The 130,894-nt window shown below is 49.3% G+C and overlaps 3 protein-coding genes and 4 long non-coding RNA genes across 9 annotated transcripts; 5 read left to right on the top strand and 2 right to left on the bottom strand.

Moving 5' to 3' along the window:
* Nucleotides 1-18,148: 18,148 nt before the first annotated feature.
* On the top strand, nt 18,149-19,980 carry Neurog3 (neurogenin 3). The gene is made up of 2 exons (XM_005070828.3): nt 18,149-18,338; nt 18,462-19,980. Exon 2 carries the CDS (start codon nt 18,463-18,465, stop codon nt 19,105-19,107), a length of 645 nt encoding a protein of 214 aa, XP_005070885.1. The 5' UTR covers nt 18,149-18,338; nt 18,462; the 3' UTR covers nt 19,108-19,980.
* Nucleotides 19,981-53,494: 33,514 nt separating this feature from the next.
* Tspan15 (tetraspanin 15) lies at nt 53,495-89,387 on the bottom strand. Its single transcript, XM_005070827.4, has 8 exons — nt 89,183-89,387; nt 67,946-68,131; nt 66,727-66,801; nt 61,529-61,624; nt 59,123-59,239; nt 55,799-55,846; nt 54,695-54,811; nt 53,495-54,248 (listed from the first exon to the last, which is right to left on the bottom strand). The coding sequence occupies exons 1-8, from the start codon at nt 89,276-89,278 to the stop codon at nt 54,099-54,101; spliced, it is 885 nt and encodes a 294-aa protein (XP_005070884.1). The 5' UTR covers nt 89,279-89,387; the 3' UTR covers nt 53,495-54,098.
* On the top strand, nt 86,177-89,236 carry LOC121134247. The gene is made up of 3 exons (XR_005871312.1): nt 86,177-86,375; nt 86,851-87,232; nt 88,460-89,236. It is a non-coding gene; the product is annotated as an uncharacterized LOC121134247 (long non-coding RNA).
* Nucleotides 89,388-89,401: 14 nt separating the features above from the next.
* Nucleotides 89,402-105,739, top strand: LOC110340976. 2 transcript variants are annotated; one of them, XR_002382833.2, is made up of 5 exons: nt 89,402-89,614; nt 101,355-101,425; nt 101,917-102,054; nt 102,167-102,377; nt 105,682-105,739. It is a non-coding gene; the product is annotated as an uncharacterized LOC110340976 (long non-coding RNA). The 2 variants fall into 2 exon arrangements; XR_005871309.1 differs by lacking the exon at nt 105,682-105,739 and having other exon boundaries at nt 102,167-103,452.
* On the bottom strand, nt 95,021-98,886 carry LOC121134246. Its single transcript, XR_005871311.1, has 3 exons — nt 98,700-98,886; nt 97,881-98,001; nt 95,021-95,075 (listed from the first exon to the last, which is right to left on the bottom strand). It is a non-coding gene; the product is annotated as an uncharacterized LOC121134246 (long non-coding RNA).
* A 5,462-nt stretch (nt 105,740-111,201) lies between the features above and the next one.
* On the top strand, nt 111,202-114,313 carry LOC110341017. Of its 2 annotated transcripts, XR_002382896.2 has the most exons (3): nt 111,202-111,303; nt 112,525-112,626; nt 113,635-114,313. It is a non-coding gene; the product is annotated as an uncharacterized LOC110341017 (long non-coding RNA). The 2 variants fall into 2 exon arrangements; XR_005871308.1 differs by lacking the exon at nt 111,202-111,303 and having other exon boundaries at nt 112,088-112,626.
* A 1,167-nt stretch (nt 114,314-115,480) lies between these two features.
* On the top strand, nt 115,481-129,966 carry Tacr2 (tachykinin receptor 2). The gene is made up of 5 exons (XM_005070826.4): nt 115,481-117,063; nt 122,508-122,702; nt 124,738-124,891; nt 125,939-126,135; nt 129,343-129,966. The coding sequence occupies exons 1-5, from the start codon at nt 116,672-116,674 to the stop codon at nt 129,557-129,559; spliced, it is 1,155 nt and encodes a 384-aa protein (XP_005070883.2). The 5' UTR covers nt 115,481-116,671; the 3' UTR covers nt 129,560-129,966.
* Nucleotides 129,967-130,894: the final 928 nt, after the last annotated feature.

Raw genomic sequence — 130,894 nt, 5'->3', positions numbered from 1 at the left:
GCCCACCAGGGGAGCGGGGAGTCGGAAGGGAGGCACTGTCCCAAGCCATATAAGGGTCAACAGCATCCCCACTCCCGTGTCTCACCTTCTACTGGAGCCGGTAATAAACAGCTCGGTGTGGACACATGCAGCGTGACCTTCAGTGGGCCTCGGTGACCAACTGTGTACCATTCAGATGAAGCTGAGAAAATAGTTCCCCGGATAGCCACCTTCTGAGCAGAAGCTGTCTGAACGGTTAGATGGCCATTTGGAGGGATTTGGAGAAACCACGTGGGGAGTTGGACATGATCCTTGAAGTGTGAAGAATGCTGGTTTCGAGTCTCCTGGTGGAACCACACCCTCCACTTCAGAAACAAGACTCTGAGACAGCAAAGCATAAAATTGCTGAAACAGGAAGTGAAATCTTTGCTGCTGGGTCACCACGAGTGAAGGTGCATTCTGCCATTCCAGTTTCTACCACCGGACTACCGGCTATGGGAGAGACAGTAAGTACCACATACCAGACTCTGGTTGACAATTCACCTGCCTCCTGGAGGATACTGCCCAGTCTTCCAGGCTTTTGTCACCTAATTGGTGACCTGTCTGCATCTTTTAAAGTCCATCCCATTGTTCTATCAGGCTAGATGCTTCAGGGTAGTGGAGGACATGCTGGTACCAGTAGACTCTGAGTATAGGCCCACTGTCACACTTTTCCAGCTGTGATGTGAGTTCCTTGGTCCAAACGATGCTCTGTGGACTGCCATGATTGTGGATAAGGCATTCCATAAGTCCACAGATAGTACTATGAGGAGAAGCATTGTGTGCACAAGAAGTAAATCCATGGCGAAGAAGACGTATTAAGTCCAGTAAGGTCAAAATGTTGTTCTATCTATGAAGAAGAGGTCCAACATAGTCAACCTGCCCACCTGGTCACTGATTGGCTAACCCAGAGAATGGTGTGACTCAGTGTCACTCAGCTGAAGCTGATACCAGGTCAGCCTTGGTGAGTGGAAGTCAGGTTTCTGAGCAGGTACCTCCACCCCTTCACCATGAATACAATGTTCCTAGGTGCACTGAGCCGTGGATAAGGACGCAAAAAGACTGTCCTCATGGCAGGTCATCCTACCCACTCAGTTATAAAGGTTTCTCCCTGCTGATGTCATGTCTTTCCCTCCCCCACAAAAAAATTGGTTGTTGACATTGTTGTTTTTTGCAAGGTTTCATATGTACATTTGACAAGGAAAATATTTCTATGTTTAAGCTCCTCCACGATCATCTGCAATACAAACCAATCCAAAGTGAGAGCAACTGACTCTTCTATGTCTTGGCAGACTTGAGATGGAGCAAGCCATCCTGAGGTCACCTCTGCCTGTACATGAGACACACATATCCTTGTCCCTTGCCCACTGGAAGAATTCTAGCCACATTCTTTGCCATCATTTTTCCAATCACGCACCTTCTAAGTCCTCGACCATTGAGAAAAACCACTAGCTACAGTCTATGAGTCAGTGTACAGTCACTCTTCCAGGCCGTTTTTTCTTTCCAAACATAATATATAACCAGGTTGCTGCCTCAAGTTCTGCCCACTGTGACTATTTACCTTCACCAGTACCCTTCAAGATGTCCCCAAAGGGGACTATAATGCCACAAGTGTCCACTCTCTGACAGTGTTTGAAAACATGCAGAACTATCTTTAAGACATACTCTTTTCTGTCAACTGGTCACCATGAGGCCATAGGTGCATGGTGGCATTGTGGCTCGATTTGGCACTACAGATATTTAGGTCACTTCTCCATGTAACTATCTTCTATCTACAGGATCTTCTCAGACCTAGCTAGGTCATACCACTTGTATTTGCTCATGGTTGCTAATGTGTACACTGTTGGGGAAGTCCTTTGTCAATAAAGCACTGCTGGCCAATAGGAATCTAGATAGGTGGGACTAGGAGTCCAGGAGGACTCTGGGAAGGAGAAACACAAGAGAGTCAAGATGTAACGCCATGGGGTGGGAAGCCCGGAAACTTCTCCGGTAAGAGACATACTTAGATTAACAATTATGGGGTAATTACTTAAGTCAGAGCTAGCCAGTAATAAATAAGCAAGGCCAACAGCTTCATAATTAATACAGCCTCCTGTGTGTTTATTTGGGACTGATGGGGCTCTAGAACCAGGCTGGCGGGAAGGCTTCTCTCAAGGAAAAAGCTTCTCTTTACAGTACACCCCACTTACTGGCTTGATGGGTCAGGTAACACCTAACTCATGGTAGACCATTTAGGTCACATGACATTCTAGTTTGCTTTCTATTTCTGAGATTGAAATATTCTGACCAAAACTAACTTGGGTGAAAATGGATTCATTTGTCTTAAACTTCCATGCCATGGTCCATCATTGAGAAGAGTCAAGGTAGGAACTCCAGACAGGAACCAAGAAAGGAACTGATACAGAAGCCATGAATGAATGCTGCTTACTGGCTCATTCCCCCATGGTTTACTGATCCTGGATTAGCCAACCCTGAACCACCCACCCAGCTGTGGTACCACCCAAAGATGGTAGATCTTCAATCAATCAATCATTAAACAAGAAAATAGCCCACAGACTTGCCTGCCAGTCAATCCGAAGGAAACATTTCCTTAATTAATATTTCTTCCTCCCAAATGACCCTAGTGTGTGTCAAGTTGGCAAAATAAATAAATAAATAACCAGGATACATGGTAACTTGGTGGCTAATTCGAAAGTGTTGAGTTTCCATTAATGACCAAGAGCTCTCTCCCAGAGGGAGAATTGTCATCTGCAGATACTCCAAAATCCATGGTGTCTGTTGTGATCCACCTATAGGTGCCTGCCAAACAGCATCCTTATCTGACACTGAGAATTTGAGGACGTTCAAGTTTGCTAGATCATATCACCCAAGAAGCAGACCATGCACAGCATCCTGGGACATGTTCTAGGCCCCACTCAAAGCCATCAGCTTGCTGAGTCATTGGTAATATGGTCTGGAATAATATAGCCTCCATAATCCACATATGCCAATGAAGCATGTCTCTCTTGGTAGTGGGAGAGGACAGGTGCAACCATAGAGCCCTAAACCCTTGGACTCTTTGAATGTCTAATAGAGTCTCTTAGTTGGATTTTATTCCCCATCCTCTGACACGAAAATGCTTTGCCAAGTCCAAAGTGGCTGATACCTCCTGCTCATGGTCCAAACGGTACAATGCCATCAACGGAATGGACCAGTGTGATACCTGTGGAAGAGACAGGAGATCAAGATCCCTGTGAACTAAGTTATGGCTCAGGGTGGGAGAGTTAATACAGCTCAGAGATGCAACTTGTAAAGATGTATTGCTGGACTAGCCAGATGAAAGCAAATTGCTTCTAACAGTCCTTCCAAACACACTTGCAGGAAAAACTGCTCACCAGATGAACAGCTGCATGTCAAGTATCAGGAGTGTACTGACCTCAAGCAGAGAACCCTCAGCAAGTATAGCAAATGCAATTGGAGTCACCATTCTGTTGTGTTTGCAATAACCAACTGTCAGCCTGCTACATAAGCCAACTGCAGGATGTGATGCATCTTTCAAGTCCTTGATGATACACTAATCTCTGTGGTCTCTCCAAGGAATGAGCTATTGTTCTCAGTTCACTACTTCCCAGGTACGGGTAGCTGAAATGGCTTAGTTTAGCCTAGACCCCCTCCAACTCTCTGCAAGAGCTTTCACGCCACAGGTCATGGAACCAGTATGGGAATGCTGCTAACTCTTAAGTACTTCTGTTCCAGTTATACATTCTGAACTGGGAAAATAACTTTCCTAGTTAGGGTTTCTATTGCTGTGAATAGACACCATAACCGTGGCAATTCTTATAAAAAAACATTTAATTGGAGGGGCTTCCTTGCAGTTTCAGAGGTTCAGTCCATTATCACCACAACAAGCATGGCAGTGTGCAGGTACACATGGTGCTGGAGTAGTAACTGAGAGTCCCACATCTTTCAGGCAATAGGAAGTTGACTGAGACACTGAATAGTATCCTGAGCATAGGAAGCCTCAAAGCCTGCCCACACAGTGACACACTTCCTCTAATAACGTCACACACTTCCTCTAATAACGTCACACCCACTCCATCAAAGCCACACCTCCTAATAGTGCCACTCCTTATGAAATTACTGGGGCCAATTACACTCAAACTACCACAATAACCACAGGATTAATCTGAGATCCCATCAGAGTCATGCCTTGGCTAACACACTACTCATCACTCAACCTCCATAAGTCTCTACTTCAATTGAAGGGCCACAGTGATTTTTGGGATTTTGAAGAATCAGTATCGAAGCAAAGCATCCAGTATCCAATAAGGTCCCAAAGGTTCTATTATTTTGCTGGGATTGTTTTCCCAAAATGTGCAAGGCTGAGGTCCCCTTGGGGAAGAATGGGAGAAAGATTAACAGTAAAACTTGTTGGTAATGTAGCAACTTGATCCTTCCTCAGCAGAGTCTGATCTTTCCTTCATTCAAGGAGTTCTGGGTCTGGGAACCAATCCAAATCCTGGAATTGTTGAGGAGCCATGGCTCTCATTTGCTATGAGTCAAGGTAACCTCTATTCATTAGCACTGGAATGTTTCTACCCATACAGATGGAATGAGAATTTAGTAGACTTCCTATTCCCTTCTGGGGACACCATGATTAATTAACCAGTGTCATTTGAGTCAGGTCATTTCTGACCATTGCTTTGCCCTCTGCTCCACTGAACAATTGAGTTCTGCCACTTGGTCCCTGTCCCTCTGGAACTTTAGTTATACCATTTACATTTCCCAAATGACAACGGCTCTCACTGTGAGGTCCGGAGCCCAGAGAAGAGCACAAATTACTCTTCAAGAATGTGTGTGCTTCCTTGGGAAGTCTGTCTCTTACAGGACACAAATACCGCTACCTCTGTGCCCCACAAGAGCATCATGGAAGAGCGGATGCAACGGTTATAAGTGCCAAAGGATGGAGACTTGGCACGCTAAGAAATTCTGTACTCTGGGTATGGCCATTGCAGTCATGAACACACAGCAGCTGTAGCTACTGCACAAGATGTGTGCATGCGCATGTGTGCATGTGTGCACGCGCACACGCGTGCACACGCACACACACGAAGACATGGTACAAGAGGGGGCGTAGTAGCGGGAGGTGAATACCTCCATGAAATTGTCAAAAAAGGAGGAAACGGTCACAGTACTATTCCCACCAAAAAATGGGCATTCACATGTTATTTCATGAAATTTTTGTTGTTGTTTTTGAGAACAGGGTCCTGCCATGTAGTCCTGGCTGTCCTGAAACTCACTCTGTAGACCAGACTGGCCTCAAACTCACAGAGCTCCTCTTGCCTCTGCCTCCTGAGTACTGGGATTAAAAGTGTGTGCCACTTCACCAAGCTACGTGCAAAATATCAAAGTATCTCTAAATCAGGAAGGTAAGATGCCCCATCGGGTCAAGGGGCTTGTTGCCAAGCCTGGTAGTCCAAGTTCCACCCTTGGGTACCACATGGTGGAAGGAGAAAACCACCTCCAAATGATGTCCTCTCACACACATTAAGAAAATAAATAAATCGTTTACAATTTTCAGTAAATTTTAAACTGTTCAAAATCAAATGAACTAACCCAAAGTACTAGTATAAGTATTGGCATGTCTTCTGGGTACCCAGTGATGGAGGAGGTCATTTAAAGGGTAAACCCACACCAGCATCCCTGTCTCTTTGGACATTTTTTTTTGGAGACAGGTTCTCATTATGCAACCCTGACTGGCCTGGAATTCAACATGTAGACAACAAGTAGCCTTGAGTTCATAGAGAACCACCTTCCTCTGCCTCCTGAGTGCTGGGGTTAAGGTGTGCACTACCACACCCGACCCACAACTGGCCACTTTTTGCTACACATTGTTGTCAACCACATAAACCTCCTCTTCCTTTCTAACTCTGTGAGTTACTACTTTCTACCTAATGGCCCAGATATCCATACACACGGCCTAATCTGATTTTATACTCCTTCCACTATTATCCCACACTCTTAAAATCTGTTCCCACACAAGCTCCTCAGAGCTCTCTTTACAATGAGGAAACCCAGTGTATACTTTGAGAGTACGGTGAAGCTCACCTCCACACACCTATGGAAACTTGATTGAGACCCAGAGGGAAAATGAATGATACATGTGGTCCACCAGGGAACCAGTATTGCCTCACTTAAAACCTGTATTGGGGAACATGACTGTTTCTACACGCAATTCTAGACTAGGTCTTCTTGGTACAGCCCAGGAGACCAGAACCTCAGTGGGGGAGGGTGGTATCGATGTAGCCACTTCCTCCAGCAGAATAAACCCATCAGAACTGAGGGATTCAGAGAGCCAGTGAGATGCTTCGACAGGTAAAGGGGCTTGCTACATAGGCCTGGTGACCTGAGTTTGATCCCTGGAACTCACACAAAGGTGGAAGGACAGAGTCAACTCTATAATGCTGCCCTCTAACCTCCAGACACTATTCCTGGCCTGCACCTTCCCAAACACAAATTAATTAATTAATTGTGTAGCTTGTAGACTGAGACTTAAGCTTCCGTTGCCATTGTTATCCAGCATCTCCGGCCCTGTGACTACATAGGCCCCACCTTGACCTTCCAGGGATAAAATATTATAGAGAGAGGTTCCACTTCTGTCTTTCAAGTCTTCTTTACGCAAAACACATGCTACAGTGACGGCACAGTGGCAGCATGGTGATGAGCTTGACAGAGTCTAGCCTCAGGGGGGAGACCGGCCTCTGGGTGTTCCCGGGAGGCATTATCATCTTTAGTTATGTTAATTGACGTGGAAGACCCATCTTCACTGTGGATAGTACCTTTCCCTGGGCAGAGAGTCCAAGACTGTATATGGAGAAAGTAAGCATCAGCCCTTTCTGGTCCCTTTCATGGATGTGACTACTGCTGCCTTGACTACCCCACCATGATGAACAGTATCAACCATGATGGAGAAGAAACTTTTTCTTCTTTCAACTGCTTTTCTTGAGGCTTTATTTTTCTCCCCATCAAGGTGACAGGAAAGGTAACTAAGACAGCTTGTAGACTGGAGCCTTCTGCCATTCAAGAGGAGAAAGGGTTTATTTTCCATTTGTTATATACTCTGACTAGAAAAGAAACTGAAGCAGGAAAGAATTATGGAAAAAAGCCTGCTTTACCTTAACCAAAGACTAATCACACTGGGCTGGGACCCTCGGGGATAGTGAAGACATGAATTAAACCCATCACTGGCCTGCCCATTATGTGTTTCATTTAAGGAACCCATTATTCTCCCACACCCAAGCAATGTCTTCTGTCATCTTGCACATGAACTCTCTGATGGGCTAGCTCAGTCCTGATGGTACACCATGGTCTCAGAGTTCTATGTGCTGAGGAATGATGGGGGATGTCCTTCTGTGCTGTGAATATATGTTTCTCTTATTGGTTGATGAATAAAGCTGTTTGGCCAATGGACAGGCAAGAAATAAAGATGGGGTTACCAGACTAAGAGAAGTCTTGGAGTGAGTCAAAAAGGAAATGCCATGTAGCTACCGGGAAGGTAAGAGTTCTGGGCATTCTCCAGTAAGCCAAGACCACATAGAGATACACAGATTAATAGAAATGGGCTAAAAATTAAGAGAGATGTAGCCAATAAGGAGCCTGAGCCATTCGTCAAACAGTTTATAATTAATATATGCCTCTGTGTGTTTATTTGGGACTAAATGGGTGCAGAGTCAGGAAGGACAGAAACTTCTGTCTACAGAGAGGGGGAAAAAAAGCAAGTCTGAAGAAATGCCTTTAAGTGGCCATTATTTTCATAGGGAAAAGGAAAGAAAAGGAGCAGAAAGCACACACCCCCTACCCCAACACAGAGTTCATGTTCTGTGGTTCAGACCCAACTGTATATTTCTGGGCAGGCGCGGGTTCCTGTACTGTTTTAAGAACTAAGAACTAGAAATTTTCCCCAGTTGTTTCCAGCAGAGGCATTGCCCCAGGCTATAATACAATCTTATATCAGGTAACTGACTTGGGCACAGTCAAGATTCAGAACACTTCAGGCCCCACAAAGGACTGTTCACACTGCCTTTTTTTGTAACCATAACTTGAACCTTGTCAACCACTAACCTGTTTCGTATTTTTATAATTTTGTCAGTTCAAGAATATTGTGGAGCTGGCCAGATGACTCAGTGGGTAAAAGCGCCTGTCAAAACAAACCTGGCAACTTGAGTTCGGGCCCTGCAACCCACATTTTAAAAAGCCAGATGTGGTGGTGCACATCTGGAATCCCAGCCCCACGGTCCTATGGCAAGAAGGGAGGCAGCGACAGGACCATTGCCTGGAGTTTGGTGGGCCAACTGGTCTGGAGTTTGCAGGCTGTATAAACAAGAGACATCCTGCATCAAAAATTAAGTTGTTCTCTTAGGTATTTGTCATGGTGATTAAAAAAACTGGGGGTAACAATATTCAGACATAACTCAAAGTATAAAGCGGATATCTTTTTTTTTTTCTTTTTCTGTTTTTCGAGACAGGGTTTCTCTGTATTGTTTTTGAGGCTGTCCTGGAACTCACTCTGTAGACCAGGCTGGCCTCGAACTCACCGAGATCCACCTGCCTCTGCCTCTCAAGTGCTAGGATTAAAGGCGTGCACCACCAATGCCCAGCTAAAGCGGATATCTTTAATAAATGACCAAGTCCATAAGCAAATAGAAAGATGGAGTTTTCTTATATTGAAGAATTCCAAGCAATAGTTCTGTCAGGAGGTCTCACACACACACACACACACACACACACACACACACACACACACACACACACACGTTGTTGTTGTTGTTGAGACAGGGGTTCTCTGTGTAGTCTTGGCTGTCCTGGAACTTCATATGTAGACCAGGCAGGCACTGAACTCAGAGACCCTCCTGTCTCTGCCTCCCAAAGGCATGTGCCATCATACCTAGCCTAAAAAAATAGAATCTCTTGTAGCCCAGGTTGTCCTCTAACTCATTATGTAGCAGAGGACAACCTTGAACTTGAGCTCCTGATCTTCTTGTCTCCATGCCCAGAGTGCTGGCATGCAAGCATGTACCACCATGTTTGGTTTTACACGGGAATTGAACTCAGGGCTTCATGCATGCCAATCAGGTACTCTAGCAACTGAGCCACACTCTCAGCTCCTGGGGAAACTTTTCTAAATATTATAGTATGGAAGGGAAAAGAATGGACAAACAATCTATACTTGAGAGCCTCTGAGTGGTCTACAGAGCAATTTCTAAGACAGCTAGGACTGTTACACAGAGAAACCCTATCTGGGGGGGGTAGTGTAAAAAGAAAATGAGACAGAGGAAGCAGTAACAAGTCAGTCAGAGCTATAGTAATACAGTGTAGCAAGGAAAGCAAGGAATCAAGGGGGAAGGACACATCTCAGCTTATAAATTCACTCGTGGTTCTAACCCTGTGTGGGCTGGAGATGACTCAACTGTTATGAGTGCCTATTGCCCTCCTACCAGAGGACCTCAACGTGGACCCCAGCATTTACATAAAGCATCTCACGAATGCCTGTAACTCCATCCAGCTCCAAGGGATCCAGCACCCCTTCTGATCTCTATAGTTACCTGCACACACATGTGCACAGACACACAAACACACACACACAAATAAAATAAATTATTTATTTATTTATTTTGGTTTTTCGAGACAGGGTTTCTCTGTGGGATGGTCCTGGCTGTCCCGGAATTTGCTTTGTATATCAGGCTGGCCTTGAACTCACTGAAACTCACCTGTTTCTGCCTCTCAAGTGCTGAGACTAAAGGTACGCCGCGACCACCACCTGGCAAATAAATATTTTTAAAAATCCTCTCAATGAATTAGAAATTGAAAAAGAAACTTTCTCTAAGGATGAAATCCTTCTATGAAAACCACAGTTGACATCGTACTTCGTGGAGAGATGAGAGTCATGCAAGAGAAGTAAAAATGCCTAATTAATAATGCCCAGCGGCCAGCACCAAGTTAGATAGACGGGAAGGGGAGCAAGTAAGTAGAAATGCTGGGTTCTTGACATGCCCCATGGCACTTGTCTGTGTCACAGACGCCAGAAAGTGTCTGTGGGCTGAAAATTTTCAGGAAAAGGCTGATACTGGCTACAGTTTCTCAGGCTGAGCACTGCAGTAATGAATGGCACCTATAACCTGGAATACTTTACACATAGGACAGATATGTGTGTGCATACACACTCACACACACACACATACACATACACACCAAAGTTTTTGTCAGAAGTCTTCTCCAATTAGCCTTCACCTTATATACTGAGACAGGGTCTCCCCATTGAACCCAGAGCTCTCAATATAGCTAGGCTGGTTAGCTGGATTGCTCTCCCTAGGGATCCCTTGTCTCTACATTCTAGGAACTGGAATTATAAGCAAGCCACCATAGCCACCAGAATTATGTCCTGGTGATGCATGGAAAATGGCTTAATCGCTGAGGAATTTTCCCAGACCTAAAAGGATTATTATATCAGATAAGTAAGTGTCCCTTAGCTGTGTCCCAATGTGTAGTCTATATAAATGAACAGTTATCCTAACTCTATGGAGTCATGGGAGGAAATAGGGCCCCTAACAGTCGTCCAATTTATCCCCCTCCTCTAAGGAGACCACATGGTCATTTCAAGCCAAAGAATATGTCTTTACAGACAAGAGTCCACCCCTTGTGCAGAGAACCCTTGCCATCTTTGCTGGGATGGTGTGGTTGTCAGGAGCCTCAATTCCTGCTTTTGCTAGGTCAGGTTCCTTAGCTCTAATCTTTGCAACCTTAGGGAACAGCCGGCCACCATCTTCTCATAATGAGCCTTCGTAAACACTTATGGGGCAGAGAGAATATGTAACCAATTGACCCAAGGCATCTTGATGCCTGGGTGTTGAGAAGACTTGATTTGTAATTTTCTGTGCAGACTGGAAGCTCTGCAAAATCTTGCTTTTTTCTGTACATGTGTCTGCAAAAGGCAGTCCTCCCATCCCATAATGTCACATGCAGGGATTCTCTCATCCAAGGATGCGTTCCAGTGGAATAGAATGGATGAGTCATCTGCATGTACCATCAGGGGACCTCATCTGTTAGCCTTCACTCCCTCCTTTGATATTATCCAGCAAGAATCTAAGAAGGGTTGGTTTTATCATATGCTCAGAAATGGGATCCAGTGTGTAATGCAGAAAAAAGGCAGACGGGGCACAGATTTAGGATCAGGCCCAGGAATAGTATACAGCAAATCCCAGTGACTTGGGAGCCTGAAGCAGAAAGACCACAAGTTCAAAGCCAGCCTGGATAGCAAAAAAAAAAAAAAAAAAAAAAAAAAAAAAAGTGGCCTGGGCTGGACTAGAGCTCAGCAGTAGAGTCCTTGCCTAGCATGGGTGTGGCAGAACTAGGGTTAGGTGAAGAAAAGGCTGAGCTAAGGTCTGGTCCTTTCTCCAGACTCCTGAGCAGTAGTCTCAACCTTTCTAATGCTTTGACGCTTTAATACAGTTCCTCATGCTGTGCTGACCCCAACCATAAAATTTTCATTGCTACTTCAGAACTGTAACTTAGCTACTCCTACAAACCATAATGTCAGTATCTGTGTTTTCTGATGGTCTTTGGCAAGACGTTCTAGAGCGCCTAGGAGGAGGAGGGACTGCTGTTATTTACTGTCCAGAGCCTCTTCCACGTCTAGGATCCATAAAGCCCCAGTGGGGACTTGCCCACCTCCAAACGACCACAAAGGGTGGAGGGGGTGGAGATCCTGGGTGCAGGCGCAGTGGGTTGGGGTCAGGAGAGGAACACAGTGAAAGCCCCCTGCGGGGTGGTTGGAATGGATACACAGGGAGCTGCCTTCCAGTCTGGGGTGCTATATAGCCTTGACTGTGAACGTGTCAAATAGGAATGTTTTTAAAAATTCCTTTCTGTCTCCCCTACAGGTTATGTGAACCTCTGAGGGGGTGATCTGCATCCCTTAAAATTCCATACGAATAGTACTGCTACTAAGCACTGAGTGCTATGAATGGTACTGTTACTTAGTACTGAGTGGTATAAGTGGTACTGTTACTTAGTACTGAGTGGGAAACTATGCTGCATCTCAGCCTGCTGCTTCAATACTGGGTTAACCTAGGATTAATCTGTATTTATTTTATTATTTTGCATGTATGGGTGTTTTCCCAGCATGTATGTCTGCTCACCACATGCACACAGTGCCCACTGAGGCCCAGAAGAGGGTATTACCCCTCCACCCCCATGAAATCAGAGTTGCAAACAGTTGTGAAACATAGGTGTTGGGAATGGACCCCAGGATGTCTGAAGGAGCAGCCAGTGCTCTTAACTGCTGAGCCATCTGTCCAGTTCAGCTCTTTTTCCAGCAAGTTCTTTACTAGCATCGTTACTGGTTATTAGATTTAACTAGTAGGAAGAGCGATCCATGCTCACACTGAAAGGAAGCTAGAAACAGGTCGGGAAAGGGGAAGCGCCCAAGAGCCATACCACCGCACCCCCAGCTGGATGGAGTGGAGATCCGAAAGTCTGGCATTAGGAGACGCTACCATCGAGTGCCTTAGGTGTTGTATTTGCACCAAGGACTGGAAACTTGGGACTGAGGATGGTCCTCTAAATATCAGTGCCAAACTTGTGCCTGCTGCCACTTCCACTGTCGCTCCAGCCCTTGAAACTGTTGATTAAAAGGAACCATTAGCCAGAAGTACAGATAAAGGGAAACTGGATCTGTGTTGGGGAGGGGGATATCTGTTGATATTTCCCCCCACAGCTTCCTCAATGGATAGGAAACCAGTAGAGGCCTATAGAGATGAAGCCTTATGCCCGGAAAGACTGGAGACAGAGGCATAGTCAGGCTTCCTGGGCAGCCCGGCACACACACACACACACACACACACACACACACACACGGTGTGCTTCTCACTATATTTTCACTATATTTTGTCACCTAGGCCAGGTCTGGAAACTTGCACCAACCCATCATGGATGGAGACCTGCACTCAGGAGAGCCAGCAATCGCAGGGCATTGGTGGTGCAGGCCTTGGATCCCAGCACTTAGAGGCAGAGGCAGGTGGAGATGGAGTTCCAGGACAGCCAGAGCTGTTACACAGAGAAACCCTGCAGAAAAACAAAAACAAAACAAAACAAAAAAAGTGGCAAACAATTCCTTGGGGTTATGGTGGTTTCAGAGTCAGGAGAGGGCCAGAGTTCAGGCCCTGTGACACGATTTTACTCAACCCAGAGGGGTCCTATCCAGGCTATCAGAGGTGGACATCCTGAGTCCTGAGTCGTCCCCAAGAGCTCACCTGGCTTGAGCACTGCACAAAAGGACAAGTACCAACTTGGAGGTGGCCTCCCCATCTTCTCCAGCTTTCCTTGTTTGTCTTTGGTTTTGTTTCCCCCACCCTGGGTAGAGGGAATCACAGTCTGTTTATTTCCCCTAGCCTGGCAGGAGAGAAGGGAGACATATGGGCATTTGCGCTCCACATCTGTGTCCTCACTCAGGGTTTCTGTGGATGCTTGCACGTGTGTGTGTGTGTGTGTGTGTGTGTGTGTGTGTGTGTGTGTGTGTGTGTGTTTGGGGCCAGGCGCTGGGAACAGACGTGCATCTGTTAAAGCTGACAATAAAGTCCTAGAGTAAAGCTGCCAAGATTGGGGTGTAGGGGGAGAAAGGCAGAGGGTGGAGGAGAGCTGGAATCTCAAAGGCAAGACCAAAGCACCCGGCCCAGGTATTATGTCGTGAGAAGGTGAGGCGAGCAGCTGCTCCTTCTCTCGGGGTGTGTATGGGAGCGAGGATGCTTGTGCGCCTGAGAGGAGTACACACGAGCTGCCCAACATATGTCGCCACAAATCACAGTAACTGTCCCTCCTCCCGCCTCCCACTCCCCGTGCAGCTCCTGACCCAAGGCAGAACTGTAGAAAGCGCTGAGAAGAGGCGCTCTTTCAACAGGTGTCTGGGTGCGCAATGCACCTTTTCACGCATTGACAGGCGCGGCTGGCGGCAGCAATAATGTGGACACTTTGTTTCCTGGCTCTGCGCGCGAGCTGCGGGCGCCCGGGGGGGAGGCGGCTCCAAGCAGAGCGGGGGATCTGGAAATAAAGACCTCGGGTGCTCCAGAGTGTCCCAGCCCCTCTCCTCCCTTTGTTGGAGGACTCCCTGGGCCGAAGCTCCCTCTTGCGCTCTGTGGGGTAGCATATGGCGCCCTCTCACCTACCCAAGAAAAGGAACCAGCCACCCATTCAAGAGCGCACGAGCTCCCAGGGCCCCCAGAGGGGGGAGTCACTAAGGGAATGGCCCCTCTCCTAAAGCCAGCGAGCAGCTCGCCTTATCTGTCCCCACCCAACCTCCACCATGCTCTCAGCTGGCACAGCAGCCGTTGGGTGGGGAGCAATGCGCTGGGCAGCACCAGCCTGCGGAAGCGCCCCAGCTCCTGGCAGATGAAATATGGGGTTAGTGAGCCCCTGGAGACCATATGCTTTCAATAAAAGAAGACAAATAGGACCGAGATAGGCCTTGCAGCCAACCTGTTATAAATGAGTGGCAATTGGGCCAATGTACACGGGGGCAGGGCCCCCGGGGGGGAGGCCTGCTCAGTGCCAAATCCATGTGTCAGCTTCTAGGACAGGTGTGCCCAGGGGCCAGGGGCCAGATCTCCCCCCCTTCGGGTTTATCACGGCAAAGGTAATATTGTGCTAACTATGAGTAAACAGTCATTGTGAAGACCAAGGAGAGTTTATCAGAGGCGAACTAGTTGGGGGGTGACTTAACAATAAAGTTGCTCGCCTTAGGAGCAGGTGATGGCTGGTTGCGCTCACTCCCGCCTGAGATGTTTTCCAAAGCACCCCGCTTTACAATCTCTTGTAATTATTTATTAAACGAAATCTATTTATTATTATTTTAGCAAACACTGGAGACAGGTGGGGCTTTCTTTTCGTCGTCTCCTTTTGTTTGAAGGGCTGTTTGAAGTGGCCAGTCTCGGTCCCGGCAGCCTCGCTCGCCAGATTTTTGTCTTCCTCTCTTTCAGGGCCAAAGCGAAGGCGAGAGAAAGAAGCCCCCTCCTCTGACAATCCATTAGCTATTCAGCTTCCCATGGAGGCCCCCCTCCTCGCTCAATCCTCAAAGAGCCCCCAGGCAGTGCTAGCATTACCCCCGCCCGCCCGACATAAGGCGCTAGGGCCAGCCGCTGCCTAACCCTCTATTCCAATCTGCCTCCAGGCGTCTGGCTGTCGCCTCCCTCTCAGAACCCCTCAGTTCTCCAGGCAAGCCTGGGTCTTACAAGGTGGAGGGACTCGGGGGTTCTGGAGTCCTCAGAGGTGATGGATGGATGACCCCTCACTGTAAGACAGTTTTTGCTTGGGGGCGCAGAGGGCGATTTTACAAGAACAGTTGGCGCGCACTGCGCAGTCAACTGCGCCTCCGCCTCCTCCGCCAAAAGCTCAGGAATTAACTTTGGAAAGGGGTCTGTGCGTCCCCTGCAGCTGACAGAGAGAATGGATCCTTATTCTCTAAACTTCTAAGACTCCTGGACATTCAGCTTGACCTCCTGGCTAAATGAAGACTGGCAGGAAGTTTGGGCATTGCTCAGGCGCACAGCCCCTTCGCGGCGCGCTCCTTACCCTGGCTGCTTTTTGCGCAAAAAGGCTGGTAGCAACCTACAAGCCCAGAATGGCTCTGAACCAGAGAGATGTTGGGGAGCCTGCCTAAGAATTCTAATGGGGTCTCTCCCTATCAAGAAATTTCCCCCCCACGAACTCCCAGAATTCTCCCTGGCACGGGAAACTCTGCGCTCTAGCCAAAACCCATTAGACTCACAGGGCAGGACACAGCCAGGGCAAGTCTGGTCCCACTTACAGTCACAGGATGAATGAGAGTCATAGATACAGGTTGCTTTTCAGGAACCCAGGAGGACCCATGATTGCTTGGGTCCCCATGCACCCTGGGTTCCCTTTTTGGATCCCAATTGTATTTCAGGGCCCTAGGATGGTTTTTTAAAGTCATTTTCCCAGTTTCTAATTTTCGGGGGGGGGTGTGTGACTAATTCAAGCAAAGCTGTGTACTAGGACAGAGAAACAGAGAGGCCGACCATACCTGGTACTAGTTCCTTTGGCTAGGAGAGTGGACAATTACTTCTGCAGTCTTCAAAGACTCAGAATATCATTTGTTCTCTGCATTTTGGGGTCTCTCGTCCTCCCCCAAACCAAACCATGACAATGGCAATGAATGCAAGGTAACTGGAGGGGGCGGAAATCTAGGACTAAGAAGAGACTTCTGAATTCTTCATAGTTCCGATATGCTGTGTGACCTTGGGCAAGTCATGTCCTTCTGGGGACTTGGCTTTTCTGTCTTCAAAAAAGGGCTTTAAGTCCCGGTTCCTGGGACCAGAAGAAAAGCTTGAAACATGGCCTAAAGGAAGGCCTGCAGCAGAAGATAGAGACCAGAACCCTGCACACAGAACAGTCCAGCCTTGTCTCCAGATTCAGTTTCTCAGCCATGGAGAGGGAATCTCCTCCCCACTCAGGATCATTTAGAACCCACGGGGACAGTGCCATTGCCCCAGCCCAGTTCTACAACCCCCTCCCTCTGACCCCCAAGTAAACCACCCTCTGCCTAGGAGATGTTGTGCTGGTCTCCCCCTCACCCCGCCACACACCGTCCCTAGCATCCCAGGCAGACAGAGGCCATCACTAGAGTCCGGCCACAGACCTACCTCGACCCTGACCCCATCCCCTTAGTCTCCCAGCCAGGACACGGCCCCTTCTGCAGTTTCCGGGAGTCTCGGAGTTAAAGGAAGAGGACATACTAGAAAGCATGGAGCTACCGCCTAGAGTCTTGACTCCCAGCCCCCGCTGCTTCGCAGCCGCACACCCTGCCCTAGAAAGAAGAGGGGGTGAGGGCAGCGGAAGCCACAACCCCTCACCCTGAGTGACCGGAAACAGAAGACCACGGGGTGTCCGAGGCGGGGACAAGAGGGGCGGGTCTGCAGGGAAGAAAGGACAGACAACTGTCTTCGGACTCACAGGAAAGTTTTCCAGATAGCTTTCAGAGAATCCCTGCCCTGTGTTCACCCACAGTTCAGGAGTGATGCGCGACAGGAGACAGGGACTGGACTAGGTGAAGATATCGGCCCTCTCTGGCCTGCGATTGGACAAGAGGACTAAAGGGGACAGAAAATAGATCCGCTTTCCTCCCATTGCCTGCACATCATGGCATTGAAAAGACAAAAAGGCTGACCTCTTCACGTCATCTGGCCCTGGGGTCAGGCCTCCCTCAACCCCGGGAGACTGTCCCTGAGGTGGAGTAGTGGGATGTCCCCTCTGCGCTCCCTCCCCAACCACCCTTGCCCCTGGAATGGAAACCGGTGTCTCAGATGAGGAGCGTGTGGGGGTTCTCCACGTCTGGTCTGGGAGATGGGAGACAGCACCTCGGTGTAGTTGGACCCAGACACCGCCAAGCGATGGTCTCTGGGTAAAAAGGACTCGAGCTGTCACTAGCACTAGTCACTCTGAGCCCCCCTTCCAGAATAGAGTGTGTAAAACGCTGCTCACACACATGTCCTATCCCGACCCGCGGTGCCAGAGAGCTGGGTGGCTCTTAGAACTAATGGGCGCTCCTCCAAGCTGCCGTCAAGACACTTGACTCCTAGTTCGCTGGTTGATTCAGGCAAGCCGCTTCCAGTTCTGAGCCAAAAGTCCCCAAGTGCAATACTCAAAGAAGAGACCTTCCCTACAGGCACCCCCAAACCTCCTTCTTGCTACCAAGAGAGGTTCTGGACAGATGCCAGGAAGAAAGAGGAAAAGGCAAGGCTGTCCGCGGCGGCCAGACCTGAGCCAGACGGGGCTCTTCTGGCTGGGCGAGGCTCTTTGAGGAACCGAGAGTTGCTGGGACCGAGCCCGCGCTGGGGGGTGGGAGGGAAGCGCAAACAGAGCACTGCTACCCTCCCCCCCACCCCTGCCCTTTGTCCGGAATCCAGCTGTGCTCCGCGGGTGGGGGGTTAGGGGGAGGAGCGGGCTCGCGTGGCGCGGGCCCTGGGCCCCCGCTGCTGATTGGTCCGTGGCGCAAGCAGCAGCGGGGCAGGCACGCTCCTGGCCCGGGCCCGAGCAGATAAAGCGTGCCAAGGGGCACACGACTTGTAGCTCAGGAAATCCCCCTGGGTCTCAGCGCCGCAGAGGAGGCCGGGGACACCCTCTGCGCTTCTCTTCTGCTTCCGGACTCAATTAACTCCAGGCGAGGGCGTCTGCAGCTCAGCAGAACTTCGGCGCAAACAGAGGCGCTCAACTGTCCACTGCTGCTTGACGCTGATCGACCCGCCGCTCTCTATTCTTTTGCGCAAGAGGACTAGGTAACAATTAGAAACCATCAAGGGATAAACAAGGGGCGGGGGGGGGTACCCCGATCCCGCATGGGGTGGCCTCTAAAGTAGAGACTGTCTCACGCTTACCTTTCCACTTTTTTCCAACCACAGGATGGCGCCTCATCCTTTGGGTGCGCCCACCATCCAAGCGTCCCGAGAGACCCAGCAGCCTTTCTCTGGAGCCTTGGACAATGAAGTGCTCAGCTCCAAATCCACCCCACCAAGCCCCACTCTCATGTCGAGGGACTGCTCAGAAACAGAAGCAGGTGACTGCCGAGGGACCTCGAGGAAGCTCCGCACGCGGCGTGGAGGGCGCAACCGGCCCAAAAGCGAGTTGGCACTGAGCAAGCAACGACGTAGCCGGCGAAAGAAGGCCAATGACCGGGAGCGTAATCGCATGCACAACCTCAACTCGGCACTGGATGCGTTGCGCGGTGTCTTGCCCACCTTCCCGGATGACGCCAAACTTACAAAGATCGAGACGTTGCGCTTCGCCCACAATTACATCTGGGCACTGACTCAGACGCTGCGCATAGCGGACCACAGCTTCTATGGGCCGGAGCCCCCTGTGCCCTGTGGAGAGCTGGGCAGCCCGGGAGGTGGCTCCAATGGGGACTGGGGCTCTCTCTACTCCCCAGTTTCCCAAACTGGCAGCCTGAGCCCTACCGCCTCGCTGGAGGAGTTCCCTGGCCTGCAGGTGCCCAGCTCTCCCTCCTGTCTGCTCCCAGGCGCACTGGTGTTCTCAGACTTCTTATGAAGAGACCTGTCTGGCTCTGGGTGGTGGGGGCTAGCAGAAAGGGAGGGAGCCAGAGCCGCCGAGGTGGGAGGTATTGGAGGCCTCAAGCGTCCTTGCTCCTTCTGGCTCTCACTAGCCGGGTCCCTGTCTCCACTCGCTGGTTCAACCAGGCTCTCCTAACAGCACCCTAGCTGCTGCCCATGCACAGCGGGCATTGCAGGCTGCTGTCTTCTTAAACCTCCTCTGTGTAGCAACCTCAAACTCTCGTTCAAAGCTGATGAGAGTGGTAGCGCTACACTGTTGGAGACTCCCATACTTCCTGGTGACCCTGCCCTCATTCAAATCTGTCAGCCTCTGACCATCGCTCTCTCCTGGGTGGCCCAATCCAGTGTGGTGGCTCACTGCACTGGTTGTCTCATCTGGCTCCTGCTCACTCACCTTGCTGTATAGACAATGCTCACCTTCTCTGCTGCCCATTAAATACAGGGTTTCCGGGCCCTCCATTCTGCCTTAACCCACGAAGGTGATTTTCTGCCTTCTCCTTCTGCACTTTTCAAGTCATCATCGGGTTTGTGAACTGGGAAAAGCCCTGGACTATGGCTGGGAGCATCTTCCCGGTCTGGCTCCTGTGTCTGAAACTGTAAACTTCAGGGACAGGTTCCTGGAGCACTGCTCATCTCCCTAAAAAGGAAAAAAGAAAAATCAGTTTGTAAATGGTATAATGCCTTTTGAAATGAATTTTGCTTTGGTAAATTATATGCCTCTTCCCCCCATTTTACACGTTTGTATTTATTGATGCTATTTCATGGTGGGTAAGTTTATATTTTGTACATAAGAGTATCAGGGACTGGTGATTGAGATTTTTGGGCTAATTAATAAAAGATGGATCATCAAGGTGGACTCTATTGTGCTGAGCAAAGGGGAGGAGGGTGGCAGCCGCCGCTGGGGTGGATAGGGCAATTCTACTCCCAGCAGTGAGATGAGGATTTTTCTAGGGCCTGGGACCTCCACCTTGAGGGCTGAGCTGGAGGTAGGGCAGGTCATTTTCAGAGCATAGGAGGTGAAGAAATCATCAGTCTGGGGCCTACTTCCAACAGCACTTTAGAAGAAAGTCAAGTCTCTAAATGAGGCTAGTGATTTTATGAACCCCCCCATCACTTATCTGCCTGGATTTAGAACCATATTGCCCTTAGGAAAGGGAGACAATAATAAATTATAACAGGAGTCCTAGAACACCATCCCCAGGAACCCACCCCACTAAGGTATTTATTTAGACACCCAGCATGACTTCACTCCTAAGGCACATTTTACTGACCAGGCTCCAGAAAACCACGTTTTCAAGCAGTTTAGCAGAGAAGATAGAGAGTCCAGCTGGGATCTCTATTCCCCTAGAAACGTGTGCTCTTGACTATGTATCTGTTCATAAAGTACCCTGGCTTTTCAGCCCAGTGAGCAAGCTCTCTAGCTCTCTAGGTGACTGGAGACTGGCTCACTCTGGCACTGAGAACCATCTGAGGCACCAGCAGAGAACTGAGGCCTGGCATTGCCTCGGAGAAGCTCTGCTGAGCTGTAAGGAAATTGCACTGCTTGCCCCTTGGGACCAAGAAAATGGAGGGCAGATATCCAGGCACCCAGCCAAAGGGGGAAGGAAAAGAAATGAACCCACCCAGATGGGGTACTGCCGGTGACTCTGATCTGGGCAGGTTGCTTCTGTCCTAGAACTTACCGGTGGCAGGCTCTGATTGCTAATGCCTCTCGTGTCTTTCTCTCTGATGCCCCCCAAATCTGAACATTTCCTCTGATTCCAAGTCCCTAAAGGAGGCTCAGAGGGGTTGTCTTCCTTATCAAGGACAGGGCTGGGGTGGGGGACGGACATTGCAAACAAGTGAATGAACGGAGCATTGTTTCGGTTGGTGTTTTAATCTGGGAGGAGGAGATTAATGGCTTATTGGAAACCTCAACAACAGCTAACTTTCTACCTGGGGCACTGCCTAGGTGTCAACAGTTCCATGCTGCACAGACCAAGCTTGCTATATGTTAAGCACTGGATGGGGGGTATAAGCAGATCTGAAAAGCAAGAAGGCTCCCCCCTTTTCCTGTTTCAGACTGTGGAAAGTAGTGTTTCCCTAGGGTGGGTGGGTGCTCCTTTGGTACAAGTGCCTGCCTGAACGAAGGAGGAGGCTGAGGAGCACCCACTGTAGAATGTCCCAAGCACTCTCTAAGGAGAGTAGGTGGATACACACAGCCTCAGCCTCTGCCCCATGCATGGACACATGTACAATTTAAGCCCTGTGACTCAGCTGTTACCCATAATTAAGTGTGGATTTGACTCCAGAGCTATCCCACCTATTCTCCAAGTTGGGGTGGGGTGAGGCAGATGAAGGTTTAGGGTTTGATTTGAATTCCTGAGAAATGTAGGGCTCTGTGGTGTGGATAGAGGCATCAGTGTGTGTTTCTTACTGAAGAGCCCTTCTAGGAAATGTGGGAGCCATAAATCCGACTACAAACAACTTGCCTCTCACCTGTCTGAACACAGGATGTTTTGCAGCTTTTAAAGCTCAGTGTACCTGCTGGAAACTCCTTCTGACTGGCTTCCTTTGTTTGCTCTTGTAGTCTGGGGTCACCATCAGTGAGTGACCAGCTCCCAGAAGTACTGACAAGATCCCAAGTCCTGTCAGGAAAAGCCCTTGGATAGAGTGCATCTCTATCCTCTTCTGCTTTTGTCTGAGTCCAAGTCTAGCTCCCAGAACAGCACATGAATCTTGGACTCAACGCCCCCCCAACCCCTTCAGCACACACAAGCAGGTAGATTTATGGTGCCCTGCCCTCATCCCACCCCTCCCCCCAACCCCCAGCCAGCCTTGATTGGAGGACAAAGCGACCCAGAGCTGTTGGAATGCTAATGTCTGGGAGCCAGGCCACAGGGCTTGCACAAAAGCAGGCAGGGCTGAGAGAAAACTTCCCCTTTGGAGTACAGGGCTGTATGACCTTGGACAAGTCTCCAAGCCTCAGCTAAATCAAAACAGCAGTTAGAGACACTTTCTCAAAACCCATTGCCTAGATTTCTGGGAGACTAAGAGAAGGCTATGCCTACAAAGAATGAAGTTACAGCCCCCCCCCCCACCTCACCCACACTTCTGCCAGAAATGGTCCCTAGCACCAAGGTCAGTGTGGGAAGGAGTGGATGAAGTAGTTTACGGAATAGACACCAAGCAAATCTAATTACATGTATGCAACATTTCCTCTTTTGAGTCCCCTCTCCCACTTAACACCAACCTTCAAAATTCCGGCAGACCAGTGCTCAAGAAAAGAGCAGGAGCTGACACTTGCTGACCTTCCAGGGGCCAGATGCAGGGATGAATTGTGGGGGATTTGAGGCTTGGCACCCATCTCAGGTACCCTCTTAATGCTGGTGGGCAGGGCAAGATGAAGGGCCTCCCTCCTGTGAACACCGATCCCGGAAGTGACCTTCATAAGACCCGTGGTCATCTGGTGACTGTGGGAGAAAACAGACCTGAGACAATGACTCTAGTTTAGTAGTTTGGTGCTTTTCACTCTGTGCCTTTTGGTAGAAGAGGAACAGGAGCCAGAGGACAAGTCTTTTAGTCAGTTCCCTGGGGTTCCAGTAAGGTCCAAAAGCTCCCTTGTGCGTTTCTCCATCTAGTTTCTAGGCTCCTGGCCTATTTCCATGTCCTGTCCATTACCTCTGCTTTGGAGATCCCTGGTCCAAGGCCGACTGATGAAATGTCACTGCCAGGCTAATTTTCAGAAGTGGCTGCTTAGATCTTGAAGCCTTAAGCGCGCCCCTGGCCATGGTGCTGAAACAGACTCATTGACCTGGGCATGTCCTGTTCTCAGTCCAGAAAACTGCCAACCTACCCCTTCAGTCCATGTTTCCAGGATGGAGTCCTAGGGACATGGGATTGCCAAATATCCCTAACTGGGTAAGTATGGGCTCTGTTGCTACTGGCTGACAGGGTGACCCTAGGGCTCTCTCTCTCTCTCTCTCTCTCTCTCTCTCTCTCTCTCTCTCTCTCTCTCTCTGTCAATTAGAAGTGGAATTGAGCAACATGTTCAGAAAATTCCACCAGAATCTAAGAAGTTGTATTACCTATAACAATGTTGCAAGTTTGGTCTGGGAAAACCCTAGATAGCAGACATTGTTTGAGAACTTTTCCAATATGTGTTTTCTCTTTGAGTTACAATGAAGTTTTAATGATTGCAAGGACAAGAGTAAAAGAAAGTCTTCCAAAGGCAGACACAGAATGGCAGAGAGGTAACTAGCAACTGCTTTAGAGTCAGACACAAGAGTTCAAATCCTGATGTTGCTACTAATGAGTAGTTTTGCATTAAAACTCCCTTTATCTTCTTAAAGGCTATTTTCCTCATTCATGAAGCTGAGACAATGACTAATAGCCATGTAACTGGGCTGTTGTACTCAGTAAGTATACTTGTTTTGTCTTCCAAGCTCCAATCTATGGTACCTATTAGTTTCTAAATTTGTCTCAAGCCCTTCTATTCCCTTCTGGGTGGGACAAGGGAGATAGTGTGAGTTTGAATTTGCTCTCCACCCCTGACGGTTGTAGACCGCATAAAGGCCACACACCACATCCCAGTAACCTTTCCTGAGCCCCAGAAATATATGAACAGCTGCCCCTTGGGAATTCCAAATAAGATGCCCAAAATGGAATTCCTCTGCACTCCCCCCAGAATTAACTTTGCCTCCTGGGTTGTAAGTAGCATCATTTTGACTAGAAACCTAGATTCTTCTAGACTTTCCTCCCTTGTTGCCACTTCATGGGTAGCCTTCAAGTCTTCCTGGTTCACCTTCCCTTTTTAATGTTTAAAGTTACGTTCACCTATTGAATTAGAGTATGTGCACACATGAACCCATCCATCTGTGTGGGGACACACGGTGCATGTGTGGAGGTCAGAGGACAATTTGTGGAAATCAATTCTCACCTTCTACTCTGATGACTGAACTCAGACAGTCAGGCTTGGTGGCAATCATCTTTCACATGTGAGCCATCTCACCCCTCCTCTTCCTCACTGCCAACCTTTCCTGGCACATGGCCCCTTCATTCCCTTCAATTCAACTCTTTCCCCCTCACATGGAGAGAGGACCTAACTCAATTCCCCTCCTCTAACCTGTACCCTCCATACTCCTGTACCAGTAAGAGTCCCATATGCAGAATAACCTTGCTGTTCTCCTGTTTAGAATCTTCTTGTAGCTCCCAACTCTCATGATGGAAAGTTCACGTTCTAACATGGAAGGGTGGGGTGATGGGAACAGATGGGAATCTGAGTCCAGTTCCCAGCTGGTTCTTTCTTTATCCACAAAGTGGAGACTAGTAACATCTCCTTTCAGGGTGCAGACTATGGCAAAGTCATGAGAGAACCTCACCAACAACTCCTGGTGGGTGGATAGCTCTGCTTGTGCTGCTGTTCATGAACTCCTTCTATCAGTTTCTAGAGACTAGGCACCCAAAAGGTTGAGATTGCATCATGGTGGGTTCCACCAACGGGAAGGGAAATAAAACATAAACCAAGCTCACACACAGCCTTCATTCTTCAACCCTATAGTATCTCACAACACTTGTCATAATGTTCTCCTAGTGTAATGAGATAAGTTTGGTCTAGCTGGATGAGAGACTGTACTTGTCTTGGAGAATTGGAGACCAGATTCTGGTTGAGGTCAGGACTGCATTGGGTGACGCATGTTATTTTTTTATTGGATTTATCTATCATACCAGAATGTACACTTGTGACTAAATAGCTGATATGCCTGTTTTGAAATGTGCAATGTACATTATCACTAACCTAGGACAGTTGAAAATCTGTGCCCCTGGATCAGCATCTTCCCATCTCTTTCCTCCTACTTATTATTATTATTTTTAGTTTTTTTGTACATATGACTGGGGTCCACGGAGTCCAGAAGACAGTCAGTTCTCTCCTTCCACTGTATGAGTCTTAGCAGTCATATTCAGGTCTTCAAGCTTGGTGGCAAGCACTTTACCTTCTGAACTATCTCCCTGGCCCGTGTGTTTGTGTTTGTGTGTGTGTGTGTGTGTGTGTGTATGCACATGTGTGTATGCATGCATGTGTGTGTGTTCATGTACATGTGTGTATGCATGCATGTGTGTGTGTGCTGAGAATACTAAAAGTCTGTTTTGAAATGTACAATGTACAGCTCACTGTGGGACAGCTGGGGTCATCTCACTGAAGCTAATTATCAGTCCAGCTGAAGCAGCTTTGTATGCTTTGGTCAGCATCCTCCCAAGCCCCCCTCCATCCTCATGCTCTGGTCCCTACCTCTCTATTGCTTGTTTCTTTGAGATGTTGCTTTTTAGTTCCACGGATGAGCAAGATCACACACGGTTTTTCTGTGCCTGGCCTATTTTGCTCAGTGTCACATTCTTCTGTACCACCTGTGTTGCTGAATGTTATCCCATCGTGGATGTATATCACTTTTTCTTTATTCATTCATCAGTTGGTGAGCATATGTTTTCAGATATCAGATACTGTAAACAGTAGATGTGTAGGCATGTTATCCTCTGCTTACTGATTCTGATTACAAAGGAGGATAGGTGGATCTGTTTGTTTAGGAATCTCTAGCCCTCCACCCACTGGTTAGCACATATACATAGCTGAATATCTGTTGAATAATGAATAAGAGGATGATTCATGTATAGACATAATGCCTTTGCTGACTCATAATTTCTTCTGTACCAGAATAACCAATATTGTCTAGAAGTAGAAGAGACCTCATCTACCTTCATAAACCTGGGTTCTCACTGTAGCTATGGTGTTTCTGAGCTCGAGAGTAGCAATACCGTCATGTAGCCGATTCCCCCTGAGATCATTTCAACAAGCCAATGGGAAGAGACGGGACTTGGCAGCTATCTAATCTCTGGTACTTTATAATCCTATCAAGTCTGGCAAGTTACTTAGCTACTCCAAGCCTCTGTTTCTCAAGCTGTAAAGATGGCAAAAACCAACAGTTTCTCATAGATTTGGAGAAGAACACTGGTATAAGACAGCAGGCGTATTTGCACACTTCCTGTGATGGCAACGTTCTGACAAGACTCCACTAGGGGAGACCTCCGTTATCTCATCCTATTTCTATAGATGACTAGCAGAGAAAGCATGGGCCAGGAACGACTTTTCCACCTTAACCAGGGAGATGTGGTTAAGCACTCAGACCAGTCGTCATGGAGACACATGAAGCTAAACCACCTCAACTGTATTAGGAATCTATCACTGTGAAACGGACTACACAACACTTAATTCTGAAGGCCAGCCACAGTGCACATGTGCCTCTTCTGAGAGTCAGGAGCCTCTGTATGACTTAGCTGGGTTCCTCTGGCTCAAGGCATCATCAGGAGGCTATAGTTAAGGTCATCAGGCAGGCATGCTCTCTCACCTGATGATCTTACTGGAGGAGAAGCCACATCTACATGGGTCCAGGTGGCTGTGGCCAACATTCTGTTCATCTGAGGCTGACTTCACTGACTGTGGGATAGAGGGTTCCCTCTGGTTCTTCTCACAGGGCTTTGGTTACACAGGACAGCTCAAAATATGACAACTGACTTCATGTATGTATGCATGTATGTATGTATGTATATATGTGTGTGTGTGTGTGTGTGTGTGTGTGTGTGTATGTGTTTTTTGCACCAGGGTCTCACTATGTAGCCCTCACAGACCTGGAACTTACTATGTCGACCAGGCTGACATCAAACTCACAGAGATCCACTTGCCTCTGGCCCTCCAGTGCTGGGACTAAAGGTGTTCTTTGGGTTTACTTAATGAATGCATCAAAAGGTGTGGGACACCCAAGATAGAGATTATCAGCTTTTGTAACTAAGTTTAAAGGGAGATAACCCTGGTGGGGGATACCAAGCTCAGGTGACCCCCATACTCAGGAGGCTGAGGTGGAAAGAACAAGAATGCCAGGCCAGCCTGAGGTGCACATCAAGGCCTTCCGCACACAGAGAAGTGACCATCCACATGTGACCATCCACACACGACAGTCCGCACACGGCACCCTATCACCTTTGCAGCATTCAGCTCCCAAGGAGGAAATTCAGGAAGTCCTGCCCACTGCCCGGGCGTTTAATACAAAGGAATGTGGACTTGGAGGCAGAGCAGCGGCCCCTGGGGCCATCATACAGCTGTCTGTCACATTCATGGTGACAGAAATCTTGGCTACATGTCCTCCTACACCCACCCCCGCCCTGCTAGAATACTCAGCAGTAAGAGCAATTTCTGTCCAGGCCTCACAGTCTGAGTTCCCCGATGCCCTCATCTATTATTTACGTTTCTATTGCTGTGCCCAGAGCAACTGGAAGGAGGAAACAGTGTGTTTGGCTAGACTTTCCATCACAGTGTCTATCATGAAGGAAGCCAGGGCAGGAACTGAAGCAGGAGCAGGAAACGAACAATGCTCACTGGCTCCCTCCCCATCGCTAGCTCAGCCTGCTTTCTTACATAGCCCAGGACCTCCTGCACAGGACTGGCACCACCTGCAGGGGGTTGGACCCTCCCACATCAATTGTTAATCAAGGCAACGCCCCCCCCAGATTTGTCTACAGGCCAATCTTGTGGAGGAGGAATTTCTCAGTTACAACTGATCCCCTCTTCCCAGATGTGTCTAGGTTTGTGTCAAGTTGACAAAAACCAACCATCTCGTCATGTAGAGATGGAAGGGGAGAATTGGCTTCCTCAAGTCATCCTCTGACCTTCACATGTGTGCCACACACACACACACATCCTTGCACACACACACACACACACACGTGTGCGTATGCAAGCTCAGACTCTTTGAGGCAAGCATACTAGAGTTTACATAAAGGAAGTCCGGGTATTTTCTTTGACGCCCAAGCCTGATGCAAGGGTCTCCTTATCCCCAGTGTTTAGGTTGACTTCTACAGAAGGCCCAGAACACCCTGCCTGCCACACTGAATGCTCATCTGAACACCCCACCCCACGCCCCTGCACTGATCATGGACATCCATTCACTGCTTTCACAAGCCTCCCTGCCCCCACTCCTGGGGCAGAGATTTAGGATGTCTGGGGCCTGGACACAACACCCACTGAAGAAAATTTACTGCCTCTGGAGAACCAGGGCCTGGCTTGGGGTCTTGAATGCATCTTTTTCCCCTTTGCCTTTGCTTTATTAGGTTAGTCATTGCTTGAATCGGTTGCCATGGTTTGGGCAAACCCATGGCGACTCTATAATGAAGCCTGAAAGACTTGGACCCCATTTATCATCCTCAGTGTTTGGGAGGCCCAGAGCCTCATTTGCCTGCCCTGGGGTCTGGACACCACTCTTCTGCCTGCTCCCCCCACTCCTGGGCCCCTTTTGAATGAGGAATGAACAGGTGGCGACTCGGAGGAAGAGAGGTGGAGACCCACACAGGTGGAATGAGAAATACACTGTGAAGTTACACACATATCCGTGTAGACACCACACATGCGCGAATGCACATGCATACACACACACAAACACACACACTGAACACAGACAGAACACACCATAGGCAGCCTGTAGCATGAATAATAAAAACCCAGAGGCAGATATTGGGGTTAAAGCTCGAGACCAGAGAAGCAAAGTGTCCAGCCACTAGAGCGTTCTCACCTCCACCAATGCTCAGACCAAAGGGCAATTGTGTCCTCTGATTGCATCTCCAGACTGCACTGCTCCTCAAACTGCCTGAGACTGCAGTGCTTTCCTGTCTCTCCCAGCCTTGTATTCCTCTCTCTGCCCCTCCATGTCACCTACTCCTGTCTCCACCTCCCTAGTGCTGGGATTAAAGGTGTGAGCTCTGTTTCTCTTTTAGACTGAGTCACTCTCATGTAGCCCAGGGTAACTAACCTTGAACTCACAGAGATCCATCTGCCTCTGTCTCTTGAGTGCTGGGATGAAAGGTGTGCACCACCACTGCCTTTCCTCTGTGGCTAACTGGTGTGGCTGCTAGGATTAAAGGTGTGTGCCACCACTGCCTCCCCTCTATAGCTGTGACTAACTTTGCACTCTGATCTTCAGGGAATCTTTATTAGATCACCATAGCAGCCAGACCTTTTCTTTCTAGGAAGTAGGAAACAAAAGTATGCTCTCCAGATACAAGGAGTTTGCAGCCTCTCTTAGCAATATAGCTACCTGCATCCGGGCAGATCCAGATGATGTTACACTTTCTGTATGCCACAAGAAGTACCTGGGCAGTACTGCAATCCCTCAATGATTTGGTGCAGATGGGACATGGACCAATGTGGAAATGAAGACTTGGGGAGGTTCGGTACCACATTCACAATTACCCAGTGATGGGCAGCTAGAACAAGGAACGGAGCCCACCAGATTTATCCTGGAAAAATGTCTAGAGAGAAGAACTTTATGAATTCTCTCACACCCAGTTGCCCAGATTCAGGAATTATCACCTTACAGCCAATCACAGTTGACACAGGTCCCTTCCAATCCCCTCAGTATTCCTGCGTGGGTTACACTGAATCAACCCAGGAACCACACAGTTTCAGTGGTGTAGCCTCCTAGCTGTCCTTTTTTTCCCCCCTCAATGTGAATTGAATAAGGCAGTATAGTAGTTGATAGTCTTAGCTGTGAAGACAAAGTCCTAGGCTTCTAACTCAAGCTTCACTTCTCCCCACTGTGGCACTGGACCCACCCAAGGGTCTGACCAGGTCAATTAGTGATGAAAGGAAACAATGTTGGCCTCTCACAGCATAATTGTCAGAATTAAATGACACAATAACAGCGTCCAACATGCATGGGCACCTGTGTAGGAACACAAGGCTTCTGTGATTTCCATTCTAGTGACCACTCCACACCCCGCACCAGCAGCTGTTGTCTTGGCAAGAGGTCAGCTTTATAGAAATTCCTCTATTTAAAAAAAGATTGTGTGTGTGTGCGTGCGCGTGCACGTGTGTGCATGTGTGTGTGCATCTGTGTGCATCTGTGTAAGTGTGTGCCAAGTCAGTGCAGGGCAGAGGCTAGAATAAGGTCTTGGATCCTCTAGAGCTGGAGTTACAGAGAATTGTGCGCTGTCCTATGTGGATGCTGCCACCCAAACTTGCATCTTTTTAGTGAGTTTTTAATGGAAGAGTTTGTAATGGCAGAGCTATTTCTCCAGCATCAAAAGGGCAGCTCTTGGCTTTGTGTCCAGGTGGTTTGGTGTAGGTCCCAGGTGTCCTCTTGATACTTTATCTGGCACTAGGTTTTCAGCAGTGAGCTTGGCTCCAAGTGCTGACATGCCCCTGACTCGGCTCTCACAACCATGCTTAGCTGTGCTTCACGAAGCCTCCAATCAGGTCCCCCGTCTCCTCTTTGTGCGTCTTGGCTTTTGAAGCCTCTTCTGCTGACCCCATGTGTGAGCACCTTTTATGTGTGTGCACATGTGTGTATAGTCACTTCTCTGTGGGTGTGCCGCCCCATACTTAAGCTTGTACTCCACATTCAGAGAGATGCCAGGACACCGTGACCTGTCCCCCTGTGCCTCCTGATTGGCTGACACAAGCAGGAAGGAAACTGATCCCTGAGTAGAATATTGAAGTGCTGAGTTTTCCTGGAGGAGGCAGGCAAGCAGTCTCCAACATGAAGACATGCTGGCAGGGGCTCTGTGCAGGCTGCAGCTCAGGGAAGGCAGGTAGCGCACCGAGGTCTCCTGTGTAGGTGTGGCCTCATCTTAGTAGCTGGCCTATTCCATGGGGTTTTTATTTATTCCATGAGCCTGGAAGGAGAGCTCAGAAGGGGGCCAAAGGGCATGGTCTCCCTCAAAAATGCACATTAAAAAATTTTAGTGGCAACTCACTGTTACTAAGGTATACTATATTTGACTTGCTGTTACTGGGGTATGCTCTATTCACTATTACTGGGGTACACTGTATCTGACTCACTTTTACTGGGGCATGCTCTATCTGACTGATTATTACTGGGGTACGCTCTATCTGACTCACTGTTACTGGGGTGAACTGTATCTGACCCACTGTTACTGGAGTGTACTGTATCTGACTCACTGTTACTGTAGTATATTTGAGGTACTCCTGATGCTTTCTGCTTATTAGTCTATGAGTGAGAATCATTTTCTATTCTGCAGATGGAAGGGAGACAGGGAGAAGCTAAGCGGCATGCTACTTGTTCCCCATGGAGAGGTGGAGACTCATCCCCTGGCCTTCTGGACTCAGCCACTGCTCTCTCCACAATTACCCGGTTTCCCTCTCCTTTTTACGAGTTTTAACTTTGGACATTTCAAGTGGACACAGGGCATGGAGAATAGACTACTGTGTCTTCATGTATGATCTCTACTCGCTAAAAGCAGTGAGTGGGGAGAGACGGGGAGGGGCTGGGGGACATGGGAGTGTAAAGAAGTTTCCCCCGTGGACACTGATTTGAAGCCAACCTTGGTTCATCTATTTGCAGCCATCCTCCAACCTGCGGAGACAGCCCAGGCATCTGTCCCCCACGGATACATTAGTGCCTGTTTTCAGATTAAAACCCTTTTTTGAGACACTACCTCATGTATCCCATGCTAGCCTCACAACTCATTATGTAGCTGAGGATGACCTTGAACTTCTGACTCTCCCACCCCCACCTCCCAGTTGCTGGGATTACAGGAACATGCCACCATGCCTGGGGATAGAACCTAGGGTCTCATGCATGCTGGGTAATCCCTCTATTACCCGAGCTACAATTCCTAGCCCCCATAATGACATAAAAATGAAAACACAAACACCAAGCCATTTTCACACCTAATGACTTGGCAATAAATCCCTTCTTATCCCCACTATATCCCACCCAAGACTGACTAACCATCCTGATTTTTCTGGAACTTCTGACATTGGCACTATAAGTCCTCTATGCCAGGCAAACATGGATGGTTGGTCACCCCACAAGGAGCCGGAAACCCGGAGCCCACCCCAGCCTTCCCTGCCCCTCCTAGCTCCAGTGTGGGGTCCACTGGGAGAAGAGGGAGTCTACCATTGAATTTCAAGGACCCTTGAAATGCCAAATAATTTACCGAAACCTTTGAGGGGCCCTGGTGTGCCCAGCTCAGCAAAGAGAACCCGGAGCATTCCCCCCACCCCCCACACCTCCGCCAGCCGCCAACACCAGTGGCACATCAGGCCCTTTTCATACCCAGGAGGCCAAATTCAGTGGACTCCTCCCTCTGGCTTTGGCCATGCCCAGATCTAATGACAATCCAAAGAGTTCCTGATAGGGTTTTAAAAGATGCTCCCCCATTCACCGTCCACCAAGCATGAAAATGCAGCTCATTTGTGTCCATTCTTCATTCCTAAAGGCCTAGCCAGCCCAGGGCCTGCAGCCCCAAGCTTGTCACTCAACTTTTTACTTGCTTTTGTTGGATTCGCCTTTATTTCATTCTTCTGTCTCCTCAGCACACCCTCTTCTCCCCCTCCTCACTCCATCCCTGTCCGTTCCCCCCCCCCCACCCCCAGGGCTTCTCCAGTCCCTCTTTGCACACACAAAGCAGGAAGGCCAGTCTGGGAATTTCTTTACAGACCTAGTGCCCCCGCCCCCGCCTCTTCTCACCCCTCGCTCCTTAGAACATCGGTAGCAAGAAGTCAGCAGTGGCTAAAAAAGGACTCAGGACCTAATCACAAAACAGACTCATGGCCTGGCTGGAAATGGCCTTGGGGGCGGGTGTCTTAGAGTCCCCACTGCTGACTTCAGGGCTGTGCAAAATGAAAACCAGGAAGCGGGAGGGACTGGTTCAAGGTGACAACAGAGCTAGCGACATACCAGGGTTCAGTGCTGAGTATGCAGTCTCTCAGCCTGGACCCCGCCACTGGGAGTTGGTCCCACTGCAGAGGGTTCCTCAGTCTGCCCTCTGTGACTAGCATGAGCTAGTCACCATCCTAGACTAGACTGGTGTCATCTTCACTAGACCTGGTAGATTCTGCCTTGACTCTTGACTGTGATTCCCGCCATAGCACGCTCTGTATGGAGCCCCCTGCTACCTCTCCTTCCAGTGTAGTATACGCAATAGAGCCTAAACCTGTGAGCGAGCTCATGTCTTGACCTCTGTACAGATGGTTCCAAAGCCACTTCCTTTCTTTAGTAGACTGTGATGGTCAAGGGTAGGGAATTTGGGGTGAGGGGACAGATCTGCCCTCTACCCACTTGGTGGTCTCAGGCAACTTCTTTTAGCAAAATGCTATCATAAAACATTAGCACTTCTCATGGCTGGGCAGTGGTGGCGCACAATTTTAAGCCCAGCACTTGGGAGGCAGAAGCAGGTGGGTTGCTGTGAGTTCAAGACCAGCCTGGTCTACAAGAACTAGTTTCAGGACAGCCTCTAAAGCCACAGAGAAACCCTGTCTTGAAAAACAAACAAACAAAAGAAACATTAGCACTTCTCTCATAAAATGAGGACTGAATGTGGAAGGTAGAATAAAAATAATGAACAATAATCCTCCAATATGCTCAGGGGACTGATTCCAGAACCCCCATGGATATCAAAATCCAAAGATACTCAAGTCCCTCATACAAAGTACACAATGATGATATTGAGAAATAGACTGTGGAGATGGCTTAGTCAGTAAAATGTTTGCTGGGCAACCATGGGGAACTGAGTTCAGATCCCCAGAACCCTGTGAAGGCATGCACCTGTAACCTTAGTGCTAGGAGTGTGGGATGGGCAGAGACAGGAGGAGCCCTAGAGCTTGAGAGCGGCCAGCCCAGCTAATTGGAGAGCTCAAGGTGAATAAGAAACCCTGTCTCAGAAAACAAGGTGAGGAGTGACAGAGAGAAATATAAAACATCAATCTCTGGCCACACACACACACACACACACACACACACACACACACACACATACACACACACACCAGACCCCCCCCTCCTTAAGATTGGGGAAATATCTCGGTATATAAAGAGCTTGCTGCAGAAGCATAAGAACCTGAATTTCAATCCCCAGCAACTATAGAAAGGCAGTTCTTGGAGGTATGCACTTGCAAACTCAGCACCTGGGGACCAGAGACAGGCAGATCTTGGGGTTCACCAACCAGCTAGTCTAGCTAGCCCAAGTGGTGAGGTTCTGTCTCTAAAATTAAATTGAAGAACAATAGAGACAGATACCCGAAGCTGACCTGTGGCCTCCACACATGCACAAACAAGAGAGTGTACCCCTCCTCACACCACCACCCCCACACAAATTTATTATGTCAGTTTACATTGAAATAGCATCAACAACTGAGAGGCTAAGAACGCAGTAATTTCTAAGTCCTTGAAGCTAAGAGCCTCAGTAGTCAGAATCATCACACAGCTGTCTCTCACTGCAGAGGTTGGAAACTTGGTAGTTAGTCCCCAAGGCTGGTGCCTCAGCAGTCCTAATCTGGTACTGGAAACCTGGAAGTTTCCTGGAGAGCTGTTGATCCTGGTCTATAATAAAAGTCTGAAATGTTGGTTTCGCATCAACTGCTTTGGAGTCAGCACCTGGGGCAGCAGCAGTAGCAATAACAGAGCAAATGAATACAGAGGCACGGAGGAGGCCAAGAAAGCAAAAGGTGAAATCAGTGTCCCCTGAAACACCGTTTTGATCTGGGCTGCTACCAGACGGTGCCCCCAAGGTTAGGGTGGGTCTTCATGCACAACCAAGACAATCAGAACAGTTCTTCAGGTGAAGCTCCCTACTCTAATTCTAATTTGTGGCAGGTTGACATTAATATAGACCATTATTCTATGTCAACGCAAAATGCATCTATATATCCCATCTCCATGGGTCCCCAAAGTCTTAACAATTCCAGTATTGTCCAGAAGTCTATGCTGGGACTGGAGAGATGACTCAGCAGCTAAGAGCAGCATTGTCTTGCTCTTCCAGGGGACCTGACCTCTGTTCCCACCATCCACATGATGGCTCACAACTGCCTATAACTCCAGTTCTGGAGATTCTGATGCCCTCTTCTGGCCTCTACAGCGCTGCATGCATATGGTGTGCAGACATTCATGCAGCCAAATAAAGAAATAAAAAGAAATACATCTCAAGAAGAAGAAGAAGAAGAAGAAGAAGAAGAAGAAGAAGAAGAAGAAGAAGAAGAAGAAGAAGAAGAAGAAGAAGAAGAAGAAGAAGAAGAAGAAGAAGAAGAAGAAGAAGAAGAAGAAGAAGAAGAAGAAGAAGAAGAAGAAGAAGAAGCCGCCTATGGCCTATGGTCACTGGAGAAGTGGTAGGACATTTACCTGACTTGTGAGACAATGGCTTCAATCCCCAGGTCTCCACTCCCCAAAAAAGTTCATGTCCAAAGTCTCCCTTGGAATTCAAAGGGAGTCTCTGTCAATCAAGAAGAAACAAACCTACTTCTAAACTATAGTGGCACAGAGCAAACGTTTCCACAAGGGAAGACATTCTGTTTCCCTGGCATCTCCACCATCCTGGGTTCTCCATTGCATCTTAGATTTCACCTTATAGTTCCAGAGGAAATAGGACATTGCTACACATTTCTTAACCTCTTTGGCTTTGCTTTGCATCTAGGTGGAAGTCCCCATGACCCTACAACTCTTGCATTCTGCATGCCTGCAAACCAGCATGCCGTGGGTGATAGGTGTGCTTCCAGATTAAGGGGTATCTAGACCTTCTTAGTGTGAAGATTTCTGAGTGTCTGGGCAGCTGAAAACGGGATTGCCTAGACAGGTCTGTGCAGGCAGAGCACCTAGAGCTTTTTCTCTTTTCCTTAGTACATCTATTTTCATCCTGTGCTAAAGCTACCTACACAGTGTCGATGTGGTGTGAAGTATCACGTCATCTAGAGATGGTTATGTGTAGAAGGATACGTCATATAAACATTATTCCACCTTATGTCAGGGACTCAGATTGGTACCCTGGGGAAGCCATAGTGCTAATCCCTGATGAATGCTGAGAGATGGCTATATCTGGTCACCTGGGTTGAGGTGAGGTTAAAGACAGGGAGGTTGTAGTACTTACTGCAGATGTACGTTGGGTATCGGGTTGGTGTGCAGTCCATTGATGATGACTCCAAGAAGAACGTGGCTTGCTGGGCATGGTGGGGCATGTCTTTTATCTCAGAACTTGGAAGGCAGAGGCAGGTGGGTTTCTGTGAGTTTGAGGCTGACCTGGTCTACAGAACAAGTTCAGGCCAGCAAGGACTGCCTGGTGAGATTCTGTCTCAAAATAAGACAGATGTGGCTCCTTTTGTCAACTATCCTTTCTAGGGACTGATGCCTAGGGAGGTAAGGAGCTGGTGGCAGGAGAGATCTGCCTGCCTGTAGTTCCCAATCCATCAGCTACTGACAATCCAGGCCCCCCACGAGGGCTCCAGTCCCAGCTGCTGGGCAACAGCAGGCACTAAACAGGAGTCACTCACCTGGGCCTCAGGCCTCACACTCCCCTCCTAGGTCAACAGACAGAAGGGACTCTGTCAGCCAGGTTAGGACAGGAAAGATTAATGGAGCAGGTGCAGGTCGGGGTAGGACAACCACCTGGCCTGACAAAGTCCTTCCTAGAGATTGAGTGCCTGACCCAGGCCAAGAACCACGCCAGTTATCACCCAGCTGGTCTTGGTCTTGGCAGAGATGGCCTCCGCTGTCCACTTTTCCCTGCCTTCACCTGGCCACACCTGGTCACATCTGGCTGCACCTGCCCTCCCATAGGGGGCCTCAGAGAAGTCCCTGTCACACTCAACTTTAAAACAAATATCTTTCTTGTTTTCCCAAGGTCCTAAGTAACTCACTACTGAAAAGAGGGATTTTTGTTTTGTTTTGTTTTGCTTTGCTTTTGTCTGAGCCAGGGTCTATGTAGCTCATGCTGTCCCGGAAGCTGCCATCCTCCTGCCTCAGTCTCGTGAGTGTTGGGATGATGAGCTTTGCGAAGATAGTTACAATCACTGAGTGAGAATGAAGTCACCACTCCCCTTCGGTGGATTTTAACTGTGGCACAGCGAGAGACACGGACCGGAACTGTCACCAACCTGAGCAGTCCTCTGTTCTTTTAGGCCCTCCCCTCAACTAAAGCTAGACCCACGACTTGCCTGCAGCTAAAAGTTTCACGGGATTGGAGCGATGGCTCAGTGGTTAAGTACTCAGTACTCACACTGTTATTGTAGAGGACCCAGGTTCAGTTCCCAGCACCCATGTCAAACAGTTCACAACTTCCTGTAACTCCAGCTACAAAGGGGGGGTGTGCACTGTGACTCTGGCCTCCTCAGGAGCACGCGCGCGCACATGCACACACACACACACACACACACACACACACACACACACACACACACCAGAATCAAAAACCTTAAAAGTCTCTGGATGTGGTGGTCCATGCCTTTAATGCTAGCACTTAGCTGGCAGAGGCAGGCAGATCTTTATAAGTCTAAGCCATCATGGTCTACATAGAGAATCCCAGGCCAACCTGAGCTACATAATAAGACCCTATCTCAATAAATAAATAAATCTTAAAAACAGAATTCCAAGAAAACATAGTACGAAGCAAAGCTGGAGGTTATTAAAATTTTTTTATTTTACACGTATGCGTGTTGTGATTGCATGTATGTCTGTGCACCACACTCATGCCCGATGCCTTCAGAAGCCAGAGAGGACATCAGACCCTCTGGAACTGGAGTTATAGATGATTGTAAGCTGCCGTGTGGGTGCTGAGCATCGAACCAGGCACTCTGGATGTGTAGACAATGCCCTAACCACCGAGAAACCTCTCTAACCCCTGAAAGATTTTTTAATGTGGATTTGTGCACAGAGGTTAATAGAAAGATAGGTGCTCAAGGAAAGGCTTCTCATAGCAGGCTCCTCTGGTCTTTACAATAACTGAGTGTGTGTGTGTGTGTGTGTGTGTGTTTGCGCATGTGATTTTGTAGGTTCAGAAGTTACCTTCCAAAGAGCTCAAATGATGTGACGGGTGATTTCTGGGGTGCACTGTACAGGACTACAACATAAGTAATATCCAGGTTACAGGGTTCATCTTTGCATTGTAACCGAAGGTTAACAGCCTTGCCTGTGAGATACTCAAAACATACCCAGGAAAGGAGTGACGCCATCGTCAAGATCTCAGTTGCTCAGCCCTTAGACACAGTTTCCTGCTTTTTAGCATTATGTGAAACTATTTGTATATACAAAAGACATGCTGGATTAGGGACAAACCTCAGCAGTTAAATGCTTATCCCACAGGCATGAGCACTCAAGAGTTCAGATCCATGTAAAAGCCAAGTATGTGTGGCAGCCTATGTGTGTGTACCCAGAGCATGGAGGCAAAGATGGGAAATCACTGGAACAAGGTAGCTAGACAAAGTAGCTGAAACAGAGAGAGACTGAGGGAAACGCCTGGCATTGACCTCAAGTGTCCACATGAATACACACTTTTGTGCATGCGCACCCCACCCTCATGGGAACACACCTACATCTGCAAGAAAAGAACTGTCTTTATGCCAACAACCTTCCCAGCAAATGCCATCAGCTATTTATTAAATTTATCTATTGTTCAGTCATTCGTTTGTTTGTTTATTTATTTTGAAACAGTGTCTCACTATGTAGCCTGAGCTGGCTTGGAACTTGCTTTGTAGACCAGGCTGGCCTTAAACTCACCGAGATCCATCAGCCTCTGCCTCCTACAAGCAGGGATTAAAGGGATGTGCTACCTACTTGACTGTACAAAAATTCTTGATTCTCCAATTCTCCAGACTCCGTAGAGCATGGCTCTGCTTCCTCTCCATAATTTCTTCCTTCTGTCCTGCCTCAGTGGCCTGGAACTCATCATCCTCCTGACTCAGCCTTCTGAGTGCTGGGATTAGATGTATGTGCCGCCATGCTCAGCTTGGCAAAGGTGTCTTTTGCTTGTTTTGAGATTTACTTATTTTCATTTTGTGGGTAAGTCTGAGAGTCTGTGTGTTCACTGCAAGATGGACAGTGACTGAGGAGACCAGAAAAAGAATTGGCTTCCAGGAACTGGAGTTACAGATGGTGGTACACTGCCCGTGTGGATGCTGGAAATCAAACCCTTGTCCTCTTAAAGAACAGCCAGTGCTCTTAACCACGGAGTCCAGCCCCATAAATATTGTATACACAAAGATGAGCTTTTGGGGGTTTTGATTTTGGTTCAGGCTTTGGTTTTGGAGCAGGGTCTCAGGTGACACAGATTGGCCTCAAATTCTACGTAACCAAAGATGATCTCATGCATCTGATCATCCTTCCTCTGCCTCCCTAGTGCTCAGACCATAAGTGTCACATATTGTTCTAGATGACCATTCTCACACATGCAAGCATCCCTCAGAACCTATGGTGGGAGAGGTCCATTCCAGGACCGACCCCCAAAGAATACTAAAATTCATGGGGGGATTTAAATACCTTGTGTAAAATGTATAGAGCTGGTGCACCTCCCCCCACGCACTGTGAATCATCTATGGATTGCATATAAACATGGGTGCAAGCTGGGCGGTGATGGCCCACACCTTTAATCCCAGCACTCCCTGGTCTACAGAGTGAGTTCCAGGACAGCCTCTAAAACAATACAGAGAAACCCCGTCAAGAAAAACAAAACAACAAAAAACAAACAAAAAAGCCATGGGTGCTAGATAAATAGTTGCTAATGCATTATATGGTTTTGGAATAATCGCAAGAATAAAAAAAAGCATGTTCCCAATCTACACAGATGCAATCTCATTTTCCTTTTTTTCCTTTTTTGTTTGTTTGCTTGTTTTTTATTTTGTTTGGTTTTTTTGAGGCAGGGTCTATCTATATAGTATTGGCTATCCTGGAACTCACTATGTAGACCAGGCTGGCCTCAAATTCACAGAGATCTGACTGCATCTAAGTGTTGTGATTAAAGGTGTGTGCCACCACTCCTGGCTTGCAATATCATTTCCAAATTCCCTCAATCCAGGGATGGTTGAGTCCTCAAGTGAAGAACTCCAGGTTATAGAGGGGGTAAACATGTATCATTTTACTATTTCTTTAAGAAAATGTCTCAGCGTGGAACTGTTGGGTCAGATGTGTGCTCTGAGTGGCTTCTGAATATTTGGCTACAGACTAGATCCGTGCTTCTTGGGGCCTGTAAGCCAGCAGCCTCTCTATGCTAGAGTCCAGGGGCTGGTGGAGGAGGGCAGTGCGTGCTTGGAGGTTGGGGTTAAGGCCAATAGAAAATGAGCCTCACCCTCTTGGTGTGCATCACGCAGCTTCCAGGAGATGATGGACAGGCGGCTGCTTGGGAAGTGAGTCCCTTAGTCTGTCTAGAAATCATAGTTCAGAGGGCAAAATTCCTCAGGGGAGAGGAAGTCCTAGAAGGTATCTAGGAGACAGGGACACTTCTAGAGCCTTGCAGCAGCAAGGGACGTGACTGGCTCTGCATTCCAGCTGTGGAAAGAGGGAAATGGAGGCAGAGTCTGCCCTTGACCATGCGCTCTTTCCATGCTCATGTTAGGTGAGTTCTCAACATGGAAATCCTCGCCCCATGGCCAGACCTGAGCTGAGAACAACAATCTGCAGCTTTGTGACCTTGAGTGGCTCCCTGTCCCCCTCTGCACACTCACTTGTGACTATGGGGACTGAAGGAGTAGCACAGGGACAGCTCTGGGAAATGGCGGTCACTCTAAGGGATGGGCCATCAACAAACAAAAGCTTCTTTCTAAGTACTGTCCCATAGCTGAAGCATATCATATCTCCATGTTCTCATTGTAAAAACTCTTTTCTGCTTATAAGACAATGAGGGTCAGGCCTGAGGTTACCCTTCAGCATCAAGACAGGGAGCCCCACGGGGTACAGCTGGGGATCCTGCCAGCTTGGGAGAGACAGGTCTGAGGCTGTGGAGATGGAAGGCAAGGACTCCCAAGGCCCCCTGCCTCTGCCTCCTCCCCTGGCCTCCTCTGCGTGGGGCAGCCAGCTGGTCCCTGACCTTGTACCTCTGATAATGATTTAACCGCAAGATAGGAGGTGGGGAGGGATCTGTGGAGCTGTAGTGGAGGGGATTCAGCCTGGCTCCTCCTCCTCTCAGCCTCTAGTGGGCACAGGTGAATTAGGACAGGAGGAGGCCAGAGGAGGACCTTCTGAGTGAGTCTGCTGTTTCTCCCTCCCTGACATTCCCCAGCAAGATACTAGGAATGCACTAAACCTACAAATCCTGTGTGGGTTTCCCTTCCCTCTGCATCAGCTTCCCTTGGTGTAAACTCGGGCAACTGAAATATTGTCAACCTTCTTTTGTCCAGTGACAAGGAGGCACTGGTCACAGAGTTTAGGGAAAATAGCGCTTCCTGGAAATCCGGGAGCCTTGGTTCATACTGAAGCTGCCCTGTGTCTGTGCAGAGACACCAGCGCAAGGTCCATGGGAGAGTGTACGAACATGCATGAAGAAAGCAGCCCTGTCAGGGACAGTGGCCATCTGCAGATCACACACTGATAAGTCACCCTTACTCTTTCTATGCAACAATGAAAATAACCCCCACCCCGGTTTCGTTTGTTTTAATTTTGGTTTATGAGACAGAGTCTTATGTAGCCATAAATGACCTGCTTCTACCTGCACACGGTGAAGTGTGCATCACCGTGTTAGGCAAGACAGACTTTTCCGAGGGAAGTTGGAAATTCATATTGGAGGACGATGTCTTCTCAGTGTTAGCAACTCATTGGAACAACAACAAACTTGGCATGGTGGCAGACACCAGCAGTTCTACCACACGAGAAGGAAAAGCCGGGGGGCGCCAGGAGTTCAAACTCAACTCTGCTTACACAGAATGTTCGAAGCCAGAGGATGCTACATGAGACTTTGTCTAAAAAGGGGATGGGTAGCTGGGGAGACGACTCCATTGGTAAGATCAAGCATATGTGGATATGAGGACCTGAGTTTGGAGTTTTAGCACCTATTCTAAAAATTAAAAAGCCAGGTGCAGCAGGATATGCCTGTAGCCCCAGCGCTGGGGGTGGCAGTGACAGATTCCTAAAACAAATTAGATCCCTAATCAAATCAGAGAGTTCCAGGCTCAATAAGAGATACTGTCTCAAGAAATAAGGCAGAGAAGTGACCAAGAAAGACCCCCAAAATCAACCTCTGGCCTACAAATACACACACACAAGTGCATACAAACACACACACACACACACACAGAATTCAAATGCAAAAAAATAAAACCATAAATAAAAATAAAAAAAGCTGGGCGTGGTGGTGCATGTGTTTAATCCCAGCATTCAGGAAGCAGAGGCAGGCAGTCAAATCTAAAGAATTAAAATTCAATTTAGGCCAAACAAAAGAACTTCGTATTTAGCTTTAGGCTGCTATCTAGAACCAGAAGCCACTAAAGGCTACTAGGAACAAGTAGAGGTATTACTTAGCACAATCCCCCTGGCTTGGTTGTGGAAACTGAGGCTGGAAAACAGGAAGGGAAAGTCGTGTACTTGGTTAGCGGCCCAGCTCGGCACAGAACCCTCCTCTCCTGCACTAGTCTGTGCCTTGAGACTGGGCTCATCTGAGGCTCCCAAAGGCCCCCATGTTCAGAGCACCCTCAAATCCTAAACCTGTATCACCGATGTCCACTCTTCCAGGATCCCCAGATCAAGCTTCTATGGTCGACCACACAAGGCAGAGGCAGGACTCTAGTATCCTGCTTCCATCGAACAACTAACAGATGAGTCACTGCCCATGGCTGCCAAGGTGGGGGTGGAGGGGACAGGGAGGACAAATGTGTTAGTAAACACTGATTTTAGTTTTCTTCTTTCCTCTTTGCCATGATAAAAATTAAACCCCAAGCCCCATGCATGCCAGGCAATAGTTCACCACTGACATCAACATCATTATCTTCATGAATACTAATTTAAAATATTTTATTATATTTACTGTGTGTGCATGCACCCTCCCCAAAACCGAGAGAAGTCCCTAGGTGTCAGTGTTCTGGTGGGTGTGGTTTTATCTGAGCTCTGCCCCCAACAAGTCCCACCCCTTCTTGTTGCCTGAATGTACCAGTTGGTAGGGGTCAGAATTGTATCCTCCTTGGGGATTAAGCACCTTGGATGCCAGAGTGTCCCCCAAAAGCCTTTACATGGTGAATGAAGAGGCAATATGCCAATTTGGAGAGGGCATTGAATTTGGAGAGGGCATGGCTCAGCATTTAAAAATCCTGACAGACAGCCACCCTCCCACCCCTCTCTCACTCCCCATCCCTGACCAAACCCGCAGTCCCTCAGTTCCTGTGTCCTGTAAGAGTCCCATTTAGTCTCCTCTGGACAGGAGAGTTCAGGCAGGAGGGAGGGAGGTGCTGGCCGACAAAGGGGCTTGCTGTGTGGCCTGGAGGCTCAAAGGCCGATTTGCTCTGGCTAGGCCGAGGAAGCCGGAGCTAATTTCCTCCCAAGGGGGTCTGCGGCCCTTCCTTCCCAGAGGAAGGAGGGGGGGGCTGGGCTTGCAGTTCTGGTTCCCTGCAACTGTTAGCTCCTGACTCCTGGGAGCCCCAAGGCTCCTCCACAGAGCTCAAAGTAGATCCACCAAATAACACGGTGAACCCTCAGGTTGTCCCTGCTTTCTGGAGAGGAAAAGATGCACAGAGCTTCAGATAAGCAAAGCTAAGAGCAACGTGGAGGCGGAGACACCCGTGGCCCTGGGGAGGAGGAAGGAAACCTCTGACACAGCCTTGCTTGGTACAGCTGTTTAAGCCTCTAGATAGAAAGATGTTCTTTATTCCATCCTCTCCACGAGGAATGAAGTCCAGGAGATGCCCGGGTTTGCTAACCATTTCAGAGAGCCCCAGATTCCACTCAGGCTTTGACCATCCCAACACCTGCCGAAGCTTCCAAGTGCTGGTTGGGTAATTCAAATCATCTCTCTTTAGAATTAGTTTCTACTTTTTTCCAATTGCAGCTAGGGTGTAAACTTTTTTTTAATCTTTATTGCCTTGAATTAATTCCTTTAGTGTGTGTGTGTTTGCTCACACATGTGGAGGTCAGAGGGCAACTTGTTCTCAACTTCTGCTACATAGGTCCCTATCCCAGGATGGAACTCAACCCACTGGACCTCGATAGCAAGTTCTTTTACCCACTAAGCCATCTACCTGGCTTTTTATTTTGCATGCCAAGTTTAAATAACATACTTTCAATAAATGCAAAGAAAGGGCAAAGGCCAGCCAGACATGAGGAGCTATGGGCTGGTCACTTGATGACAGAGGTGGTGACAGAAAGTGACAAGAGGAGCTGCCCTCAGCAGCCTGGATTCTTGTATGATCAACTCAGATGACTCTACAGGGAGGGCCCCTGAGACCAGGAGCTCTGACCAATGGCACATGGTTCACCTCTGCCAGCATACGGGTCCTCAAGTCCCCATAGGGGCTTTGTTCCTCTCCAGTTCCCTACACACAGACACACTCTCTCTCTCTCTCTCTCTCTCTCTCTCTCTCTCTCTCTCTCTCTCTCTCTCTCTCTCTCGTACACACTAACACAATTCAGTCAGGTACACATTCAATCATGCATACTCACACACACATTTAATAAACACAGACACACACTCACATTCACTCACATATACACACAATTCACTCACATATACACAGTCACACATTCTCATGCACTCACACTTGCACATTCACTCATGTACACACTCAGTCATACACACTTGCACACAAGCTCATACTCAACACTTTCACACACATGTAATTCACTTGCGTACATCTCTCTCACACACGTGCACACACACACACCACACACACACACACACACACACACACACACACACACACACCCTAGGTTCCCCTCTCCTTCTCCCTGTTCCCCTCCCCGCCCTCTTTTCTGCAGGCCCCTTCAGGAGCCCCTTTGTGAGGTAATTGGATTTCTCCCCTTGTTAGCTTGCAATGAAAATGTCATCTATTCCAGGCCACCGCCAGGGAGGGGCCAAGCCCCCATTCAGCAACCAAGCCCAGAGCTGTGAAGCTATTCACATCTCCCAGCCTCCCAGTGGGGCAGCTGCAGGCTGTCTTCCCTGACAATGCCCCTTTCCCCTCTGGCCTACCAGCATGCCAGCCTGAGAGTGGTCCTGACAGGGCTGGAATTGGGTGACTGGATCCTGGGACCTCTGGAACCCCCTTTGGTCAGGAGAGGAATTTGATGTTAAGTGCAGTCCCCAATACCACCACCAACTTTGGGCACATGGGATGGAGTGGGGGGGGGGGATGAGAGGAGCTCAGTGACATTGGGAGCATTTGAAAAGCTGGAGAGACTACAAAGGACAAATGCTGTTTGGGGAAGATGGGTATCAGAAGAGTTAATCATTGTCAACTTGACCGGATTTTGAATCACCATGGAGACACACGTCCAGGTGATTGTGGGCTTCCGAGGTTTAACTGAAAAGGAAAGAGCTACAGTGGTGTAGGTGGCCCCATCCAGTGAACAGGGCTCACACTGAATAAAAAAAAAATGAGAAAGCGGAGCTTTGGGAGAGCGGGATAGATGGCCGAGTCTTCCCATTATTCATCAGGCTTTGAAGAGATTCTGCCATTCTCCAAAGAGGACAAATGATGTTTTCTTTCTCTTTCCTCTTCCTTACGTTTTTAGCATCACTATTGACTCATGGCTTAAATATTTGATGGATTCCAACCCATGACAGATACTATCCCCCACCAAAACTCATGCTGTCTTATTTCAGCTGATGGGAGCCTCCTTAGGTTGCCTCTTAGGTCTTTGAAAACCACTTTGGTAACCTTGAGGAAGGATAAGAAGGCAGGGGAAATGAAACTGGGGGCATAGAAGAAGGGAAGGGGGCACTTATTCTGGAATCCAGCGGAAGCCTCTCACCAGCAGCTGAGCAAGAGCCCCAGCCTGCAGGGGTGGCACACGCCTTTAATCCCAGCACCCGGGAAGCAGAGGCAGGCGGATCTCTATGAGTTCGAGATCAGCCTGGTCTACAAAGCAAGCTCTAGGATGGCTAGGGATACACAGAGAAACCCTGTCTCTGGGAACAAAAAGAAAAAAGAAAGAAAAGAGAAACTCAGCCCAAAATACCCACTGCTCAAGAGGCCCTTCTCCCTCTCCAGCTACAAACTGGAAGTTTCTAGGAATCTCAGCAGAAACCCCACTTTCAGAGAAAGGGCACTCACTAAGCCCTGTGTACCGCTGGTGGACCCTGGTTTTAGCTCTCAGCTTATAATTCCATCCGGGGCATATCAGCGCTGCCTCCAGTGTCTCTATTATCAAAAGAAAGTGAGATAGATGGAAAGACTTCTTAGGGACCTTCTGAGTTGTAACTTGAGAGCCACTAACACAGTGTCAAAGCCAAAGCTAGGACAAATAATTAACTCACTTCCCCTTGAGGAGCCTGTACTCAGACTTGGACATTTCTAACTCCCTCTCCACTCCCTTGAGGAGCACATGCTCCCACTTGGGTGGGTCTTAGTTTCTTTAGAACACCTCTCTTTCTCTTAACCCTCTTGACTAAGTCTGTATTAAAATATTGTTAATAACATTTCCAATTCTGATGGGTGGTGGTGACACACACCTTTAATACCAGCACTGGGGAGGCAGAGGCAGGTGAACCTTTGTGAGTTCAAGGCCAGCCTTGTCTACAGAATGAGTTCCAGACTAGCCAAGACTACACAGAAAAACCCTGTCTTGAAAACAAAACAAACAAAATAATAAAAAAAACATTTCCAATTCTGCTTCACTATACTGTAGGATAGTACTGAGATCAAATCAGTTTGGCTCTAGTCAGGTCCCTAAGAACTTAGTGGGAACACCTTGGGCTACCAAATGTAGAACATTCACCCCTGACAACTGGCTAAATTCTTCCCATCCTGGTATAACAGGATTGCTGTCTTACTTAGGGTTACCATTGCTGAGATGGAATGACATGAGGAAAGCAACTTGGAGAGAAGAAAGGGTTATTCAACTTACACTTCAATCACTGCTCTCTTCAAAGGAAGTCAGGATAAGAACTCAAGCAGGACAGGTACCTGGAGGCAGCAGCTGATGCAGAGGCCATGGAGGAGTGCTGCTTACTGACTTGCTCCCCATGACATGCTCAGCCTGCTTTCTTACAGAAACCAGGACCACCTGTCTAGAGACATCACTGCCCTCAGTGAACTGAGCCCTCCTATATCAATCATCAATCAAGAAAATGCCCTACTGGCTTGACCACAGGCCATCTGACTGGGGACGTTTGCTCAATTAGGAGTCCCTCTTCCCAGATGACTCTAGTTTGGTGAGACATGGTAAGTATGCTCCCACGAGACCGGCTTCCTCCTCATTTGCCTTGGGATGAGCTTTGGGACAATCAGAGCTGGTGGGATGATGGTTTTTATAGCGGTGTAAACAGTTCTCAGAAATAAAACCTCTATTAAATGATGATGGAAGAGAAGACTAGAGACGCAACTGAATGTCACTGACTAAATAGTCTTTGTTTTGCCTTATGATACAGGCAGCAAACAGAATTTTAAACACTTATATCCCTACCCAGAGATCCCCAAAGACGGTGGACTGGAGGAGTTAAGTAAGAGAAGGCTGTCATCAATAGAACAGTTATGGGTGAGAAGACGTTCAGCTAGTGAAGTACTCGCCATGCAAGCTCAAGGACCTGAGTTCAATTCCCCAGAAATGACATAAAGGTAGAGGAGACTGACTCCTGGAAGTTGTCTTCTGACCTCCACAAATGCTCATGGTATGAATACCCTTACCCCACACCATACACACTATATAATAATAAAGTTTGAGAAACACAACAAAATATTCAACAAGACAAAACAAAAGCAAAAGAGCCACACAGCACAAACACATAGAAAGCAATTGGGAAAAATCTCTAGGTAGTCCGAGTGGACAAAAATTCTCTTTTTTTCTTTTATAAGGAAAACATTTAATTGGAGTGGCAACTCACAGCTGAGATGCTCAATTATCATCACGGTGGGGAACAAGACAGGCAGACACAGTGCTGGCTACGTCATGATCAGAAGGCAAACAGACAAAAATTCTCTTTTAAACACCTTGCTTTTCTTTCTTTCTAATTTTCATTGGTGAGTTTTGGCTTCTTAAATTTTATTTGTGGGGTTTTTTTTGACACAGCAGAGAGCACTTGCCATGGGACACTCCGCCCTCACGTCCTCTCCCTTTAGATCCTGGGGTGGATTTCCAAACACTTAGGTCTACTACGTTTTATATTGTGGGTATGTGGGTGATTCACTGTGTGCGTACACATGCATGTGAGTGTAGGTGCCAAAGGAGTCCAGAAGAGTGTGTCAGATCCCCTGGAGCTGGAGTTACAGACTGTTATGGAATGCCTGACACAGATGCTGGGAACTGAACTCAGGTCCTCCGCAACAGCAGCGTATGTCTTAACCACTGAGTCCTCTCCCTAGCCCTATCTAATTTTAACTGAGATATTATACTTTTGCTGACTATTGTCCCCTATCATGAATTGTCTGTGTGCGTAGGTGTGCTCATGCACTTGTGAGTGCACATGTACACTCATGTTATGTTTATGCATGTGTGTGTGCATGTGTGTTAGTATATGAATGGGTACATGAGTTTGAACAGATGTGTCTGTGCACATGGAGGCCCCAGGTGTGTGTGGCTAATAAGTTTATTCTGGGATACTTCATCTCTGTCCCCCATAGTCTGGGGTTACAGGCTGACTGCCAGATCCAACCCGCTTTCAAGTGTGTTTGGGGAACCCAGTTTTCACACCTGCACGGCAAGTGCTTTGTCCAAGAAGCAATCTCCCTGGCTCATGAACTGTCCTCATGAGATAGAAGCAGTATTCTCTTGTCTCTTAGAGAGATTCTGTTTCAGGTGAGGTTTTTGTCATGGTAACAAATAACACGAGAAAAAGCTTGACCGAGAAAAGACTTACTTTGGCTTACAGTTTCAGGGGGCTCAGGCCACCATTGCTTGGCCCTGTGCCCTTGGACAGAACACCATCTTGGTGACAATATACCACAAAGAAGGATGCTTCATTCATAGCACCGGGAGTCAGGTGGTCTGGGAGGAATCCAGCCACAACAATCTTAGTTACTACTTCCTCTGGTCCCTAGTCCATGTCAATCATTCACTCAACACTTTGTTTGAAGCGGGGTCCCAGCCAGCAAAGGCTTACTTCAAACTCAATGTGTAACTGAGGCTGGCCTTGAATTCCTGGTCCTCCTGCCTCCACTTATTTCCCAAGTGCTGGGATTACAGGCCTGTGCCAACACACCAGGTTTGAACAGTTATTTGCTGAGAAGCCATTGCACTCCAGTGGCTGCGGTGATTTTAGCCCTCATCACCTGTGGCTGCCCTTTCGGGTGAGGAGGTGGGGGACATACTGATCTCTCCACCTGATCTCTCGATGAGGCTCAGCCTCCGGGGAAATACAGTTGCCGAGTGCTGGGCTTTGATGCATGCGGTGACAGCGCCACCTACTGGCTTTATGCTTCCATTGCTGCTGTTTATGTTTGCTTGTGCCTTCTGCCTTCCTGGGCTCTCAAGACTGCAACTCTGGCTCCCCCTAGGGGCTCATATGCATGATTGTAGGGTACTGCTGCACGCGCAACTTCAAGTACAGAGAAGTTCGCAATGAAGGCGCTCTATAAAATTCCTCCCCAGAGGGACACGTAAGTAACATCTAACCCTTCTCCTAAAGTGGCAAGGGCAAACCAAGGCAACCATTCCACCAAAGTCCACTCTGGGGAACCAGTCAGTTTATCGGGCGTTCTTACAGAGCACAGGTGAGGGGTTCCTTACAGGGGTGTGAGTGAAGGCTGCACCTGGAAAGCCTTCACCCAGCAGGGATGATGAGTCACCCATAGCTGCACGGATGGGGCTCCAGTCCCCAGCCTAGATCCCCGAGCCACTTCCTGAGGCCATTGTAATTAAAGCCGAGCTGCGCACAGCAGGTGATAGGCAGTGGCTGGCTGCGTACTCAGGTGAGATTCTCCCCGTCCTCTCCCACTGCTCCATTAGGAGACATAAGCAGTCAGCAAGCCCAGCTAGAATGATTGTTTTGCAAGGAGGCACAGCATTTCTCCAGACCACGGTTGACTGGCTGGGAGGACAGTCTCTCACAAGGGTACTCTTCGTTGTCTTAAGAGGCAGGGCCTCTGTAATACCCTGGCTGGTCCGAAACTCCAGCACTTCCCCTGCCTCAGGCTCGCGAGTAGCTTTGGCAGCAGGCATGTGTCACATGGGACGACTTGTTATTTTCATTTATGTGAATGTGCCTGCTAATTTGTGTGTGCGCCACATATGTGCAGGTAGGCGTCTGCAGAGACCAGAAAAATGCTGGATCCCCTGAAACTGGAGTTGCAGACAGCTACAAGCCACTATGTGGGTAGAGGGAACTGAACTTGATTCCTCTGCAAGAACAGCCAGTGCTAGTAAACACTAAGATTGAGGAAAAACGTTTGCATATTATACATATGCAATAAAGGGCTTATATAGTTCTCCAAATTCAGTAATACAGGAAAGGTCCTGTTTAAATATTATTATTATTTATTAGTGTGCATGTGCATGATGTACATGTGTGGACATGTGTGCCATGGAACTAGTGTAGAGGTCGGAGGACAACTTGCAAGAACTGGCTCTCTCCTTCTGTTATGTGGATTCCAGGGATTGAACTTAGGTCATCAATCTTGACAGCAAGCAAGTGCCCCTAACTACAGAGCATTCTTGCCAACCCAGGCACATGCTTTTGCAAGGACATGCGAATATTCAGAGTTCTGCGAGAACAAAATAAAGTTGTTGCTGATCACAGCACGTAAACCTTTAATCTCAAGTGCATCTCTGTGAATTTGAGGCCTGCCTGGTCTACACAGTGAGTTCCAGACCAGCCAGGACTACATAAGGAGACTGTCTCAAAAAAAGAAAAAGAAAGTCCATTGATTGGTAAATGCATAAATTAACTATGGCTTGTCGATAACAATGGAACACAACTCAGCCACAGAAATGAAAGACTTCCAAAATAATTGTGTTATATGAAAGCAGCCAGATCCCAAAGAGAGTGCATGGGAGTCTATTCTTGTAAAAACTTTAGCGAAGACAAACCTATACACAGAGACAGATAGCATATGGGGGCTGCCTAAGAGGGAGCAGCAGTTCTGGGGAGGGATTAGGAGGAAGTTCTTTAGACCAACGGTTATGCTCACTATCTTAAACTGCACTGATACTTTTCGTTGGCTCCACGGGTGTGCTTAAACACTGGAGTCCCGTCTCAGTTACTTTCCTCATTGCTATGACAACATACCTGGCAGAAGCAATTTAATAAAGGGTTTATTTTGGTCCACAGAGGGGAAGGCAAAAAGGGGTGACAGGGACACAGGACAACACTACATAGTTTTTTTGTTTTGAACACAATCCTCCTGCCTCAGCTTCCTGAGTGCTGGATTACAGGTGCGCATCCCCCAAACCTGACAAATTTGTGTTTTCTTGTGTATCCTTCAAAAGGAAGTTTCCAGAATATTTTTTTTTTAATTTTCACATGAAGTCAGTGACCTGAACTGGGGAAGTTTAGGGTAAGGGGCAGATATGCAAGATAGGAGGACTCTGTAACAGGGAGGGGCTGAGAGATGCTGGGAGAACCTGGCGGCCTGCGGCTGCTTTGATATATTAAGTAGGTACCTCAGCCATTCCTGGCGGCCTGCAGCTGCTTTGATATATTAAGTAGGTACCTCAGCCATTCATCCCAGGTTTGAAACGTCAGCATTCACAAATGCATTCTCCTTGTAACAAAAATCTTCAAAACCGCTGGGCGTTGGTGGTGCATGCCTTTAATCTCAGCACTCGGGAGCTAGAGGCAGGTGAATCTCTGTGTGTCCGGGGTTAACCTGGTCTACAGAGTGAGTTTCAGGATGGCCAGGGTTACGCAGAGAAATCATTTCTCAAACCAAATAAAATGAAACAAAAAACTCTTCAAAACCGAAGCCAAGGGCTGGAGAGATGGCTCAGAGGTTAAGAGCACTGACTGCTCTTCCAGAGGTCCTGAGTTCAATTCCCAGCAACCACATGGTGGCTCACAACCATCTATAATGAGATCTGGTACCCTGTCTGACCTGCAGGCATATATGCAAGGAGAATGCTGTATACATAATAAATAAATCTTAAAAAAAAAAAAAAACGAAGCCAATGTGGGTGGGTTAAGGACCAGTCTCGGGAGACAAGGCGGCAAGATAACACCCTCGACATTGGGTCACAGAAAGGTGCCATAGCAGGGTGTCCTCTAAGACTGACTGGCAAAGCTCTCTCCGTATGTATTTTCTTCAGATGAGCAAGACGGGTTTGGAGGTCAGAGAACACATGGCAACTCAGGCCTGGGTGGGCGGGAAGAGGGAATGACAAAAGAGTCACCAGGCTTGGGGCTGTGGAGTAGCAGGTTTTTGTAAGTAGGCTCCAGAGTAGTCCCAAACCCCCTCTGAGTGTCCCCGGGCATTTTGCTGTGCCACAGGTCTCTGCCCTCTCCCCTGGGTATAGAAGAATTCTGAGAGCAACCAGAACTAGAAGGCTCACCAGCCAGCCCTGTGCCCAGATCAAAGGGGCTCACTGGGCCAAGGATATAGGGCCTCTAGACCCAGCATTCCATAAACAGGGTGTGGCGCTGCAAGCCTGTGATCCCAGCATTCAGAAGGGTGAAGCACCAGGGTCTGAAGTATAAGGTCATCCCCGGCTACGCAGTGAATCTGAGGCCAGCCTGGACTGCAGGAGACCCTATCTCAACAACCAAAGGGGGATGGGCAGAAGCCTCCATAGTGAGTGTTGGAGGAGCAGTCTGCCATGCATGGCTTTACACACCGAGGGGAGGCTATGGACAGACCCAGTTCAAGCAGAGGTGCTATGTTAGCAGTCCCCTGCCTTGGCAAGTTAGTTAAACACTCTACCTGTTCCCACCGAAGTAACAGGAAGGACTACAAACAACTGTGAGCATTAGAGGTGTTACCATTTATGCGAGGTGTTTAGGCCTGGCCTCAAGTGGCCTCTGTGATGTGTTTGTGGTTATAGCACTCTTTTAAAGTCTCATCCCTGCCCCTCCTCATGCCATTGAGATTCTTGACTTATTTCTATTGACCTGTCTACTAGAAACCTCACCAAAAAAACCTCAAACCCAGGTGGGGTCTGGGGTGACACACGCTTGGGTGGACTCTTCCTGCAAGGCCTGCTGTTTCCAGCAGGGGGCGAGCAGCACCAAGCTTTGCTTGGCATGAGTCCCTGAATACAATCTGCAGCGTTCTAACCAGGGTTTTTCTGTAACTGGGGCAGACTTGTGGACACCACTCTCCTTCCTGAGCCCTGGGTTCAGTTACTTCTCTGAATGATCATTTCTCTGCCTATGGAGCTCTATGTCTTACTGGTAATTCAGCCTCAGTTTCCCCTAGTGTGTGAAATACTTGTGCTGGACATGCTGCTTCCGTGGCCTCAGTTTCCCAAGCTAAAACCCATCTTCACTCCAAGGCAGCTCTCCTTCAACCCCCGCACCAATAAGAGACTTCCAAATAACTCAAATGAAAGACCACGCCCCCCCAAAATCACATCTTTATTGTTTGATTAATAAACTGACTGGGAAGGAGGAGTGGACTGGAGAGGGAGTGGCCAGAAACTCCTGTTAATTGTGTACAAAACATTAATGTTATATAAAAAACACATGTAGAAAATGGTGGGCAATGCAGGAGCCTTACAGAGGGCTCAAGGCACCTGGACATTTGAGACATGGTCCAACTGCACATCTGGAATCGTGGTACCAGGGGCTGAACCCAACACTTCCTGCCCCGTGGATCGAACACATTCTCCTCTCTCCTCAAAATCCACTGCAAAACTGCTCTTGAAGGGGCATAATGACCACTGGCCAAGGCACTTCGAGAAATAAACTGAGCCCATACTAAGCCCTGAGCTTCCTTCTGTGGGGCCCAGAACTGCAGCTGGGCCATCCCTGTTCCCTGGGGCTCCCCAGGGCTCAACCTTCCCCTGGGAGGAGCAGCCATCGGATACTGTACCCAGGAACACACCCTGGGCTTGGTCAGTCCACCAGTGGGCAGAGGAGCTGGAGCCGGTCCTGCCTGGCTTGTGCAGACTGGGATGTGCTGTGCAGTACAGTCCTGTTGAGGCTGCTGTGCCGGCCCAGGTCCTAGCTGGGATAACACAGACAGCACCCAGTGCTCGCTGTGTCCTCGCTGGACTTGGCACCAGGTCCCAGCAATCCGTCAGTGACAGAGTGCTCCAAGATAATGTCTTCCACTCGGGTGATGTACAGTAGTGTCAGCAACACTCCGAAGAACTGAGGACAGAGAGAGGGCAGGTGAGAGCCTGCTGACACGCGGGCATCCCGTCCTGACAGTTCCCTCATGACACCGAGTGGCTGGGGAAATTGAGATAGCCCAGCACCCACTGCCCAGTCAGCCCTAGGCAGGACCTCTTCTATCCCTTCCAGGGACATGGAGACTTCCCTGCGCCTCACTAGCAAAGGTCTCTTTTCTGGGCCTTCCACCTCCACCCCAGCTCTGCCACACTTAATCCAGGGGACCTTGGGAATGCCGCTTCACCTTCTGAAGCTTCCGTTTCCGCCAAGTGGGCATGGTAACCAATCCAGTCTCACCAATGGCCTGAAGCCAGAGCCAGTGCAGAGTGAGCAATTGGGGCTACTCCATTTGCCTCTCAGAGGCACCAAACTTCCATCTTCATCACCCACCCATCTAGCTTCGTCTGCGCCCACAGACTACGCACCTGAGGAAGCAGGATGCCCAGTAAGAGACCCGCCATAATGGTGTAGTTGTCCATGAACCATATCAGCACGGCGTTTGTGCAGCCCCGAACGTGAATGACGTTCTGTGCACTCAGGCGCTGCGCAGGAGGAGGGTGTCAGCATGGGAAGGTGACCCTGGGTCTCCTAGTACTGCCCCCGAGACAGCACTGGGGACACTGAGGCAGCACTTTGATGGTCAGAACCACTGGGAACTGGGGAGTGACCAAGTATGCCCACATGCCTGTCAGACGCCACCCACTACTGCACACTATTACCAGAGCCAAAAGTCAACTTCAGGTCTATGTGGGAAAACAAACAAACAAAAAAAAAAACCTAACAACTACACAGTTTTAATGTGCAATGAAGCTTCTAGAATTACTTTGTTAGATTTTTCCACAAATGAAAAATCCCTCATCACGAAACTTTGCTTTATGCCCAAAATTATTAAAAACAACATCATTTAGGGTGTGGCTGCTAGCAGGCTACCCATGTTCCAGTGGATGGCCCCACCCTCATGCATATATGGGCAGAGCTAATTGGACCCAGTAGGTTATTTAAAAAAGCAAAAAACAAAAACAAAAAAACACGATTGGGCATGGTGGTACACGCCTTTAATCCTAGCACTCACTCAGGAGGCAGAAGCAGGAGAATCTTTGTGAGTTTCAGGCCAAATGTGTATATATATGAAGTTTCACATCAGCAGCTGGGGCTACATAGAGACACCCACCACCTCTGCATCACCCCAGCTTCCTGAGGAGTTGCCTAGAAAACTGATGCAGGGGGATACCCAGGAAGGACTTGTTCTTCTCCTGGGACTCCTGGGTCCCATGCAGGCAGCACATGTGTGAGCCAGTCAACAGGCTGCAGGGCTGGGCAGGCAGCATGTGAAGGGCCCTGGGAGGGAATGATGCCTCGCATAGATAAGCCTGCCTGGAGAATGCACTCAGCAAACCTAGTCAGGTGGCCTCGCTGCCTCGGCCCTTCTGTGACTGAGGGCTGGGAAGAGTTGGGAAACCTGAGCATCGACTGGGGAGTGGGACAGGAGGAACACCGTATCTGTGGAAAAGAGGTCTCCAAGCCATTACCTCCTTGTCGATCGTTTTATAGCCGCACATGGTGTTGACGACATCTGTCTGAAACAGAAACATATCACAAGTCACAGCTCTACAGGCTGCCATCTGAAGGACACGCCTTTTACAGGTGAGAGAGCCGAGGGGTGGGTGAACAGTCTGGTGGGGCTGGAGCTGAGGTTTCCTGCCTCCAGCAGCAGGCTCCAGCCTGTTTCTTAGCTACATCCTCCAAGAAATGCCCAGGGGAGAACTGAGGGCAGACCCCACCGGGAGGAGGAAGAGGTGGAGGGAGGGGTCTGGTGGGCGATCACCCCTCCACCAGCGGCAGTCTAAGTTCTTAGCTGGAAGCACCCCGAGGCCCACCCTTGCTGTCCCATCTGTTCTTCTCAGTCTACAGCCAAGCTGTTCCCACTTCACTGGCTCTCAGAAAGGAACTGTTCAAACCACAACGGGCCCCCTGCCAGCTGTGGTTTACCTGAGGGCAAGCCTGGGCCACTGGCCACACTTCCCTGCCCTCCCAACTTGGGCTTCACCACCAAGGAACCACAGAGGTTCCTCTCTGAAAATAGGGCCACTCTCCAGGGCTCCTTGTTGACTGATACGCACGTGGGAACCCTATGGGTGGGCTCTAGCCCCCATCAAATTCCTTCCCGTCGTTGCCTGTGCCCTGTTCGGTCACACCTCCAGCCATAAAGGGAGAGGTAAAGTCCCAGGTCCAACCTGGATCCAGCTTGGGTCGGTTTCTGCATATGAGGCCTCTGCTGGGCCCCGAGAGCCAATGGCACCAGTGACAAGGTGGGCCAGAGGCTGGGTAGCCAGCATGGCCTCTGGTATGGCTTCTGGGATGCAGCCTCAAGAGGATGAAGAGGAGGCAGACCTTAATAGACACGGGGGGGGGGGGGGGCAGATGAGCAGTTTTCCCAGTCAGTTCTGGAAAGTCTCAGAATGTGACCTGCGAACCTTCCCCATGTGCCCCGTGTCACATATGAGATTCACATGAGGTAAAGAGCTGTCCCAGGGTCAAGTACACAAAAGGGCGCTGGCCAGTGTGACCCTGCTTATGTCCCCAGCCCCAGATGTCATCAGGTCATTCTAAGTGGCAGAGCTTGGTGAGTTCTCAGTTAAGACGCGTCCCCATGCCCTGACCCACAGTGCCCAGTGTTCACATGGCACTGACTCCGTAGGAAGGGTCAGCCGCTCACTCGTTGAACAGATGTAAATTGGCATTTGTTGTAGACCAGTCACCATTTTAGGGACTTGAGGCACAGTGGACAAAACGAAGCCCCCGCCTTAGCACTGACAGCCTAGAGACAATGAGATGGACACGGCTATGAAGTGACATAGCTAAGACAGAGGCGGCAAGAGAGACCTCACCGGGCAGCCGGAGGTGGGGCTGCACAATGCCTAGTGGCGAGTGTGGCCTGGCTCCCTTGCCTCCGAGACATGAATCACCTTGGAAGGATCGCATGTGTAGATTTAACCGAGACTCCCACCCACCCCCACCGGACTCCCACCCACCCCTTACAAGACTCCCACCGATCCGCACCAGACTCCCACCCACCCGCACCAGACTCCCACCACCCCTCACCAGACTCCCAGCCCCCCCTCACCAGACTCCCAGCCCCCCCTCACCAGACTCCCACCCACCCGCACCAGACACCCACCCAGCCGCACCAGACTCCCACCCAGCCGCACCAGACTCCCACCCACCCGCACCAGACTCCCACCCTCCCTCACCAGACACCCACCCACCCGCACCAGACACCCACCCTCCCTCACCAGACTCCCACCCACCCGCACCAGACTCCAACCCAGCCGCACCAGACTCCCACCCAGCCGCACCAGACTCCCACCACCGCCCACCCTGCACATGCTTGCTTATGTGTGTACAGCATCCTGCCCTCCAGCAGCGGCTGATCTGTCAGAGCCTCCTGATACGCCTCCTGCTTGCCGCCAGCACGCCAGGGCTGACTTCTGTCACTCATGAGGACAGTCCCAGCCTGTGTGGTCTTCAGGGTACCTCCTCAATCCTCCCTCCCCTACTCCCCGCTGAACTCAGTCTGCTCTGGTCACCCAGGCCTTCCTGCTGTTTCTCAAATACACCAGGGCAATTCCTGCCCCAGGACCTTTGCACTTGACACTCTGACAGGAAAGCCCGTCTTCCAGAAATCCCCCTCTCCCAACACACTTGTGTAACCTTCGCTGCATCTAAAGCTGTGGCCTCCCTGATTGCTCTTTAGTGTCTCCTTCTAACATCTGTCACTCATGTTGTCAGTTTCCGGCACTATGTCATTCCCATTTGGGCAGAGACTTCTATGTGTGCCTGCAGTTCCTCCGAAGCCTAGCAGTATGTGTGGCACACAGTAGGTCTTCAATCAAGGATTGCTGAATGAATGAACAAATGAGGGAAGACACAGTGGGCTCCCACAACTCATCTTGGACACCCAGAGTGCACCCGTGGGCGATGAAGTTCAGGGTCACCTTTTGCAGCTCCCTGCAAGCCCTGGGATCCTTCCGCAGCACTCACCTGGCTCAGAGGTCTCCCCTGAAATGGCAGCTGGGGTTTCCAAAGTCCCCCAGCCCCGCCTTTCACAGGGCAAGTTCATTTGGCTCTGTTCCAGCCTTCGGGTGCAGCCCTACCCACAGCCACTCCATTTCCATGGTTACAGGCTGGGCTGGTAGGCACAGCTGTTGAAACCATCAACAGAAGACTTTGCACGAGAGTGGGGGAGTGCGGGGCAGTAATTGTCAGGTTGGTTTTTTTTTTTCTGCTCAGTCCAGAAACCGGGCAGTTCCTGACATACTTGTCACACATCAGGACTGATGCAGCGGTGACCGCACAGCTCAGCATCCCAGATGACTGGGGAAGTAACAGCTGAGAGGCTCTGCTGGGGAAAGGTGGAGGCTGGCATTTACATCACCACATCCCTTCTGGCCTGCACTGTCCTCTGCCTACAGCCAACAGGGTGGAGCTGGCTGCCCCTCCTGAGCGCCTGGCCCGCTGTTAGCCTGACACAGGTGCATTCCATGCTAGCCCTGCCAAGCTTGGGCAAGTCTTCTAAGGCGGGTAAAGCAACAGTCCCCCCGGCCTCCCCGTGGTTGCTGTAAGGGCCGAGTGAATACAAAGAGCCTGGGCCAGGCCCATGCACATGCTTGACCGATGCTCACTGACACTCAGGAAGCCGCCCACCCTGCTCCCCTTTGCCAGAGCCCTTGGGCTAAGGAGAGCAGGAGCGCTGGCCACCACCTCCTGGCCACTCCCACTGCCTGCTCCACGTGGGCAGAATGAGGGCAGTGTGACCAGGCGGGTGATCCCGCGCCCAGCACCCCTGCGGCTACCGTGTTCCTGATGCAGCAGGTGTAGGGCACCCCGCAGGCCAGGGGTCCGGGGGCGCTGCAGTCGTGGTACTGGTTTTTGCTCCAGTCTCTGTAGTCCTCTCCGCCGCAGCACTTGAACTGAGGAGGAAAGCGCAAAGATATGCGGTCACCGCCAAGGCCAGGGGCGGGGCGGGGGGCGGGGCGCCAGGGCCTCGTGAAGCCAGGCTGGGTTAGGCCAGCGCTGTCAAGAGTGGCATGGCCATCCAAAAGGCGGAATGAGCTCTCCACCCTGGAGAGACATGCAACGTAAGGCCGGACTACTTCGATTGGACATCAGGAAAAGGAGTGTGTCCCTGCAACTGTCTGCATCTCCTCCTCCATCTTGAAGCCCCTGAGGTAGGGGTCTGGCTAGAGAAGACAGCTTCAGAGGCCAGGTCCTGTGGAAGCCCTGCTCCATCCTGACCTTGGAAACCTAAATAAACTGTCAGAGGCTCTCCCCTTAGCGCCCCCCCCATCCCACCTCTTCTTTCTGCACCGGGACCAGCTTGGTGGCAGGGGGAAGGGGGTGTAGGGCACAGCGGAGACCAGCTCTGCAGAGGGACTAGCTGACAGCTTCCTCCTGGACTCTGCACAGACAAAGTAAAGTCACTTGGCAGACAGACCTACTGGCTAAAGATGAGAGCCACAGTCAAGCATGCAGGCATGCCTGGAATCCCAGCAGGAGGAATGATACGAGTTTGGAGCCAACCTGGGCTACATGGTGAGTTCTAGGACAGCTTAGGCTACAGTATAAGACTCTCTCAAAACCCCAAAACAACAAACAAACAAAAAAACTATACCAAAACCACCTGGGGGAGGGGGTGACCAGGAAGGGGTGCTATAAACCTGGGAGCAGGGAGGTGGGGGAGGGGTGGCTATACAGTGGGGGTAGGACAGCAAAGGCTGCTCGAAGGAGAGGACATGTCACCTGAAACATGGACAAGGAAAAGGCGGTCAGCACGTAAATGCAAAGGCCCTGTGCAGAAGCAAGGCTGTACTTCAGCCACAGTGGAAAAGTCAGCGGGCAGAGGGAACGAAGTTCAAAACAGAAACCAAACGTGAAAAGGCCATTAGCTGAGCAAACAGGTCTGGGACTGTGCTCCTAGAATAGGAAGCTGAGGGATCCTGTGGTAGGAGCGCAGGCAGACACCATCGGGCACCCTTGTCAAGGCTCCAGGGTGCCCTGTCGGCCGCCGGGCCCTCCTCGGCTCCACAGCTGCTTATCTGCAGTGTTGTACGAGGGGCGTTTGTTCCGCTGCTGGACAGATACACCCTCAAATCCTCACAACACCAATCCAGGTGTGTGAGCATGGGCAAGGTGATCGGCCTCTCTGGGTCTCAGATGACTGTCTGCTGGAAAGGGCGATGCCAGTTCTGTGTGGCTGAGCTGAACTGTGAGGGAGGTTCTGCGGGCAGCGTTCTGCACAAGGCCCAGTGAGCATTAGTCACCTCCCACCCCCACCCAAGGAGAAACTAAATCTCCGAGCCAGCTAAGGGCTGGTTCCAACAAAAGCATCTACCAGGAGAATGACGCGGCTCTCCCAGCCTGGGCTGGCAGGCATTGATGGCAAGAAACAATCTCCCAGAGGCTGCACCTGTTTCTCCTACAGAGAAGCACAGAGCCAAAGGCCCAGGGTATGGTGGGGCTGGCCTCAACTGAAGGCTCACACAGGGGACCAGGAACATCCAACTGCCAGGTTCAGGGGAGCCTAGGGCCCTCCAACATCACTGTCCCCACCCAGCAAATGAAGGTGACCCCACCACACTGGCTCTGCCGTAAGCACGTCAGGAAGAAGCTGAGGGAATTTCAGCCACAGCGAGGGGAGAGAGCAGAACAGACCCCATGGCAGACAAGAAACCCAGGCCTCAGGCCAAAGAGGGAGGCAGGCGAGCCCCAGGAAAGGGTGGCCCGGCTTCGGCTGTGACTGTTGCACCCACATACTGGGCTGGGCCTCCGGGAGAGGGACGGTGTCCCAAGAGGACTCAATCATCATCACATTCAAAGATGTGTAAGAGCGGTGGGAGGGGTCTGGTTCTGTGTCCAATGGGGAAGCTGGGATTAGAAGAGAGTTTTCTCTCCACCTTCGCTAAAACAAGCTCTCCACACTAGAGGGACCAAGTCCAGTAGGCTGGACGCTGGGGGAAGGTCAGCCAGTAGTGAGAGAAGGGGATCCCTGTTACCCGGGGGTGGGTCCTGGAACCCTGCAAAGTGGCCAGAGTGACATCTGCCTTGTGAGTTGTTTTCCCATGTTTGAAGGGCCATCTGTAGCCCGGCCACCCGCATTGGGAATGGACAGGTCACCTGGCCCTTCACCCCACTCTCTGTAACAGAGGCTCCTGGGGCAAAGGTCCTGGAGTACTCCTCTGACCCCATGCTCCCCGAGTCACCTTCTTCTGAACAAAGTCCATGATGTTCTTGAAGTCCAGGTCATCGTAGTAGTTCTCAATTCCTCTCCGGATGTTGTCATTCAGAAAGTCAATGGTCTACGCAGAAGGAAAAATCGCCAAGGAAAAGGAGCGCACATCAGAGGCTAGGTCCAGATTATTCTAGAAGTCTAGGTTAGCACAGAGGTGTGCCCAGCAGTTCCCACCTACCTGAATAGAAGGGACCCTCCACTCCCCACCTTGAGCACCCGAGACTGCCCAGCCCACATATATTTCCCAGGCTTCCAAGGCCCAGGCCCTGAGAGGCTGGCCTGACAGGCTCCGGCTCTGAAGCAGTGTGTTGGAGCTGGGCCTCAACCCTCCTCATTCCTGGCATGTAATCTCTCCCCTGCCCAGAGCTGGAATCTTCCTTTGGTCCTCCAGCCCCTTTGCCACACTCTCAACACCCAACCCCTTGCTTTTCGAAGAAGGAAACTGAGACCCCAGGTCTGGGAGAAAGGTGAGACAGAGGACAGACTGCCATGGGCCACAGAGCAGGCTGGTTAGGACTGGAGTCCAGGTCCCCTGACCCCCTACATGGGCCTCTTTTCATCCCTTGGTGCTCTGACCCTCAGGCCACGCAGTCTCCTTCCAGTTTGGGCACAGTCACTCTCCACCGGGAAGAGACTGGAATGCCACCCTCTCCCAGTCACGCTGGACACTCGGGATCAACAGCCGGTTGTTGTGCTGAGGTCCCTGGAATACAAAGGCTCCACAGCAGGGTTGGGAGAGTGGGCAGCCCAGCCACAGGCTCGTTGTGACAATTGGAGCTTTCAGAGCAGAGGCAGGGCACTAATAGAAACTGGGGACAAAAGGGCATTCTTGGCTCTGGTACAGGACAGAGGAGCCAGACAATTCCTGGGGGAGGTGCCAGGAGGGACACTGGGATGGCAGGGCCAGCTTCCAGGCTTGGTGGGCCAAGCTGGGGGACCTTCCAGATCTAAGCATTAGAGATAAAGCTAAGAGGGGCCATCACGTCTCATGGCTAAGGACATAGTCCTTGCTGCCACCAGGCACTAAGCACTTCTTTTATGTCCAAGCCTCCTTCCCTCATCCATAAAACAGGGAAGCAAATACTTGTGGGGGTGCCAGGAGTTTGAACTCCTGAAAGTGCTCAGGGATGCTCCCGGTAACAGAAACATCTCTGCACATGGGGAAAAGATCCCTCAGGATGCTACTTCATACAAAGAGGAAGCTCAGTCCCAGGGGTGGCTAAGGCCTACAGCTTTCCCAAAGACCTTCTGCCAGAGCAGGAGCCCCTAGTACCAGCATCCTAGAGATTATAGGAGACACTTGCAGTCCTGAGATCAATATGCCTTATCCAAGATTCCCCAGCTGACCAAGATGCCAGCCCGCCAGCCCCACACGCTCCAGGTCACAAGATAAGAAGCCCAAGGCTCAAGTGTGGCTGCCTCTTCCTGAGATGCACACTCCTGAGTGAGTTGAGGGCCGAGCCTGGCTTGAGAGCCTGGAGGACCTCCCCTCCCCCACACTTCTGATGATGACCAGAAGCGGGCATGGACCCCAAGAGGAAGAAGAAGCCACAGGCTTCTATGAGAGGCTCTGAAGTCACCAGCACACAGCCCTTGGAAGGGTCTGGACCCCAGGGTAGGGGCTGAGCGGACCATCTGCCTGTCAGCCACACTGCATAGGCACAAGGACCGACCAAATCTTACCCTCACTTGCCATCTAACCTTGCCTGCTTGTTCCTCTGGGGGATGTGGTGACAGCCAGCTGGCTGGGGTGGGGTGGGGATGAATAAGAAACAGGACACCAGGGCGAGGTCTGTCTGCCACTCGAGGGGGGCAAGGGAATGAGCTCACAGCCCTGAAAGATGCACTGCAGGGCTTCACTGGTTGAGCTAGGCATGTGAGTGACACCAGGGTTAGGGACTTGCCTAGGCCACGAGGGTGGGAATATGGCGTGAACGCTTCTTTCCACTCTCCCGGCACGGGGGATACACAGCTGACTCACCATGACCCCTCCCTTCCGACCTCAGCCATTCTAGATCTCCACGGAGTCCCTTCCCTCAGAGCAAGCCATGGGGTAGATGAGGACAGGAGGCACAGTGGTCAGAGTAGGCAGGCAGCCTGTGGGGTTGTCTGTCTGTCTATCTATCTACCTATCTATCTACCTATCTATCTATCTATCTATCTATCTATCTATCTATCTATCTATCTACCTGTTCTTTTCTCTCTAATGCATTCTCCCTCCCCTGCTAAGTCTTGCTAGTATCTGAGGTATGTGCTGGCCACACCAAGACAGACCAACAGACCAGGAAACCACATACACCCATATGAGAACCATCTTTCCATCTAGGAAGCTGCAGTACCCCTGTTAGGGGGGGAAGGCCCTAAGGGAGCAGATAGTCCTGACTAGGCTCTTGGAGTTGTTTTGGCTGCTCCTGGAATTGTGTGTGTGCTGTGTCATTCCAGAGGATTCTATGGCAAATCCACAAGAGAATGCTAAAGAATCTCCAGACAGGCTTCCCCACCTGCTTATGAGCAGGCATGCCTACACAGTGGTCTCCATAACGACCCAAAGGGGCAGAACATGGGGTTGATGGGATCCGTAGGATTACGCAATAGATTAGCGGGGTGGTCCTGTAGGATTGGGCCCCGGGAGAAGCGCTAACAGCTAGAGCTGTCTGCTCCCAAACATCTCTTCAGCATCCTTTAGAATCACTTTGGCATTGTTTGTTGTCGTCTGTTTGTTGTTTTTTCTTTTGTTTTTGAGACAGAGTCTTTCTTTGTAGCCCTGGCTGTTCTGGAACTCATTATGTAAACCAAGTTCAAGGTCACTTGAACTCACAGAGATCCTCCTGCCTCTACCTCCTGAGTGCCAGGATTAGTTATACGCTACCACACCTCGCCTGTGGCATGTTTTGTTTAGTTTTGGGACAGGGTTTCAAATAGCTGAAGTTAGCCTCAAATTTACCAAGTAGTTTAAGGATAGCCCTGAACTCCCTTACACACTATGAAGCACACATTTCATGGGCCATGAAGCCCATAGAGGTTCTGGGGATAACTGGAAAGTCGTTCCTGATCCAGGCCTTGGCTTCCTGAGCTGTGAGGACTGAAGGTCCCAAGAGGCTCCAGAGGCAGTGACCTTCACTCAGCTTGAGTCCCTCAGTTAGAAGAAGGAACTGATGTCATGGCCATGGCTGACCCTACAAAACATGGGAAATGACAAATCTGACAGCCTTGGAGAGGCATGCTGGAACCAAGACTAGCTCACTTGGAAGGGACAGGTTTAATTAAAGCCATGAATGGGGCTCAGCCAGAAAATGCTAACCTTAGATCTCTGCAAGGCCTGGCCAACTGAGAGCCATGCTGACCACACAGAATAACATACCTATATACAACCGGGATAAATACCTGTCTCTACTCAAGACTGCTGGGGAATGAACCAGTCCCAGCTCAAAATAGATGGTCTGAAAAGCAGAAAGGAAAAACAAAAACAACTAAAGGGGCCTGGGGTGTGGTGGCCCTGGCACCTGGGAGATGCAAGCAGTAGGCTCAAGGTTATCCTTGCTATATAGCTAGTTCGAGGCCTTCAGACTATAGAGACTCTGTCTCAGAAAACAAAATACACATACACACACACACACACACACACACACACACACACACACACACACCTTTCTGTTCTTGGAAGGGCTTTTTAACCATTCTGGGTATTGATGACTCTCCATCAATACTGTGGGAATTGGCCCTCTCCCCATAAACCCTTGGAACTCACCCGTTAGGAAGCAGACCTAGGTAGGTGACATTTGCTTAGGGTTGGATCCCACTGTTCATATTCAGAACACCACCATGCCAATGCAGAATGGAGTAGGGATCAGACATGATGCCCTTTGAGGGTTTGGTGACTTGGAATCAACTTCTGACAAGTTGCATGACTCAGCAACAGCCTTTGAGGCACAGTCTTACTGTTTTGAGACAGGGTCTTCTACATAAGACTTCCTGGCTGTCCTGGAACTGGCTAGACCGTGTAGACCAGGCTGGCCTTGAATTCATAGAAATCTGTCCACCTCTGCCTCCTGCTGAGACATAGCTTTAATAGTACCTGGAAGGCCAGGGACCAAGCCCTACCTATAAAACCCACTGAGGAAGAAGGCAGAGGAAGAAAATAACAGGAGAAAAGCCAGATGTGGTGTGCAGCTCAGTGGTAGAGCACTTGCCTAGCGTGTGCAGGGCTCTGGGCTCCATCCCAGCATCCCAAGGAAAAAGACAGTACCCTGAGTCAGAAGATAGCTACACACCATCACTAATGGGATCTCGGACAAGAGATGCGGAGGAGGGTCTAAATACATGCCTGGACCACGCCCTGTTCATCACATTCACCCCTCCATCCCATCTTCACCCTAAACTCTGGGAGTGAGTACTCGGGGTCAGAGAAGTCACGTGACATGACCAAGGCCCCACAGCTAGTTAGAGGTACCTGAGTGTGGACTGCAGTGAAGGCATTGGGGACCTGGAACTGTGAGGCTTGTGTGGGTTTATAAGGTCCTCATTCTGGGGACACTGCTGGACCTTGGGTTTCAGGCATCACTCACTCAACTTGTCCCTTCCCACAATCCTATGTGTAGTACAATGACCCAAAACTTACACATCAAATCCCACTATGTCAGACCTGGGGACATTTGCCTCCACTTCCATCTGAGCCACCATCCCTTTTCTTCTGGATGACTGTCACAGCCTCCCATGTCACCCTTACTTCCCCACTGCCTGTTCTCCACTTGGCAGCTAGAGCGAGATGGGATTCAGGTTGTGTCTTTCCCTGCACACAGCTCTCTAATAGCTCACCGTCTTTCGAAGTCACCTAGGACACCTAACCCATAGCCTCTAAGGACCTATATGCTCCCCAAGCCAGCCTTCCCACCTCACCTTCCATCCTTCTCCCTATGCCTTACCCCACCGGGCAAGCAGACTCCAACTCACACTATGCCAGCCTCCAACTCACACTGTGCCAGCCTGCCCGGTGGCTCCTCCCACCTTTGTTCACCCAGCCCCTTTCCATGACACAGCGCTGCATAGACTGGGCTGTCCCAGGCCACCCATCTTCATTTTATTAGTTACTTTAAAGTTCTACCCTGCCCACAGAAGCACCCTGGGTAAAGCCCAAGACACACACGGCTGATGATGAACCCACAGGCCTACCTGGTTCCGGAAGATCAAAGCCACGATGCCACCGATGAGCTCCATTATGAGGCAGATCCCCAGGATATACATGAACTGGAAGACAAGATTCAGAGATTCATCCGGGAAATCGGGGAATGGGCTCAAAAGACTTCTTGCCTGTGCTAAGGTCAAGCACAATGAGGTGGGAGTCCTCTCTGACTGGCCTTGCTGCCACTCCTAGAGAACACATACTGTGCTTGAGAAAGTTTGAATCCAGAGAATGACTGAGCTGTCCCAGGCGGATACCCGTCATGTTTGTCCTGGGGTCCTCAGTGGTGTCTAGATTAACAGTAGGCTTCTCCCCCAGTTAGAGTGATTTTTCTCCCTCTAACACAGCCAAAGGGTGCAAGCCTAGCAGCACTTCCAGTCCCTGAGTCTCCACTGCCCCCCAAATAGCTCAGAAGTAAGCTTCCTACTCAACCAAGTGTAGAAGGGGTACCTTAAGTTTGAAGGACACACACTCCATCCCCTTATCCAAGGAAAGCTATTGACCAAATTGATTCTAGCAACTTCCAGCCTTGGGTAGCACCAAGACCCTGCTGTGTGTGACTGTAAAGCTACCCCATTAGAGGGGTGGTGGGGTTAGTGAGGTGAAGACACGCATCAGAAGATACGGGACTTCACACCCAGTGTCATCTCTCAGCTATAGACAGGGCTTGTGTTGACTACAACACTCCACCTGATGGGCGTGTGATGTGAGCCAGGCACTCCAGTGTACCGGGACTCTGGCCAGAGTGTCCAAGAAAGATGCCCTGGGCTCAAAAGCAATAACGTTTCTGTGCCTGAAGATGGTAGGCAGGAGCAGTCCTGCTGGATGAGGCGAAACAGACCGCCCAGCCTTGCCTGGTGGTGCCCTGAGGATCCTTGGCCCCCATAGGTTTGCTGGCTACATGAGCTGATGATTCATCCTCCATCCCCCAGCTTTGCTTGCTCTCAGCTGACTGTCATTTTAACAACAGGGAGTAGAGACCACAGCATCCTGACATCAGCAGCATCCAAGTCAGAGGTACACACAAGCTGATGTAGGGTAGCTGGGGCGGACCTGGACCACTGAGCTACAGTGGCTGATTCAGGGAAGGTTCTGGGGCAGCAGGAGTGTGTGAAAGATAGAAGGAACAGAGCTGGCCAGAGCAGAGGGACAGGCTCTTCAGACACCAAGAACCGCTCCCTCCATCCAGGGTTGGGAGGAATCACTTACCGACTGGAGAAGGTACAGGTTGTCCCGGAGGGAAGCCAGCACCCCGATGAAGGAGACAATGAACATGACTACACCCAGGAGGATGAGGATGATGGCCGGGGCCAGGAAGGCACTCTCCAGGGTTTTATATTTCTGCCGCTCGACCTCTGCGTAGATCCCCACTGACAGGACCAGGCCCCCAATCAACTGCACAAAGAAATGGAGGGTGAGGGGCTGCGGAGGTGTAATAGTTCAGTGGGAGCATCCTTGCCTAGCATGAAGGATGCCCTTCCTACGTTTGACCCACTACAGAGCATAAGCCAGGGGCGGTGGTGCATGCCTATCGTCCCAGCATTTAGAAAGTGCGGTCAGGAAGTGCAGAAGTTCCACGTCATCCACACAGGATGTTTGGGGACAGCTTGGCTACATGAGACTCTGTCTCCAAAGGAGAGTGGGGCAGGGAGCAGGAAGATGTCAGGCAGCTACTTGACTTTCCTCAAACGATCTCTCTGGAACTGTGGTACCAGCCACAAGACATGGGCTCCCCAGGGAACTGCACACAAGGGCCGATGCTCTGGACTCAACTATGTTTCCCCCACAAGGCAGTGCCTCGGGATGTGACTATCTTTGAAGCTGGGCCCTTGGAAGTAGTAATTAAGTTAAAATGAGATCGTTAAGGTGGCTCTAGTCCAATATGAGTGTTGTCCTTGTAAGAATAAGTCGATTATAGGCTGGGGGTAGCTCGGTTGGTAGAGTGCTTGCCTAGAACGCAGGTGCCCTGAGTTCAATTCCCAGCACCACACAAAGCAGGTGGCGGGTCAGCACTTGAAAGGCGAAGGGAGGAGAACTGGGGTTTAAGGACATTTCTGACTACATGCAAATTTGAGGCTAGCCTGAGATACATAAGACCGTGTCTGAAGAGGAAGGAAAGGGAGAAAGGCATTACGATGTAGAAATGCACAGAAGGGAGGCCTTTTGAAAGAAGACAGCCCCATCTGCAAGCCAAGGAGAGGGCTTAGAAGGAAAGAACTCTGTCAACAACTTGATCTTCGGTTTCGACCCACCAAACTATGAGGAAAGAAAAGTCCGTGGTTGTGTGTAACAGCCTCTGAAGACAGACAGCAACGGTAGCGGACAGTGCTTGTGGACCAGGGAAATGTCACTTCCTGCAGCGTCAGAGAACCTGGATTGTCTCAGCTCTAGGATGGACACTGGCCAGGAGTCTACATCCTCATCTGAATAATGTGTATGAACATGCTCCTGTCCTGCTCATCCCACAGCCGTTTGAAAGGTTTTAGTGAGATATAATGACAAACATTCTAGATACTTGGGGGCACAGGGTCACTGTCATGAGTACTCAATTGGCAAGCCACTCCAGGGACACCTTCCAGCTGCTCAAGGGGCAGTCACTCCAGTCAGTCTCATAAACAAAGAATTTCCCTTCAGAATGACCATCGAAAAGGCCGAGTGTCAGAACGCAGAGACTTCCAGGGGATTTAAATGCAATCGCCCCTTATCAGCATTTTACCACAGACAGACAGACAGACAGACAGACAGACAGGCGCACATTCTACCCCCCTACAGGAAAATGGCATCCACAGGAACAAACTATACCGTAGATAGAGGAAGAGTAACTATAGACTATCTGGTGACTCTAAAACCCAGAGCATGGCCTAAGCAAGACCGGACTCAGCTCCCAGGGTTCTCTAAGACATATGGTGGGCAGATATTAAAAAACCAATTCTTATGTTGGGTATAATCACACTTGGGAGGCAGCGGCAGGTGGATCTCTGTGAGTTTGAGGCCAGCCTGGTCTACAGAGCTAGTTCCAGGGCAGTCAGAGCTACACAGAGAAACCCTGTCTCGAAAAACCAAAAAATAAAATAAAATAAAGAAAAAAGAAAGGAGAAAAAAAGAGTCTGAAGTGGTTGATGATTTAATGCAGTGGTTAAACATCTGCCTAAAAAGCCAGGTCCCTTTCTGAATGACTCCACACCCAAGGGCTGCTCACTGCATCCTAGCCCTGGATGGGTCAGCCCTGAGAGCCCTGCACCTTGGTGCTGCGGATGCTGCCTTAGTCACTGCTTATTGCTAAGCATTTAACTGGGCGCTTGCTTACAGTTTCAGAGGTTGAGTCCGTGGCCGCAGGCGTGGTGCTGGAGTGGTAGCTGAGAGCTCACACCTTATCCTCAAGCAGTACAGAGAGAGTGTGAGACTAGGCCTGGAATGGGTTCTGAAACCCCAAAGCCCAACCCCAAGTGACACACCTTCTCTGACAAGGGCACATCTCCTAATCCTTCCTAAACAGTCCGCCAACTTTCAAATCACCACAGATGATGACGTTCCTCAGAGCACAGGAGTTGTCAGAGTCCGGTCTTGGAGGGAATCAAATATGCAGGGACCCAGAGTTCTTCAGGGCAGGAGGGGTGGGGCCTTATCACGTCCCTTGGTGAAAAGTTTGATTCTCACCCTATCCCTGATCCACACAGCTCATCCACTTTACTGCTTTCAGAATCGATTCCATACGCTCTTGAAAGCTGTAGGCATCCTGTCGTTAAAAGTTCCTCTTCCTGACAGGAGGGGCCCTGGGCCCTGGTATCTCCCATCTGCTCACTGGCCTCCTAGCCCCTAGGCCTGTCCCCACCCCTCCTTCTTGCCTGAGTCCCTGCTCAGCCTTTAAATCCATCCCTAAAATTCCAGAGCTGTGGGACAACTTCAGACAGAGCCAACCTTGGTCCTACGCAGAAGGACAATGGGTGGATTCTTCTAATTTTACAAGCTCTCTGGAGCCCTGGGACCACTCCAGGACAGTACTGCTGGCAGTAAACCAAACTTCCCTTGGACCAATCACAGCCCGCCATCAAATGCCATTGCCATTTCCTTGCTAGGGTAGCCAGTGGCAACAGCTCCAGCCCACCAAAGCCTAGGCAATGCTCCCACAGCAGATACCAAAGCCCAGGCCTCCAGACTCCCTCACCACCATGCACCAGGCCACCAAGCAACAAGACTCCTGGTCATTCAAAGATGGTGTCACCCTTCACACTGTCCCCACCCTGGCAAGGCTGACCCAGGCTCCTCCAGCAGGTGTTCAGAGCCGTGCTATTCATGCCTGCTGGCATGAATCTTCCAGGAACTTAAAATTTTCCAAATGATATTTACATCTCTGATGACATCAGTTTATCCATCTGGGCATAAAGTTATCAACCGATGCCAGCAAGCAATCCGGTCCGCTCTTTTGCTAATTATAGCCCTGCCCCAGGCAGCCAGCCACCCCAGCCCCGGGGCAGGAAGCAAATGACCCATTTGTCAAACTGGACAGCTTCAGCTAAACAGGCATAAGGGTAGGGGCACAGGCCATGCCCATCTGGGGACGTGGTGGGAAAAGAACAGGGAGCAGGCAGTCTGTGGGCCGCCTCAGACTGTGGGCCAGGCCTCAGACTGGGCCAGGCCTCAGACTGTGGGCCAGGCTGCCTCTTTGCCTTTCTGTGGAGGAGCCCTGTAGTCCAGCGTGAACTGGGTGCCTTCAGAACGGGCCTGGAGCTCAGCTTTCTTGTGGGCAGAGACAGGCCCAGCGGTGTAAAGCTGCTGAGAAAACAAGCCATCCTGTGTGACACCCCAGCACCTGCGTGTCCTCAGGATTCAGCTTGTTGGTGGCCAGCTGACTCACTCCCGGCTAGAACAGCTTTTCCACTTAGATGAGTTGATGAGTGAGGTCCATATCCAACCCTCAGGCACACGACAGGCTCATGCTGTGACGGACACTCTGTTAGGCTCCACAAGGCCACCATGAATCAAAATCAGACAGGGAGCAAAACTAGAGGAGGAGAGAGAGAGAAAAAATGCCTGTCCTGTGGATGGATTCAGGGAGTCTTTGAACTAGGGCTGCAGGGAGAAGTCAAGTCTTTGTTTTTTTTTCCAACCAAGTATCCCTTAGAGGCCCAAAGCTTACTCCTCAAGATGGGGGGGGGTGCAGCCTGGAGAAGGTGGATCAAATCAGAAGTCCTCATTCAGCCCGATAGGGGCATGCCCTTGAGGGAACAATTGACCCCCTAGCCCCTTCCTCTTCCTCTTGGCCACAAGATGCATGTTTTTTCTCCATCATGTGCTTGCTCCATGGTGAACTGCCTTATCATAGATGCCAAGGTCACTGAGCCAATAGCTCATGACCTGGGACTCCTGAAACAGCAAGCCCGAATGGACCTTTCTTCTCAAGTTGATTAGCTCAGGTAACTTGTTAGAGTACCACAGCACCGACTAATACTGCCTCTCAGTGGAGTACTCTCTCCAGGCTTACAAATGGAGGTGGTTTATAGTACTGGCTACTATGAACATCAATCTTTTATTTTTATGCATATATGTGTTTTTTTTTTACACATGTGTCTGTGTACCACTTATGTGCCTGATGCCCAAGGAGGCCAGAAGAGGGAGTCAGACCCCCTGGAACTGGAGTTAAAGATGGCTGTGAGCTGCCATGTGGGTGCTGGGAATTGAACCCAGGTCCTCTGGAAGAACAGCCAGTGCTCTTAACCGCTGATCCACCCCTCCAGCCTCTTACTTTATTTTACTTTGAGGAAGGGTGTCATGCGGCCCAGGCTGGTCTAGTACTAACAACGTAGCTGAGGATAACAGTACTCCAAGGCCCTGGCTTTCCTTTGAGGTTTCCTTTGATGGGGTCCAAGAAGGAGTTTAGTTGCTAAGAGGAGCAACCCAGGTAGTTTTCTGTTTTGATGATCAGGTTTGGATTTTATATGCCTTTGCTCACTGCACATGTCCCTTCCCACAGCAGGTGTGATTTTAATCATATGCACAGTCAAATACGCATAAGCATAAGATGGCCAACAGGAGGTTCTCCTCAAAGTTCACTAGGAGAACATAGTTTGACGCACTGTTCACCCAAAACTGGTTCTGGCCAGATCCACACCCCATTCCCACACCCCACCTCCACATTTCCTTATCTAGATAGTTAGGTAGAAATTCTTCTCGAAAGGGCAGTTACTGGTGACTGTTGGGATGGAGAACCTGACTTCACTGTGTGTGTACTTCCGTGCAGGCCAGGGTCTGGTAGCTAAGCTAGTCCCCATGCTAGACGCCCTCGCTGGCTCACTTTTGATCATCCTGCCTCCACCTTGCAGGTGCTGGAATCAGGGGCATTTAAAATCCCCTGGCTTGTGCACTCTCTTCATACACACCTTACTTAAGAGCAGGGCCCTTTTCCTACCTCAGGCTTTCCTCCCCTAGACAGAGACTTGAGGGGACATTTTGTAGCCTTCCTGAGTTGGCCCCGGGGGTGGGAGTCGAGGCCTTCACCAAACAAGCAGGATGCACATCATTTTCTACCGTCCTGTTGGCAGGAAGTTGATTTTTCAAAGACTCCCCACGCACAGGGTGCATTCCAGGCAGCCAGGGAGCTATGCTGGGAGGTTTGTAAAACCAGTTATTCAGTCCAGACAGGGCAGGGCAGAGTGGATTTTCTAACAAAGAACTTCGACTGACTGATGGCTACGTGCAGCCATGATGGGCAGCTGGGAACCAGTCGTAAGACCCACCAGGATACTGAGACAAGACACAGAAATGTGTTCTTCCTCGGGGAATCCAGGGAGGGTCCACGGGAGTAAGCCTGGAAGGAGGCACTGAGTGACAACATGCACCTGGGAGGGACAAGTCTGAGAGATGCCTCAGCCTGAGAAAGACACTCTGCAGTCCCTAAAGTGGGATAAAGGTCTTGTACACTGTAAAGATTTGTTACTTTAATAAAACGCTGATTGTCTAGTAGGCAGGCAGGAAGTATAGGCCGGGCTAGCAGACTAGGAGAATTCTGGGAAGAGGAAGGCAGAGACAGGGTGGCCAGTCAGATGCAGAGGGACCAAGGTGAAAATGACTTACTGAGAAAAGGTACCAAGTCAGGGGGGTAAACACAGATAAGAATTGTGGGTTAATTTAAGTTGTAAGAGTTTGTTAGAAATAAGCCTGAGCAACGGGCCAAACAGTTTATAAATTAATATAAGCCTCTGTGTGTTTATTTGAACAACTGCAGGACCAGTTGGGACAGAAACTTCTGTCTACAAGTCCCCATGCTGGACCCACACCCTGGAGACTTGTGGATGAGACGGACTCATGTTGAATATGAAAACCATGGAAATGGTTATGGTTAGGACAGGGGAGGGGGCAAGGGTAAAGCACCTCCCCCCATGTCCCCCTCCCCCATTCCTTTTTGCTGCCCTCTCCAGCCCTCTACCTGCCTCCCTGGAAGGGCCCTCATGGTCCTTGAATAATGGTGGCTGCCAAGGCTACTTCCTCTCAGCCTTGGTAGCTCATTGTCAAGAGGCCAGCAGAGCAGAAAGAAGGTCATACTCCCTGGGGTGTACCCTGGACATCAGGCCCTGGGGACTGAAAGTCCCCCAGTCAGACCACTGCAGGTGCAGAACCAGAGCTGTAGGATGAGGAATGGAGAATTCTGGGAGAGAAGCTTGGAAACTCTAGGGATGAGAGCCTTTAGGGTGGGAGACAGACATACAGACACACCCCTGGGACAAACCACTGCTGCTCAACACTCTTCATTCTCACCCAACCTGTGACTACCTTCCCCCAGAGCCCAGGGCACCCTGGCAGGCAGCCTGAGACAGAAACAGTCAACATTAGTTAGGGATACAGCCCAGTTGGCAGAATGCTTGCTGAAGCATGCATGAAGCCCTGGGTTTGATTCCCCGTCCTGCCAAGTAAGGATCAGAATCAAGGCTAGCCTGGCCTTTTCTTAAAAAAAAAAAAAAAAACCAAAAAAAAATTTCACACTTTTTTTCCCCCAGCTCTTAGCCTCCTCCCCTGGGAATGCTTCTTAGTTCACTGGGTAAAAGGGATCTTGTCAAAGTCTATGAAAGCAGCATTACCAGAAGCCCTCACTGGTGGCAATATGAACTATATTCACTCTGCCCTCTGATCAGGCCACAAATATGTGCATGGTGTGGTGGCAGGAGCCAGCAATATCTACCGTGGTGACCTCAACACAGCCTGCACATATCTCATAAATGTCCTAGCATGTCCCAAAAGTCTATGTACAGGAAGTTGGGTGGCCTCTCCACACACCACATTATTCCCACAAAAGTCACATGGAAGGTGATCAGCCAGCCATGTCCGCTCACAATGACCAAATAACCCCAGAAGCAAAATGCCACTCCAAAGTTCTGGGCATCCAGCAGGTGCTCAATAAATGTTACTTCTTTCCTGTAACCACACAGCACTACTATTATGCACACATCTCAGAACCTAAGTCAGATGTCAGAAAAACAAAACACCATATCACAGCCACGTTGTAACCCTTCCAAGGTTACTATCAGGGAGAGGGAAGACACTCCTGTGGGTTTGAATAAGATATCCCAGTAGTCTCAGACATCTGAACACTTGATTCCCCCTATTAGGTGGCTATTGGAGAGGGTTAGGAGGTGTGGCCTTGCTGGAGGAAGCATATCACAGTGTTTCACAGGAAGAGGCGAGCTTGGCAGTTTCAGAAGACTTTGTGGTTTGGGATGTGAGCTCCCAGCTGCCGCTACTACCTGAAGTCTGTTGTCTCCACTCTGCCACTGTGGCCTCTCGCCCTCTGGGACCATAAGCCCAACATAAATTCTTCCTACTCTCAGTTGCTTTGGCCGTGGTGTTTCATCACGGCAGTAGAAAAGTAACTAAGACAGATCCTGTTCTACATTCCACAGCCATCAACCACCATCATCCAGTATCCATCAACCCCAGGTACTGGGAGTGAATAGGAGGGAAATCACCAGGGTGACCCAATGGGTTCCCCAGTGGTCTCACCCTGCAACCCACTCTATTCTCAATGTGACAGGCTAAGGAGCTCGATTAAAAGTCACAGTGGGGGGAGTTAATTAGCTGTTGTAGACTGGGAAGGGGGCATTTGGATGAAGAGAAGGACCGAGCTACCCTGGATGAGCATCCAAGCAGGTTCCCGGGCCTTAAGATTTGTAGTTAATCAAGGATGGTGACTCAGAGCCATGGCAAAGACTGCCTGTTGATCGGAGCAGAGGGCGGAGGCCCTGAATGTGCATAGAAATGATCTGAGAGAAATGTTTCCAGATGCTCTGTGACCCTTTGGTCAAGGGACACCAGTAGCAGTACAGGGACTTTGGTGATGACTTCTGGGTTTTTCTTGTTTTTAAAGTTTGAGCAACATTTTAGACACGATTGGAGCAGTTTTTTTATTACTTTAATTTTTAAATAGCTTGCTTCACATGTCAATCTCAGTTCCCTCTCCCTCCTCTCCTCCGGCACTATCCCCACCATCCCCCCAGCCTCCCACCCTGTCCCCACTTCCTTCCACATAGGGGATATCCAGAGTCTGTCATTTCACTCAGGGCAGGGTCCAGGCACTCCTCTAAGAGTCCAGGCCGTGTCTTTGTGTTAAGGACACACGAAGTTTGTTTGTATGCCAGGGATAAATACTGATCTACTGCCCAGGGCCCCATAGGTTGCCCAGGCCTCCTCACTGATTGGAGCAGTTTTAATATAAAGCTGAAAATGGCGTGCTTAGACCCAAGAACATTTCTAAATACATCCTGGAGGTCAGGTGTGGTGGTGGTACACGCCTTTAATTCCAGCACTCGGGAAGCAGAGGCAGGAGGATCTGTGAGTTTGAGGCCAGCCTGGTCTACATAGCAATTTCTAGGACAATTGGGGATAATTGGGACTATGTAGAGAAACCCTGCCTCAAAAAATAAATAAGTAAACAACAAAAATGCATCCTAGCACATTTGGAGTGACTGCTCATGGTATGTAAACTCCCTTTGTAATGGTCAAATGTCAAAATTCCTGACTCTGCGGGATGGTTCAGGCTATGCACTACAGCATCCTTTCACATTACTCATAAGTTTGACTATTTCACAATAAAACATTAAGGAGGAAAGCGAGGCCCATGCCCCATGCTCTCCAGGAAGTCCATTGCAGGCCTCATGCTCCAGAACATACTAGCACTGGCAGGGAAGTGTCAGGAGTGTCAGCCAGGAACTGGAAGTGGGTGGCTTCTTCTGGTCTGAATTAATGGCCACACTGAAGACTTCACCAAGTGCTAATTGGAGCTAAGTACAGGCTATAACGGGAACCTCCCTATTACACACACGGCTGGAAAACAAGACACTGAGGGAGGGCATTAGAGAAGCGAGGAAAGGAGATCCATCCGCAGTAAGGGAAAGGGTCAGGGAAGGAAATGGAGAGGGGATGGCCTGGCACCTTAAATCCTTCCTCTTCCGCTTTGAGAAGCACAAGGCGGGATTCTGAGCAAAGGTGGCACAATAGCAAAGTCCCCGGGGACTAGCCAGAAGCTGTCACTTCCATGTGTCACAGGTCCAGCTGGTTTCCTACCATGTCCACATTGGCCAGCTGCTTGTACATAGCGATTGGCTATACTTATTTGTGTGTGTGTGTGTGTGTACGCGCACATGCACGCATTATTATTGCTTTGTTTTATGTCTGTTTCGAGACAGGACCTTTCTCTCTGCAGCCCCAGCTGGCTGCATTGGTAATCCTGCCTCCCCAGCTTCCAGAGTGCTAGGGATCGTTGGCATGAACGACCTTGCTGGATGAGATTTTTCTTTAAGATGGTGACCTTTCTCCTGAACGGCCCATTACCTAACCCAACCAACACCTATGAAACCAAAGACCTGAGGTAATGAATTATTTTCTTTAAAAAGAGAGAGATGTGTTTGATGTGCATGTACCCGAATGTATGTATGTACACAACATGCATGGTGTACCCAGAAGAGAGTAACAGACCCAACTGGAGCTGGCGGTACAGGCCGTGGTGAGCCACCCAATGTGGATGCTGGGAACGAAACACGGGTCCTCTGGAAGAGCAGCAAGTGCCCTTACCCATTGAGCCATCTCTCCAGTCCCTTACTATTTTCATTCTTATTATTTATTTATTTCTTTTGATTTTCCAAGACAGGGTTTCTCTATGTACCCCTGGCTGTCCTGGAACTCACAGTGTAGACCAGGCTGGCCTCGAACTCACATATCCACCTGTCTGCTTTCCTGAGTGCTGGGATTAAAGACACCCACCACCACCTCTCAGCTTTAATTGTCTTCTTTAACGCACAACACACTTCATACACACATGGACCAACTCACGGAACACCGTGGGGCAGCCGCTAGCATAAGCAGACAAAGACCTGTCTAGCCCAACCCCCTCCTCATTTGCAGACGGAAGTCTGAGGCGCAGTGATCACTCCCACAGGGTCACACAGTGAATTAGCCACTGGTCAGCAGCTGTGACCCAGTTCTCCCAGCTCCCAGGCCCAACTGTCTCCACTGAAGGCTATCCTTCCTCCCCAGGAACATGAGTTCTCACGCCCTGGCATATCCTCTTAAAAAAAAAACAAAATGAAAAAATCGTTTTCAGGGCAGCGAAACTCACTCCACTTCTGCTTCCTGCTTCCCAGGGAGCCTGGTGGCAGCGACCCTGATGGGGGCCTTTGTCCCTTGAACTCTGCCTGCTCCTTCCCTCCCCACACTGGAGTGTTGTCATCGTGCCTCCCTGGTAGAACCGCAGCCCCTGCCTCCCGGCCGCTCCTCCTAGGCTAGCACCCAGCTTCTTCCAGTCGAGCTCCCGAGGACTCCCAAAATCTCAGATGCCACAGAAATGTTTAATGAGTGACTGAGCAACCAAGCTGAGGAACGATGGGCCACCCGCCAGGGCCACCTCAAAGAAAGAAGTGTCCCCTGAGGAACAAAGGCCTCTACCTGCAGCAGGCACTGAGTAGCCGGCCAGCCAACTGGCCTCTCAGAGCCTCCTCTTCACGGGAACAGGGCAGGGACAAACATCTGCTCCCAGGGGGCTGCAAACGCCAGCAAGCGCGTCTAGAAAGCAGCTGGGCTGGGAGTGGCAGGCGGAAGGGCTCCTCATTGTTAGCTGCACAAAGACAATGGGGGAGGTTAGCTGCACAAAGACAATGGGGGAGGATGCAGACCCGAACAGACACAGGCAGCACCGGGGATTTCCTGGCTGCAAAGGGTCAAGCTTCTGAGGCAGAGGCAGAGTGCTTGCCTAGCATGCAAGATGCCCTGGGTTCAATCCCCAGCACCAGACAAATGGGCATAGTGATGCTTAGGAAGTACAAGCAGAAGGGTCAGGAGTTCAAGGTCGTCCTCAGCGACATAGAAAATTCCAGGGTATCCTGGGCTACATGAGACCCTGTTATCAGAATCACCTGGAAGCAAAGACATGCATACCTGTAATCCCAATACCAGGGAGGTGGATTCCCACAATTTTAAGGCTAGCCTGGGCTACAGAGAGAACTGTTGTCTCAAAAATACCAAAAGGGGAGAAAAATCACCTGGAGAAGTTGACCCCATGCTCTGGGACCTGTAAGTGGGAATGTGGCCTTAACTGGAAGTGTCAGGGCCCAACCTGCATGCACCCCAGATCCACTGAGTCAGCGCCTCTGACAATGGGTGTGACTGTGTGGGTCTGTGAAACCTCTGGCGGCCAGAGGCCTCTAGCAAGGAGAAGGTCTGGACCTGCTCACCCAGTCTGAGAAGCCAGCAGCCACTGCACCCAGCGCACTGTCTGGAGATCCACCTGCCACACTGCTCCCATGCTCGCAAAGGGTCCTGGCACAGCACCGGGACACACAGTGAGTCAGATGTGACTCTGACCAGCCACGGCTAAGGGCTTTCCGCTGCACCTGGCATAGCTGGAGAGCCTAGAGCACTGGCCTTCTGCTAAGGCTGGGAAGCAGCAAGGGGGGGGCAGGGCATGTGACCATCCTGGAAGAAGCATGGAACACCCATTCTGGAGTGCACACGCAGCTGTCCCGGGCAGGAAGTGGACCAGTTCTAACACTGAAAAACAGGCTCCCTCTGCCAAGGCTGTTTTCCTTCTACTCACAATGCAAATATTGATTTCTCTTGCTGATCAAGACACACGTATGTCTCTTGGTGAGAAAGTCCCTTTTGGAAAGAAAGGAAACACACAATAGGCACTGTTTTCCTGATGAAAAGGCTCTCATCTCAGAGACAGATATAAAAATGGCTACAAAAAAGTCTTCCTCCTCTTTTTTATTTTTTTTTTTGAAACAGGGTCTCATGTAGCCCAGGCTACCCTCTTGACCCACATCTGGCTTCTTCTAGGCTCCTTCTGCTCCAGCCGTGGCTTTGACTTGCCTGCCACAGGCCTTTGTACTTCTCACCCTGTCAGCCTGGGATGCTCTCCACTGGCTGTCCCTTGTGGCTTGCAGTCTCGGCTGAAAAGGCAGCTCCTGGTTAAGGCCTTTCTTGACCACGCCATCTAAAGTAGGAGTCCCCCCCTTAGCAAGTATGTCCACTCACTTAAGGTCTGTCTGAAAACATCTCTTGTTCAGTTGTTTCCTGTACTATCGTGTCTGGGCACACAAGAGGTGTCAAATAGTTGTTGATCACTCCCACCTACCCTAGAAAGATAGCTGGTCTAGCCTAGAGCCTCCTGCCCCCAACCAAGGCTGTCAAGCCAAACCCGCTGAAGACCAAAGTCCCCTCTGGGAAAGCCTCTTCCCAGTGCCCTGTGACCTAGCTCACCGGAAGATATCTTTGCCTCAGGTGGAGCTCGCTGGCACAGGAACGTCAAGATCAGTCCCTTATCTCATCTCCTCTGAGCTCCACCCCTGGGTGTCCCCGTGAGTCACCTAGAGACAAGAGGGGGAGAAGGAAGGCAGGTAGCCCTCCCTGCTTCTTCTGGAACAAAAGCCACAGGCACCAGGTACGGTCCTGAAGGTTGAGGTAGCTACTCCTCTGCAGCAGGGAAAGGGGTCCTGTGCAGAATTCAGGAGCCTTTGTTGCTCTTTTGTACAATGGGGCCACTGGAGGGTGAAATCCTGCCTCACGCTGACCCTGGCTGAGGGAGGCCGAGGCCCAGGCCGTGGGTCATCCCCCACTGCCCACTAAGCACAGCAGGCTTCTCCAAGGTGAAGGCCAGTGGCTTCTAGCTGGGGTTTCACTATGTTCTCTGTGAATCAGCTTCCTGGAACATGAAACTGATCCTGCCCAAAGAACGAAGGAGGGAGAAAACAATTAAGGAAGTAAAATACCTATATATGTACAAGATGTCCAGACAGATGCTAATTGATCACGTGACAGGAGTCCCCTGGGGCAGGAGCAAAGGTAAACTGTTGTCTTCATCGTGTTTTTCTAAATTGCTTGATGTAAAATCAGATACTTGTATGACTTCCTCAAAAACAGAGCTCTTTTTCAAAACTAAAAATCTGTGAGAGCCTGGATGCTCACACGGGTAGCACTCTGCAGGCTGAAGCAAGGATACCACTGGGAGTTCCAGGCCAGCCTGGGCTAGAGGCCCTGTGTCAAACAGCAATGAGAATCTGTCAGGAACCACTTTGCTTTCAGTCTGATGTCACCATATAGTGGGAATAGGGTGGCTCCTCCCAATGAGGCCACCTCCCACTTTTACCCTGGAGCTGTGATCTCCAGGAGTGGGGAGGGTGGGGAGGTGGTGGGCAGACACCTAGTTCTTGGTCTGGGGGACTGTTCTGAAGCAGCTCCCCCACCCTAATTTCTTTTAAATCCCAGGGTGTCCTTAGGGACCCTTCTTGTTCTCTCACGGTGGCTGCCAAGCACCTGGCAGGGAGAGGAAGGAGGAGCGCTAGGCAGCGCCCTGTGTATATAAGGAGTGGAGTGTCTTTAGTGCCAGGCCGGGCTCCCAGCTTGTTTGCATACCAGTCCCCTCCCTCTCGACAACCTGGGTGTGCTCGGCTCTAATGCCCGCTTTGCAGATAAAGCATCAAGAGCCCAGGAACGTCCGCAAAGGTGTAACAGAGTGCAGAGTTCACACTCAATGACAGCGAAACCAAAGGCTAGGGATCTAGTTCCGGTGGCGGAATGCTCACTGAGAATGCACAAGGCTGTCCCTGGGTTCGATCCCTAGCACCACATAGAAAACTGGACATGGTAGTGTATGCTTGTGATTGGGAGCAGAAGCAGGAGGATCAGAAGTTCAAGGCCACCCTCAGCAATATTAGGACTTTGAAACCTTAGCTACATGAGACCTTGTCAAAAAAAAAGTTAAACAAAAAAGAAAAGAGAAAGGAAAAAGGACTGGAAAGAGGGCTCAGTGGTTAAAAGTATTTGCTGCTCCCAAGTTCAGTTCCCAGCACCCACATTGGGAAGTTCATAACCGTCTGGAACCAGTTCCAACGGTTCTGACAGCCTCTCTGGCCTCCTCCCAACACATACATACATACATACATACATACATACACACACACACACAGGCCGTGTGCATAAACTCATACACTCATACACATAATAAGTAAATAAATACATAAACCTTTAAAACAAAAAAGAATCTGAGGAATGCCTTGGAAGACTGGCCCATCCTGAGAGAAGGTAATTTGTTTCTATTTGCTCCCGCACTCGTGATGTCTGCCACCTACCCTCTCCATTCACCACCACCACAGCCGGTTCTTCTCCTGATTCCTCAATGACACTACACACACCCTGACCCAAGAGGAAATCCAACAGGCTTGGCTTTCTAGACAGCCAGTGACTGACTGCAAGTTCAGCTTAGCCAGCTTCAAGTTCAAAGCCTTGAAAGCCGACCAACAGCAGGGATTCACACACAGCTGCCAGGCTCAGCTCTGTCCGGTGTCTGATCCTGGCCTTTGGGTACAGGTGAAACTCCCTCACCCTCACGACCTAGGCTCTCCTTCTCCCCTTGTATGCTCAGCCCTAACCTGGTATTCAGAGTGAGCCACACCCCTAACCTCTTGGAGCCTGAAGCCCAGCAAGAAAAAGCAGTGTGTAAACAGATCCTCCGGACATTCTGGGCAATGCTAAAATTAGAGGTGTGGCCCCTGTGGTCTCAGGACACGTGTGGTACAATAATTCACCCTGCATACAGGGAGAGGAGGCTCTGGGTGCCTCTGGATAAGACTCGGTGACAACTTAGGGATATGGCAAGGAGAAGCAGGGATCACGGGTCAGGGAGAAACCTGGGGGCTCAGGCCAACCCCGAGTAGGTGATCCTGAACACACTCAAGAAGCCACCTCGCCAGGCTTTGGTGGTGCACACCTTTATTCCCAGCACTTGGGAGGCAGAGGCAGGAGGATCTCTGTGAGTTCGAGGCCAGCCTGGTCTACTGAGCAAGTTCCAGGATAGGACAGCCTCCAAAACAATACAGAGAAACCCTGTCTCGAAAAACAAACAAACAAACAAACAGGAAAAAAAAGCCACCTCAGTGTGGCGAGGGACATCAGTATAGATGGTTCAGGCAGGGTCTTCATGTAACACATGTCCCTCAGGGTGTGGGCACTTTTGACCCTGCCTTCAATCACAGAGTGAGCATGGCGGCCATGGCCCTCCACAGCCACCACATCAAGCTGGGATGCTATAACCTTGTCTCCCTTTGCCCTAAACTATGTTCCTTTATTGTTGTCTGCTTTCTGTGATGGGGTGCTGGTTTCCCACAGGTAGTAGTCATATAACATGTCTTCTTTTAAAATAAATTGAAGTCTGATGAGGTGGTGCGTGCCTGGAGGCAGAGGCAGGAGGATCTGGAGGTTAAGATTCAGAACAACTTCAGGGTCAGTTGGGACTACATCAAGACCAGGCTGGACCACTACATATATGATCCTGTCTCAAGAAATAAATAAAATTGGACTGAGTGCTGTGGTACAGGTCTTTAATCCTGGCACTTGGGAAGAGGTGAGTTTGAGGCCATTCTAGTCTTTAGCCAGGCCACCAAGGACTGCACAGTGAGAGATAACCTGCCTCAAAATTAATTAATTAATTAATTAACATTTGAAAAATAAGCCAGTTTAAAGGCATGGTGATACATGTCTACCAGCACTTAGGATGCTGAAAGGCCCAAAGATTGCCATGAGTTTAAGGATCGTCTGAAATACCGAGTATAGCCCTATCTCAATAAAATAATATAGAAAAGAAATATATTAAGTAAATAATATTTTCTTTTGGTTTTTCAGGGCAGGGTTTCTCTGTGTAGCTTTGGAGCCTGTCCTGGAACTAGCTCTTGTAGACCAGGCTGGTCTTGAACTCAGAGATCCACCTGCCTCTGCCTCCCGAGTGTTAGGATTTAAGGTGTGCACCACCACTGCCTGGTCAATATTATTTCTATACGGGGCAATTTAATAGCATCTGAACTTAGGGGCTGCAGGTCTAGTTAATGGCAGAGGGCAAGAAGGGAGGGAGGGGCAAGGAGGAAGAGGAAATCTGTCAATGCCCAAGTCCAGTTAGCATTGCTGCTCTCCAAGGCTGTAAGTTCCAGCAGTGATTGCAGCAGTATAAGGAGGGAGGAGGGGACTTCTGGCTTTGGCTGTCCTTTCTTACTGGCTAAGCTGAGAACGGACTACAGGCACACAGCTAGCTTTTCTAAAACACATGTATATATTTCTGTATTGAGCTCTTCACCCCAGTAATTCTTCTGAAAATTACCCCATATACACACATATGTAAACTTAAATACAGATATTAAAATTGCCATTTACACACATATGCAAACTTAAATAGAGTGACCCCCGTATTACCCAGAGCAGCAATAGATTGGAAACAACCACAGAATTCCCCAGCTGTGATCAGATTAAATAAACTTTGGTCAGCCTAGAATGAAGTCTATAAGACCACCAAATAGAGAGAGGCATCCCCTTGGGGCTCATGAGATAGTTCAGTTGGTAAAAGCTCTTGCCTTGCAACCCTAACAACCCAAGTTTGAGTCCCAGAAAAGGTAGGAGAGAACCAACTACAAAAAGTTGTCCTTTGACCTCCAAAATGCAAGTTGTGGTACATACAACACATGCATGCATACATACATACATACATACCATAAACACACATAATAAAATATTAATTAAATGACAGAGGCAGATGATGGCAGTTATCTAAAATTTACAAAGATTTTACTTTGAGCAAAATCCTGGTGATTTGGTTCGGTCCGTAGTGCATAAAGCCCTGTGTTCAATTGTTAGCATCTTATAAACTGGGTGTGGTGGTGCACACCAATAATTCTAGCATCCAAGAGAATCAGAAGTTCAGTCATCCTCAGATGCTTCATGAATTCCATGCCAGCCTGGGATAGCTGAGAACTTCCCCCCAAAAAGCAAAGGCATTAAAGCGTCAAATAAACAGATGAGGGGCTCCCCGCACTCCTCCATGCAGTGTGAGTGCGTGTATGCATACTTATATAAATAAAATAAATAAACTAGTAGCAGAGTCCCCTGTGTTTAAGACAAGCCAGGAGGGAGAGAGCAGGTTGCCACTGACCATCTGCTTCATTTCTTATTTTTAGACAAAGACCCCGATTCTTTTCTGCTTGTGTGGGTACGTGGGTCCCAAGGCATATATGTGAGGCTGGAGAACAACTCTGTGGAGATGGTTTTCCCCTCTAAGTGAGTCCATAGACCCAGGACATCAGGCTGAGTCATCTCCCCGACCCTCTGTGGTAGTTTGAATGTAACTGGCCCCCATAACCTCATAAGAAGTGGCACTATTGATGGGCATTGGTGGCACATGCCTTTAATCTAACCAGCACTTGGGAGTCAGAGGCAGGTGGATCTCTGTGAGTTCAAGGCCACCCTGGTCTCCAGAGCAAGTTCCAGGACAGCCAGGACTGTTACACAGAGAAACCCTGTCTCAAACAAACAAAGAAAACCCAAAGCAAAAACAAAAACCTCAGGATGAAAGAGAAAGCAAGCCTGACAGAAGGTTCTTGGTGATAATCTTTGTCTTTTTGTTGTCGCCTGGCTGTCCTAGAATTAGCTCTATAGCCGGTGGTGGCGCATGCCTTTAATCCCAGCACTTGGGAGGCAGAGGCAGGTGGATCTCTGTGAGTTCGAGGCCAACCTGGTCTACAAGAGCTAGTTCCAGGCAGCCTCCAAAGCCACAGAGAAATCTTGCCTTGAAAAATCAACAAACAAACAAACAAACATACAACAACAACAAAAAAAGAATTAGCTCTGTAGACCAGGCTGGCCTCAAAACTACAGAGATCCACCTGCTTCTGCCTCCTGAGTGCTGGAATTAAAGGCATGCACCACTGCCCCAGTCTTTACAGACAGAAATGCATGGAACTTCTGGTTTCTAAAGTGAGTAACCCTTGCCCCCACCCACCCTCTTGCCAGGGGTGAGGCAGGAGATGGCATCAAGATAATAGGTTTTTCCGTAAATGGTTTCCAATTAGCAGTAAACTCAATCCAGACAAATTACTTAGCCTGCAGCGGCCACCACCCTGCAGTCATACTCTGGCACCTGGAGCCACCTCAGAAGCCTTGTCCACAGCTGAGTTCTTGGCCTGGGTAGGAAGATATTTTTAAGCAGAAATTCTACTGGGGATGGGAGTACAACAAGCTCAGTTGGCTGAAGAGGAAAAGTTCTGGGTACTGCTCAGCCTCAAGTAAAGAAAAGCAAGAGCCTCCATGGGTGTCTACGAGGGCTGCAAGGGACAATGACTTTGTAAGTTCATTTGGTTCCATATAACTGTGTCTGCCTTTAGTTTTGGGAAGGTTTCTGGAAGTTTCTATAGTGCTGGGGTTTGAACACACTTCCCACATGCTAGGCAGATACTCTACCACTGAGAAACATCCCAAGTCCTTTCTCACTTTTTATTTTGAGACAGTCTCACTAAGTTGCCCTTAAACTCACTCTGTAGCTTCAGTAGGCTTTGAACTTGGGATCTTCAGGCCTTAAGCCTTCCTGGGTGCTGTGAGGCCCACCACAGTTTATCTCCACATAGCTCTTTCCTCATTCACTCTCTCATCAGCTAGTCCTAAAAAGGGACATCGTAGGGTGCAAGGCAGATATAACGAATTTCCATTTTACAGGTGAGGGAAGGATGGTGTGAGGAGACTGGGCCTGAAGAGGAGGAGAGAGAGGAGGACCCCCAACTTCCCACCCTTTCCCTTAGCCTTGCCTTTTATCTGACTTACAGGCAAAGCATTGAGAAGGAGCACCGTGTTCTCCTGTGCCGGCTGTTTTCAGCCCTGACTGCACACTGCAGCCGTGTGAGGAGCTGAGGTACAAGTTTAATAGACACTTGGGCCAAGGCACAGGGATCTGGAGTTGGAAAATACCCAGCTAATTCTGATGCGACTTTGGGTGAGAATCTCTGAGTTCTAGCTCGAATCATCTACAGCCTCCCTGCAACTAATACCTAACATCTCCACTCCACCCTCTCCCCTGGGGCCCTGGCAATGCTGCTTATCTTTCTTTCAAGGTGCTGGAGTCAAAGAACTGGACTGGAAGGTAGCCAGAGACCAGAAGAAGCAGTCTGAGACCCAAAACAGAGATATCATTTTGCCTACGATATGCCAGTGAGTCCGGGACATAACAAGACTAGAATCGAAACCTGCTGGCTACAGCAGGGTTGCCTCACAAAGGGGTCCCATTCAGAGTCAGCCTTACTGGCTAGCCCAGCAGCTCCCTCTAACAGAAAAGATGCAATGAGGAAGAGGAAGAGGAGAAGGAGGAGGAGGAAAGAGAGAGAGAGAGAGAGAGAGAGAGAGAGAGAGAGAGAGAGAGAGAGAGAGAGAGAGAGAGAGGAGGGAGGGGGAGGAGCTTATTTGCAGGGGACCCTTCGGGATCTCTGGACAAGTCTATCTAAGTGCACGCTGGAGGCAGAGGCCTATTCCATGGATGTAAGGGTAGAGCCAGCCTATGGAAAGATATCCTCACCTCTAGACTGATGTCCAGTGATTCTAAAATGCCCTGGTAAGCCAGGGATGGTGGTACTGTGATCCCAGAACCCAGTGTGTGGAAGGTAGAAACAGGATGGCCAGGAATTCAAGGTCATTGTCAACTACACAGTTTGTTTAGAACCATAGAACCAGCAGAGACAAAGCGAAACCCTGTCTAAAAGAAAAAGGAAATCCCTTGGGGTAGCCTATATCATTCATGTCTAGATTCCTTACCAGTAATAACATTGATGGTGCCAGACATGGTGTTTTACAACCATAATTTCAGCACTTGGGAGGCTAAGGCAAGAGGATTACTATGAGTTCAGGATTAACCTGGACTATAAAGTGAGTTCTAGGCCAGCCTGAAATGTGTTAGACCCTGTCTCAAAAAAAAAAAACAAAAACAAAAACAAAAAAACAAAACAAAAAAAGCTGGGCAGAGGTGGCGCACGCCTTTAATCCCAGCACTCAGGAGGCAGAGGCAGGCGGATCTCTGTGAGTTCCAGACTAGCCTTGTCTACAAGAGCTAGTTCCAGGACAGCTTCCAAAGCCACAGAAAAACCCTGTCTTGAACCCCCCAAAAAATGAGCAAACACACACATACATACACCCCACCAGCTATAGACATGGTCTCACTGTATAACAATAATAATAATAAGTTGGGTGTAGTTGCACATGACTTTAATCCTAACACTTGAGTGATAGAGGCAGGTACACAGAGAGACCTTGGTTCTAAACAACAATAATGTTATTATTATCTCCCCCCCCCCTTTTTTTTTTGAGCTCCCTGTAGTCTACTTGGACTACTTCCACTTTATTTCCACAACCATTCAAGGGTTTAATAACTACTGTCTCCAATTACAGATGAGAAAACTATGGTCAGAGAAATGAAGGAACTTCCCCAGATCACTCAGCTAGAAAGTGGTGGACAGTATTCAAAGCCCGATTGTCTACAACCACTGCCATCCTGATGTTCCGCGGGAAATGCCAGAACTGTGACCTAGGAGCCTCACAGTCGTCTAATGGAACGCCCCACTCCAAGAAGACAAGCGCATCCTCCTCCCATCAAGGAGGAAAGCGAGACTCCCAAGAGAAGCATCTTGGCCGAAAGGAAGTCTCAGGCAAGTAACAGCAGGGACCAGACTTGGAATCCAGGTGACCACAAGCACAAAAGCTGACCACCTCTAGCTGTGGTAATGGGGAGTCACACCCTGCAGGCGTGGTGGGCGCGGCCAACACCGTACCAACCGCCTACGGAGCAGCCAGAGGAGGCACAGGGGGCACGGCTGACCCCATCAGGTAGACGCTCATAGGTGAGCAGCAGTACAGGTGAACAAAGTGGAGTCCTGTGGGCAGCGTCTCTAAAACTGAGGACTGGGCGACTGAAATCGAGCAGAGCTGGGGCCACCACAACATCCCTGTTTCCAGGGAAGTGGGTAGAAGAGCCGGACTCTCGGCGGCCTCCCTGGAGGAACTGAAGCCGAACCCAACCCTGGATCCGGTGTAGGGGTCATCAAAGGAGTGTGAACCATCCCAAACCCTCCCTCCCCCAATTCCGGAGCCACCAGCTCCATGCCGATCACTCACCCAGAACACGGTGGAATAGACGATGAGAGAGAACTTGAGCCAAAGGTAGGAGAAGCGCGCGCAGTAGCGCACCTGCTCCGAGTCCCCGCGGGGCATCGTGGCTCCCGCGAGGGGCTGCGGGGCAGCTCAGCTTCGGCCACCGCTCCAGGCCCCACCTGCGGCTGTCCCGCGGCCTGCCCCGCTGCCCGCGCTCTCTCGGGGGGGACTGACACCGGCGAGCCGCAATCACCGCTCGGGCCAGGGAGCGGACAATGCCGGCGGCCAATGGAAGCGAGGGGGCGTGTCGGGGGCGTGTCTTCAGCTCCAGACAAGAGCACAGACCCCGCGAGGGGAGGGGGCGAGACTCGTCGGAGCGAAAGCTCCGGGGACCGGGTGACCACGCTCCGGATCCCGGCGTGGGCGCGTGTGGCCTGGAGAGACCCTGGAGGAAGGGTGAGCGTTCCCAGTTGCGCACTAGAAAGCAGGCTTTAGGGCGCTGGCGCTGTGTGGTTCGGTGGTAGGGCGCTTGCCTAAGAGCCTGAGTTTCTAAGCACCGTCAAAAATAAAACGTGCTTTCCACTGTTGTGAGTAAATACTGTGAGAAAGAGGCACGAACTGCGAGGATGTTAGACGTGCAAGTGAAGTACTTGGGAGGCAGAGGCAAGCTGATCTCCTGGGTCTGAGGCCAGCCAGGGCTACATGTGAGAATAAAACAAAACGAAAACACACAAGTGAGTGTGTAGGAACGGTGGTCTGCATCCTGGAAAGTCGGCTGCCCAGGCTTGGCACTCAGGGGTCCCCTTGGAGTAACAGTCTTCCGGGCACAGATCTGCCCCAGCCTTTCCCCCAACTGATCACGGAAATCCCCTTTGGCGCCCAGCCCTGTTCCTAAAGCTTCTTCTCCCAGGAAATCCTCTTCTAGACCTATCCTCAAACCCAGTCACCATACAGTCGGGGGGGGGCGGCTGACCTGCCTCCCTCCTGGCCTTGCCAGCCTAGGCCACAGGTAGCTGTGAGCCCATTTCCCTAGATAAGTGGTCCCAGCCACACTGCCTTGTTTTTCCTGACCCCGGGCCTGGCCTAGCTCAGCCCAGAGCCTGAGAACCAGGCAGTCTGTGTTTATGACATTCAGTAATTTAATGCATGGCCACGAGACAAAAGCTCTGGAAGTGCGGAGTGGGGGTCTCTGGTGGTGAATCTGGGAATGGCACCTTTAGGCAAGTCCCCTAGGCTAGGTTGAAGAGCAGAAGGGAAATGTCCAGGGGGTGGGCTGGCCAGGTGCTAATCCTGGTAATTCTCTCTCCTTAAAGATTTATTCTTGTTATTTTATTTATGTGTGTATGTGAATGCCACGAGTGTGTGGGTACCACCGGATCCAGAAGAGGATGTTGAACTCCCGGGAGCTGGAGTCACAGGCAGTGGTGAGCCAGCAGATGTGGGTGCTGGGAACCAAACTTAAATCCCCTGCAAGAACAGGAAGCACTCTTGAGTGCTGAGCCATCTATCCAGGCCTCTGCCTTTTGTTTTGTTTTTGGAAAACATGTCACTATGAAGCATATACACATGTAAATAAATTAGGCATAAATAACGGAAAGCATCTCAGACATCGCCCTTCCTTGTCCAAAGAGAGTAAAAACTATGGAGGAGCCCTTTTCACATAGAGACAACACACTGGGCTAAATCCCTGAGGGGATCCTCTGTTCCGTGCATACAGCTGTCAGTTACCTGAATCCTGTCTGTAGAATGCCCTGGTTTTCCTTGAGCAGACCCTTCCTGCAAGGACGGAGAGTTGAGTCTTAGGTGACTTTACTGAAGTTACAGAACCTGTTTTGTAGCTACCTGCACATAAAGGTTTGTGTTGTCTGTATTGGCCTCAGAATATGTGTGGAGATTTCTCTTCGTGATAACTTGGCAGGGACATTTAGAGGGAAGCTACCCTTTGTCAGCAATGGCTGGGATGATGGAAGGAGAAGAACCTCAGAATTCTACATAGCTGATGTCCTTGGGTAAAATCTGCAGCTGCCCTGAACCCATGACCCTGCCTGTGTTTCCCCGTCTGTGAAACAATGAGGCTGGACTTTTCTATCCAGCTCTGGCAACCTTAGGCTTCTTAGTCGATCGGTCCATCAGTGAATGTGCATAGTGCTTCGAGTCCTTCAGGGATCTAAGGAAATAATCAGAATTTAGACCAAAGAATGTCTGTCCTGTTGAGGCGTGGGGAATGTAGGGACAGGCAACAAAGAACATGAACACACACACACACACACACACACACACACACACACACACGAGTGCACCTGTGTGCAAAAGCACAGAAGAGGTTAACTTCAGACGCAGGTGTATGCTGATGATATAATGAGCTTCCCAGTGGAAGAATGACAGGTGCAGGGGCCATTATGAAAGCTTCCGGGAGAGTCCAAGGGGGCGGGGCCAATGGCTAGGAAGAAATTCTTGTATCGTTCTTAACTTTGCCACTTCTGCCTAGCCGTTGAAGCCAAACCAAACCAAGGAGATTCTGTTTATTTCCCCTTATAGTGCAGCCCTCTGGTAAGGTTCATGTGGGGAAATGACTGTAACACGAAAAACAAAAGATCCAGAGACTGATACTGGGGTTCAAGCTTCAAACTGCATATCAGAAAAGCAAAGCAGCCGGCCACTAGCTTCTCACCTCTGCCTCAGGCTGAATGTGCTGGTCCTGTCTCCACTAGCTCTCCCCAAGCCTCTGACTGTAGCCTCTCCTCAGTGTGGCTAGAGAATGAATGCCTCTCCTGAACTCTTGTTTCTGTCTTATATACTTCCCTAATGTTGGGATTAAAGGTGTGAGCTATAATTCTCTTTTAGACTGATCCACTCTTATGTAGATCTAGTTGTCCTTGAACTCACAGAGATCCGTCTATCTCTGAATCCTGAGTCCTAGGATTAAAGGCGTGTACCACCACCTCCTAGCCTCTGGCTGCTGGGATTAAAGGTGTGTGTCTGGCTTTCAAGGCTTGTGACTGACTTTCCTTTCTGAATCCTCAGGTAAGCCTTAATAAATCATAAACAATATATCACCACAAGTGACACAGAATCTAACCTGCAGTTTAGAAGACAGCTGTGAAGATTGAGTGGGGGCTGGCGGGAGCTGAGGGGAGCTGAGGAGGAGGCTGCAGTAGAAATGGAGGCAAATGGCTGGATTGGGCTATTTCTAGAGGGCAGGCCCCACACACCCCAAGGTAGCTGTGAATTCAGCCTAATACAAAATCATAAACTTACTGAGAGCATTGCGGGAAATGTTTGGGTTTTGTTTTGTTTTGTTTTTGATGTTTGTTTTTTGGGTTTTTTTGTAACTTGGTTCTCAGTCTTGAATTTTGTAGGTGATGGTGTCCTGTTGTGATATCAAAACACTGAACTTGTCTGGCAGAAAGGCAGGGCTTACTAAAGGGTGAGGTGGCTTGTGAGGAAACACATGTTTGGGATGACCCCACGGTTTGGTTTGGATTCTTTTGCATTGAACAAGCAGGCAGATGTTCCTGCCATTACGAAGGGTGAAGAGGAAAGGCAGGAATAGGTGCAGGTATTTGAGGGGGAGAATGATGATGCTGATGGTGATGATGATGGTTTAGAATCTTGGAACGTATCAGTTAGCTTTTGCTGTACCACTACAAGAACCTCTGGACCACACTTCTCTGAAAGGAGGAGCTGTTTGGAGAAGTTCAGGAGGCGTTTCCCTAAACCAGACAACCAGAGTTCTCCTTGGTTTCCCAGTCAGGGCCCCAAGTGGTTTTTGGGAGAAATGTCCCCATGGGGTTGGGCCTTTGCATACTTGCTCCCCAAATGATGTGCTCTTTGAGGGGGGTATGGAGATGCAGTCTTCCTGGGTGGGCTTTAAGAGTCCACAGCCTCACTGCACTTCTGGTTCACTCTCTCGGCTTTCTGCAAGTGGTTGGAGATGCACTCTCTCTGCTTTCTGCAAGTGATTGGAGATGAGCTCTCTCGGCTTTCTGCAAGTGGTTGGAGATGCTCTCTCGGCTTTCAGCAAACGGTTGGAGATGAGCTCTCTCGGCTTTCTGCTCCAGCCACCGTGCTTCTGCTGCTGAGCCTTTCTGCCATGATGGACTCCCACCATCTGCAGCTGGAGCCCAAATAAACTTTCCTCCTCAAGTTCCTTCTGCTCAAGGCATTTTGTCACAGCCTCAGAAAAGTAACTAATACAATGACCTTGAACTTCTGATCCTACTACCCATATCTTCCTAGGGCTGGAATTACAAGTGTGAGCTTTGGCTGCTGTTTTGTGATGGAGGCGGTGGATGGAGACAGGGGTGGGGATGGGGGTGGGTGGAGGGATGTTCACTATGTAGCTCAGGCTGTCCTGAAGCGCCCAGTGCTTCTCCTCAGCCTGCTGAGTGGTGGGGTTACACCATGCACATCTTAGTTTACTTTTTGTTGCTATAATAAAACACTGATTGTCTTAGTCACTCTTCTATTCTGTGAAGAAGCACTATGACCACAACAACTCTTGGAAAAGAAAGCATTTGATTGGGCTGCCTTAAAATTCCGAAGGTTTAGCAGGGCGTTGGTGGTGCACGCCTTTAATCCCAGCACTCGTGGGGCAGAGGCAGGTGGATCTCTGTGAGTTCGAGACCAGCCTGGTCTACAAGAACTAGTTCCAGGACAGCCTCCAGAGCCACAGAGAAACCCTGTCTTGAAACCCCCGCAAAGAAAAACAACAACAAAAATTTTCAAAAGTTTAGTTCTTTGTCATCATGGCGGTAACATGGCCACGTGCAGGTAGACATGGAGCTGGAGAAGTTACTGAGAATTTTACATCCAAATTCACAGGCAGCAGGGAGGGAGGGAAGGACGGAGCGAGGCAAAGAGGAGAGAGAGAGAAAGAGAGAGGGAGAGGGAGAGGGAGAGGGAGAGAAACTGGGCTTGGCTTGGACTTTTGAAAACTCAAAGCCCTCCTCCAGTGGCACACTTCCTCCAACAAGACCACACCTACTCCAATAAGGCCACACCTCCTAATCCTTCTCATGTAGTGCCACTCCCTGATAATTAAGAATTTAAATATACAAGCTTGTGGGACCATTTTTTTTTATTTTATTTTCCAGTTTAAATTTAGATAAGAATCAAGGTTGTTTCACAAGTCAGTTCCAGGTCCCTCTCCCATTCCCTCCCTTCCTCCCGTGCCCTCCTCCCCCCCACCCCCCCCAACCCCCGGTTATCCCCTCATTTCTCCAGGGAGGGTGAGGCCCTCCATGGGGGTGTCCATAGTGTGTCATTTCATATAGGGCAGGGCCTAGACCCTTTCCCAAGAGTTCTGGGTGAGAGTGCACCTCACATTGTTCTATGGGAGTCCAAAGTCCGTGTGTATACTTGGGATGGGTACTGATCTGCTGCCCAAGGCTCAATAGATTCCCTAGGCCTCTTCACTGACACCCAGATTCAGGGGGTCTTGATCAGTCCCATGCTGGCTTCCCAGGCTAATGCCTGGGATTCAAGAGTTAACCTTTGTCTGGTCAGCTGTTTCTGGGGGTTAAACCAGCCCAGTCTTAATCCCTTTGATCATCAGTCCTCCCTCTTTGTTACTGGCTTTCTTGAGTTCAGCTCAGTACTTAACCAAGGGAGTCTGCCTCTTCTTCGATCAGCCACTAAATAAAGTTTCTGTTTCCCAGACTCTCTGGCCATAGGATTGTAGGCTGGCACTCCCCAGATCTATGTCTAAAATCCATATATGAGAGAGTACATGCCATGTTTCTCTTTTTGTGACTGGGTTACCTCACTCAGGATGGTTTCTTCTAGTGTCATCCATTTGCCTGCGAATCTCATGATTCCATTATTTTTTTCTGCTGAATAGTACTCCATTGTGTAGATGTACCACATTTTCTCTATCCACTCTTCGGGTGAGGGACATCTAGGTTGCTTCCACGTTCTGGCAATTACAAATAAAGCTGCTATGAACATAGTGGAACAGATTGTGGGACCATTTTTATTCAGACTACCACACTGACCAAAAGCAATTAGGGTAGTGTCTTAGTTAGGGTTCTGTTCTTGTGAAGAGACACCATGACCACAGCAACTGTTATAAAGGAAAACATTTCACTGAGGCTGGCTTACAGTTGAGAGGTTTAGTCCATTGTCATCATGGAGGGAAAAACGGTAGAAGGCAGGAAGCCATGGTGCTGGAGAGATAGCTGAGAGTTCTACTTCTGGATCCTCAGGCATCAGGAAGTGACAGAACCACTAGGTCTAGCTGGAGAATCTGAGACCTCAAAGTCCACTCCCAGTAACCCACTTCCTCTAACAAAGCCACACCCACTCCAGCAAGGCCACGCCTCCTAATAGTGTCACTCCCTATAAATAATCCTATGAGGTCCACTACAGGGAGGAGAAAGTTTATTTGGCTTACATGTCCCCATTACAGTTTATCATTGAGGGAAGCCAAGGCAGGAATTTAAGCAGAGCAGGAACTTGGATGCAGGAACTGAAGCAGAGACCGAGCTCATACTCTGTTAGTTCCTCTGTACTTCCTGGACCCAACTGCCCAGGAGTAGCTTCCCCACTGTGGCCTATGCCAACCACATCAACCATTAACCAAGAAAGAGCCCCACAGACTTGCTCATAAGTCAATTATTTTTATTTTATTTTAGAACAAGGTCTCTCTACATAGTTCTGGCTGTCCTGGAACTATGTAAACCAGACTGACCTCAAACTCACAGAGATCTGCCTGCCTCTGCCTCCTGAGTGCAGGGATTAAAGGCGTGCTCCATCATGCCCAGCTTCCATAACCAACCTTGTGGAGGCATTTTCTCAGCTGAACTCCCTCTTCCCAGATGACTAGTTGTGTCAAGTTGCCCAAAAACCCAACGAGGAGGACACTGTGGATCTTAAAGGATTTCTTGTTTTTATTTTTGCAGTCCCCGGAGTTGAACCCCAGACCTCACTCTTGCTGGGCAATCACTCTTGTCCCTGAACTACATTCCCAGATCTCTTTTTATTTCTGATTTCCAGGTAGCGTTTTACTAAGTTTCCTAGGTTTTGAACTTTTTGATCTTTCTGCCTCAGCTTCACAAGTAACTGGCACTGAAATGTCTTGTTGCTGTTGTCCTTAGTCATTTATTTTTAAAGATACACTGTTAATATCTTGTATATGTGTATCTGTGAGTATGTGGGCATGTTTTTACAGGTACCCATGGAGTCCAGAAGAAGGTGTGGGGTCCCCTGGAGCTGGAGCTACACATGGTTGTGAGATACGTAGAGTGGGTGCCGGGAACCAAACCCAGGTCCCCAGAAGAGCAGAGTGTACTCCTAACAGCTGAGCCATTTCTCCAACCCCCTAAAATGTTTCTTAAAAGAAAACATTCCTGTTTTTGTTTTCATTTCCCTATGACTGGTGAGGCTGAATATATTTAACATGTTGATTAACCTCTTGTGGTTCTTCAAATGTCCTGTCTTAGCCATTGTATACTCTCGAGTTAGGTCATAGATTCTTCCAGGAAGAGGCCAGTGCCAAGGGCCGACAGACTGAGAAAATGCCATAGAGGCTGGTCCCATGGCTCAGGTGGCAGAGGGTCTCAGAATCAGCCACCAGCCAGGGTTGGCCTTGTTGGGGCCCAGCCTGGAATTCTGGGAAAGCAGCCTGGGTACACTGACTGGCAGAATATTGGACCAGGCCTGTGTGGCTAATGCAGGGAATGGCTGGTATCCTAGGAGTTCCACCTGTTGCTTGTAGTGGGGGAAAGGGCACCTGCTTCCAGAAAAGCTGGGTGCTGCCGGGAAGGAGGAGGCTCAGGGGATCTGGCTAGGCTCCCCTGGCAGTCTGAGGATCTAGTTTCAGTTTGGTTTCTGTTGCTGTAAGAAAATAATGGAGGCAAGCTAACTCATACAGTACTGGTGTTTACTTAGCACATAGTTGTAAGGAGTGGGAAGTCCAAGAACATAGTGCCTCTTGTGCTTGGCGTCCAGTGAGCACTCTTGTGTCACAACCCAGTAGGGCATCACATGCCAAAATTCTTCTCCCTCCCATTCCACAACTGCTCCAGCATTATAAAGCCCCTACTGTGGACTAGAATGTAGCTCAGCTAGCAGAGTGCAAGCCAGGGTCAACCCTCAGCACTACCAGGTCACCAGGTCTGTAATTCCAGCGCTCAGAAGGTGGGAGCAAGCCAATCAGAATATCAAAGCCATGCTTGGCTTTGTAGTGAGCTCCGAGCTAGCTACAGTAAGATCCTGTCCCTAAAATACAGATAAAAGTAGCCATCATGGGAGGCTCAGCCTCATGACCTCCTCTGTTCCTGATGACCTCCCAAAGGACTCACTTCCGATTACCATTAACAGAGGAATTTTGGGGGGTGAAGTTTCCAGCATGTGAATTCTGGAGGACAAAGCTTCAAACAACAGCTTTTAGGGTTGGCAGGATGGCTCAGTGGGTAAAGGCACTTGCCACCAAGCCTGATAACCTGAGAGACATCCCTGGGGCCCACATGGTAGGAGGAGAGAATTGACTCTTAAAAGCTGCCTTCTGTTCTACACACACACACACACACACACACACACACACACACACACACACACACACACTTTTTAATTTAAAATGAAACCAAATGACAGCTTCTGCATGGTGACAACAGAGTCTGAATCGGCTCTTGGAGGCCTGGAACAGAAGGGGCAGAACATTTTACACCAAGACAAGACATATATATGGATGTGCCATTCTGAGCCAGGGACAGTGACTCACCGGTGTTCTCGACTATGTGCCGGGTTCTAAGACCCCTGGCAGCTGTTGGTGATAGACTGTACCGCAGATAAAGTGGCACCGTGGACAACCCTAGATTAGTTGCTCCAGGTCTTCATGCCTACTGGATAGTTAGAAAGGACAATCAAGACCTTTTCTTTGAGACAGGGTTTCTCTGTGTAGCCCTGGTTGTCCTGGAACTCGCTCTGTAGACCAGGCTGGCCTCAGACTCACAGAAATCACCTGCCTCTGCCTCCTGAGTGTGGGATTAAAGGTGTGTTCTCTAGAAAGACTATCTATCTTATGGCTACACACCACCAAGCATGGTCAGAGCTTGATGACAGGGCCACATAGTGCTGGGACCATGAAGACCTTAATAAACGCGTGCCACCAGTTAGCTCCTCCTGGGGACATTCAGACTGGCTGCTGGCAGCCTCACCTACAGCAAGCTACAGAGCTGGACCCTTTCCCAAGCTTCCAGTAGAGATCCAACCCCTCAGACATTTGATGAAAACCTTGCTGGGTCCTGGAGAGGTCAACCGTGTGTTTGAAGCTCCCTGGCTCCTTTCTCTGCTTCCTGTATTTTAACTCCAGGCATCTCAACTTCCTCCTACCTGCTTCCCAGCTTCTGCTTCTTGTCCCAAGGACCAAGCCCTCTGGGCCCTGCTCAGAAAACTGAAGGCCCTTCCCTTAACAAAATTCTATTTTCTGTTACCAACAAGAGGAACTACATTGTCATTTTTTTTCTCCCTATGAGACAGCACCAGACCTTTGTGAGGTCAACAAGACAAGCAGGACTGTATCCCGTACAATCATACAGACCTTCTGAAACCTGCAGGACCTGGAACCTGGGGTTGGTGTTCACTTCCTCATGGCTGTCCCCAACCTTCTGTGCAGTCAGGAAGCAACATTCTTTCTCCCTCTCTGAGGGAATGGCCCCACCTATTTCTCCATGACTGCGGAGAACCCAGCCTCTTCGGAGTGTCGTGGGGAGTGGCAGCAGAGGCCTGGGAAGGGGGCTCTGGGAGCCTGATATTTAGTGCTTCAGCGTTCCTGGGTAACCTGCTAATTAAAGGCAGCCAGGGTGGAGAGCATTGTAGATTTCTTTTAGTAAAAGACCAAGCCACCCTCCAATTTTATTCTCTCACAAAACCAAACCAACGGCCCCCAAGTGGCTTCTAATATCACAGTTCTCATATTTTAAACCAAACCAACCAATAAAACAAACAAAATCCAAATACTTGTTATGTTGCCTACACTTTCTTTGAACTCCTGCAATCTTCCTACCTGAGCCTTCTAAAAATTATGTTTGTGTAAGTGTATGTCTGTGTGGGGGTTTGTGCATGTGAGTGCAGTGCCCATGGAGACCACAAGAGAGCCCTGTGCATCCTCAAGAGCTGTGAGTCCAGCAAGCCCAGTGTGCCTTCTTAGGGACTGAATTGGCTCACATTAAATACCAGACTGGTAGTCTTGGTAAATAAAACACAGTGAGCCCTTGTGCAATCCTTAGGTTTCAGAGACATGCACTGGGCAATTTTGTTTCATTTTGTTTAGGGTTTTTTGTTTTGTTTTTTGTTTTTTTGAGACAAGGTTTTTTTGTGTAACTGCTCTGGCTGCTCTGGAACTCACTCTGTAGACCAGGCTGGCCTTGAACTCACAGAGATCCGCCTGCCTCTGCCTACCAAGTGCTGGGATTAAAAGCTTGGGCCACCACTGGGCAATTTTTGTCATTGTGCAAATGGTAACAACGTCACTGGGTTAAAAAGTTGCATGAAACAAATGCCCTCTTACCATGAGATGCAATCCCCCCCCCCAAGACAGGGTTTCTCTGTGACTTTGGAAACTGTCCTGGAACGAGCTCTTGTAGACCAGGCTGGTCTTGAACTTACAGAGATCCGCCTGCCTCTGCCTCCCGAGCACAGGGATTGAGGGCGTGCCCCACCACTGCCAGACTAAGATGCAATCTGTTTTTTATTAATGTGTATTTTTTATGTATGTGTGCATAGGCCTGCCATAGTTCAAGAGTTGAGGCCAGAGAACATCTAACAGAAAGTTTCTCTCCTTCCACTATATAGGACTGAGGATCAAGTCCAGGCGGCTATGCTTGGCAGCAGGCACCTTTACCCGGTGAGCCATCTTGGCAGTTCTGTGTGGGTTTTTGATTTTTGTTTTGTTTTGTTTTTTGAGACAGGGCTGGGATAACTCTTCGTGAGGCTGAAGCTGAGGCTGACACTGAGGTTGGCTGATTTTGCCTCCCCAGTGTTAGGAAGATAGATGTGACTGACCACATATTCTTCCCCAGCCCCTGGTTATATTTCAAGCCCAGGCTGCCTTTGATAACCCTCTAGGCTCTGCCTCCCGTGTAACCGGATACAAAGCAAGCATCACCTTGACTGGACCACCAACCTAATTCAATGAAACCACTGACGGAGCCTCTTGAGAAGGCCGGGCCAGTGTCATGCATGAAGTCACGCCTGGATTTACAATATCCACTTATACAGAAAATGTTCATCCATGAAGCAAAGCATAACCTTTACAAATCTGGCTGAAATGGACCCTGCCATTTCCATGATTGAGTCGGGGCTGTGCATCCCTCTCCCCCAGCCAGGAGGACCAGGGGGCCTAGATCAAAGGGACAGCTGAGTCTGAGAACACTCACGTCCCACCTCTACAAGGGCCAGAACCAGGAGGGCTTCACTTTCCTGAGCCCTGGTGGAAGGACAGGACCAGGAGGGAAGGTCTGACATCCTCGGGGCAGAAGCGATCCCTGATTCTTGGTGGTGAGCCAGTGTCCAATAGGGGGCAGTCAAGACTGAAAATTCAACCTTGGTCTGGGGTTAACGAGATGGCTCAGTGGGTAGGGATGTTTGCTGGCAAGATTGACAACGTGAGTTCCATCACCAGATCCCACGAGGTAGGAGGAGATAACCAGTTCCTGGAAGTGACATGCTCACACACACACACACACACACACTTCACTCAGTGGCCTAGAAGACAAAGTGAGAGAGAAAGCTCACCGTGTAGAGTAATACAAAAGAAAAGGAAGAAGAAGGGATACGAGGTAAAGCAAAGATGAATAAATGTGGCCCGTGCTGTCAGCCAAGTGACCTAGCCCTTCCCCACTGCCACCGCCCTTCTCTGACTCCGTGTTGAAGGCTGAAAAGCTGACACATCTCATTACCACCGTCCCTCCCTATCAGCTGTCATCGGAGCCAGAAGATTTTGTTTTTCTGATATAAATGCCCGTGCAGACATGATGCCGGGAGCTGCAGTGCCCACGGATGCCGATCCACGTAGCCAAAGCCAGAAAGTACCTCTTTAACCTCTTTATAAGGGTCTTATTAAGTAAGAAAAGTCAGCAACTGTTGGCGACAATCATTTTTTTTACTCAAATTTTGTTACTTGTATCTGAAAATATTTCTTTTCCCTTTTTCTTTCTCTAAGTTTATTTTATGGTTGTTTTGTGTATATGCCTAGTATCCTAAGGAGGCCAGAAGAGAGCACTGGATCCCCTGGAATTGGAGTCACAGACGGTTATAAGCTGCCAGGTGGGTGCTGGGAATTGACCCCAGGTCCTTTGCAGGAGCAGTCAGTGCTCTTTTAACCATTGAGCTCTCTCTCCAGCTCCCCTGAGGATGTTTCTAACTAATATGAGAAGCAATGATTACAGAGATTGTGCAAGAAAGGTTCTTTTTGGTGAAGAAAAACTTTTAAAATTATTTATATTTCCTCTATCTTTGTTTATATGTATGAGTGTTTTGCCTGTGTGTATGTGATACCCAAGAAAGCCAGAAGAGGGCGCTGGATCCTCTGGAACTGGGCTTGACCTGAATCCAGGTTCTCTGTAAGAGGAGCAAGCACCCAAGTGCTGAGTCATTACTCCAGCCCTAAAAACCCCCCTTTAGGAGCAGAGTCCAGCTTCTCAGCATGTAGAAATGAAAATAGTGGGTGAGGAGGAAGGACTGACGCAGATAAGAACATGAGTCAGGAGAGAAGATAGAAAGCAAGTCGGGTTTTTTGTTCTTGTTCTTGTTTTTAGTTTCAACTCTGCCATGGATTGCCTCGTGTTGTGGTGGACGAGTGCATCAAATGTATCCAATAGTGGAGATGTGAAATCCAATGTGAAGCTCCACGGCTGCAGGCTGGCTGTCCAGACGCTTTGGAAGTTCACGGAGGTGTATGCACTTTGGGTCTGGTTAATTTCAGTGTGTGATTTTTGTTTTCTCATTTGCAAGGTCTTTATAATAATTCCTTTTTTTTTTCTTTTTGTAAAATCTGCTCTCGTCTAGAAGAAAGAACCGGGTCCCTGGAGAAATGAGTGCCAGGCAAGCATTAGTATTTCATTTTTAACTCTTGAATGTGGACCACAGAGAAATGACACGAACGCAGAGGATGTTAAATTGCATCAAAGAGCCTGTACGTCACCAAGATCTCATTCACTTGAAGGGCACTCGACGCCTCAGACAGAATTCTGTAACCTAAGAAGAATTCTCCAGAAAGGTACTGTATGAAACGCAACTTGTGGTATGTCGTGTCTGTAATCTTTGCCAAGGGAGGCTGAGGCAGGAGGATCAAGAGTTGAAGGTCATTCTTGGCTACCTAGCAAGTTTGAGGCCAGCTTCGACTACATGAGACCCTGACTCAGAAGAACAATGTTTGTGAGCATAGCCTGGGTTACACAGTGAGACTCTGTCTCCAAAAACTAAAAACCAGCCAAGACTTGTAATCATTTGCCATATTTTCTGTAGCCCCGAGCATCTTGGGCTGTTGTGAGCCAAGTTTGGAAATTCAAGTAGAAATCAGTACAGAAAGGTTTTGAACACACTGACAGACATCTAAGCCCGCGCAGCCTTCCTAACGCTGTGACACCCCCACCCCCATGTAATACAAATACAGTTCCTCTTGTAGTGGTGACACCATACAATTATTCTCGTTGCTACTTCATAACTGTGATTTTGCTATTGTTATGAATCCTAGTGCAAATACCTGTGTTTTCTAATGGTCTTAGGCAACGCCTGTGAAAGGATCTTTGACTCTCAAAGGGATCTCGACTCACGGGTTGAGAACTGCTGCTCTGCAGGGTTGAACTGCCAAAATCAGAATTTGGTACAAAATTCAAAATGACAAGGGTAACAATGATCTCTGAGGCTGCAGAGGCAGTGCCACAGTTAAGGGCTCTTACTGCTCTTGCTGAGGACCTGAGTTCAGGTCCCAGCACCCCTGTCAGGTGGTTCAGAACCACTTGTAACTCCAGCTGCAGAGATCCCAGGCTTCTGATTTGTGTGAGCTCCTGCACACATGTGTATATAACCACACAGACAAAGCAGGGTCTCGCTGGGCACCCTTGGCTGGCCTGAAACTAACAGAGATTCACCCGCCTCTGCCAGGAAGAATCCTCCCCACCTCCCAGGCTCTCTCTATGTAGTCATGGCTGCCCTGGAACTCACTCTGTAGACCAGGCTGGCCTCGAACTCATAGAGATCCGCCTGCCTCTGCCTCCCAAGTGGTGGAATAAAAGATGCGTGCCACCATGCCCTGTAGTAAATCTTTGTTTATAAAAGCCACCTCTCTCCAATTGGAAAGCTGTTGTGTTCAATCTGTCACATGCAGAAACAGCAGAAGATCTGTTGAAAAAAAAAAACAGTTCTGGGTAGTGAGTGTGCAGGCATGGAAAGCCTTTAGTTAATTCTTTGAATTCTAGGAAAAGGAGCCATGTTACATAAGGGTCTGACAGATGGGCTGAGCAACCAAAGTATAGAAGAGAATCTCAGGGTGGTGTCTAAATTTGACCTCAAACTGCAGCCATCTGAGGCTCTTTCAAAATCCCTGCACTTGGTGCCTGCCCCAGGCATCCTGACGCCCTTGGTCTCAAGGGTGGTGTGGGCATCTGGAGGTTCTGAAGCTCCCCACATCACTCCAGTGTGCTGCAAAGTCCAGGAGCCAGTGGCCTCGTTAGGGCACAAAGCAGTATAGCTCATGACTCTTGGCAAACAAAAGGCAGCAGGAGAGTGGGCATGGAGAGAGGTTGGTGGGCTAAGAAATATAAGCTGCTGCATGGACAGAAGCCTTCGAGTGGAGAGATGGAGAGAGAAAGAAGCTGCTGAGGGTACTCTGATGTCATGCTTGGTCATAGTCACTGCCACCACTATCACTGTTGTCTAATGGAGAGGCTCTTAAAAGTTCTGTAGTCACAGGGCCAGGCATGATGTCTCACACCTCTGGTTCCAGCACTCAGGAGGCAGATGGAGGTGGGTATCTGTGAATTTGGGGCCAGAATGAGTCCCAGGTCAGCCAGGACTATAAATCCTAGTTTTATAGAAAGAAATAAAACTGCATACAGTAGTCACAGGATTTGTTTTGTAAGTCTGCCCCCTGGTGGCATCATCTGTGTATTACAGAGTGAGCCTACATTGTGGAGATAAGGGAAGTTGAGCTCAGGGAGGAGCTGGGGTAGAGTCCAAATGGATCAAAGACCTCAACATAAATCCAGCCACACTGAACCTCTTAGAAGAGAAAGTGGGAGGTACCCTTGAACGAATTGGTACAGGAGACAGCTTCCTGTAGCACAGACACTGAGATCGACAATTAATAAATAGGACCTCCTGAAACTGAGAAGTTTCACAAGGCAAAGGACACAGTCAACAAGACAAAAGGGCAGCCCACAGAATGGGAAAAGATATTCACTAACCCCACATCTGACAAAGGGCTAATCTCCAAAGTTTACAAAGAACTCAAGAAGGGAGTCTCCAAAACAAGGATCCAGCTAAAAGTGGTCTACAGAACTAAATAGAGAATTCTCAATAGAGGAGTCTAAAATGGCTGAGAGACACTTAAGAAAGTGCTCAACATCCTTAGCCATCAGGGAAATGCAAATCAAAACAACTTTGAGATACCATCTTACTCCTGTCAGAATGGCTAAAATCAAAAACACCGAAGACAATTTATGCTGGAGAGGATGTGGAGAGAGGGGAACACTCCTCCACTGCTGGTGGGAGTGCCAACTCACACAGTCACTATGGAAATCAGTATGGAGATTCCTCAGGAAAGTGGGAATCAGTCTACCACAAGACCCAGCAACTCCACTCTTAAGCATATACCCAAAAGATGCACATTCACACAACAAGGACATCTGTTCCACTATGTTTATAGCAGCACTATTTGTAATAGCCAGAACCTGGAAGCAACCTAGATGCCCCTCAAGTGAAGAGTGGATAGAGAAAATGTGGTGCATTTACACAATGGAATACTATTCAGCAGAAAAAAAAACAATGGAATCTTGAAATTTGCAGGCAAATGGATGGCACTAGAAGAAATCATCCTGAGTGAGGTAACCCAGTCACAAAAAGACTAACATGATATGTACTCACTCATAGATGGATTTTAGACATGGATCAGAGGATTGCCAGCCTACAATCCCACTGCTAAAGAGTCTGGGAAACAGGAAGGACCCTAAGAGAGATATGCATGGTACCCCAGAGAAAGGGAATGAGGCAAGATCTCCTGATCAGATTGGGAGCATAGGGGAGGGGAGAGGGAGCCAGGAAAAAGAGAGGGGGAGAAGAGGAGGAGAGAGGAGGACATTGGGGAGCAGGAAGGTTGAGTCAGGGGAAGAATAGAGGAGATCAGGATGAGAGATACCATAATAGAGGGAGTCATTATAGGTTTGAGGAGAGATCTGGCACTAGTGAGGTTTCCAGAGATTTACAAGGATGACACCAACTGGCAAACTAAGCAATAGTGGAGAGGCTACCTTAAATGCCCCTCCCTGATAATGAGTTTGACACTACCTTATATGCTATCCTAGAACCTCCATCCAGTAGCAGAGGCAGATACCCACAGCTAAACACTGAACTGAACTCCTGGAATCCAGTGACAGACAGCTGACCTGAACAAGGGGGGAGATCTTGGACTGATGGCTGAGAGGCCAGCATGGAACTGATCCAGACCACCTGAATGTGGTGTCAGTGAGGAGGCCTAGGCAATCTATGGGACTTTGGGTAGTACATTAGAATTTATTCCTGGCACACAAATGGACTTTGGGTGCCCATCCTACAATGAAGGATCTCTCTCAGCCTGGACACTTGGGAGAGGTAGGCCCTGCCCTGAACGAAATGACAGACTCTGGAGATCCCCTATGGAGGGCCTCACCCTCCCTGGGAACGGAGTGGGGATTGGGTCAGGGGCTTGGGGGGCTTGGGGGGGGCAGGGGAGGAAGGGAGGGAGAGGGAGCTGGAATTGACATGCTAAGCAAGCTTGTTTCTAATTTAAATTTAAAAAATTAAAAAAGAAAGGGATGAGAAAGACATGGCTTCCCTTGGTGCTCAGGCCAGCATCATTCAGGACAGCCACAAGCTTGATGCATCAGTGATTAAGGGTCTCTGCAGAACACTGCTGAGCAGGAAGTCCTGGGCAGTAGCAGAGAGCCTGGAGGCCTGATTCCCAGCACAGTCTGCCAGTGAGTACCTGGCCTGAACTTCAGCCTCTTGGTCCAGCTGGGAAGCTGCATAGCTTGTGGCTGTGTCAGTGGTTGCAGGAGAGTTCAAGACCAATCGTCTCTACCCTTCACTCAAGAGACAAGGCACAGCTACAGAAGAGCAAGCAAGTGCTATTGGGTGGCCAACAGGAAGTACTTGAAGGCTTCCTGGAGGACGTGGTATCTGCTAGTATCTAAGGATTAAAAAGGAGAAAGCTGTATCTGTGGGAAGACGTCCTACTCTGGGGACGTTCAGGAGAAACTTCCAGTCTCGGAGAAGCCAGTGGGAAGTGAGACATGAAGGGGTGAAGCTTTGACCGTCCTACCTTGGACCTCATTTAATTTTCCTGGACATGGGCTGGGGGTGGGTGGCTCAGTCAGTAGAGTGGCTGCTGTGCACACAGGAAGACCTGAGTTCGGATCCCCAGGAGCCACATTAAAGCCAGACATGGCAGTGTACACCTGTAATCCCATGCTAGGGGAGGGAGAATGGAGTTCACTGGCCACCAGCCTAGCCAAATTGATGAGCTCCAGGCTCAAGAAGAGAGAGTGCCTCAAAAAATAAGAAAGACCGACTGGAGAGATGGCTGTGCTCTTTCAGAGAGATCCAGGTTCAATTCCCAGCGACCCTGCGTTGGCTCATAACCGTCTGTAACTCCAGTTCCAGGGGATCTGATATCTCTTTTGGCTTCCAGGAGCACCCACATGCATGTGCACCCCCCCAAGCCCCTACAGACACATAAAATAAAGATAAAAGATGCAGAAACATGCTTGACAATGACCATGCTGATAAGCTAACACGGCGATGTGCAGGTAACAGTCATAGCTCCTGGGCAGAGTCACGGGAGCCGACTTCAAGGTGCAGAAAGTGACTGTGTGTTTGAGGCTGGGTCTCACAGTCACCGAGGCTGGCCTGGGAGCAGAGGGAAAGAGTGTGGAGCTAAGCATTTTCTGTTTATGTGAAGTTATTTATGACAGACACGACTAAATGGTATTCCATATGAGTTGAAGCCACACAACACTTCCTTTCCTCACTGTTTCTTATGTCTCAGGAGGGTTAACCTTCCAGCTGCCTGACGTCTTTTCAATAGACACAAGTAACCCAAATGCCTATTATGAGGGCCAGCATGATATAATTCCCAGTTCAGTCCAGCCATGACAACGCCAGCCTGTGCTCCCTGCCTGTGAGGTCAGTAAATATTTAAATCAGCACTTCTCAACCTGTGGGTCATGACCCTTTCGGGGGGTCGAATGACCCTTTCACAGGGGTCACCTAAAACCATCGGAAAACAGATACTTACATTACAATTCACAACAGTAGCAAAGTTGCAGTTATGAAGCAGCCATGAAAATAACTTTATGATGGGGGGGTCACCACAATATGAGGAACTGTACTAAAGGGTCACTGCGTTAGGAAGGTTGAGAACCACTGATCTGAGTGGCCTTGCATAGGCCTCCCTTGGGTCAACATCAATGGTCAAAAGAGCCCTTTGAGTCAGACCTGGTGATACACCGCTATATTTCCATTCACTCCCCAGCCGGCCCCCTCTCCTAGACAGGATGTGGATAGTCTGGTTGCTTTGTTATTTTATTTTGGAGGCAAACTCTCATATATCACAGCCTCCCTTAAACCTTTCACGTAGCCAGGACTAACCTGGAACCTCCGCCTGCACCTCCCAAGTGCTGGATTACAGGCCCTCACCACCAGGGGCTCCTGGTTGTGTTAATGTGGAAAATTAGCTTTCATTTTCCCTGACCTTCTCCCCTACAATGGAAGGATGGAATGCATTTTTTTTCCATTTCCTAAGAAGCTCTGAAGATGAGAAGTCCCCATGCCCTGGAGGAAATCAGATTATCTCCCCGTGGAGTTCGAAGGACACTGGAAGATTCACAGAAGGGAGGGCTCCCTGAGACAAGAGGAAGGAAAATGATGGTGAGGCCCAGGGAAGCTAGCGTTCCCTTCCCTGAGGGGAGGTAGAAGAAATGACCACAAGGTGGGGTTCTGGAGAGATGGTCCTGCAGTTCTCCCCAGATAAGCCCCCAAATTCCTGGGCCCCAGGCACCTCTCAGAAATAAGAGTCCCCCAAAACCCTGTCATTTTCTGGAAGCCTGAAGAAATAGGGGCCTGAGAAATCTCAGTAGCCATCCAGACCCCTCCACAAGCCTCGGCACCGTGTGCAGTTTTGTGAGCTAGGGAGATTCACCATGAAGTGAATGGCACTGGAAGTCATGCCAGCTCAACAAAATGGACCCTGTGGCTAGGATGAAACCTTTTTTTAATCCCAGGAATTGTGAACTGAGGTTTATACTCTTCCTGCAACTTTCCTGTTAGCCTGCTTGGGTCCAACCTGTCTCATCATCAAAGCTCATTCCCACATCCCTTCCTCTGGTCCCTCCTCACCATCCAAAACCACTAGAGGCCTCTTCTGCCTTCCCCTGAAGCTGAAGGCTCGTGTCAGCCATTCAACAGAAAGTTCCAGGGAGCTCCTGCTGCCAGCCTGGGACATGGCTCCTCATCTTGATTGGGGACCGCATGAAGATAATACATCACTCTTTCTCCTAGCTCTGAGCCCATTGTCTAAGCACCTGGTTAGCTAGCCACCTACAGGTCCCAGGGGCTGGAGTCCCTTGGCAGACAGACTCTGGCAGCCCCTTTTCCTCGCCTCAGCCAGGCTGCAGTGTCACATTGGCCGACATCCTGGGTAGATGCCAAGTCCCCTCTGTCTGAGATACCCAGGCTAGCTCAGGGATGGACCCCCCACTCCTACTTAGGGAGGGGGTCAGGCTGCCTCACTACTTCCTCCTCTGCCTGCCATAGATGGCCAGATTCTGTGAGAGCTCGGTGCTGGGTGTGTGTTAAGAACCTCTGAGCTCTGTGTATACCAGCGGCACGGCAGATGTAAACACTCCAGCCTTTCTCTGCTGGCTAGATAAACTTCAAGCTTTTAGGGCAAGGCACTGCCCCAGCACACGCTCTGTGTTTAAAAAAGATGTCAACAGCAGCCTGCACTCTTGGCAGAAGCTGGCTCTCTGTCTCTCGGCTTAATGGTCTGGGCCACTGACTCCCCAGCCAAGGGGCACACAGCTCGCCTCCCAGAGGATCAATCCTGGACTCCTGGCATTTGTAGACAGAGGGGAGCGATCTATGATCCATAACCCAGGAACACTGCAGACTCCCACATCCTCCTCCAGTACCTTAAGAGCCTGATATGGTTTTGATGTTTTGATCATAACGTAGCTGAGGGTGACCTTGAACACAGCCTTTTAATACCAGCACTCCTGAGGTAGAGGCTGGTGGATCTCTGAGTATGAGGCCAGCCTGGTCTGCAGATTCAGTTTCAGGACAGCCAAGCTTAGGCAGAGAAGGTAGCCGTGGAAAATGGAAAGCTGGTGAAGATGTAATTGAACAAGGGGCCATGTTCCAGCCCCAGCAAGCAGCAGGACTTGGCAGTTTCAGCCACGTGGTTCTGGAGTTAAGGACAGAAGAAAGGGGCTATGGAATTTGCTTCTGCATCTAAGGAAAACCACTGAAGCCAGGCAGGTGGCAGGGGTGTCCTTGAATGGAGAACTAGAGAGGCCATTGCGTGAAGCTATGACGTTGAAGCCTGGATTGCCTTGGATACCCCAAGATTTTGGAGATGCCAGAGTCCTGGGATACCTGCTGAGGAAAGCTGCTAACAGGGAGTGAACCAGCCCAGGAGAAAGACGTGTGTTGCAGTCACCAAAGCCGAATGGCGTGGAAGCTCTGAAGAGTGCTTTGACATCAAACGTGGAGATGCAGAGCTTGGAGTTTGACCAGCTGGTTTTTGGTCTTGCCCTGGTCCAATATTTCCTCACTATGCTCCCTTCCCTACGTTTTGGAATGGTAATGCATATCCTGTGCCACTATATATTGGCAGTATGTGACCTGTTTTTTATTTTAATTTTATAGGGGATTACAGTTAAGATATTGCATGAGTATCAGAAGAGACTTTGAACTTTAGACTTTTAAACAAGTTTTGAGACTGTTATAGATTATGGGGACTTTTGAAGTTGGATTGAATAGCATTTTTTTGCATTATGACATGGCTACAAGCCCTTGGGGACCAAGGAATGGTGTTTTGGAAGAAAATGACCCCCAGAGGGAGTGGTTTTATTAGGAGTTGTGGCCTTGTTGGAGGAAGTGTGTCAGTGTGGGGGTGGGCTTTGAGGTCATATATGCTCAAGCTACTCCCAGTGTGTCAGTCTACATCTTGCTCTCTGCATATCAACATGTAGCAGGTCCTTCTCCAGCACCATGTCTGCCTGCATACCTCTATGCTCCCCCACCAGGATGATAATGAACTAAGCCTCTGACACTGTAATCCCCCACCTTAATCAAATGCTTTCCTTTATAAGAGTTGCCATGGTCATGGTGTCTCTTCACAGCAACAGAAACCCTAACTAAGACAACATCCATCCTATTTTATGTGGGTTCTCAGTATGGAACTCAGGCCCTCATGCTTTTAAGGTTATCTCCCCAGACTATTCGTCTGTGACATGGTCTCATGTAGTTCCGGCTGCGTAGCCAAGGATGGCCTATAACTCTTAATCTCTCTGTCTTGTGTCGCCAAGCCTGGCTTAACTGTCCCATTTTGATGTCTGTTATGGAATATTAGTTGAAGATGTGTTACATTTGTTTATCCCGTGGAACATTGTTTAATGATTCAAGATGTGTAGCACTCTTTTTTGCCGAATTTGTTTAACTCTGTGAAGCTGTGATTCTTTGTCTGTCTGAAACACCTGATAGCTTGAAAGGAGCTGAACGGCCAATAACAAGGCAGGAGAAGGGATAGGTGGGGCTGGCAGGCAGAGAGAATAAATAGAAGGAGAGAGCTGGGGGGAGAAAGAAGGAGCAAGATAGAACAAGGAGAGGAGGATGTTGGGACAGCCACCTCGCTATGCAGCAAGCCATGGAGAAGGAAGGAAAGAAAGGTATGCAGAAATAGAGATAAAAGCCCAGAGGCAAAAGATAGATGGGATAATTTAAGAAAAGCTGGCTAGAAACAAGCCAAGCTAAGGCCAGACATTCATAAGTAAGAATAAGATTCCATGTGTGATTTATTTGGGAGCTGGGTGGTGCCCCCCACAAAAAAAAGCCAATAATTTGGTGCTCAAATGTGGAGCTCATATTTCCATGTAAGGCCTGAGAAAGCTGAAAGAGAAAAAAAAAGAAAGAAAAAGGATACTGTCCATTTAATAAACACTGCTGTTCAGTGGGCAGCACCAAATAGAAATGGCAAGCTAGGTAAAAACCGCTCATGGCAATGCAGGTTCTGCGTTCCAACAGCTAGGAAGGTCGGATGCAGTCTGGTCACTTACCCCTGGCAGGATGGCGAGCTTTAGGCTTGGTTTTTCACTACCTAAGTAGCAGTGGAGCCAACCAATCGAGTAGCAGTAGAGCAATGCGGAGAACCCATCGCAGCTTAGCAGTCTAAAGATTGCTCGCGCAGTCAAAGAAGGCTGAAAGATACGCAGCAAAAGCGGTCCAGATTGGGAAATAAAACTGTAAACAGGGTCCAGTGTGTTTTACAATGTGTGTTGGCTTAAGAAAGAAAAGAAAATGAGCACAAACAGTCATAGAAGGCAGGCGGATGTCTGTGAGTTCGAGGCCAGTCTGGTCTACAAGAACTAGTGCCAGGACAGCCTCCAAAGCCACAGAGAAACCCGGTCTCGAAAAACCAAAAAAAAAAAAAAAAAAAGAAAGAAAGAAACTGGTTAAAAATATAAAGCCTTCAAAGAGACAACAGTAAAAGAAAAAAAGCCATGTAAAGATGGGAAATACACAGGGAATCTGGATCTTGTAATCTTGTATAGTATTGTGTTGATTTTGAATTTTTTGATTGCTGATAAACAAACAGCTGCCAAGAAACCTAGAGTTGACAGAGGGACTGTTGAAATAAACCAGCCCATACCCTTTAGGAATGCTTTAACTTTAAAATGGAAGTCAAGAAACATATCTGTCAAATGGAAATCAAAAATGCTTTGGAGGAGAGGTTTGGCTTTTGTTCCCACAGGAAGTGAGAAGCTGTGGATTTCTTCCAGGTTAATATGGTTTGATCAGGGGAGCTCTCTTGAGTCTTGACAGGTGATATCTATCAACAAAGGTTACTGCTGGTCTTCCCAAGACTTGGTGATTATCTCAAAATTTCTCAGGGACCCTGAAGATGCCTTCACTCCCATTCAACAAGAGGCAGTCTAGAGAACACGACATTCACATTCCCAAGAGTTGGATTGTTGGAGGCTTTTCATTATCTGGTGGGTTATGGGTATTTGTTGTAATTTAGGGGAATATAGGCAGAACAGTCATTTAACTTTCCTGATTCACTGAAAAGTCTGTCAGATACTCTACTCCTGTAGGCTGAATATGGATGTCCCAATGTTGTAGAGAAACTTTGGGTGACTGTCCAGTGAGCTAGAAGTCTCTGTCATTTCTAGAGTCTCGGGAGTTGCTTACAATGTACTTCCTGCTTTTTAGGTAATAGTAATTCCTTCTGGGTCTTGGGTGGAGTTGAAGACTTGGATACAGTTTTCTTTAATTATGAAAGAAACTTAAGTTAGGTGTAAAACTTTGGATTCAGTAAGATAAGATAAATAATGTAATATTTTCTCTGAATTTGCTAAATGCAAATGGACTGAATATTTGTAAATTAATTCTTACTTGATAACTGTTCTTGTTGTATATAGTTTTACTGTGTTAAAGTTAAAACCTTGCATTTTTATTTAGACAAAAGGGGAAAATGTAGAATATTAGTTGAAGATGTGTCACATCTGGTTATGTTGTGGAACATTGTTTAATGATGCAAAGATGTGTTGCATTCTTTTCTGTTGCATTTCTTTAACTCTGCGAAGCTGTGAGTCTTAGCCTGTCTAAAAGACCTGATTGGTTTAATGAAGAGCTGAATGGCCAATAGCAAGGCAGGAGAAGGGATAGGTGGGGCTGGCAGGCAGGAGAGATCTGGGGGGAGAAAGAAGGAGCAAGATAGAGCAAGGAGAGGAGGACATCAGGGACAGTCACCCAGCCACACAGAAAGGAAAGAGAGGCATACAGAAATAGAGAAAGATGAAACCCAGAGGCAAAAAGATAGATGGGATAATTTAAGAAAAGCTAGAAACAAGCCAAACTAAGGCCAGACATTCATAAGTAAGAATAAGATTCCATGTGATTTATTTGGGAGCTGGGTGGTGCCCCCCACCAAAAAAAAAAGCCAAAAGAGTAAAATTAACCAACAATACCTGTCTTTCCTCTTGAAAATTGGCCTACAGATTCCAAGGGCCGGCCCTGAAAAAGCACAGTTGATCAGCCACACTCTGTCCGCCTGTCCCCCAGAGGGGAGCACCTCTCCATCCCGGAGCCTTCCGGCGCATTGTTGGAAAGCTGCAAGAGTTTATGATTTAGGGGGGAAATAAAAACTCAGATTTAATAGCTCCAGAGTATAATCCCCATTACATACACAGTGGAGTGGCAGGGGCGGGGTTGTGCTATTCCGGGTTTCTGGAGCTGGTGACACACTCTCAGGCATCTCTGCTCTCCGCTGGGTTTGCGGACCAAAGCTCAACATAATGCAGCTGCCTGAGCACAGATCGGACTAGCAAAGAGAAAATGGTTTCCATTCTTCCTGCTACAGACTTTGTCCTCTGGGATGGGGGCCAAACAAGCATGGGACAGGAACAAACCCAGGGTTGACTGGATGCCACTGCTGCCACCAAGTGATCAAAGACAGAGACCAAAACATGGTGGTTCATCCAAGGGAAGAAACCGGCCTTGGTGGCCTGGCAAAGAATGTGGCCAGCTCTGTATTGTGTTCAGGAGTTTCGGAACTCTCTAGCTCAGCAGTTCTCAACTTTCCTAATGCTGCGACCCTTTAATACAGTTCCTCATGTTGTGGTGACCCCCATCTCCCACCCCCATACACACACAACCATAAAATTATTTTTGTTGCTATTTCATGGCTGCAGTTCTGCTGCTGTTACGAATCGTAATGGAAATATCTGATATTTCTGATGGTTTCAGATGACTGTTCTAGGGGTCATGACCCACTGTTCTAGCTCATCCCAGGGAAGATGAGGAGCCCCAGAAGCACCTCTTCTCCAAAGTCAAAAGCTGGGTCCTCCAGTCCCCAGACAATACTTTGCACATCAGTCCAGCCAGGACAGCAAACAATAGATATTATTATAGCATTGATGGGCTCATCAGGAAATTCCCAGTAAGAACTGCTTAGAAAGAAGCCGTGCAGTCAGGTGTAGTGGTGCATGCCTACAATCCTAGCACTCTGGAGGCAGAAGCAGGTCTCTGAGTTCGAGGCCATCCTGGTCTACAGAGAAACCCTATTAAGTATGTTTTTTATTTAAATTAGAAACATGCATGCTTCAAATGTTAGTCCCAGATCCCCCCACTTCTCCCTCCACCAGCCCCACCCCCACCCCCAGCCCAATCCCCACATTCTTCCCCAGGGAGGGTGAGGCCCTCCTTGGGGGGATATCCAAGAGTCTGTCATTTCATCCAGGGCAGGATCTAGGCCCTTCCCCATGTGTCCAGGCTGAGAGAGCATCCCTCCATGTGGAATGGGCTCCCAAAGTTCATTTGTATATGGTGAACACTAGTCTACTACCCAAGGCCCCAGATATTTCTGAGGCCTCCTCACTGACACTACATTCATGGAGTCTGGATCGGTCCCCTGTTGGCCTCTCAGTCATCAGTCTGGGGTTCAAGGGCTCCCCCTTGTCCAGTCAGCTGTCTTTGTGGGTTTTGACCGCCTTGCTCATCACTCCTCTATCTCTGTCACTGGGCTCCAGGGGGTCAGTTCAGTGTTTAGCTGTGAGTATCTGTCACTGCTTCCATTGGTCACAGGATGAAGGCTCTAGGATGTCACATAAAGTAGTCATCAACCTTATCGTCAGGTAGGGGCTATTAATGTAGTCTCTCCGCTATTACTTAGTTTTCTAGTTGTACATCTCTGGAAATCTCACTAGTGTCAGCTCTCTCCTCAAAGCTATAATAACTCCAACTATTATGGTATCTCTCATCCTGGTCTCCTCTATTCTTACCCCAGCTCAACCTTCCTGCTCCCCCATGCCTTCTTCTCCCCTCCTCTTATCCCCCTCTCTTTTTCCTGGTTCCCTCTCTTCTCCCCCCATGTTCCCAATCTGCTCTGGAGATCTTGCCTCTTTCCACTTCTCTGGGGGAGAAACCCTATCTTTAAGAAAAAGTCTTGGGCTGTGTGGCTTAGCACTGTCTTTATCTTATAGTCTGTAAGTGGGTGCTGGGTATTGAACCCAGCTCTTAACCACTGAGCCATCTCTCCAGCCCCCTCAAATTTCAATTTTACATCTATGGAAACTGAGGTTTGAGATGAGAAATGACCAGGATTGCCTGGCCAGTCAGTCAGTCAGGGGCAGAGCCAGAGGCCCAGAATCCAGCCCTTATCACTTGACTGACACCGGATCAAACTCACCCTCATACCCCCACTGGGTATTCCTGAACACTGACTTTCTTTGCAAGCAGAGTAAATTACTTGCCTGGGGTTCCCAAGCCAGCCTGGAGGCATTCTCATTCCCCAACGCGAATGCCAGTATACTCCAGCAGCTCCCACCTGGCAGAATGTAAACACTGAGGCTTGCACCCTCTATGCCACGCCCACCCAGGCTGTGCCCGGCTTCCCGAGGTCTCTCCCTATTCCCAGCTTCCCAGCAGGTCCTAAATCTTTCCAGAGACAAAGCCCAACCATCCAAGCAGGGGGTGAGTTGAGGGCGGGAGCAGGCAGCACCTCTGCCAAGGCCCTCGCCTGCCTGCCCTGCAGGGAGGAGCTGGGAGCAGGGGCTGAGGGCTGGCAGCCTTGAGAGCCTGCACTAGAAAGTCGGCACACTGGGATTGTAGGACCTACAGACTCGCCACACTGTGCGCACCTCTCATCTGGAAGTGTACCCCGAATAGCACTAAGAGAGATGAATTCAAGTCCTGACTTGTCACCAAGTTCCTGAATGCCCACGGCTGGACCTGTCCTCTCTCTGACTGTGGTGTGAAGGAGCGGAACCAGCGTGCTATCTATCAGGATGCCTCCTGCTCTGAGATTGATTACTCCATCTCCACAAGATGGTTGAATGGTCTGACTGGAAGCCTGTTTTCTGCTGAGCCTAACTCATTTCTGCTGGAGCTGTAGGTGTGGCCCCCTGGCTACACGTGTCTGCTTTTAAATTGTCCTCACTCCCATATATCTTCACACACCAAAGAGGACTTCTCTTCTGTAGCAATTCCAGAAAGAACTGCAGGGCCAGACCCTGTGTTCCTGGCCCAGAATCGGCCATGGGGGGCCGTGCCATTGTCACTGACACCAACATCTTTTCTGGCCTCGAGAGCAACACCACTGGTGTCACCGCCTTCTCCATGCCTGCCTGGCAGCTGGCACTGTGGGCCACAGCCTACCTGGGTCTGGTGCTGGTCGCTGTAACAGGCAACGCCACAGTCATCTGGATCATTCTGGCCCACGAGAGAATGCGCACAGTCACCAACTATTTCATCATCAACCTGGCCTTGGCAGACCTCTGCATGGCAGCCTTCAATGCCACCTTCAACTTTGTCTACGCCAGTCACAACATCTGGTACTTTGGCCGCGCCTTCTGCTATTTCCAGAACCTCTTTCCCATCACAGCCATGTTCGTCAGCATCTACTCCATGACTGCCATCGCTGCCGACAGGCAAGAGTGGGCATCGGGGAAGGTGGTGGGTGTCGTTGCGGGAGAGCTCAGGGAATTGCCCTCCTAGCTCTGGTTTTGTTTCATAGCAGGAAGACAAGAGGTTGTGTAGCTAAGCAGGGAGAGTTGAGATTGTGCACAAAATGACTTCACCCTAGGAGGTTGCTAAACGCAGGAAAGGAAGATGTTCCCAGCGACTTTCGAAGTGCAATCCCCCTTATCTTGCTGTCTTTATACAAGGAGATTGTACAAACTGAATGCTGCATGAGGTTAGAGTTTGCATCTAGTTAAAGCAATGCTTTTTTTTTTTTTTTATGCTGCTGGTGTGTGTATGGATGGATACCCACAGTGACCTTTGAGGAGTGGGTTTAGGATGGGGCGGAAGAAGCAGCACTGAGACTTTCTGGGCCAGGCAGGCTGGGATAAAGGGAGACTCAAATGTCTGGGGAATCAGGAATCTGACTGACAGTATGATAGGATGAGGCAAAGATCCAGGAAGTCCAGGGAAGATGGAGACAGAGCCATGACACCCTGGGACATAGAGTGCTGATTGCATGGTTAGATAGATGTGATCCTCCCCATCTTTCCTTATCCCCCACCCCTCCCCAACTTCTCTAGCAACCTTCATCCATGTCCTCTTACCACTGAGCTGTAAATGGTTTCCTGTGGGGTTCTCCAGAGATTTCCTTTGAGACAATGCTTTCTACTCATTAAAAAAAGAAAAGCGTGGGGTTGCAAATGCTCTCCGTTGGCACAGTGTTTTCTTAGCCTGTCTTAAGGCCTGGTTTTGATCCCTGGCATTGCATAAATCAGGTATAAGAGGGTGGTACATGCCTGTAACTCCCACACTCAGAGGTAGCAGGAAGAAGGTCAGAGGCCCAATGTCATCCTAAGCTACATAGTTGCTATACACAAAAAATTTAAACACCGTTTATATAGGTCCAGCTTCTAACTTTACAACCAAGGGATCTGGGAATTGGGATAAATAGGGCTACTTAAGGTCAGACAGTGAGTCAGGGCAGAACCAGGGGCCTGGAGTACAGCCCTCTGGGCAATGGGTACAGAAGTCTCAAAATCGGGCTGGTGCCCACTGAACATATCTTCCTCCTTCCTGGGTATGTCTAAATGTCCCCTAAGCATTTCTTTTCAGTTATGCAGCAAATTTGGGATGTTTCCTTTGTGTTGGGTACAGTTTCAGGTGTTGGGAAACCTCCACCAATGGGGAGGAAAACAACTTTAGCACATGGTCTTAGAGCCTCCACTTCAGAGGGAGGCTGGACCTCAGAAAGCCCGGTGGGAGCCTAGAAGGTAGGCAGGCAGGAGGTTGATGACTGGTATCAGAGGAGGGGGTCTGATCAGGCTGGCAGCAGTTGGGACTCTCCATTCCTTTCTCCACTCCTTTTTAAAAAATTTATCATGTTTGGCCGGGCGTTGGTGGCGCACGCCTTTAATCCCAGCACTTGGGAGGCAGAGGCAGACTCTCTGTGAGTTCGAGGCCAGCCTGGTCTACAAGAGCTAGTTCCAGGACAGCCTCCAAAGCCACAGAGAAACCCTGTCTTGAAAAACCAAAAAAAAATTTTTTATTGTGTTTGTTTGGTGTATGTGTTTGTGTGTGTGTGTGCTTGAACACACATGCATGCTAGCATGCATACGTGTGACAATACACCTGAGAAGGTCAGAGGGCAACTTGCAGGACTCAGTTCTTTCCTTCTACCTTTTGTGGATTCTGGGGATTGAACTCGGGTCCTCAGGCTTCACAGCAAGCACCTTTACCTACTGAGCCATCTCATTGGCCCCTTTTCTCCCTCTCTACACTCAGTGCGTGTTGTGTAAGTATTGTTCTGGGGTTTAGGTGGGGGAAAGCCCACGTAGATGTTCCTGCTAAGGTAAGAATTTAAATCCTAAATACACTAATAAATAAATTGCAATTTGTATTTTGGGATGTGATCATGAGTATTGAGAACAAATATTAACTAGAGGGAGACCTCCAAGACCCAAGATGTGGTAGGGAGGGACAGACTACACTCAGTGGTTCTCAACCTTCCTAAAGCTGTGACCTTTTAACAGTTCCTCATGTTGTGGTGACCCACCAACCATAAAATTATTTTTGTTGCTACTTCATAACTATAATTTTTCTAGTTATGAATTGCAACGTAAATATTTTTGGAGATAGAGGTATGTCAGAGACCCACAGGTTGAGAACCACTGGGCTACAGGCTTAGCTGGACACGGGATGGGCCTCATTGAGAGTTTGGGATCTGCAAAGATGAGTAGGAAATCAGGACAGCCTGGAGAATTCTAGAGACAAACATTCCAAGCAGTAGACAAGGGGGTGATGTTCTCAGGGTGCAATCTTAACACCCAGGATGCTCTGGTATGGACACTTCTACTTCAGCAAACAGGGGAAACATACATCCAATGCCACTGTCTATGGTCTCAGCCTTGCCCCTAAGCTCAGGTTCATCCTAGAGAGGAAGGGCCAGGCATTGCCCATGACCAAAGCCATCTCTGATTAATTTAAAACAATGAATACATTAGGTCTACGTTCATTCCTGTGCACATGTGTCCCTTCCTCCATATGACAACCCATGTGCAAGAATGACCCATTTTCACGGAGCTGGAAATGGAAGGCCACAGAGCTAAGGTTCTCTCTGTTCTAGATCTTGTTAGGAAACGTGGAGGCAGGGTTTGAACCCAGATTAGCCTGATTCTAAACCCCCAGGACTTGATCTTCTGCTAATGGGGCATGAGCCATTACACCTTTTGTGTTAAAAGCTTATTCTAGTCCAGCGCTGGGGGTGCACATCTTTAATCCCCCAGCACTCAGGAGGCAGAGGCAACTCAGTCAGTGAGGAATTTGCAGTGTGAGCATGATCACCTGAATTCCATCCATGCTATCACACACTTGTCATGCCAAGTATGAGATCTCTGTGACTTTGAAGCCAACCTGGTCTACAGAGCAAGTGTCAGGAGAGGCTTCAAAACTACACAGAGAAACCCTGTCTCAAAACAACAACAAAACCAACAATAATAAAAAAAACACACAAGTAAACAAGTTAATCTTATTCTAATGAAGGGTCTGTGTACTTCATTGTAGGGCTCGCAGGCCTGTGACACCTACAGTGGCCAATCTAGCTCTCCTCTGTCCCCTGCTGAATGGGAAACAAGCCCTAGGTTAGAATGTATATCAGGAGGATGGGATGTCACCCTTGAGGATGGTGCTTTGGGTCATTTACCCTTGGAAAAGCAAGCAGCGAGCCTTCCTCAGTTGGGCTCAAGGCTGATGAAGCTTGAGCCCCCACTAAGTCTACCCTGAAATACAGGGAACGGAGTAATCCAGGAGTAGAGAGCTGTGGCCAACCAGGATTCAAAGTCAATGTTGCTTGTCTCCTGACGTGGAAAATGGAGATGACACTGTCAAGGCCACTGCACTTCACCAGGCACAGAGCTCAACAGCAGCTCAAGCCCACCCCCAGCCCCCCACCCCACCCCCACCCCCGCATAGTGCCCTTCAGAGAGACAGCAGCTGAACCTGTTCTAGATAACTTCGAGAAGGAGGTCTATGACATCATTGAGTACAGAGAGGAAGGAGGAGCCCCAGAAGGGGAGGGAAGGAAAACTCCACAGAGAGCCCTGCAGGCTGTTCCAGGGCATCTTCATTAAGGTTTCCATTGCTGTGATAAAGAAACATGACCAAAAGCAGCTTAGGAAGGAAAGTGTTTATTTCATTTTATGCTTCCAGGTGACAGTTCACCACTGGGAGGAAGTCAGGGTGTGGCGTCCATGCCACAAGCAAGCCTAACATATTGGGTGAAAGCCTGGAGATTTAAATAAAAGACGAGACGTCTGGCCATTGGTGCTGAGAATGTATGTTCGTGCCTTTATTGCATGAGGGAGCAGTGTAGAGAGAGAAGCCTTTTCCTTGCCAGCTGCTTTGGTTTTTCCCCACCAGTTGTCTGGGCTTTGCCGTGTTGTAGTCCCCAAATAACACACAAGATGCTGTATTAATTATGAAACTGTTGGCCTTGCTTGTTTCTTACTGGCTATCTCTGACTTAAGTATTTAACCCATAACTGCCAATCTAAGTATTTCTCTTACCGGAGAAAAGGGTCTGGGCTTCTTACTTCTATGGTGGTTACATCTTGACTCCCTGTGTTTCTCCTACCCAGAGTCCTCCTGGACTCCTAGTCCCACCTATCTTGCTTCCCTATTGGCCAACAGTGCTTTACTGACATATACACAGGACTTCCCCATCAGAGCAGCCTTAAATACAGACTTACAGCACAGTGAAGGAACCCCAGGTGTAAGCGTCCTGTGTTTCCCTTGTACTAGATGTTGATGTCAGTGGGGCAAGGTCGGGCTGTAAGCCAGGACTAGAGAACAGGATGTACCTGTGGCTATCAGCTGGCAAGCAATGCACAGAGGTCCATGGGGGCTGGGGCCCAACACAGCAGGAACCTGGAGGCAGGAACTGGAGAGGAAGCCATAGAGAAGCGCTGTTACTGGCTGGCTTCCTGTGCCCAGCTCAGCCTGCTTTCTTATACAACAGGGAACTGCCTAACCATAGGTGACACCACCCACTGTGAGCTTGGCCCTCCAGCGTCAAACACTAATCAAGAAGATGTCCCACAGGCTTGCTCACAGGGCAATCTGGTGGGGACATTTTTTCAGCTGAGATCCCTTCTTCTCAAATGACTTTAGATTGTGTCACGTTGAACAAACGTCAAAAACTAACTAGGACACAGGGAAAGCTGTGAGAGGAGACTAAACCAAAAATTGGCCATGTGCACAGTGTAAAGCAGTCTCAACCTTCCTAGTGTTGCAACCTTTTAATACAGTTCCTCGTGTTGTGGTGACTCCCAACTGTAAAATTATTTGCATTGCTACTTCATAACTGTAATTTTGGCACTGTTATGGATTGTAATGTGAATATCTGATACGCAGGATATCTGATACGTGACCTCCGTGGGGACGTGCCCCACAGGTTGAGAACTGCTATAAAGATCCATGTTTGCAGGATTCGGCTTGTGTCTGCACAAATATACATAGTTCAGCTGGTAAAGCACACATCTGGATTCTGTCTCCAGTACTGCATAAACCAAGCATGACAATACATGTCTGTAATTCCCTACACTCAAAAGGACCAGGAACTCAAGGTCATCCTCAGCTTCATAGCAAGTTCAAGGTCAGTCTGGACTCATTCGTAGCCATATTGTCTGTGTTCTATGACATACATGGTGTACCTGGGTAGATTCTAGGGTACTGGTGTTCTATGGTTGGAGACCGTCACCACCTCCCCACCACCACCACCTCTGCAGAGTGGGCAGGATTCCAGGATTCTGTATGCTTTTGCATACAGAGCAGCTGTGTGGACAGGACCTGGAAGGCATGGGCCTGGGCGACGAGGTAAGGGGGGAATGTCAGCTAATGTTGTCGTCTGCTTGTAGGTACATGGCCATCGTCCACCCCTTCCAGCCACGGCTCTCGGCCCCCATCACCAAGGCGACTATCGCGGGCATCTGGCTGGTAGCTCTGGTTCTGGCCTCCCCACAGTGCTTCTACTCCACCATCACTGTGGACCAGGGAGCCACCAAGTGTGTGGTGGCCTGGCCTAATGACAACGGAGGCAAGATGCTCCTTCTGTAAGCCCCACACCGGGGATGAGGGTGGGGGTACACGTGCTTGTATGTTGCCTCATGTCTGTGTGTAGCATGTGCCTAGAGATGTGAACACTACTCTGCAAGAATGTGTGTGATCATGTGAGTGCAGGCTTAACTGGCAGCAAGGGGCTGAGGGTGTGGCTCACTGGTAGACTGCTTATCCAGCATCCGGGAACACCTTAGTTCAACCCCCAGGACCACACAAGCTGGGGGTGGTGGTGAACACCTGTTGTCCCAGCACTGGGAAGGATCATAAGTTCAAGGCTACCCTCAGCTACACAGCATGCTCAAGGCCAGCCTGGGCTACATGAGGCCCTATTTTAAAACAAAATAACAAAAACTAACGGTAAGGCAGCACCACAACCAACCCGTTGTAGGTGGAAAATGCTCCCTGTCAAGTGTGGGTAATACCTTCATAACTGACTGGTGGCTAACCGAGAGTGACACTGCCACTGTCCAGCTTCTTGATAGAAAAGCAAACAGAGAGGTAAGGATTTAAGGCGTATCTTCTGTTGAATGCATGTTTTATTTCTGTCACCAGACAAGGTCATCAAATCACGACCTAAGTTGGGGACCATCTATACTGAAAACAATGCTAAGTACCAGGCCTGTTATAGGCACTCTGTACATACTGATATTTTTAATTTTCTTAATGTTATGAAGTAAATACTGCTAACATTTATTTACTTTTTAGATAGTGCTGACCTTGATGCCACCACACCGGCTTCATGTGGTTCAGGGGATAGAACCAAGGGCTCCTGTGTGCTAGCCCAACATCCTATCAACTAAACTACATTCCCCTGAAACCTCTTGTTTTTCTATTTTTGTTTTTGTTTTTTTTCAGACAGTCTCACATAGCCTAGGCTGGCCTAGAACTTTTATCCTCCGGCCTCTGTCTCACAAGTCACTATGACAACCATACATAGTGTAGTTTTCCATCTTGGTGGTAGAGAAACTACATCACGTGATGTGCCCCCAGACAACAGTCTGTGAGTGGTAAGGCAGGGGAAACAAACCTGCCTCAGAGTCTAACTGCTCAGCCTGTCTGCCACCTCACTAAGGATGAGCATGGACCATGTGTGCCTGTAGAGAGAGTGTAAGGCTCTGTGTATCACACATGCACTGTCGCTGGTGTCTGTGTTAGATATGAGCCTGTAGTCTGTCTGTGGGTCAATGCCAGGTAGCCATGGCAGCCCACCTGTCATCTCGGTACTCAGGAGGTGGAAGCTGGTGAGCTAGGGCAAGGCCAGCTGGACTAGCCCAGCCAGAGGGCTCACGATTCAAGGAGAGACCCTGCATCAATATATTAGAGAGGAATCAAGGAAGACATTCCACGTCAGCCTCTGGCTTGCAAGCATATACCCACACACACACATGCACACACACACTCACGCACACACATCCTCGTGCATACATATGCATAACCCCACACATGTACCTACTCACACATAGATATGCACACACATGTATATACACACACACACACACACACATTGTTTAAAAAAGACAGAAGTCACATGGTGGAGGGGGACTCTCAGGCCCATTCCTGGTTGTTCCAAGGACCCCCTTCCCCCCACTTGCCTGGAAGGCAGTGGGAACCGTCTTATTCAGGAGATAGTAGCACCCTAGAAATGGTGCCAGTGGCAAGCCTCTGGCTTAGTGCCACCCTCAGAGGAAACAGTGAGCTTCATTACAACCCAGGAATCCTCCCTGGGGACTCAGAAGGTGCAGTGGTGTGTGGGTCCTGCTCAAAGGTCTTTGCTGGCACAGCCATGTTAGCTTTCCCCTGCCTTTTCCCCATTTTAGCCTTTTCTGTAACACGGTAGAACTGGGGCTGATGCCAGTGACGTTTTGTGAGGACAGCCCATCTTTGGCACATATGCTAGCCGATGCTACCTTAGTTTTTCTCTAAATGGAGCTCCGGGTGGGGTCCCTGGGATTCACCGACCTTAAGCGTGGGTGAGCCTGAGTGGATCTGGCCGCCCGCTGCCCACCCAGGTCTGTGCTCTCCCTCCAGGTATCATCTGGTGGTTTTTGTCCTCGTCTACTTCCTACCCCTTGTGGTGATGTTCGTGGCTTACAGTGTCATCGGCCTCACTCTGTGGAAACGCGCGGTCCCCAGACACCAGGCTCACGGTGCCAACCTGCGCCATCTGCATGCCAAGAAGAAGGTGAGAGCAGAAGCAGAGAGATTGGGCCCTGCTATGGAAGCCACCTGGGACCCGAAGTCTGCCAGCTAGGGGACACTGGGGAGCACAGGTCATTCAGCATCTCAGAGAGTGCATCTAGGAACCACAGACCTCTGTGATCTGGAGACCATTGCTAGACAGACTTCTTGATGTTCTAGAAGTTCTCACCATAGCAAGCAAGGAGGTACTTAAGAAACCACCCAGCCGGGTGTTGGTGGTGCACACCTTTAATTCCAGCACTCAGGAGGCAGAGGCAGGTAGATCTTTGTGAGTTCGAGGCCAGCCTGGTCTTCAAAGTTAGTGCCAGGACAGGTCCCAAAGCAATACAGAGAAACCCAGTCTTGAAAAGATACTCCCCCCCCCAAAAAACCCACAAAAACAAAAACCACACACAAGAGAGAGAGAGAGAGAGAGAGAGAGAGAGAGAGAGAGAGAGAGGCCACCCAGTTGTCTCTTCTATTGGGAAGTTGGTCTCCAGTTGCTATCTGCCATCTCCAACTTGCTTTCTGGTCCTTGGGGATGCTGGACAATGCAGGAGTGTGCCTGCAGATGCCAGACATGTGAGGTACCAGGAAAGGCTCAGAAACATCTTCTAGATAGAGGATGGGGTATCAGGTTGGAACATCACTGCTTACATAGACGGAAGGGCTAAAGTAGATAAAAATCCCAGGGAAGGATGGCTTGGGTCCCAGAGCTTTGACCTCCTAAGAGAGGGGACAGGATGGAGAAGTGCCCCCACAGGAAAGAATCCTGGGAGAGTGGACCACAGAACTGGGTTGCTAGACATGGGGATTTCAATAGAAGGAGAGCAGTGTGAGCCGACAAACTAGCCTGTGGCAATGCCATGAGGTGGTAGGCTCTGGAGCATGCAGAAAATACACGTTCCAGGGGACGGAGGCCAGAGAGGTGGAGGAGATCTGACTACAGAATGTTCTCAAGGCTGCAGTGATGGGTAACCCCGCATTGGTTCCAGGAGGGTTGACTTGGGACTCAGGGGCCAAGGACTGACCTGAGCCTCTCCCTGACCAGTTTGTGAAGGCCATGGTACTGGTGGTGTTGACATTTGCCATTTGCTGGCTGCCCTACCACCTCTACTTCATCCTGGGTAGCTTCCAGAAGGACATCTACTACCGCAAGTTCATCCAGCAGGTCTACCTGGCGCTCTTCTGGCTAGCCATGAGCTCCACCATGTACAATCCCATCATTTACTGCTGCCTCAACCACAGGTGAGTCCCACTCTGGTTCTGCCCTTTACCCTCAAGGACTCTCCTGCATGGCTAGGGACCTCCTCTCTAGCTCCTGCCAGAGCTGCCCCTAACCCCACATAGGTATGCTGCCCTTCAGGTCAGTCCACAACACAACCCTTCCTGTGACCTGGATCTAACCTGTGTCTCATCTCCTGCCCAGAGCCTTGTCCAATGCTGGGCCACAGGGCCTATGTTCTTCTCTGTCCCCCTGTCTCTTCTGGGGTCTGCATCGGGGATAAGGCAGAAGTGCAGGACCAGAGAGATGGAAGGAAGGAGAGAGCAGGGAGAGGCAGGAGGACAGAATGGGAGGCAGAAGCCAGGACAGAGCTAGCTTTTCTTTTTTATGCTGTGTGCATGTACACGTGTGCAATGAGTATGTGCTATGGCACATGGGGGGTGTCAGAGGGCAATTCACAGTAGTTACCTCTCCCTTTCACCACGTGGATCTTTGTGATAGAACCTGGCTTGCGAGGCTTGGCAGCACGTACCTTTCCCCCACTGAGGCATCTCACCGGCTCAAAGAGCTGGCATTTCCAAGAGCTTCCTCCTAAGATATGTGCCTGATCTAGGTGGACAGGTTGTCTAATGAGTCTGCGGGCTGGGCTGGGGAGTCACCGTGTATTCCTTGCCACACCCCAGGGTGTGATCAGGGAAGGAAGGGCCAGGATCTCTCCCAGCTCTGGTGCCCCTGGGGTCATGGTCTGGATCTCTTGGTTAGGGAAGAGGTAGTAAGCCAGGCAGAATCCAAGTCCTGGGAACCCTGTGCACAGAGTGAGCCTTCCATCCTGGGAGGGGGCAGGTGAGAGGTCATGACAGGTAGACGCTGAGTCAGCCTGGTCTGATGGATGGGTGTGAGCGGCACTGACCCGGGGCCTCTTTGTTCTTAACTTTGACCAGCTGTCTACTCGGGTGTCCGGGCTCCCACTGAGGTCTTTGTGCTCAGATGACCCACCCACCTGGGACAGACTCTGTGAGTGCTCACTGGGTGCCTAGAATCTTTAGTTCCCCATGTAGATAGATAAGAGAGGAAAGGAAGTCTCCCATTATCCAGATAGGGAAACTGAACCTAAGAAGGGCAGACCCTCCTAACCCCTGCGCAGGCAATGAATACAGGATCTGGAATTGTGTGTATCTCCAAAGCTGCCCCGTCTCATCCCCCTCACACTTGTGTATGAGATGAGTGTGAGAACCTAGAGAATACCCTGTCATACCAGGGAGAGACCTCCAGCACCCCATGCCTGTGTGAGTGTCACTCTCCTGTCGTCCAGCTGTGACACTGCACAACGTTGGACTCTGCAAGCTCCTGAGGTGTCTTTTGTGCCATTCTGTGACAACATTGTCACAGGGGACAGGGGTCTGGTGCTGTGGCATGGACTCTCCACCTAGAAAATACTCACCAATGGGCTACATGCACCCCTAGTACTTTTCCAGTCCCAGGGGTTGAGGAGTGAGCAGAAGCAAAGACTTTTTTCAAGAGCTGACAGACATACAGAGGAGACAGACATACTGCAGTAGGCAAACATAATTGTGGAAGTGGGTGGGGTTTAGACGCTGGGCAGAGGGGGTGTAGTTTACATTGGAGCAAAAGCTGGAGTGACTGATTGCCTGGCAGCCTGAGCAATAATTTGCTGCAGAGGGAACAGCCAAACCGACAGCCCTGAGGTCAAGGTTGGCCCTTGTGGTACTCCAGCAGGGGGAGTTCTACAAGGCTTTGAGCCAATGAGACCTGGGAGACACAAGCTCTGATTTACCTTTCAAAAGAACCAGCCCTGGGGGTGGGACAGATGGCTCAGTGGCTAAGAGCACTGGCTGCTGTTGTTTTTTATCTAAATTTATATCTTATGATTTTACCAAGAAAGACTCGGGAGTCAGAGGCTGGGGTGAAAACTTGCTAGCTCAGAGAGGTTGAGGAGCAACTAGCTGGCCTTTCTCCTTAGCCAGAGCCTCAGAAAAAGTGCTCCATTTCCTCTGTTCCAAACCAAAAGGGACCACCAAACTCAAAAGTCCCTCCCTTCCACTTCCTGTCAACTAGCTGCTGGCTCTGCCCCTTGACCTGAGGTAGATTTTATTAATGCAGTCTTGGGGTTCACAGTCTGATCAAACATCCCACAACAGGCTGCTCTTCCAGAGGACCCAGCATGAAATCCCAGCCCCCACATGGTGGCTCACAACCATCTGGAACTCCAGTCCCAAGGGATCCAGCACCTTTTTCTGACTATTTTGGGCACTGCATGCAAGTGTTACACAGGCATGCATGCAGTTAAAAACCAAAGCGGAACAAAATCAAACCAGCTGTTCTAGTTGGTGAGGTGCTTGCCTGGCTGGCATGAGGCTCCGGGTTTGAGCTCCAGTACTCCAGAAACTGGGCATGGTGTTGTGCATCTGCAATCCCAGCCCTCTGGAGACAGGCAGGAGGATCAAAAGTTCAAAGTCATTCTCAGCTACACCGGAGCAAATATCACCATAGGGAAGGGTGTTTTTGACTTTGGGGTTTTTTCCAGCTTTTTTTTTTCCCTCCAACATCCAAGGCCTTATTTTGAGACAGGCCAGGCTGCCGAGGCTAGCCTTGGACTTTTCTTGGGCTCCACTCCTCCTTCCTTATTCTCTGGAGTAGCTGGGATTGCAGGCCTGCACCCAGGCTTGAGTGAGAGCTGTTTATTTTTCTGAGCAAATGTACCCATACTTGGTAGTGCCAATGTGCCAGTTTTCCTTTGAAGCAGCTCCTGGGGGGAGGGAAGGGGCATGTGACCTCCCTATTCCACACACATGGCCAGAGCTCAAGTCTTTTTCTTTTTTTCCTCTTTCTTTCTAAGATACCTCTTTGAATTCTCTACTAGAAGCCAGTTACATCATATGGTTTCTCTTTCTTCTCCCTCCCTCCTTTTTCCCTCCCTCTCTCCCTTCCTCCCTCTCTCCCTCCCTCCCTCCCTCTCTTCCTCCCTCCCTCCCAAAGCAGGGTACCACTTGCTGCCCTGGAGCTTGCTGCCATTCTTCCTGCCCCTGCCTCGGAAGTGCATGTCCCCAGTGTTTCTGGCTGTTCCAAAGACTAAATCCACTCAAGTGTGCATCCTTCCACAGCCCTGAGTTATTGAGGCACCTCTTCTAGGGAGGCATAGAGCAGCCACATGGCAGATGGGTCCTGCACCCCTACCTCCCTTGCTTAAAGTGACTCTCCACACCCCACAGGTTTCGCTCTGGATTCAGGCTTGCTTTCCGGTGCTGCCCCTGGGTGACGCCCACTGAGGAAGACAGACTGGAGCTGACTCGCACTCCATCCCTCTCCAGGAGAGTCAACAGGTGTCACACAAAAGAGACTTTGTTCATGACTGCGGACATGACCCACTCTGAGGCTACCAATGGCCAGGTTGGGAGTCCCCAAGATGTGGAGCCTGCCGCACCCTGAAGTCTTGAGACTGTCTGCAGGGCCAGGCTTAGTCCCTTTGAGAAACAGCTGATAGAAAAGGCCTGATGTAATAGCTTGTCCCACACTCCATTCTTCAACCACCAATAGAAAAATAAGATGGTGCCTGGAGCTCCACAGGCAATGCTAATACAAAGAGCTCACATACCCACCATAAGCATTCCTGGGATGGAGGAAAGAGCCAGGAAGACAGGGAGCCAACACTTGGCCAATCTAGGAGCTGCAAAGTGAAATGTCTCCCTGCAGTATAAAGATGGATGGGAAAACTGGATCTCATTAAAGATAACTGCAGGTGTCATGAGAAGAGGCAGTTGAAGGGATGATGAGATGGTAAAGGCACTTGCTGCCTAGCCTGGTGACCTGAGTTCAATTCCTTAGCCTACATGGAAGGAAAAAAAAAAAACAACTCCTGCAAGTTGTCCTCTGACTTCCCCAAGTGTGTATGTGTACATGTGAACATTTATGCACATATGTACACACAATTTTTTTTGTTTTTTGTTTTTTTTTTGAGACAGGATTCTCTGTAGCTTTGGAGCCTGTCCTAGAACTCTCTCTGTAGGCCAGGCTGGCCTCGAACTTACAGAGATCCACCTGCCTCTGCTTCCTGAGTGCTGGGATTAAAGGCGTGTGCCACCACCACCCAGCACACACACACACACACACACACACACACACACACACAATTTAAAAAGGCATCCTTTCTTGGCAGTGGTAACGTGTGCCTTTAATCCCAGCACTCAGGATACAAAGGCAGTCGGATCTCTGTGAGTTCAAAGGCCAGCCTGGTCTACAGGGTGAGTTCTAGGCCAGCCAGGACTACACAGAGAAACTCTGTCTTGAAGAAAAGGGAAGAAAAGAAAAAGGAAAAAGAAAAGAGCATGCAATTCTAGGGTCACAGGAAAAGGTGGGGACTGTGGCAGCTTAAAAAGAACAAGCCCCCAAAGGGAACTTAGCTGCTTCACTCTGGACACTGTTGCCAGATTTTTCAAATAAAGCCTGAAACCCAAATTCCTATCTGGAAGCTCCAGGCTTCTAAAATATTCAGGAAAATGCTTATAAATGCTAGATAGGCCAAGCAAAGCAGGACACAACTGAAGGGGCTCTAGCAGGCCCCAGCAGGGCAAACATGGCTCCGGCAGGCCTTGCCCTTTCCCTGTTACCCCTTCCCTGCCAAAGACCACTAGGCTCCATTCCCAAAGCTAGCCTCCAGGGTCTATTCCCTTGTTTGGCCACGTCCTCCTCCTGAGGCTGACTACCAAGGTCCAACTATCAAAGCATTGAAGCCCAGTAATCAAAAGCCCCCTTTGGCTGCCCTAA

The sequence above is a fragment of the Mesocricetus auratus genome, unplaced genomic scaffold, assembly GCF_017639785.1.
Source record: "Mesocricetus auratus isolate SY011 unplaced genomic scaffold, BCM_Maur_2.0 Super-Scaffold_100027, whole genome shotgun sequence".
NCBI classification, from domain to species: Eukaryota; Metazoa; Chordata; class Mammalia; order Rodentia; family Cricetidae; genus Mesocricetus; species Mesocricetus auratus.
The sequence above is the reverse complement of the archived record's forward strand: the minus strand, read 5'-3'. Positions and strand labels throughout refer to the sequence as shown.

Coding starts and splice junctions, on each gene's coding strand:
- Neurog3 (XM_005070828.3), top strand. CDS start 18,463: ATGGCGCCTCATCCTTTGGGTGCGCCCACCATCCAAGCGTCCCGAGAG.
- Tspan15 (XM_005070827.4), bottom strand. CDS start 89,278: ATGCCCCGCGGGGACTCGGAGCAGGTGCGCTACTGCGCGCGCTTCTCC. Junction 59,240..61,528: donor TGGACTTTGTTCAGAAGAAG/GTGACTCGGGGA, acceptor TTTCCTCCTCAG/TTCAAGTGCTGCGGCGGAGA. Junction 54,249..54,694: donor TGGGCATCCTGCTTCCTCAG/GTGCGTAGTCTG, acceptor CTCTGTCCTCAG/TTCTTCGGAGTGTTGCTGAC.
- Tacr2 (XM_005070826.4), top strand. CDS start 116,672: ATGGGGGGCCGTGCCATTGTCACTGACACCAACATCTTTTCTGGCCTC. Junction 117,064..122,507: donor ACTGCCATCGCTGCCGACAG/GCAAGAGTGGGC, acceptor GTCTGCTTGTAG/GTACATGGCCATCGTCCACC. Junction 122,703..124,737: donor GGAGGCAAGATGCTCCTTCT/GTAAGCCCCACA, acceptor CTCTCCCTCCAG/GTATCATCTGGTGGTTTTTG.